At 42.2% G+C, this 144179-nt stretch overlaps 2 protein-coding genes across 4 annotated transcripts in view; one reads left to right on the forward strand and one right to left on the reverse strand.

Annotated features, from left to right (window-relative positions):
* The first annotated feature begins 24814 nt into the window (after window positions 1-24814).
* mfhas1 (multifunctional ROCO family signaling regulator 1) lies at window positions 24815-104563 on the forward strand. Of its 3 annotated transcripts, none has more exons than XM_048527032.2 (3): window positions 24816-27927; window positions 91873-91995; window positions 104163-104563. In XM_048527032.2, the coding sequence occupies exons 1-3, from the start codon at window positions 25026-25028 to the stop codon at window positions 104165-104167; spliced, it is 3030 nt and encodes a 1009-aa protein (XP_048382989.1). In that variant the 5' UTR covers window positions 24816-25025; the 3' UTR covers window positions 104168-104563. The 3 variants fall into 3 exon arrangements, 2 of the variants coding, with proteins under 2 accessions (XP_048382990.1, XP_048382989.1); XR_007247161.2 differs by having other exon boundaries at window positions 24817-27927; window positions 91873-92096; XM_048527033.2 differs by lacking the exons at window positions 91873-91995; window positions 104163-104563 and adding an exon at window positions 62316-64067 and having other exon boundaries at window positions 24815-27927.
* A 30510-nt stretch (window positions 104564-135073) lies between these two features.
* eri1 (exoribonuclease 1) overlaps window positions 135074-144179 on the reverse strand; it is a 65546-nt gene continuing 56440 nt past the window's right edge. The window contains exons 2-7 of the mRNA XM_059643359.1: window positions 143324-143493; window positions 142256-142475; window positions 141304-141387; window positions 140510-140619; window positions 139177-139291; window positions 135074-136656 (exon numbers count right to left, since the gene is read on the reverse strand). Of these exons, the coding sequence (XP_059499342.1) occupies window positions 136414-136656; window positions 139177-139291; window positions 140510-140619; window positions 141304-141387; window positions 142256-142475; window positions 143324-143463 (912 nt within the window). The 5' untranslated portion in view covers window positions 143464-143493 and the 3' untranslated portion in view covers window positions 135074-136413. The remainder of the gene's footprint in view (window positions 136657-139176; window positions 139292-140509; window positions 140620-141303; window positions 141388-142255; window positions 142476-143323; window positions 143494-144179) is intronic.

A 144179-nucleotide genomic window follows, 5' to 3' on the forward strand; every position in this document is an offset into this window, starting at 1 on the left:
TTTAAAGGGGAGTTGTTTGGTTTGTCAGTAGTTCTGTTAATTCGTTTACGGTTAGAGTTAGATAAATAAATTGCTACAAGTTGACTTTAAAGTGAGTATCAGGGATTTCTTTCATTTAAGCTCTCATTTATAACAGGTTGGGGAGGTGATTGGTAGATTATACCACTTTTCACACTTCCTTTAGCAGATTATGAGGCAAGGCGGGTTTCTTTGGGTGTTTTGGTTTTAGTCATCGGGGGGGGGGTTGACATCTCCCTCCTAATAGTGGTGAGCTGCCCTCTCGAACCGCTGCAGTCCACCTGCCGTGGGTTGACCCACTAACCCCTTAAGGAGGGAATTCCAGGATTTTGACCCAGCAAAACTGAAGGAACAGCCATGTATTTCCAAGTCAGGATGGTGAATGGCTTGGAGAGGAATTTGCAGGTGGTGCAGTATTCCCATGTATTTGCTGCCTTTGTCCTTCTAGATAGAATAAGTCAGGGGTTTAGAAGGTGCTTTGTAAGATATTTTGGTGAATTTCTGCAGTGCATCTTGTAGATAGTATGCACTGCTGCTACTGAGAATCAGTGGTGGAGGGAATGGAAGCTTGTGAATGTGGTGCCAATCAAGTGGGCTGCTTTGTCTTGGACGGTATCAATGTTCTTGAGGGTTGGTGGAGCTGTACTCATCAAGACAAGTAGAGAATATTCCATCTCACTTCTGACTTGTGCCTTGTAGATGGAAGACAGGCTTTGGGGAGTAAGTATCTGAGGTGTCACGAACGGTGGTGAATGTTGTGCCATAATTGGCAAACATCCCTATTTCTGACATTATGATGGAGGGAAAGTCATTGATGAAGCAGTTGAAGATGGTTGGGCCAAGGGCACTACCTACTAAATAGCTCACTGGAGGAGTAGGCGCCACAAATATCCCCATCCTCAATGTTGGAGGAGCCCAACATATAAATGCAAAAGAGTCGGCACAACATCATGGGCTGAAGGGCCTGTTCTGTGCTGTACTGTTCTATAAGGAATTGTTGCTGGAGCTAAGATGACTGACCTCCAACAACCACAAACATCTTCTTGGAAATCAGTGGAGAGTTTACCACTTGAGCCCCATTGATTCCAGTTTTGCTTGGGCTCCTTGATGCCACACTCAGTAAAGTAGGGCCTCACCTCAGGAATTCAGCTCTTTTTCCGTGTTTGAACCAAGGCTGTAATCAGGTTGGGAGCTGAGTGGTCCTAGTCGAACCCAAACTGGGCATCACCGATCTGGTTATTTCTGAGTGGGTGTTGATGACGCCTTCCATCACTTTATTGATGATCGAGAATAGACTGACTGGGTAACTGTCAGGGTGGATTTGTCCTGCTCTTTGTGTACAGGACATACCTGGGCAATTTTCTACACTGTTGGGTAGATGCCATATTGTATCTGTGCTGGAAGTGTTGGGCTGGCGGAGTTGGGGGTTTGGGGGTGGCATGTACTGAAGCACAAATCTTCAATACTGTTGCCATGATGTTGTCAGGGCTCCGTGTCCTTTGTAATATTCTTGAAATCACATACAATGAATCGAATTGTCTGAAAACTGGCATTTGTAATACTGGGGACCACTGGAGGAGACCGAGATGGATCATCCACATGGCACTTCTGACTGAAAATTGCTGTGAATGCTTCAGCCTTATCTTTTGCATTTAAATGTTGGGCTCCTCCAACATTGAGGATGGGGATATTTGTGGCGCCTACTCCTCCAGTGAGCTATTTAGTTGCCTACTACCCTTTGTGACTGGATGTGGCAGGACTGCATAGCTTAGATCTGATCCATTGGTTTTGGGATCACTTAGCTCTGTCTATCACTTGCTGCTTACGCATTTGGTGGTTTCACTCAGTTGGCACCTCATTTTCAGGTATGCCTGGTACTGCTCCTGGCATGCCCTCCTGCACTCTTCATTGAACCAGGGTTGATCACCTGGCTTAATAAAAACTAAAAGAATTGTGGATGCTGTAAATCAGGAACAAAAACAGAAGTTGCTGGAAAAGCTCAGCAGGCCTGGCAGCAAATGTGAAGAGAAAATAAGAGTTAATGTTCCAGTGACCTGAAAGGAGGAAGGGTCACTGGACCTGAAACATTAACTTTGACTTTTTTTCTTCACAGATGCTGCCAGACCTGCTGAGCTTTCCCAGCAACTTCTGTTTTTGTTCTTGATCCCCTGGCTAGATGGTAATGGTTGAAAGGGAGATATGCTGGGCCATGAGGTTACAGATTATGCTGGAGTACAATTCTACAGCTGTTGATATCCCACAATGCTTCATGGATGCCCAGCCTTGAGTTGCTCGATCTGTTTAAGTCTGTCCCATTTAGCATGGTTATAGTGACACACAACACAATGGAGGTTTTTTTTCAAAGTGAAGGCAGGACTTGGTCTCCACAAGGACTGTGCAGTAGCCACTCTCAGCAATATGGCTATGGATAGATGCAGCTGCCAATGGCAGATTGGTAAGGATGAGGTCAAGTATGTTTTCTCTTCTTGTTGGTTCCCTCACCACCTGCTGCAGACCCAGATGAGCAGTTATGTCCTTTAGGGTCCAACCAACTCAATCAGTAGTACTGCTGCTGAGTCACTCCTGGTGCCGGACATTGAAATCCCCCACCCAGAGTACATTTTGTGCCCTCGCCACTCGCAGTGCTTCCTCCAACGGTTGTTCAACATGGAGGAGAGCTATTCATCAGCTGAGGGAGGATAATATGTGGGAACCAGTAGGTTTCCTTGCCCATGTTTGAACCTGAAGCCATGAGACTTCATGGGGCCCACAGTATATGGTGAGGACTCCCAGAGTTAGTCCCTCCCAACTCTATACCACTGTGCCACCATCTCTGCTGGGTTAGCCTTGCTAGTGGGACAGGACGTATCCAGGGATAACAATGGTGTTGTCTGGGAAATTGTCTGTCCAGTATGACTCCGTGCATATGACTATGTCAGACTGTTGCTCTCCCAATTTTGGCACGAGCCTCCAGATGTCAAAGCGGAGTTTGCAGGGTTGACATGGCTGTTTCTGCCCTTTTCCTTTCTGATCCCTAGGTCAATGACACGTGATCTGTCCAGTTTTATTTCTTTGAGACGTGGAAGCTGTTGACACAACTGAGTGGCTTGCTTGGCCATTTTCGAGGGCAGTTGAGTGTCAACCACATCGCTGTGGGCCTGGAGTCACATGTCAGCCAGACCAGGTGAGGGTGGCAGATTACCTTCTCCGAAGGACAGTAGTGAGCAAAATTTTTATTCTTAATTCCAGGGGTTTTTTTTACATTGAATTCAAATTCCATCATCTGCCATGGCAGAATTCAAACCCAGGTCTCCAGAACATTGCTGAGTTCCTATATTAGTAGTCTACAATAATACCACCAGGCCATCCTGTAACCCCCCTGTGTACTCGTTTTGACTGTGATTTCCAGGAAGACTGGGAAATTCAAATTTGAAATTATAAACCCATGTTAATATTGTCAAAACTGAGTAATTCAATACGTGTTGAATGCTAGGCCACTTCTCCTGAGCAGGTCTGATGTGATACAATGAAATGCAGGTCAGCAGGCTGTATCCAGTTTCCTCTGTTTAAAACCCCTCCTGCCAAACACCATCTCCTAACCCCACATGCTTTCCTGCACTTTAAAATTCAATTCATCCTGTCCGTGGACATCTTTCCTGTGACAGAAGTAATTTCTACATGGGCAGGTAGAAATCTGTTGAGAGATAAGAAGAATTGGAAGGGTGTGTAAAACAGACTATCAATTTGTCATCAGAGATAACGGGCATTGCAGATGCTGGAGAATCCGAGATGACAAAGTGTGGAGCTGGATGAACACAGCAGGCCAAGCAGCATCTCAGGAGCACAAAAGCTGATGTTTCAGGCCTAGACCCTTCATCAGAGGGCTCCTGAGATGCTGCTTGGCCTGCTGTGTTCATCCAGCTTCACACTTTGTTATCGTCAATTTGTCATTATGTATTTCTCAGCCCTGGTGAGTTTGCAAGAATGTATACCGCTACTTCCTGTGTTCAGGCACTTCAGGACAATTAGGGAGAGGTGTACAATATACAAACTAATGAATGGTATCATCAATAACTGGGATTTATGATTTTACATCAAAGGTTCTTTGTAAATGCAAGGTGTTGTTTTTGCCATTGATCATCCGATAATATCAGACAGACGCTTATCCAGAACTCTGTGTCTGCCCCATCTCGTAACTGGTTCCAAATCAGCATTTGGAAAGTTATGGTGATGGATTGGAACCCTGGAACACTATGGGTGTTTTTAGTCCTTATTTAGCTCAAAAATGTGTTTCTTTTTTGCCTCAGAGACAAAATAACTGCAGTTATAACAATTATGTGAGAGGAAAGCATGTAACATCTAAAGATGTCAAAGAAACCTCAAACAGACTGGACTGTGATCGCTTGTCACCACAAAGCTAATGAGCAGCTTCTCATGGTCAACAGCATCCAACCCCCGATAGTAAAATGTGAGGCTGGATGAACACAGCAGGCCAAGCAGCATCTCAGGAGCACAAAAGCTGACGTTTCGGGCCTAGACCCTTCATCAGAGAGCATCCAACCCCCTGCAGGTTATGTCTCAAACTGCAAAAACAGGGATGAAAAAGCCAGTGTTAACTTTACTAGAGTGTGCTAGTTTGACTGAATGTTCACGTGTGTACAGCATGTATTTGAATATTAGCATGTTGCAAAGATCACATTCAAAGAACTACTCTCTAATCACTCGTGTTGCAAATGAAGACAGTCTCTCTCACTCTGAATCGAGTAGTCAGCTAACAAGCAGACAGATGAAAGGAAGACCCACTCTCAATCCAATTGCTGGAAGCCTGTACGTAAAAGAATCAGGAAAACGGAATTTCAATTGCAAAATCAGGAATGATGAAAACGGTTCAACTATTAACACCAAAACAAATGATCAAATCCCCTACAACGGTCACAATGTTCAGTTGTCTGCTCATTATAAACAATTCAGAAGTGAATCTGTCTGTCTGATTGTTTAACAGTTACCTTTTGGATTCACCTCTTATTTCTAATTTGTGTGTATCTTGTATTATTAATTATTTACAAATTTAGGAATTAATAAACTCACCGCCTTTGATGATTAAGAAGGACTGGTTAAGTTGTATAACTGAAAGTGAGCAATTATACCTATCTGGTTCCAGATTCTTCCCACAACGGAACATTTCACTATCTATGATGTCTAAATTTCTCAGTCTTCTAAATTCTTCTCTTAAATTTCCTCAAGCTTTCTCTTCAGTAAGAGAATTTCTCCAGCCTGTTCACAGAACTGGAGTGCCTTGTTCTTGGAATTGTTCTCATTAATCCTTTCTATACCCTCTGTAATGCTTTCACATCCTTCTTAAAGTGTGGTATTCAGGATTATATTGTACCTAGTCCTACCCTTTTTGAGCTGGATCTATTGTTCCCCTTCCCCCTGCCCCATGCCTAAACTATATTCGCAGGGGTTTCTGTGCATCAGCAATTCAACAGCCTTATTTACTAAATTCTGTGCTTTCACACATACACACTGTAAACCTAATTCAGAGCTTACTGCATTCCCTCATTTCTGAATCCACCTAATTCCAAACTATTTCTTATTTTCTAGCTCTACCTGAAACATATTAAAACAGGAATCGCCCACAGACAAGCTCTACACATAGACAGAGGTTCCAAAAGCTTGTGATTTCAAATAAACCCATTGGACTATAACCTGGTGTCATGTTGTAATTTCTGACTTTATTCTTACGCGGTGTGTGTCTCCCGGTCCTTTGTACACCAGTTCTCCTTTCAATTCAAATGTTATATTTTAGTTCTTATCTCCCAGCCAAATTATTTTAAATCCTCTCCAACAGATCTAGCAGACTACCCCGTGAAAACATTGATGCGTCCCTAAGTAAAAACCGAAAGAACTGCGGATGATGGAAATCAGAAATAAAAATAGAAATATCTGAAAAATCTCAGCAGATCTGGCAGCATCTGTGGAGAGAAATGAAAGCTAACATTTCAGGCCCAGTGACCTTTCTTCAGAACTTGATATGTGCCTGTTGAGTTGCAACCTGGTCAGATCCCATCTCCCCAGAATGGGTTAAGTATTCCAGGAATCTAAAGTTCTCCCTCCTAACATGCATCTCCAGTAATATATTCATCTATTCTCTCTTGGTTTCAATACTCACTGGTGTTTGACACGAGGAGTTGTCCCCTGAGATTAAAATTTTTGAGCTCTGGCTTGCTTCCTTCTGAGCTTCCAAAAGCTAATTTCAGAGTCTCAATTCTCTCTTTAAGTTGGTACCAAAGCGAACTGCAATCTCCGCAGTGATTCCAGCTACTCCTCAAGCTCTGAAACCCAGAGCTTGTGCTGTTAACAACATTTCCCCAATATATGGTTGCTCGAGACATGTTGAGAAGTGTTGCATTATGGCATGCAATGTCCAGCACAACAGTCAGATGGATCAGAATGCCTTTTCCTGTTCATTATTTCTCGTGTTTGTAATGTAATAAAGGACAAATCAGCATTCTTTCAGGACACAGCAATCTTACTTCAAATGCCAATCATAATATTCATCATCGCTCAGTTGCACCTTGTCATTTAACAGGCTGTTAATTTTAATATTTGGCAAAGGCAGGATATGGTTAATCTGAGCTGCTAATAATGTCCACACTAAACCTAGAATGACTTTTTACTTCTGGGGTGTGGATTCAGACCAGTGAGAAGACAATCTTCCCTTACCTCCTGTTTTATGGTTCATCAATGAAATGTGTTTGCCTCTCAATACAGTTACAATGACAGTTTCAGGCAGCAGAGTGGCTTTCCAAGGTTGAGGAGATAGCCCAATTTTTAAAGAGAACTTGATTCAAAAGATAAATAATACCAGGCTTAGAGGATTCAATCATGACCTGATACATCGTCCCTTGAGTATAGAAGATGGAGGTGTGATTTGAACAGTGTTGTAAGGTAGAGGAATGGAAACAATTTCCTCTGAAAGGGAAGTCAAGGATGAGGGAATTTAACACTCAAGCCAGATCATCTGGAGTGAAATCAGGAGGCACCTTTTCACACTAACAATCATAGTATTGTGGAATTCTTCTCCTTTAATGGCTCTGGATGCTGGGACAATTAATGTTTCCAAATCCAAGATTGATAGCTTTAAGGGTCTAGGCCCGAAACGTCAGCTTTTGTGCTCCTGAGATGCTGCTTGGCCTGCTGTGTTCATCCAGCCTCACATTTTATTATCTTGGAATCTCCAGCATCTGCAGTTCCCATTATCTTTGATAGCTTTCTTTGTTGGGTATATCAAGATATCCGGAGTAAAGATAAATGAAGGTAAAATGAAGATCAAACATAATCTATTGAATAGAGCAGGCTTGAGAACAAATGTGATCAGAGGTAATGGGAACTGCGGATGCTGGAGAATCCAAGATAACCAAGTGTGGAGCTGGATGAACACAGCAGGCCAAGCAGCATCTTAGGAGCACAAAAGCTGACGTTTCGGGCCTAGACCTTTCATCAGAAGGTGAAGGGTCGAGGCCCACTTCATCAGGTTTTGTGCTCCTGAGGTGCTGCTTGGCCTGCTGTGTTCATCCAGCTCCACACTTTGTTACCTTGAGAACAAATGTGCCTATATTCCTGTTCCTATGATTCTGTAGTTATATTAATACCCTAGGTGGCAGTGTTTACTAACTGATGAAATGCACATTTACATTATTGAACATTTGCGTGGTAAGAGAAAGGGAAGGACAATTTAAACTGTTTATGAAATACAATAGTATTTAGATCACTGCTTGGTCCTGGGTGGTGTAAAATAACACAAGCACTGTTGATCTAAATGGAAGTTTATTCTGCACTGTGTGTTAAGAAAGACTTTCAGAAATAATTCTTAAATTACCTTTTACTAGTTTGTAACTCTTTTTTGATCACAAGGTAAGGCATCGTAAATATATAATTATACTTTGGATTTAGAGCAGAGGAACAGGACAATTGGCTGATGTGTAATTTTTCTTTCCATCCCTTCTTCACCTAAACTGTCTTGATGTGCTTCTCTTTCTTTGACCCACGATGGATTATCTACGATCGTATTAAATGCACTTATACTATGACTGCACAAGGCTTTGGGGAGACCACACCTGGAATACTGTGAGTAGTTTTGTAGTCTGTATGTAGTCCATACTGTACTTAGTCCATATTTAGGGAAGGATATGTTAGTATTGGAGGTAGAACTGCAAATGTCGAATAGATTTGCCCTGGGATCTAAAGGTTATGCTATCATGAGACCTTGAGTAATTTTTTGATTTATATTCTCTCAAATTTAGAAATATAAAAGGTAATTGAAATACATAGGAATCTGAAGGAACTGGATAGGCGAGACCCAGAGAATGTTTCCTGTACATGCTGAATCTAAGACACTCTTAGGATAAAGGGATGATCATTTAGAACTGAGATGAAGAGAAATCTCTTTGCTCAAATATCAATCTTTGGAATTTTCACAAAATTCCTACAGAGTGGGCCATTTGACCCAACAAGTCCACACTGACCCTCCAAACAGCATCCCACCCAGACCCATCCCCGACCTTTTCTCTGTAACCCTGCATACTAATGCTAACACACCTAACCTACACATCCCTGAACACTACAGGCCATTTAGGATGGCCAATCCACCTAGCCTGCACATCTTTGGACTCTGGGAGGAATCCAGAGCACCCGGAGTAAACCCACGCAGACACGGGGAAGAATGTGTTGCTCGAGAGCGGAATTGACCCCGGGTCCCTGGCGCTGGGAGACAGCAGTGCGAACCACTGAGCCTACCCTTGGCATTTATGGATGCTCCATGTTTGTATATGTTTAAAGCTGAGGCAGATTTTTGATCTCTCAGGGCATCAAGAGATATGGGAAGCAGGTGAGAAAGTGGAATTGAAGTCCTTGAACAGCCATGTTCATACAGAAATGCAGAGCAGCATCATTGGGCCAGACCATTTACTCCTGCCACTATCTCTTCTGTATTGACTTCATCTATTCCTTGTCGTTGTGAGTTCCACCCTCTAACAACTCACTAGGATTCTCTTGAATTCTCTGCTGGATTGTTTAATTGCAATCTTATGGTTATAGCCCTTAGTTTTGGTCTTGCCTGCAAATGGAAATGGCTTCTCTATGTTTTCCTTATCAACCCCTTTCATTATCTGGAGAAAAGAACAATCATTTGTTGAATCCATCCTGGCATGAGCAACCTCTCAGACCTGGTGTCATCATATCCCCACAGTGCAGAAAGATGGCATCTGGTCCATCGAGTCTGTGCTGACCTTCAAAAGAGCAAATCTAGAACTTCAAATGCTGCAAAGTGCTCCTTACTAACATCTGGAGTCGAATGCCAAAATTCGGAGAGCTCCCACACAGACTAGTCAAGCTACATCATGACAAAATCAGCTTCAAGGGATCATACCTTTCACACAACGCCCAATACAACATCACCACCATGCCTAGGTAAATCCTGTCCCAATTTTTGGCTGGCCCAGCCAGTGACACCCACATCCCAACCCTGAATTTTTTAAAAAACCCATTACCCGCAAAATTTAAATCCTTCTTCTTAACAGTTTGCTAATATCTCAACATATTTACTGTATAGATCTTATTGTGGATCTATCCACAAATTAAGAAATAGCACTATGAATAGCCCTTTCCAATTTTCCATATGCACTAAACTTCTACACATGATTAATCAGTGTTTGAAATCTAACGCTGAGCTGTCTGGGCTTGACTGCTCAGATGGTAGAGACGGGAGGTGCTATAGATTTCTTGCCCTCAAATTGACACAGTTGGGTACTGAGACAGAAGAATCATCAGAGGAACGAAGAGCAAGGACCATCCAGTTTATTTTTACCTCCTCTCTTATTACCTTGTTCAGTGATGTTATTACACACCTCTGGAGCAGGTGGAGCTTCAATCTCTGCCTCCTGGTTCAGAGGTTGGGACCATCCAGTTTATTTTTACCTCCTCTCTTATTACCTTGTTCAGTGATGTTATTACACTCCTCTGGAGCAGGTGGAGCTTCAATCTCTGCCTCCTTGTTCAGAGGTTGGGACCATCCAGTTTATTTTTACCTCCTCTCTTATTAACTTGTTCAGTGATGTTATTACACTCCTCTGGAGCAGGTGGAGCTTCAATCTCTGCCTCCTTGTTCAGAGGTTGGGACCATCCAGTTTATTTTTACCTCCTCTCTTATTAACTTGTTCAGTGATGTTATTACACACCTCTGGAGCAGGTGGAGCTTCAATCTCTGCCTCCTGGTTCAGAGGTTGGGACCATCCAGTTTATTTTTACCTCCTCTCTTATTAACTTGTTCAGTGATGTTATTACACACCTCTGGAGCAGGTGGAGCTTCAATCTCTGCCTCCTGGTTCAGAGGTTGGGACCATCCAGTTTATTTTTACCTCCTCTCTTATTACCTTGTTCAGTGATGTTATTACACACCTCTGGAGCAGGTGGAGCTTCAATCTCTGCCTCCTTGTTCAGAGGTTGGGACGCTACTACTGCACCACAAGGGCCCCTATTTCACTTTTTATATCCAGAAATGTTATCACACACAATTGAATGATTTCTTTCTCTCCCCATCACCAAATCACTGTTTTTCCCCAGTCTATTAACCACCACCCACATTTCCAATTGGATCATTTATAGACAAAGGCCGTTTAGGGCTCCTAGTTTGCTTTTTACTGTTAGGATTGAAAATGTTTGTTGATTTATCATGATGTTATCTCTATCAGACAGACACAAATCAAGAAGACATGAGTTAAGCATACTTCACTTACTGCATATCACATCTTGACTTACTGATATATTATATCCCAAAGAGGTTATTTTCTGAACTGAGATAACAAAGTGTGGAGCAGGATGAACACAGCAGGCCAAGCAGCATCTCGGGAGCACAAAAGCTGACGTTTTGGGCCTAGACCCTTCATCAGAGAGCTCTGATCACAATTTTCTGAACTGAATCTCGTTGACTTTGAACATATCGGTTTATCCATTGCCTTCCTCAAGTGGCGATTCCGTAGATTGATACTTGCTGTCAGGATAATGGCTGTTACTTTAAACTGAAAAGACAGGACAGGACCTGAATGGTAAAGGACTGGAATTTGCTAATTATTTTTTCCCCGAACTAAGCCATAGCAATTAACATTTCATTTCCAGATTCCTTGACCAGAGGGGATAAATCTATCATAAGAACAATTTCTAATTAAAGGCAATGGAGCTGGTGTCATAAAGGTTCAACCAGGCATGAACCTGGCACCACAGCAGCCATAAGGATGGAGAGGAAACCTGACAAAGTCGCTCCTGGTTCTCAGTTTTAACTGGAGACCCTGTTGTGCAAATCCAAAGCACTACAGTGAGGCAATCTTTGCTAAGGATAGGAGGAAGCCACCAGCCCGTCCAAACATAGCGGCACGTCTGGAAGTGGCCAAAACAGAACAAGGTCATCCCAAACAGGAGTAAGTGTATCAAGAGGATCCAGAACCTTAGGAGAGCAGGAAAAGTGCATGGCATAACAGTTTCAGGTGTCAAACCTCAAATTCTGACCTCTTCAGCATTTTCCTGCACAGAATTCCATACATCAACACACTTGAAGATTCACTTGATCCCCTCTCTCCACTGAAAGCTGAGAAGGGATGCTCTGAGCACTACTCACTCACCTATCCACGGCTGCAACTCTTCAGTTTCCCTGATCAAAAGTTGTTGAGCTTGTATTATGAGGGAACACATCTACTGCACATTCGCCTGGTTAGCACGGATGAGCAGCATCCAACTTGCGACTGAGGTCCACTGGAGGTTAAAGAAGGAATGCTGAGCTAAAGAGACATCTACTTGCCTATTTGCATGATCAATTTACCTTTCCAATACCTTCAATCCAGTTCTGGTGAACCCTGAAAGAGAGGAGGATGATGTCAGGACCCTGAGCCAAAATAACTTTTTGGGAATTTCACCCACATGTACTCTAACCTGTGATAATGGGAACTGCAGATGCTGGAGAATCCAAAATAATAAAATGTGAGGCTGGATGAACACAGCAGGCCCAGCAGCATCTCAGGAGCACAAAAGCTGACGTTTCGGGCCTAGACCCTTCATCAGAGAGGGGGATGGGGTGAGGGTTCTGGAATAAATAGGGAGAGAGGGGGAGGCGGACCGAAGATGGAGAGAAAAGAAGATAGGTGGAGAGGAGAGTGTAGGTGGGGAGGTAGGGAGGGGATAGGTCAGTCCAGGGAAGACAGACAGGTCAAGGAGGTGGGATGAGGTTAGTAGGTAGGAGATGGAGGTGCGGCTTGGGGTGGGAGGAAGGGATGGGTGAAAGGAAGCACAGGTTAGGGAGTCAGAGACAGGTTGGACTGGTTTTGGGATGCACTGGGTGGAGGGGAAGAGCTGGGCTGGTTGTGTGGTGCAGTGGGGGGAGGGGACGAACTGGGCTGGTTTTGGGATGCAGTGGGGGAAGGGGAGATTTTGAAGCTGGTGAAGTCCACATTGATACCATTGGGCTGCAGGGTTCCCAAGCGGAATATGAGTTGCTGTTCCTGCAACCTTTGGGTGGCATCATTGTGGCACTGCAGGAGGCCCATGATGGACATGTCATCTAAAGAATGGGAGGGGGAGTGGAAATGGTTTGCGATTGGGAGGTGCAGTTGTTTATTGCGAACCGAGCGGAGGTGTTCTGCAAAGCGGTCCCCAAGCCTCCGCTTGGTTTCCCCAATGTAGAGGAAGCCACACTGGGTACAGTGGATGCAGTATACCACATTGGCAGATATGCAGGTGAACCTCTGCTTAATATGGAAAGTCATCTTGGGGCCTGGGATAGGGGTGAGGGAGGAGGTGTGGGGGCAAGTTTAGCAGTTCCTGCGGTTGCAGGGGAAGGTGCCGGGTGTGATGGGTTTGGAGGGCAGTGTGGAGCGAACGAGGGAGTCACGGAGAGAGTGGTCTCTCCGGAAAGCCAACAAGGGTGGGGATGGAAAAATGTCCCTAACCTGTTCTTCCTCTCACCCATCCCTTCCTCCCACCCCAAGCCGCACCTCCATCTCCTACCTACTAACCTCATCCCACCTCCTTGACCTGTCCGTCTTCCCTGGACTGACCTATCCCCTCCCTACCTCCCCACCTATACTATCCTCTCCACCTATCTTCTTTTCTCTCCATCTTCGGTCCGCCTCCCCCTCTCTCCCTATTTATTCCAGAACCCTCACCCCATCCCCCTCTCTGATGAAGGGTCTAGGCCAGAAACGTCAGCTTTTGTGCTCCTGAGATGCTGCTGGGCCGCTGTGTTCATCCAGCCTCACATTTTATTATCTTGTACTGTAACCTGCCAAGCTTTATCTGTGATTCAGCTGAAATTGAACTCCCTTCCAGCATAGGCCATGTTCTTTGGTTCTGCTGTTCTGGGCAAAGTGAAACAGCTTTTCATTGTCTGAGTGTTTTACATTCTTAAATACAGTAATCATATCATCTCTCAAAATCTTTCTTTTTCTAGTGAGAAGATGACCAAATTTACTCCTTGCACTTCATAACACAAACCCTCCATCCTGTTATTCATCCTGTTTATAAATCATAAAGTCATACAGCTCAGAAGCACACCCTTTAGATCAACTCATTTGCACCGACCAGACATCCCAATCTGATCTAGTCCCATTTGTCAGCATTTGGTCATATCCCTTCAAACCCCTCCTAGTCATATACCCATCCAGATTTCTTTAAATGTTGTAATTGTACCCGCCTCTACCATTTCCTTTGGCAGTTCATTTCTTATCACTGTGTGAAAAAGTTACCCCCTCAGGTCCTTTTTAAATGTTTCCCCACTCACCTTGAACCTATAGCCTCTAGTTCTGGACCCCCCACACCCTAGGAAGCAGACCTTGGTTATTCACTCTATCCATACTCCTCATGATTTTATGAACCTCTATAAGGCCATCCCTCAGTCTATGCTCCAGGAAAAAAAAACCCCAGTCTATTGAACCTCTCCTTACAGCTCGCACCCTCCAACCCCAGCAATATCCTTGTAAATCTTTTCTGCACTCTCTCAAGTTTAACAACATCGTTCCGATAGAAGGCAACCAGAATTAAATGCAGTATTCTGCAAGAGGCCTTACCAATGTTGTGTACAGCCGCAACATGACATCCCAAATCTTATATTCATTGTTCTGACAAATGAAGGCAAGCTTTCTTCATCATCTCAACCTGTGACTCCACTTTCGAGGAACTATGAGCCTACATTCCAAGGTCTCTTTGTTCGACAACACTCCCTTGGACCTTACTGTTAAGTGGATAAGTCCTGCCCTGATTTGCTTTACCAAAATAAAACAGCTCACATTTACCTAAATTAAACTCCATCTACAACTCCTCAGCCCATTGGCCCAGCTGGTCAAGGTCTTCTTGTACTCTAAGATAATCTTCTTCACTGATCATTATGGCACACCACTGGTCACAGGCCTCCGGTCTGAGAAACATCCATCCACCACCACCCTCTGTCACCTATCTTCAAGCTAATTTTGTATCCTTTCAATATCTTCTCGTATTGCAAATGACAGAATTTAAATGACATTATTTTAGTGTCAGCACCAATGTTTTCTGAAGTGTGGAATAATATCACAATTTTGGCTCAATAGTGACTATCCTCTAAGTAGATCCATCTTTTGGCTTTCTTTCTTACAAGTTAATTGTAATATTTTACCACACAAGCTTCAGATTATGACTGAGTCAAACAACAGAAAAAGAGAAACAAAAACAGACATTACTGGAAAAGCTTAGCAGGTCTGGCAGGATCTGTGGAGAGAAATCGGAGCTAATGTTATGGGTCCAGTGACCTTTCTACAGAAGAGAGAAAGAGAACTGCGTCTCACAATCACATGCTGCCCACAAAAGTTCTTGGAATGGTATTGTCCCTCGTAATTTATCCTGTCGATTGTGGAAATGCTAGGATGAGTGGCACTGTAATATGTGATGTGTTTACTTGCATATTGAATTTGTGGTTTCTAAATCTGAAGCATTAATTGAAGACACAAGTTATTCCCATGTAACAACATGGTACAATATAGCCACTGAGGCTTGGCTCTGTGCACATATAATTTGTAGTTCAGGACTACATTTGTAATCACAAATGTTTAACTCATCTTTTGCTTTTGGTTCAGGGAAATTTGCATTTATCAGCCAAAGACTCAGGATATGCTTGCAGAATCTGGGGCTCAAAATACGACAAAAGAAAGAAGACGTCCAAGGATACGATTTTCTGAGGTTCTACACCTTCCACAAAAATGTATGACATTCGCCTCCTTTTGGATCATTCCAAGATTAAAGTTTGCGTTGGAGAAAACAAAAAATGCTGGAAATACTGAACAGGTCAGGCAGTAACTCTGAAGATTGAAACAGATTTAACAATTTGGGTTGAACAGGACTGGGAATAGTTAAGCCATTTTACAAGTTTCAAGCAAGTGAAGGGGAGATGCATGGAAGAGAAGAAAAGGAAGGCCTCCGGCAGCATAGAAATATAAAGAAGTTTGCATAACCAAAGAGTTGGTAGTACAGAGCCAAGACAGTTTTAAAGGGACAAGAAACAAAAGCTGTGACGAGAAGAGGTGTGAGTGGCAGAATGATGAACAGCTGCCATCCACAACCAAAAACAAAAGAAAAACAAAAGAAAAAAACAAAAGAAAAACAAGAGTAAATGAATATATGTTGATAACCTATTGTCAAAATGGAGGCAGAATATCTGAGGAAGTGAAGAGACAGAGATGAACCAACTGAAGGTTAAAGAAGGATGGGATTTGAAATTAAAGTTGGTAAGCTGTCTAGTAAAGGGCAAGTGCAGGAAGTGGCACCAACATAGTCATTAAAGTATACTTTCAGACTTGCTGCTATATAAGTGCTCTGAACATCGCATGTTCCAGAGTGCACTTATACCACTGTGCAACATTAAATTATACAGTACGGTTACCAATGGATGTGAAAGCAGAACCCACTCGGTTTCTGAACAAGCTATTAGGCTTTCTACTATTTCCTCAATTGTGCCTTTCCGCTTTTTCTTAACACAGTGAAAATAATATCAATAATTTTGAAATCTATGTCAACCATTAAGCTGCTTTATCTCTCTGACTGCAGTGAACTTACAGCACAGTTACAATCAAACCCCACTTATTTCACTCAGCATTTACTTCCCTCGTTGGAACATGAAGAACAGAAATAAAGCACACACCCATTCCAAGCACATTTTCTGGGCTTGCTTTCATGTCTTTGGCATTCTACCCATATTTCACAACAACTAAACAATAAAACTAAACTTTATCTTACCTTCCAACTCCAGGCTCAGGCACGCACCTCACAATCTTTTGTTTAAAATTTGACTAACTTTGTGTATTACTGATATAAATCTGATTTAGAAATTGGTTGATGCCAAGTTGAAAAACTATGCCAGATATTCCATTTGGCAAAGTCAAATAGAAGTCTCATGAGCAAGACCTGAATCCACACCTTTTAACTCAGCAACAAATATGCAATCCACTATCTATGTCTTAAAGCCTATTGATTCTTTCCTCTTCAATCCAAGTAGATATACACTGCTGTCACTGAGCACCAATGGGAGCAGGACCAAATGTATATGTTGATGGATTGTATAGCATTCTTTGTCCTGCGTGCTTCTTGTATACAGTGTTGTATTCAGGCAGCTGTAGAGTGTTCCATCATACTCCTGCCTTATGGTTGGTGGAAGGCTTTACAGAAGCAGGAGTTGAGTTATTTGTTTTCATGTGGGCTCATCTATTCAAGTCAGCCCAGACCAGGCCTCTTCCATCAAACAGATCTATTAACAATCCTTACTCGATGACTTTGCAACAGGCATTTCTCCCTTGAACACCTCGAATGCTGACCTTCAGCAGATTGTCTATCACATGTCTACTGAAGTCACAGTTAGATCACTGAGGTTCATCTGTATGTTCATTAAACCCTGCCTCTACATCTGTACAGTCTTGGGTTCCAATATTAACTGACAGTATTTTCCTAACATTATTGACTGGAAACATTTAACTTAAAGCTTTTCTAACCCCACCATCTCCAAAAAAATGAGGTTTACACATTTTCAACCATCTGTGGTGATCTCACAGTTCACCCAAATCCTGTCATATAAAATGGAAGGAAGGGTGACTGTCTGTGGGCTGACTTTGAATCCTCAGAATCTCTGGGCACTCTTATTAAAGTAGATCATCATTATTGTGTTACAGAACCACTGAAGGACTTTCCTACATGCTTGGAGTTCATTGCTTTCTGTGAGCTCGAGCTGCCTGTTGACAACTGAAAAATCATTGTGACACTTGAGTGTACTGTCACTTTCATTGTGTCTTCAGTAACCTCATGACAATGATTCTTCATCGGCACAGCTTTTCACACAAACTGACATCACTGTCAGGATGGTGGAAGAACACTATTCATCCTGCTGTTCAAGAAAATCAGAGGGACATTGATGTATTGCAGCACAGCTTGGAGAAATGGGTACCACGAAATTTTTTTCTTGAAATGTGGACCCAGGCCTAACAGTGACATCTTCTTTATTTCACACCCTGGGTTCGTATCATGGCTAGGGCTTTCAACTGATACAAGTTGACAGAATTCCTCACAGAATAGAACCTACTAATCAACTTGACATGGAGTGTCTTGTGCCAGCCTTAGAAATTGTACATAAGCCTGCCAACTCAACAAATATCAATAAGATGCAAATAAGCTCATTAATAACTTCATTACTGTAGCTAACTAGTACAACCTTCAACTAGTAGGGTTCTGCCTCTAGCATCCTGGAAGCTGATTCCTGATAGATGAACCTGCCAAACTGGCCATTTATCAACCTGAAAGTTGGCTGGGTGTAGCTGTATATGGACACAAGTCACCTCAGTACTTGGGGAATTGTGGATTGTGCTAAACACTGTGCAGTCATAGGTAAACATTCCCACTTCTCACTTTATGGTAGAGGGAAGGTCACTGATGAAACAGTTGAAGATGGTTGAGCCTAGGAAGCTATCCTGAGGAAGCCTACAGTAATGGCCTGGGACAGAAATGATTGCCCTGCACAAACCATAACCATCTGCTTTTGTGCCAGTTATGACTGTAACCAGCAGAGAGACTTTCCCGAATTCCCATTAATTTCAGTTTTGCGAGTAGTCATTGATACTACACTTGGTCAAATATTGTCTTCACATCAAGGGCGGTCACTCTCAGCTCACTTCTTTAGCTCAGCTCTTTTGTCCATGTTTGAATCAAGGATGTAATCAGATCGGGAAATAAATGGCCCTATTGGAAGCCAAACTGAGCATAAGTGAGCTGATTATTTCTTCACAAGTGATGCTTGAGAGTCAACAGAAACTTCCATCCTTTCACAAATGTTTATGTGTAGACTGATAGGACGGTTATTGGTCAGGATAGATTTGCCCAGCTTTTTGTGCACAGGGTACACACACGTGGGTAATTTTCCACATTTCCAGATAGATACCAGCAGTATAGCAGTACAGAACAGCATGGAAAATTATGTGGTCAGGTCTGAAAACAAGTCTTCAGTACTATTCCAGAGTATTGTCAGTACCCATAGCCTTTGTCATAGACAGTGTTGTTAGCCATTTCTTGATATCACACAGAGTGAATTTTTGTAACTGCATCGTAACAAGTTATCAGACAGCACCTCCCAAACCCACAACTTCTACCACTGACAAAAGCAGCAAACATATGGGGACCACCACCAACTGCAACATCCTTATTAGCCCCACATAAACCTGATCAGAACTGTCGCCATTCCTTCATTGTCACTGATTCAAGATGGCGGAGGCAGAGTTTGGGCTCCTTAGCCCAGGGCTCATCCATTCATCTGCTTTTTCCTTTTTTTGTCCTTTAACTTCCTCTCTCTTATTTCTAAGATTTTAAAGAGTCTTTTTTTGATAAGAAAACGTTGACTGGAGCAGCTCGGAGGCCTGGAGTGGTGTGAAGCTTTTTTGTATCTAAGTACCTAGGTACAATGAAGATGATGCAATGGAGGGGGGGGGGTGACGTTGTAAACTTTTCACTGTACTCTTGTACCTGAGTACATGTGACAATAAAACCTAGTTCTAATTCACCAGGTCAAAATCCTTCTCTAACACCGTGAATGTATCTATACCACAAAGACTGCAGCACTTCAGGAACACAGTTCACCACAATCTTCTCAAGGGCAATCACGAATGAGCAATAATTGCTAACATTGCTGGAGATGCCCACACCAGTGAACACATTAACTAGAAACATCTGTCACATTTGAAAGTGAAGTTTCTATTTCTGCTGTTAAATCTTCACAGTCCAAAATTATTTTTGGCCTTCAGCTCTCATTAGAGGGTAAATTACAACAATGTAAAGCGGAAAATGGTAATGACGAATAGGTAATATAGTAAAGGAGTAAAATTGTAACATGTCAAAGGAATATAAAAACAACACCAATTCATATTTATATAGCACCTTTAACGTAATAAAATGTGCCAAAGTACTTTACATGGATATAACGGAATAAAACATACCAATAATAAGGAGAAATTAGGGCACATGACTAAAGGTCTACCAGGTGGGTTTTAACAACTATCTTACTGGAGGTATGGGACATGTATATTGAAGTGTGGGAATTGCTGTAATATATATAAAGCTTGAAGATGTTCTGTAACCCACTAGAGGGAATTTTAACCTTCAGTGATAAGACATATTTCCCATATGTGAGTTTGAAATAAGTGATTGTGTCCTGTTTTCCTGAAGTCTTATCAATTTATTGATTTGTCCCCAAAACAAGGTCGACAGGATTTTGGTGCAAGTTAAGATATGAGCTCCAGAGTTTTGAATAATCTCAAGTTCATTGACGGTTGAACATGAAAACTGACTGGTGGTGCATTTGAATAGTCAAGCGGAGAGAGACCAAAAACATAGATGAGGAATTCAACAAAAAGTGAACTGAAACACTGGTTAATGTGAACAATGTTATGGAAATGAGAAGAGAGAGACTTGGTGGTGCAATGGATACGTGATTGGGAGATTGTCTCAAGGTCCAGTACAAAACAGTTTCAGTCTTACCAATATTTAATTGAAGAAAATATTTCTGCTCATTCAATTCTGGGTATCAGATAAGCAGAATGAAAGTTCAGAGACTGTTAGTGGGTTGAAAGAGGTGATGGTGAGGCAGAGCTTGGTGTTATTAGTGTGCTTGTGGAAACTAACATAAGAATATAAGTGACAGAAGCTGGAGATGGACATCTGGACCATCGAGCCTGCGCTGCCATTCAGTAAGATTATGGCTGATCTTTTTGTGGACTCAGCTCCACTTACTTGGTTGCTCATTATAACCCTTAGTGTTTTAGAATATCACTGTGGGGCAATATATAAACAAGAATTAGGAGGAGTCTAAGGAGAAATCCTTGAGAGCCACCAGAGGAAATATTATGGGAGAGGGAGGAAAAGACAGTGTGGGTGATTCTCTCACTGTAATTCAACAGATGAGAATGGAAGTAGGTGAGAGCTGTCCCAGCTAGCTGGACATCAGTGGAGAGATGTTGCAGGAAGGTGGTCTAATGTAGCAAAAGCTGCAGACAGGCTGAAATGGAAGAGGAAGGATAGTTTGATTTTATCAGTCATATTGGATGTCATTTGTGATTCTGATAAGAGCTTCTTCATGATAATGGCAGGATGGAAACTTGATTGGAAAGGTTCAAACATGGAGTCTCAGGTAAGATGTGCATAAAATATTGGGAGGCAACAACGCTTTCAATAAATTGGAAAAAGAGTAGGGAAATTGGTGATGGATCAATAGTTTGCAAAGATGGTGGGATCGAGGGTTTTTTTTGAGGGGAGGGTTAATAATGACAATTTTGAATGGAAGAGAGACAAAACCCAAAACTATAGAACCATCAACAATGTTAGCAAACCACCATTTCCAGGGGTACTAGGAATGAGAAATAAATGTCGACACACAGCCAGTGACTCCAACTTCTATTTAAGTAATTAAGAAAGCTAACATGGGAGTCGGGAAAGAAAGGTGGGTTATCAGTTGATTAATTTGAATAGGATTGAGGAAGCAGGATGTGCGACTCATCAATAAGATCAGCACAAAGAAGGCATGGAGAGAGACAGGAGAGAAACTAGAGAAAGATATAAGCTCATCCTTGGGCAGCAAGGAGACCAATATGATATTTGGCCAGTAGGTTCAAGAAAGGGAGGATGTATCACAGGTAGGTCATCATATTGTCTCAGTCCTGGTGATTCTTCACCAGTTGGTGGTGGAGATATGGGAAAGAAGTCAGAGTATATCTATCCATTCCAAAAACATATATTTTTGTAAAGCCTCTGATATTAAAAGAATTCCAAGATAGTTTACAGGAGCATGTTAAAACATAACACCAACAACAATTTATATTTATCTAATCCCTTCAATGCAGTAAACCATCTGAAGGAGATTCACAGGAAGCATTCTAAAATAAACTATAACTCTAAGCCACATAGTAACATATTAGATTAAGTTCTTGGTTAAAGAGGTGTTTTTGAGTAATTGTAAGGATTAAGTAATTTTAAGGAAATTGAGGTAGACAGAGGGAGAGATTGAGACAGGGAACTTCAGAGCTTGGGTCTAAATAGCTGATGGCATGTGATTTAAATCAGAGGGCTCAAGTGGGTAGTGTTGGGTTTGTTTGCTAGAGTTTACAGAGATCGGAAGCAGCAAACCATGGAGGGAGTTCAAAATAAGAATTAGTATTTTAAAATGAAGATGTTGCTTGAACGGGAGCCAATGTAAATCAGCAAGCACAGGGGTGGTAAGGAATGGGACTTGCTGAAAATGATGAGGCAGGCTGCAGAGTTTTAGATGACCTCAAGTTTATGGAGCATAGAATTTGGGAGATTTGTCAGGAATCCAATAGAATAATAATGATGGTTTTAGGAGCAGATGAAATGCAACAGAACAAAGTTGAGTGATGCTAAGTTCGAGGAAATACGTGGTTTCTGTGATGGCATAAATATGCCTACTGGATGTTGCTGGAATAAAGAGAAGTAATAGCGGGTGAGGCAGGAGCCTGATAGTCCTCGTACAGACTCTAGCACTATATAGTTCAAAGTAGACTAGTCAGATGTGGTGAGAGATAATAGGAACTGCAGACGCTGGAGAATCTGAGATGACAAGATGTAGAGCTGGATGAACACAGCAGGCCAGGCAACATCTTAGGTGCCAGATAGCTGATGTTTCGGGCCCAGACCCTTCATCAGGGATCCGAAACGTCAGCTTTCCTGCTCCTAAGATGCTGCTTGGCCTGCTGTGTTCAGTCAGATGTGGTGCTGCATATCTGTTCATATCTGCTGAAGGGAGTGGAATGGTAAAGGTTAACTTTGGAATGGTTTAAATGGGGGAAGATAAAAATGCGTTGGAACAGCAAAGGGATCACATTTTAATATGAAGAAATTGACAGTGAATGATCAGATTTGAATAAAGAGAAATTTGCCACAATGTGATCCTTTGATTCTCCATTCATGGATCTTAAGACAAGGTCTTAAAAGAGAAAAGAATCCTGAAACAACCCAATACATCCATGCCGACTCTTTGAAGAGCATTCCATCCAGATCTACACTTTTCCATGGCTAGTCCACCTAATTTACACCCCCCCGGGCACTATGGGCAATTTAGCATGGCCAATCCACTTAACCTGCATATCTTTGGACTTGGCCAACATTAACTATCTCATACGCTGCAGCAGGGATTCCCCGAGACATGGTACATTGGCGAAACAATGCAGACGCTATGACAACAGATGAATGGGCACTGTGTAACAATTGCCAGAAAGGAATGTTCCCTCCCAGTGAGACAACACATCAGTGGTCAAGGGTATTCGGCCTTGGATCTTCGGATAAACATCCTCCAATGAGGACTTCAGGATACACAACAACACAGAGTCGCTGAGCAGATGCTGACAGCCAAGTTCAGTGCCCATGAGGATGGCCTCAACCAGGATCTTGGGTTCATGTCACCATACAGGTGACCCCATAGCACTACACATTCTCATGAATGCACACATACATGCACACTCACTCATGCAAACATGCTCACACGCACACACGCAGACTGTCCCTCTCCAACCCAACCCCCCACCACACACACACACACACTCTCTCTTCCCCACCTGTCACCCCCCTCACTCACACACACTCTTTCTCCCCCCTCACACATGCACACAGACACGTGTAAATCTATGGAATGAATTTGTATTTGCAGATACATTTTATTTTGTTCAAAAAGCACACAACTTATAGACAGTTAGACAATGTGTCATTTTTAAAAATTCCTTTTAGAAATAAAACCAGTCTGACTCCAACTAAAACACAAACAGATTCTAAACAAAGTCTCGCACCTCACATGCATTGTCTGAACACAGAAAATATCTTTCGTTCTCTCTCACGACTGGGATTTGAAAGGAATTCAGGGATTTACATATGCATGTTAATCAATTAAAACCTTCTTTCTGATTAAAGATTTAACAGTATCTTTGGTTTATTTCGTACATCCTCACCAATGATGTGAACCTTTGATCTTTTACTCACAAATTCTGTGTCTGATATAACCTCTTTCTCACTAATACCTGAAGAGGAAGGGACTGTAACTTGGTGATTTCTGACCTTGTCCACCAGAGTCCAATCCTGGCACTTCCACATCATATCTTTGGGCTGAGGGAGGAGACCCACGCAGACATGGGGAGATTGTGCAAACTCCACATAGAGAGTGGAATCGAACCCAAGTGCCTACCACAGTGAGACAGTCAGTGCTAACCACTGAGCCACCGTGCCACCCTAGATGTCAGAAACAGTTTAACAAGAGAGGAGTAGTCAGGAGAGATGATGGTGAAGATGATGGGAGAAAATGAGAGGGGAGGGAAGGAGAGGGGAGGGAAGGAAAGGGGAGGGAAGGAAAGGGGAGGGAAGGGAAGGGAAGGAAAGGGGAGGGGAGGGGAAGGAAAGGGGAGGGGGGGGAGGAAAGGGGAGGGGGGGGAGGAAAGGGGAGGGGAGGGGGGGGAGGAAAGGGGAGGGGAGGGGGGGGAGGAAAGGGGAGGGGAGGGGGGGGAGGAAAGGGGAGGGGAGGGGGGGGAAGGGGGGGGAAGGGGAGGGAAGGGGGGGGAAGGGGAGGGGAGGGGGGGGAAGGGAAGGGGAGGGGGGGGAAGGGAAGGGGAGGGGGGGGAAGGAAAGGGGAGGGGGGGAAGGAAAGGGGAGGGGGGGAAGGAAAGGGGAGGGGAGGGGGGGGAAGGAAAGGGGAGGGGAGGGGGGGGAAGGAAAGGGGAGGGGGGGGAAGGAAAGGGGAGGGGGGGGAAGGAAAGGGGAGGGGGGGGAAGGAAAGGGGAGGGGAGGGGGGGGGAAGGAAAGGGGAGGGGAGGGGGGGGAAGGAAAGGGGAGGGGAGGGGGGGGAAGGAAAGGGGAGGGGAGGGGGGGGAAGGAAAGGGGAGGGGAGGGGGGGAAGGGAGAGAAGGAGCAGGGAGGGGAGAGGAGGGGGGAGGAGGGGAGAGGAGGGGGGAGGAGGGGAGAGGAGAGGAGAGGAAAGGAGAGGGGAGGGAAGGGGTGGGGAGAGGAGAGAAGGGAGGGGAGGAGAAAAAAGGAGAGGGGAGGGAAGGGGTGGGGAGAGGAGAGAAGGGAGGGGAGGAGAGAGAAGTGGTTGGGAGGAGAGAAAAGGAGAGGGGAGGAGAGAAAAGGAGAGGGGAGGGGAGGGTGTAGAGAAAAGGGGAGGGGTGGAAGGTGGAAGAGAAGGACGGGGTGGGCGGCAGCAGCAGCTCCTCCTCCTCCCGGAGCAGGCGCGGCCTGCTGCCTCCTCAGAGGCTCAGATTGAGCCGGGGCGGGGGGGTGGAGTAAGAGCGACGGCCTTTCTTGTGCCGATGGGGGGTGTAGGCGGTGGGGCTGCCCGTCCTCTCCCCTCCATCACCCACCGCCGTCAATGAGAGCCGGGCTAAGATGCGGCTGCCGCCAGGGACTGGGAGGCCGCGATGGAGAGGGGGAGGGAGGAAGCGGCTGAAGATGTAGGGGCAGGAGGGAGGCAACCCAAGTCTCTCAGGATGTCGGAGAGCGGCGGGGGCCTGAAGACGGTGCGGGTCTGGAGGGAGGCGGCCCGCCGCTGCCGCAAACTCCACGGGAACTGGCGCCAGCTGAGCCAGAGCGGCCCGCGCCTCAGCCTGCCCGCCGACATCGGCCACGTCCAGGTGCTCAACCTGGCCAACAACTCGCTGCTCGAGCTGCCCGACGGCCTCGACTCCTCCCTGTCCGAGCTGCGGGCGCTGATCCTGCGGAGGAACCGCCTGAGGCGCCTGCCGCCCCGACTCTGCGGCCTGCCGCTGCTCGACGAGCTCGACCTGGCCCACAACCTGCTGTCGGGGCTGCCGGCCGAGCTGGGGGGCCTGGGCCGCCTCCGCCGCCTGTGCCTGAGCCACAACAAGCTGCAGCAGCTGCCGGCCGAGCTCGGCGGCCTGTCCGCCCTCGAGGAGCTCGACGTCAGCTTCAACGAGCTGCGCCAGCTGCCGGCCAGCCTGGGCCTGCTGGCCCGGCTCCGCGCCCTGGACGTCGACCACAACCGCCTGAGCCACTTCCCCCTCCAGATCCTGCAGCTGGCCGAGCTGGAGGAGCTGGATTTCTCCGGGAACCAGATCCGGGCCCTGCCCCGGGACATCCCGAGGCTGCGCTCCGTCAAGATCCTGTGGCTGAGCAGCCTCCGCCTGTCGTGCCTGCCCGACACCTTCTGCGGACTGGCCGCCCTCGAGAGCCTCATGCTGGACAACAACAGCCTGCGGGCGCTGCCCGAGCGCTTCGGCGAGCTCGGCCGCCTCAAGATGATCAACCTGTCGTCGAACCGCTTCGAGGAGTTCCCCGGCGCCCTGCTGCAGCTCACCGGCCTGGAGGAGCTCTACCTCAGCCGCAACGAGCTGTCGGTCATCCCGGCCGGCATCGCCGCCATCGGCAACCTGGCCGCCCTGTGGCTCGACAACAACAAGGTGCGCTACCTGCCCGACTCCATCGTGGAGCTCGCCCGCCTCGAGGAGCTGGTGCTGCAGGGCAACCAGATCGCCATCCTGCCCGACTCCTTCGGCAGGCTCTCCAGGGTCAGCCTCTGGAAGATCAAGGACAACCCCCTGATCCAGCCGCCCTACGAGGTCTGCATGAAGGGCATCCCCTACATCGCGGCCTACCAGAAGGAGCTGGCGCTCTCGCAGCCCGCCGTCAAGCCCAGGCTCAAGTTGGTGCTGATGGGCTCCAGAGGCGCCGGCAAGACCTCCCTCAGGCAATGCCTGGTTGGAAACGCACCGGCTGCCCCTGCACCTCATGCCAAGGGCATCGAGGTGACCCAGTGGGTGGCGGATGCTGAGAAAAACCTCACCTTTATTGTCTACGATTTGGCTGGGGACCAGAACTACGACCTAATCCAGCCCTTCTTTCTCTCCCCGGGCGCGCTCTATGTGCTGGTGGTCAGCCTGCAGGCCTATGCCCCCCACCGGTTCTACGAACTGGTCGGGCACTTCTTGCACTTGCTCGGTGCCAGGGTCCCTCACGGGGTCGTGTGTGTGGTGGGAGCACACGTGGACCAGTGCAATGACAAAGAGGTGGAGGAAAAATGCCTGGACATCCATCACCAGATCGCCCTCCAGGAAAAGCGAGATGTTGAGTCCATGCAGGCTGTGGTAGAGAAGGTGGATGGGGCACTGGGGCAAGAGTTTGAGCTGCGAGCTGCAAGTCCACATGCCCCCTTTTATGGAGTCTCTGATAAAAATTTGAGGAGGAAGAAGGCCCAAGTGCAGTACCTGTTGAACAACCGTCTTCAGATCCTGTCCCCAGTTATCACAGTCAGCTGTCAGGGGGACCATGTTGGAATAAATCGCTTGAAGGAGAAACTGCTTTCTGTGGCTGAACATCGAGAGATTTTTCCGAATCTGCACAGAGTCTTACCTAAATCCTGGCAAAGGTTGGAGGAACTGCATTATAAACCTCAAGAGCTCTGGCTTTCCTGGTGGGACTCTGCCAGGCTGGGATTACAAGCAGGTCTTACTGAGGACCGACTCCAAAGCGCCCTGTCCTACCTGCACGAAAGTGGCAAGCTGCTGTATTTTGAGGATAGTCTGACTCTCAAAGAGTGTGTCTTTCATAACTTGACCAAGCTGATCGACATCTTGAATGTCTTCTTCCAGCGCGATGCCTCAGTTCTGCTCCAGAAACTACTGGCAGATGCCAATATTGATGAGCTGAGGGCAACACAACTCCACCATTATGTGGAGGGATTCCTGCTTCATGGACTGCTTCCTCTGCATATTATTCGACTGCTTCTCAAGCCACACATCAAAACTCAACAGGATCTTCATTTGATTCTGGAACTACTGGAGAAGATGGGACTCTGTTACTGCCTCAACAAACCTAAAATTACCCCTATAAATGGTGTACCCATTTGGTTTAAATTCCCCTGTTATGTGAAAAATGAAGTTCCTCATGCAGAAGCCTGGATTAATGGGTCCAACCTTTCTGGACAGCAGTTAGCAATTGAACAGCTCCAGGTGGAATACAGTTTCCCTTTTTTGTTCCCACCAGGCCTGTTTGCCAGATATAGTGTACAGATCAACACTCACATTGTACACCGGTCAGATGGCAAGTACCAGATCTTTGCTTACAGGGGCAAGGTTCCAGTGGTGATCAGTTACAGACCAACCCAAAGTAGTCTGCAACCAGACACCTTATCGATTGCTAGTCATGCTTCTTTGCCAAATATTTGGACTGCGTGGCAAGCCATAATTCCTCTGATGGAAGAACTGAATGTACTCCTTCAGGAGTGGCCGGGGTTATACTTCACTGTGCATGTCCTGTGCTCTAAGTGCCTTAAAAGAGGATCCTCAAATCCTCACACTTTTCCAGGTAAGGTATTTTGATAAATAGGAGCAACTGTCTTAACACCTCTTGTATGTGTGATTCATTAAGCTTTCACTTTTATGTATTTATTTGTGCTGTATTTTCATTGGATCTTTCAAGTACTTTCAGCAGTGGAATTTCATTTTGCAATTCTGAAAGTCATTCCTCTTGAGCCCCTCCCTAACTTTGTAGCTAACTATGTTTGCTTATTCCATGATCAATAATTTTGAAGTGTGGTCCATATTGCAAGTCATTGGTTAGCAATGATGCAGCTGATGGGTCATAAGAAAACCTGTCAGAACCATCACTTACATGTTATAACCAGAACAACTATGTCAGATGCGGCATAGGTTGTCAGAACTGCGAGCTACTGCAATATGTTTCACTGCTGCACTATCCAGCTGTGATTTTGACGTGAGTGTGTATGTGAGGGAAGGAGAGACTGGAAACAGACATCACCTCATAGCTGTCTCTTGAGAAGCCAGGCTATTCCTACAATCCTTGCCCTCTCATTCTTGACATAAACGTTCCAATTTTCTTTTGGTTGATCTTGCCTCACCCAATGGAAATTATCCTACTCCCTGACACAACGTACAGAAGCAAGTGCTCAGAGGAAGGGTCTCTTTCTACAAATGCTACATCACCTGCTGAGTCTTTTCAATTGTTCTGTTTTATAATTCCCAGAATGTTAACTTCCTGCCTTCACAGGCACTCACTTTTCTGACATCCTGTGTGCTCTAAGCTCTTTCATAGCTTTTGAAGTCTTTTTCAGTTAATGGCCATTCATAACTATTCTTCAGTGTTGCAATAATTTGCTAATGGCATGCACTTATTTTATAGTAAAAATGCAGACACTACATCCTATCTGTTCAATGGTAGTGGAACATGCAATAAGATAGGATAGCTTCTGTGCACCACTGACTATTATCAGTGTTGCTTGTAAACCAGTGCAGTCATCAGATTCGTGATTTCTCCCTTAGTTGATACTCGTGCTTAAAAGAAGTTCCAAATTTATAGATAGTAGGAACTGTAGATGCTGGAGAATCTGAGATAACAAGATGTAGAGCTGGATGAACACAGCAGGCCAAGCAGCATTAGAGGAGCAGGAAAGTTGATGTTTCAGGCCTAGACCCTTCTTCAGAAATTTCTGAGGAAGGATCTAGGCCCGCAACGTCGGCTTTCCTGCTCTTCTGCTTTGGCCTGCTGTCGTCTTCCAGCTCTACATCTTGTTATTTCCAAATTTATAATTTTGGATTCTTTAGTTGTAATCGGGAGCAAATTTTCTCAAGGTGAGCAATGCTACCACAAAGCTCACTCAGATAGTAAGAACTGCCAATGCTGGAATCAGAGATAAGTGTAGAGCCGGAGGAACGCAGCAGGCCAGGCAGCATCGGAGGACCAGGAAAGCTCATTTCTGAAGAAGGGTCCTGACCCGAAAAACGTCAGCTTTTCTGCTCCACTGCTGCCTGACCTGCTTTGTTCCTCCAGCTTCACACCATGTTATAATCAGGACAGCTAACTATAGAGTCCCAACTTGCATTTTTAACAATGGTGCAGCAATTTAAAAGTTTTCAGGAATGGGAACCTCAGATGAATCGCCTTACCTTACAGGGGATAATGTTAGTCCTAGCACTCTTCTTGTTAAGGCTCGGATTTGATAATCCATGTTCCCTCCAGGCCCAAAACCTCCCTAGAATCCCTTGTCTATGAAAAGGCTACATTTTCAGTTGGTAAGGATTTTGGCTCCCTTGGTTGCTCAATGAGTTCATCACTGAATTGCTGAATTCTTTTGAACAGAGATTTCTGATTCACTCCTGGCCTATGATTTCCCTTGACCAGAAGAGTGCAAGAACTAACATTGTCCCCTGTAGGGTAAGGTGATTCATCTGAGGTTCCCGTTCCTGAAAGCTTTTAACTAGCTGCACCATTGTTAAAAATGCAACCTGGGACTCTGTAGTTAGCTGTCCCGACTATAATCCTGAATTCTCATCTCTGCATCCAGCAACCTGCTGGTACAGATGAGGGATTGAGGTCAAATCGGCCCGAAACGTCAGCTTTTGTGCTCCTGAGATGCTGCTTGGCCTGCTGTGTTCATCCAACCACACACTTTGTTATCTTGGATTCTCCAGCATCTGCAGTTCCCATTATCTTTGAAAATCAATCCCTACTGCCTTTGGGGAAGATGACCTTGAACCCATTTACCATTGCTTCTGAGGTCACCGATTAAAGCAAGGATCCATATATGTCAGGGGAGGCAATGCAATGACCAACTTTTGGAGTGGAGATCTTGGAGGGTAGTTAATCTGTGGAATTCTGTTCCCCAGAAAGCAGGGCTGGCAGGGTCATTATCCAACTCAGTATACTTTGCGTATATGTAGCCTTTTCATAGACAAGGGATTCTAGGGATGTTTTGGGCCTGGAGGGAACATGGATTTAAGACCACATTCAGATTAACTATAAATGACTTGGAAGCAGGCATAGGTGGATGGGTTAGTAAGTTTGCAGAAGTTTCCACACACACTGTGGAAGAATGTTGCAGGTGGCAGGGAGACTTGGATAAACTGCAGAATTGGGCTGCAAGGTGGCAAATGGAGTTCAATGCAGATAAACGTGAGGTGATTCACTTTGGGAGGAATAATAGAAGGCAGAATACTGGGTCAATGGAAAGATTCTTGGTAGTGTTGATGTGCAGAGGGATCTTGGTGTCCATGTACATAGATCCCTGAAAGTTGCCACCCAGGTTGATAGTGCTGTTAAGACGTCATACAGTGTGTTAGGTTTTATTGGTAGAGGGATTGAGTTCCAGAGCCGTGATGTCATGCTGCAACTGTACAAAACACTAGTGTGGCCTCATGTGGAATTTTGCGTACAGTTCTTGTCGCCCCATTACAGGAAGGATGTGGAAGCATTGGAAAAGGTGCAGAGGAGATTTACCAGGATGTTGCCTGGTCTGGAGCGAAGGTCTTATGAGGAAATGCTGAGGGACTTAGCCTTCTTCTCTCCAATGAGAACAGACCTAAGAGGGGATTTAATAGAAACATACAAGATGATTAGAGGATTAGATAGGGTGGACAGTGAGAGTCTTTTTCCTAGAATGATGACGTCAGCTAGTACGAGGGGTCATGGCTGCAAATTGAGGGGTGATAGATTTAAGACAGATGTCAGAGGCAGGCTCTTCACTCAGAGAGTGGTAAGGGCGTGGCATGCCCTGCCTGGCAATATAGTTAACTCAGCCACATTAGGGACATTTAAACAGTCCTTGGATAAGCATATGGATGATGATGGGATAATGTAAGGGGATGGGCTTAGATTAGTTCATAGGTCGGCGCAACATCGAGGGCCGAAGGGCCTGTTCTGCGCTGAATTGTTCTATGTTCTACATTATTATTTAATGGCAGAGCAGTCACTAAGGCCTGAATGGCCCACACGTTTTCCTCAGTCCTGCATTGCAGCATTGGAAAATTTGGGGCGAGTTGGGGAGGGAATGCAGGTGATTTTGAAATTAATGATTTGAAGAAATATTTCTGGGTTCCTGTTTTGAAGCTTCCTTTATTTTCATCTCTACTGAAACATTCTCCTTTGGCTGGTACGGGAAGAGGACTTTCCAAGTTTGTCACTCCCAATGTGTCTAATTCCACGAATTGAGACAACAGCTGAGATGATTAATCTGTTCTGTAATATTTTGTCTATGGAAATACCCCTGTTCTACTTGGGGCTTTCCTACTAAACTTCATTTCGCAACTAACTAATCTGAAGTGCAACCTTACATGAAAATTTTATTGTGGTGAGTTGAATGACCAGGGAATGTTTCATGTGCTGTTGCCATGGGGAGGAATATTGGTCCAGAGAAACAACAATCTGCAAATACTGCTAGTAGCATCTCTTGAACCCAGCTGAATGTGTGGATGGGACCTTGCTTCAGTGTTGAGTTCGAGATAGTATTTCCTGCCTGTGTGGTATGTTCATTCTCAATGCCTCACTGAAGCGTCAGCCTTTAACTATGTGGCCTAACCCTGGAATGGGGCTTGGCAACAATATTCTTCTGACCAAGGTGAATATGTGACTGAAGCAGGAATGCTGTTGGCCAAGATCTGGAAACTGCATGGCCACAGTGCCTTTTGTATATGAGTTGACTTATTCCCTGCTCATTCTGTGGAAGATGAACAAAGGTAAAAGCTGCATAGAGGAGAGAAGTGGGGAATCAGATGGGGGCTGAATTGGAGGGCGTTTTACTGAATGTGGATGGAGATGAAATTCATTGAAGTTTCAGGGTGACTTAATCTGAGTTACAGTCTTCCGAGCCCTGGTAGATGATGCCGTGAACAGCTTTTTGAGGCTGTAGCACATTGGGGGATGGAATGTGAGTGAGGCACAGTGCCAGTCCCTATAAACTTTGAAATCTTATGCCACTCAGTACTACCTGACCTAAAAAAACTGCCCATTAGTCCTGTACATTTGTTTTCCTCATCCTAGGATCCCTCTCCAAGTCATTCCGGATCACATTGATCCATTGCTCCTTTATATTCCAAACTCTTAAGTTAACAATAATGTGTGTATGTGCACCGTTCCTTAACCACCTACAAGTTCAGATTGTGTTTGACCTGGTGTGATTATTGCACACTTGTGAGAACAGAGTTTGATTAGTTCACTGTCCCACTGGGGTCATGGAGAGAGAATGGGCTTGTTCTGGTTATTTTGCCCATGACCTCTGTTTAATGGTTAACTGATCCAGAAAGAATGCATCCTGTAATGGTCGATAGTTTCCCTGTTAAGTCCTACACATTGTTCAGCAGTAGTGAGTTTTGCGGTCACCTCAGCCAAAGTTAAGTCTTGGACCACAGATTATTTTTTTCCTTTTTAATGTTTAACCTCCTGCCGTGAATGGGAATGCGCCCGGTAATTTTCCCTTTGCTAGGGATTTGCCAGTAATGCTCATATTTAACCTTGGTTGTGGTTGGAATGCAACAGTTTTTAGTGAGTCGTCTTGTTACAATTATTCCTTTACACTGCCTTGATGCAAACATACTTTGTTCTTGAGCTGTATGGCCCAGTTTCTATTATTTTCCTCACCCCTACTGCACTCTGCTAGCACCTATTAGTTAGCTATATTGATCTTTTTGGTGCCTGGCTTTGTTTTCTATTGAGGAATTTATTAGGGAGGTACTGGCCGAGCAGACATTCCTTTGGAAAAATGATCTGGGGGCTCACTGAATTTAATTTAACGATTGGCAGAGTTTTTCAACTAACTTGGCCTTGGTTGAAAGCTTTGATCGGAAATTCATTCTTTGTGGTCACTGAGTCAGAACCAGGTGCAGGGTCACAGGCTTTAAAACAGGCTGTAAATTACAATACAGCAACATTCCTTAAGGCCGCGGGTTCAAGCCTACTGTAGAGGCTTGAATGGGTGTCTCCAGGTTTAACTGACAAGATAATTGCATCTGAAAGATAATTGCAAATTGCACAGCAAACTCTAGTAAGGAAGATTACGAATCACCAGAGATTGCTGGCAAATTTCCCAACATTGCCACTGTCACTGCCTTCATAGGTTATGCACAGAATTGTGTTCTTATCAGTGGTCCTCCATGAATTTTCTGTTTCAGCTAACTCTGTTCAAAGTTTATTGGACAATAAATTGTGTAGTTAACAGGAGGTAACCTTTTAATATATGATGACTAATTATCAATCCATTTCTCTTGCCTAGAAAGTTAGTGGTTACTTTAAGTACAGAGTCTTATTTCCTTTGAGTTTTGAATTATTTAGGGAATTTTAAAAATGTAACATTCTTACCTTTGCTCATTTGAGCGGAATCTTAGAGTCACTGGGGGTGCTAGGGCTACCATCATGCACTGGATAATAAAATGTGAGGCTGGATGAACACAGCAGGCCAAGCAGCATCTCAGGAGCACAAAAGCTGACGTTTCGGGCCTAGACCCTTCATCAGAGAGGATGTGCTCCTGAGATGCTGCTTGGCCTGCTGTGTTCATCCAGCCTCACATTTTATTATCTTGGAATCTCCAGCATCTGCAGTTCCCATTATCTCTGATACTATCATGCACTGGATGTCTGGTTCACGTTCCCAACAATTTCAACTGAGACCAATTTGGTTGGAAAACTTTACTGATCATTAAATTAAATTCATTGAGCCCCCAGGTCATTTTTCTAAAGGAATATCTGCTCAGCTAGTATCTCCTTAAGCTCCTCAGAAAACAAAACTAGACACCAAAAATGCCTGAAACATGAATGTGAATATATGAAGGATGCGCATGCAGCCTGCTTCATCAGAATCAGAGCCAAAGTCTTGCCTGGCATTTTCATTCCATTCTTTCATGGAATCTGTGTGTCACTGGCAACGCCAGCACTTGTTGCTCATTCCTTGCCCTCAAATTAGGTTAGTGAGCCTTCTCAGATCACTGCAACTCACCTGGTGTAGTACATGAACTGTGACTATTCAGAAGTTGATTAGGACAACTGAATGGCTTACTAACACTTTTCAAAGAGTAGCTAAGAAATATTGTGTGGGCCTGAAGTAGCATGTAGACCCGTTCAGGTAAGTATGGAGTTTCCTCCTTAAAGGAAATTGTCGAACTATAGAATGGTTATACAACATCCAGGCCATTCAGCCCTATGATGAAGGAATTCACCTGGTGCTGCTCCCTGTCCTTTTATACGGGGCCCTGTAGATGTTTTCTTTTCTGCTACTGATCCAATTTCCTTTTGAAAGCATCATTTTGCAACAGTGGTATAGCTTTACATTCACAGTGGGGAGCAATGGCCTCGTATTGTTGCTAGACTGTCAATTCAGAGACCCATAATATTATTCTTTGTGAAAAGTGGGCCCTTGATGTGTGCATATTGATTATAACGTATGAATAACCAGTAACACTTCCAAATAACACTCTGGCTTTGAAGTGCTTGGTGACACCTGGACTAAGTGTAAGATGATCAATAAATGCAAATTTATTTCATCTTGCATTTTGGCTCTCAAGTTTGGTAGGTAGTAGGTTTCTCACCTGAAAATGTTTGATTGTAATTGGCAGTGTAAGAGTAAGATGGCACAGCAGTATCAATATGCCACTAGAGGTGGGTTTAATCCAATGATTTAATGATGCACTTGAACAGATGAGAAAAGAAAATCGCTGAGGAGCAATACTGAAAGTTTGATAATTCTGCTTAAGCAATCAGGACTAATCAATAGAGCTGTATCAAAAAACAATATTTAGTGGGAATGAAACTTATAAAGGAGTCAAGGGCTACATGGAGATTGCAGGAGAATGGAGTTGAGAAATGTTTCATCCATAAATGAGTGATGGAGCAGACTTGATGGACCAAATGGCCTAATTCTGCTTCTACATCTTATGACCTTGTAATGTAATTTTTGTTTAATTGGATTTAAAGTTTATTTCTTATTATGTTCCTCATGTCCCCTTGGTGGTTCCCCATGTTTTTATACATTCTCTATGTAGAGACACCCGAAATGCTTCTAAATAAAAGTTAAACACCAAAACGGGCATCTTTTAATGTAGCAAGATCCCCCCCCCGACACTTTCATTTAAGCTTCATGCTCCATTTGAAGTGATCATTTAAGTTATTATTAGGCTAAGTTAGCTGGATGGCAGGTTTGCAGATGCAGAATGAAGCTAAGTGTGGGTTCAGTTCTTGCACCAGCTGAGGTTACCATGAAGGTCCCTCTGTCTCAACCTCCTCCCTTTACCTGAGAAGTGGTGACCCCCAGGTTAAATCACCATGAATTGTCATTCTCCAATAAAACTGTAGCCTTTGGTCTGTGAAGACAATGGCAGTAGCAAGTTACATTGGAGCCAAAGAAGGAAATTTTCCAAACAGATTAATCGAAGAGATTGGCTTTAACTTCAGCTTTAAAGCCTGCGTGGAAGAGGTTTAGGGGATAAGTTTCAAGGCTTGGCCACTAATAATGAGTTTAAGGGTGTGATGAACAAGAGGCTGGAGTTGGTGTGCGGAAACTTGAGGGAATTTGGGCTGCATGAGATTGAAGGAATTAGTGCTATTTGCTTAACTTCAAGCATTGATTTGAGTCTGATCCAGGGTAGAAGGGTGATGGGTGAGTGGCACTTGATAGGGGTTAACACGTGGGCAGCAGTGTTTTTGGATGAGATCACAGTAGTCAAGCAAGCATTCCATTGCCATTACTTGCTGTAATCTACTACTAAACAACTTTGGTATTGTGCTTCAGTTTTCTGAAGAAATCAAAGGAGCAGATCCACATTTAAGTCAAATTTACTTTAGCAACATAGAAGTTGACTGCTCACTTTTTGTTCGTGGTTGAGTTAAGCCTTAAGGGTTTAAAGATGCTATATGAATGAAACTTGTCATCCAAGACATACATAACAATGACAACTAAACTTGCAGTCCCATTCCACATGTGGCAGCAATGAGAAATGATTTTGTTTTGTGCTGCCAGTACAGTTGTAGTGTATGACTCTAATCAGCACTTTAGTGGACACTCATCTGAGAGTCCCGCGTTCAGTTCAATGAGGTTCTAACAGGCTATTTACTGTTTAAGGTTAGCATTGGTGGAGACTCCACCTGTTTAAGGAGAGCACTGTAACTGGTGAGGTATCACTTATGCCTTCCACATTGCATTGCAGGGCACTGTCTTTCTGTGTAAAACTACACACAATGGTGCATTACCTGTTGACACTGCAGTGGAGTGGTTGCATGCATTTTCAGCAGATTGGATGCAAGGCAGCTACTAGCTTCCAGATGTCCTTCCCTCTTGTGTAACTGTTAACCAGCTGTGGTTTGACAGGCGCAAGCAATGAGAGCCATGCCTTGGATCAGCATGTGTGTGAACGACCTCCAGCAACTGAGCAAACAAAAGTACCCAGTTGGAACAAGGAGGCAAGTGGTACTGTCCCTAGTTGTTACTGATGTACAGTTTGTGATTGGGAGTGAGGATGCACAACTGGCCTTTCTGTGATATGGCTGCAGTGGAACATCTGGCCTACACAGATTATTTGAATCCATTGTATAATATACAGACATTTGGACCTGCTAACAGAAGGATATTAGCACATCCTTTAAAAAAAATTCTGCCCTTTTTCAATGAATCCAAAGGCACTGAGGCCAGATGTAGTCTGATAGAGATTATATAATGAGCATGACTGTATCCTGATTCGGCTGATTTTGATTGTAATTCTGTTGCACAGTACAATTGCCCATATCTAGGATAAAAGCCATCTCTCTTTTCAGGGAGACATTGTACAGATGAATGTCTATATAGGCTGAACCCTTTTATTGCATTGGTCCAAATGATTTTAGGCAGCACACCAAGCCTTTTTAGGCAGAACAGGAATTGCTGGGTAAGGAAAAGATCATGTTCCAATTTAGTTTTCTTTCTGTCATTCTGGTTGTAACACGATATGAAGATGGAGTTGTTGACTAATTATAACAATCAATCTCTTGTCAACTCACTGACAGAAGACCCAGACGTGAGATAGGGAAAATCTGTTTTTTGACACAGCTTTGGGATCCATCCTTCACTGAGCCATATGTCATGTCCCAAATTACTCCTATAATGCAACCCAAAATATAATCTCATCTGCATATGAATAAATCAATGCCAGCGGCTTACTGCATTTCCCTCGGGTGTCTGTTTGTAGTTTGACCACCCATCCTTGGAACTAATATTTTTGTATACTTAGAATTTCCCCTGCTACAAGCACAATCGTGACATCTAGTTATAACATTCAAAACAAGGTTCAAGACAAACTTACCTGCAATATCTTTGCCCTTTAGTATCTAGAATCCTAAAACATCAACCATAATCATTCTTCTGCACTCTCCTTTCCAGTAAGAGCATGTTAAATTTACATTGTTCCTCCATAACCTCCATCATCTCTGGTTGCAAACGTTAATATTTCTTTAAAGAGGGACAGTAACCTTTGTGTATCATGGTTGTTAGAAGTCATTTACTACACTTATCCTCAGGGTGGAATTCTTTTTGGATCTAGCCTGTTTCAGTTGGTTGGAAATGGGCCTCGTGTGTTTAACATTCATTTAATATTTTCTATTACGAAATTATATGCATGATTCTTGTAAGTGAAGGGCCTGATCTGCCTTTGGAGTGAAAGTACAAAATTCTGCTTTGGTTTGACACTGCATGAAATATAAATTCATTTTGATGTTCAATCTGATGTATAAATTTCTCAAACTTGTGGAGGGAATTTACTCCACTTGATTTCCATGTAAAATGTGGGATTTCTCTTAGTAGCTAAATATTTGCATTTCTATGCCATACAGTAACATTATCTGCCTGAGTATTTTGGCTGCGTGTGTGCGCGTGCGTGTCTGTGTGGGGCTGTGGGTTTGTTGGTTAGAAGAGACCCCTTGCAGTCTCTGGGCCCACTGGAATCTGCCAGGAGTCCTACCCACAGTCTCTGTTCCTGACCTTTCAAACAGGCCTTTGCTCCCCATCACTGAGACTCTCCATTCTTGATATAGCTTGGCTCCTCCATGTGGGAAGATTACCTGTTGTCTTAGCAGTGCTTGGTGCTGCTAGAGCTGCTGACTGTCCACTTTACCAATGGGTTTTCCTCCAGCCGTCCGGATCGTGGTGGGGTCCCCACCGGCTTCCTAGCTCGGAGGATGGGGGCCAAAGCACCATTTGAAAATCCAACCTCAATTATTTTCAAACCTGATGTTTATGATGTTGAGTTACATCTGTGAGAATGAAGTCAGTATGTGGAAGAACATTGTCAGTCTTGTGGCGCAATGGTAGTCTCCCTATGTCTGGGCCAGAAAGCCTCGGTTCAAGTCCCACCTGCCCTGGAGGTGTGTCCTTAACATGCCCAAACAGCTTGCTTTAAAATAACTAGGACACAACATTGTTGATTCAGTCACTGATTCAGTTCAATCAATCAAAAGGGCCCTTGTTCCCCCAGCAGTCATGCTAATCGTAACTCATTGCTTAATTTCGTTATGGAATGACGACACTTGCAACAACAACTTACATGCACGGCACCAAATAAATGTAATAACTTCCCAAGGCAATTCACTGGAAAATAATAAAACAAAATATGATGCTGACAAGCTGCGACATTAGGTGAGATGACCAAAGTGATATAGTTTCTGGGCTCTCAAAGGAGGAGAGTGGATGCAATTCCAGAACTTAGATCCTAGGTGACAGAAGATCTAGCCACACATGGTGTAGATGAAATCCGGGATATTCAAGAAACCAAAATTAAGTGTATGCTGATAGTACAGAGAGTTGTGTGGTTGGAGGCAACGATATAGACAGGGAATGGTCCATATTGTAGAGGGATTTGCAAGCTGATTTGAGTATTTTACATGAGATGATGTTTGACGGTGGACCACCATAGGTTAGTGAGCACAGAGTGACAGGGTGACAAAGGTTTGGCTGAGTAATGACACAGGCAGTAAAGTTTTGGATAGACCCAACCTCATGAAGGGTAGAATGTTGGAGAATAGCCAAGAGTACGTTTGAACAGTTGAGCCTGGAGGTAATAAGACCTGTAGGAAGAATTCAGCAGCAGATGTAATGAGATATCATAAAGTCATGTGATTAGTACTGAGATAGATATAGGAAAATTTAATGATGGAACAGATGTGGTTAGAAGCTCATCTAAGAGTTAAATATAACATCGAAGTTTTCAGCAGATCTGTTCCTGTGCTGTACTGGTGTGTTCTGTTTGAATGATTGATGGAGAGAGAGAGATGGTGTTGTAACAGTATTTAGATGGGGGCTATAAATGGTGCTGTAATATTTAATGGAGGAAATTTCTACTCAGTAGAATAGAATCCCTACAGTGTGGAAACGGGCCCTTCAGCCCAACCAAGTTTACGCCTACCCTCAGAGCATCCCACCATAACCCACCTGATCTGCACACCCCTAAACGCTGTGGGCAATTTAGCATGGCCACATAGCTTGTACATCTTTGGACTGTGGGAGGAAATCCACGCAGACACGGGGAGAATGTCTGGGTGGAGTTTGCACAGTCGCCAGAGGGTGGAATTGAACCCAAGTCCCTGGCGCTGTGAGGCAGCAGTGCTGACCACTGAGCCACCGTGCCATCCCATTACTAGATGTCAGAAACAGTCTCTTAATTTAAGAATGGAGTAGTTGGGAGAGATGGTGGTGAACTGTCACTAGTGTAAATTTTAAAACTTTCAGATGCTGTCATGGAGGTGCAACTGCTAGATGAGAAATAGCAAGACAAAGATAGAGCTAATGATGCTTGCAAATGATGCTGTGCTGCTGATTAGAAATGAAGAATGCAACAGGGCAAATGTGGTCCCTCCTCGCCAGACACACAGTGGGGGTGGGGTTACTGTTGAAGTCAGTTATCTCCAAAGCTGAGAACAGTAAATAAGAATATTTTACTATTATTACCAATTGCTTAGCTCAATTGTGGTTTGGGTGCTGTAGCAGAGGAGTAAATCTGATTGGGGGGGATTCAAACATTATGTTTTGGGAATGGTGGGCCTGAATTTTTGAAAGATGATGTTCCAGGGAATTTGTGGAGGAAAGGGAAATTGGTAGTTTGTAAAGTGTGAGAGTTCAAGCATTAGCTTTTTTGAGGAAGTTGTATGGTGTATGAGGAACAGCACCTGGAAAGAGAACTATCAGCAACATGGGGACCATTTCAGGAAGTTGAGTCATTAACAGGTTTGTTTAAATAGGGTTGAGTGCTGGAAGCGATTCTTATGGACAGGATATGTCAGAGAAAGTTTGAGGGGAGATAGGAGAGAAGGTGGAGAAAGATACTTATTTAAGACTAGGGCATAAGGGAACTCTTGAAGTTTTGGCCATGTGTGAATGACGGGGAAAGGGAAATGGCAGAGGCAGCTGATTGGATTGTCCTAATCTTAGAGGCAATCATCACACTTGCAATAAAATTCATAATTTCACTAGTCCTCAGGCTTTCATTAATATTCATGCTTGGATTTAAACAATGAATAATCTCCCTTGTGTTAACACTTGGATTGATATCCAGACTCTCATGCTGATATAAAAAGTGTGAAGCTGGATGAACACAGTAGGCCAAGCAGCATCTTAGGAGCACTAAAGCTGATGTTTCGGGTCTAGACCCTTTATCCTCTCTGAAGGGTCTAAACCCGAAACGTCAGCTTTTGTGCTCCTGAGATGCTGCTTGGCTTGCTGTGTTCATCCAGCTTCACACTTAGTTATCTCGGATTCTCCAGCACCTGCAGTTCCCATTATCTCTCGTGCTGATATACTCTTTTGTGCTTGTCGTGATACAATTGTGCATTCTCAAATATGTAGTCTCTCAAAATGTTCTTGCTAATACACGCCTATATGTCCAGTGGTACATAGTCGAAATGTGAATGTTAATATCTCAAGTTTGTATCCGTCCAAAAAATAATCTTGGTGTCTGCTACTTGCTTTCCTGTGGTTCTATCTATCATGTTAATAATTCAGCGATGATAAAGCAGCTTGTACGTAAACCTTATTTAGTTTATAAATAAGAGATGAACTCTTGCCCTTGCTATGTTACTGGTGATGATGCTGATTATCAGTTGGCTCAAGTTGTGCATGAAGCTCGTTAGTCTCCCGGAATACCGGAGCCAGCTGTACTCCTTGTTTTGAGCGTGACTCCTTTCCTGGTTTGGAGAAAATCAGGCCCCACAATTACAGCTTGGGCTGGTTAGCCTATCATTGGGAATGAATACAGACCACCAGAGAATGAAACTGTTTGAACAAGAATGCACTGCCATTGGATGGTGGAAGCATATCAAATAGTGTTTATCAAAATGAATTAGATAGATATGTGCAAACAAACACATTGAAAGGGGAAGTAGAACTAATTAGCTGTTTAAACAGCTGACAGATACAGTGGGCCCAAATGACCTTCTGCATTCTCAGATGCTATCATTCTAGTCTGTATATTTGAAATGTTTGTCTTTTGCATTAATTATCCAAGTTTTTTTTCCACTGGGTACGTGTTGTAGGATCAGTGCACAGAGACAAGTAGTCATTTTTCTTGTGAAATTCATTGTATGCAGTCTGTTAAGCTTTAAATTTTAAAATATCTTAAATGTCTAAGGATCATACCACTATCTTCAAGAATGATAAATTCATGAATCTTCAAAGTAACATGTTACTTCATGATCTTCTTGAAAACATGCCAACTTTTTGTTCTGTTCAATGTTTCTTCCCACTGTTTGGAATTCCAAGGTCGAAGCATTTGCAGGATTGCTGCTGGTCACGCTGCTCTCGTGAAGATATTTAACTATTTCGTTCTCTCTGACAGTGATAACCCTGATCTTTATTAACCTTTAATGGGCAAGGGGTTGTTGTTGTACCTGAGGTAAAAGGATGATTTCATGATTGACTTTTGTTGATGTTCTTTGTTTCTATATATAATACATAGGCCTGATAATTTATTAAAATATGCAATGTTGCACACTGCTATTGCTTTGCCAATTACTATGCAGTTTAAAAAATGAATAAAGACAAGCATTGATGGTGCCTTTTATGACTTCAGTACATTGTACAACTCTTCATAGGTAATGAACTACATCGCAACCACTGTAGGGAACATAGTGGCCAGTAAGGTCCACAAACAGAACTGAGGTAAATGATCAGACGGTCTGTGCTAGTGGTACGTGTTGTATTTACACGTATTGGTCAGGGCACTTGGAGAATGGCCTTGCTCTTTGCAATCATACCGCAGGGAAATTTCCCATCCACTTGGGAGGGTAGATGGTACTTTTATTTAACACATCATGCAAAAGAATAGTACGTTTGAGTGCAGCATTTCCCCGTAATGTTGAAGAATTAATCTGAATTATGTGCCCATATCTGGAGTGGAGCTACAACCAACAACCTTTTTGATTCTTAACCTTTTGTTACCTTTCCATCTGCAATATTTCCCATTTGTGTTATCAAGCCATGTTCCCTTATCTACAGTGCCATTGTTCAGGCTTCACACACACTGCATTACTTGCTGTTGGACTCTCCTATAGGGCATCATTTCTCTGAGTCAACTGATAGCTGAATACCATAATCGTAGTGAGTCTGTTCCAAAAATCAAGTGCACCATCCAGTTTCACTGTGAATGTTAAATTTTCTGATTTGTTCTTGACATCTTCAGAATTCTGAGGAAAAAAAAAATAGACCTGCCTTTTGTGAAGAACCTTCATAATCTCAATGCTTCCAAAGTGCTTTACCACCGTCAAGATTTTGTGAAGTGTGGTTGCTGTTGTAGTTTGGAAATGATCAACACTTAGGTTTTTAACTGCATTTGTGTGACTATTGCCTTTTAATTTCTTGGGGAAGGGGTTTGGAAGCTCCCTTTGTTTTGTAGCACAAAATTGAACTCTGCAACACCCTAGGTTTCAATTTACCTTTTATCTGAGTACTGACTTGAGAATTGCCTGCTAAAATCTGTTTAAAAAGTTGTAACAGTATTAACTTTTCCTTAAGTCTATGCATGTCCAGTTGAATCAGCAAGTGGAAGAAATTGAGACCAATGGCACAAAAGCTAACCTGAAGTTAAGGAAATCTCATGCAAATTAAAACCAGATTTTTGGCATGTCTCCGAGGCCGTGGTGTGACAGTGATATTTTGGGGAAGCTACAGACCAAGACTTGCTCTTGCAGCTCTTTTCAGATGAATTTCCTGACTCGATTGTTTCTTTGGCTTAAAAAAATGGAAAAAAACTTTTTCGTTTATTTGTCAACCTCCCAGATATCCTGCAGTGTTTAAAACCATTGAAATACCTTTTTGAAGTGTAGTCACTGTAATGTTTTGTATTTTTCTGTTGGATGTGGGCATCGCTGGCTGGCCAAGATATATCGCCTGCCACTATATGCTCTTGAGAAGATGGCTGTGCAGTCCACTTGTTGTACGTACACCCGCAATATCTTTAAAGTGAGCGTTCCAGGATTTTCACCTAGCCACACTGAAGGAACAGCGACATATTTCCAAATCAGGATAGTGAGTGGCTTGTGGGGGAACTTGCAGACCATGGTGTTCTTAATGCCAGTGGTTGTAAGTTTGAAAGACATTGACTTGAGCCTTTATCAGTTTCTGCTGTGCATCTTGTCTGTGGTACACAGTGCTGCTACTGAGCATCGGAAGTGGATATTTGATGTGCCAGTCAAGTGGCTGCGTTGTCACAGTGTCAAGCTTCTTGAGTGTTGTTGAAGCTCCACTCATCCAGGCAAATGAGTATTTCATCACTGTTCTAACTTGTTTCAAGGTGGATATGCTTTAAGGAGTCAGGAGATGAGTTACTTACTGAAGGAATTCATGCCTCTGACCTGCTCACGTAGCCACAGTACTTAAATGAGTAGTCCAGGTCAGTCTCTGCTCAATGGTAACCTTCTCCGCCCCCACCCACTCAATTACAACCATTTTCTTTACGCTACATATGACTCCTACCAGTGGAGAGTTTTTCTTCTAATTCACATATACTTCAATGTTGCTAGATCTAATTCTTCTGCATTACAACATTTTTAAAGTGCTTTAGACATCCCCAGGTGGCAGATTGCAGGTCTGTCTCTTTTTTAAGACTTAACTAATCACTGTGGTGAATCTGACACTTTTTGTGCGGGTTGTGACCCCTGTTCTGTTTGCATGTGGTTGATTTCCCTTGTGGGAGAGTGTAGGACCAGAGTTAAGGATTGCACATTTAAAACAGAAATGAGAATTTCTTCCCTTTGGGTTGGTTTTCAGATCAGTAGAAATGAAAGTGTGCTGAATGCATTGGTCCTATAGGAACTAAAATCCAGTTACAAATTGTTGGTACACACTGATGCTAGTTGCCAATTAAAATGGGTGGAACAGAAATCTTACAATTTGGAATGCTTTGTGATCTTGAGATTAACTGGCAAAATGGATACAGAACTGGCTTAGTCATTGGTGACAGAGGGTAGTGGCAGAAAGATGCTTTTTGGAATGGAGGGCTGTGACTAGTGGTGTTCTACAGGGATCAGTGCTGGGAGCTCTGCTGTTCATGGTCTACATAAATGATTTGGAGGAAAATGTAGCTGGTCTAATTAGTAAGTTTGTGGACAATATAAAGATTGATGGAGTTGCAGATTGTGAAGAGGATTGTCAGAGGATACAGCAGGGTATAGATTAGTTGGCAGCATGGGCAGAAAAGTGGCAGATGGAGTTTAATTCAGAAAAATTCTTTACTCAGAGTGGTAAGGGCATGGAGCGCCCTGCCTGCCAATGTAGTTAACTCAGCCAAATTAGGGGTGTTTCAACAGTCCTTGGATAAGCATATGGATGATGGGATAGTGTAAGGGGAGGGGGTTAGATTAGTTCACAGTTCGGCGCAACATCGAGGGCCGAAGGGCCTGTTCTGCGCTGTATTGTTCTATGTTCTAAATGTGAGGTGATGAGTTTTGGAAGGTCAAGTGCAGGTGGAAATTATACAGTGAATTGCAGAACCGTTAGGATAATTGATGTGCAGATCCACAGCTCACTGAAGGTGGCAGTGCAGGTAGATTAAGGTAGTTTTAAGAAAAAGGCCGTGTCTTTATTGGAAGGTACATTGAGGATAGACAAGTTATACTGCAGATTTATAGAACTTTAGACCACACTTGGAATATTGCGTACGTTTCTGGTTACCACACTACCAGAAGGATGTGGTTGCTTTGCTGAGGCTACAGAAAAAATCCCCCATACCAGGATGTTGCCTGGTATGGGGGAATCTTAGCTATAAAGAAAGGTTGGATTGGCTAGCTTTGTGTTCACTGGAACACAGAAGGTTGAAGGGTGACCTGATAGAAGTTTATAGGATTGTGAATGGCATGGATAGAGTGGAAAGTATAAGGCCTTTTTTAAAGGTGGAGGGGTCAGTTACTAAGAGTCTAGATCGATTGCTGGGGGTTAGTTTAAAAGAGGTAAGCAAGGCACATTTTTCACACAAAGGGTGAGTGCCTGGAACACATCATCAGAGGAGGCGGTGGAAGCAGACACATAGCGGCATTCAGGAAGCATTTGGATGAATACATGAATAGGAAGGGAATAGAGGGATATGGATCTTGTTAATGAAGTCACTTTTAGTATGGAAGACCAAAATGTGTCGGCATAGGCTTGGAGGGCCGAAGTGCCTGTTTCTGCACTGTCGTGTTCGTTGTTCTTTATTCTGTTTACATACAATTTGAGTGCATTAGCAAGAGTTGATTAATGAGCTCAAATCTTCATACCAGAAGTTAGTAGTCTTCTGATTCTGTGGTACTGGTACTGCTGTCCTTCCAAGTGAGTGAGTGGGAGCATTTCTTCTTGTCCTCAGTTAAACATGTGGAAGAGCATCAACTGGGGAACCATGAGTTTGAATCTGAATATTGTCTGTATTCAGGGCCTGTCTACTGCAAAGAGGCGTGTTTATTCTGTTTAGTGGAGTCACACTCCTCCCAGGTTTCATTTCTGCTACTAGTTTCTGCTTTTCCCGGCTTAAAGTCAAAATCTGATGAGTAGTAGAGTGGTAGAATCATATAGCACTTTGGCCCAACCATTCCATGCCAACCGCAATCCCAAACTAGACTAGCCCCACCTACCTGTTCTTGGCCCCATCCCTCCAAACGTTTCTTATTCATGTACTTAGTTAAATGTCTTTTTAAACATTATAACTGTACCGACATGCACCGCTTCCTCTGGAAGTTCATTCCACACACGAAGCATCCTCTAAACAAAAGAGGTTTCCTGTCTTGTTTAAATCTTTCTCCTCTCACATTAAACATATGCCCCCCACAGACTCTAGAAGGAAACCCTGATCCTTTGTATGTCCACAGTATCTAACTTTAAATAATTTTCTTCCCTCTGTTTTCTATACCAAAGTGTATAACTTCATATTTAGCCACATTAAACAGTGTCTACCACATATTTGCCCATACACTTAATTTTTCAAAATTGTACTGAAGCCTTGTTGTTTTTAGAAATGAACAAATGACAACAGTGTATTTGGAACGTTGGTATACTTGATTTGCTTTTTTCCTCTCAAAAGTAGGAAATAGGAATAGACCACTGAAACCCTCAAATCTGTTTTTCATTCAGTTAGACCTTGATTGATGTTATACCTTTTAATTCACAAAAATCTAATTTTAGTACAGTTGAGAAGTTGAAAATATCAGTACACTGTTTTGCAGGAAAAATCTTCAGATTTCGACACACCTCTGAATGACAGTGCTTTCTAATTTCAGTTCCAAATAGCCTAGCTCAGATTGCAGGATTGTGCCCCTTTTGTTTTGGATTCGTGCAGTAAGGCAGATATTTTGTCTCTATGTATCTGAAATCCTTTTATCATTTGAAGACCTTGATTAGATTTCCTTCTTGTCTACAGATGCGAATTTTTGATTAACAGTAGTGTTTCACATTCTACTTTATTGATGATAAGGAGCTGTGTTTCTCTTTCATTCCAAGTGAGAAATACTTGCACTTTCAATGTAATTCTTCAAGTCTTGCTTTGACAAGCGATCTAGGCTCTTACATGGAGTCTTACTAAATTTGGTTGCGTTGCAGCCCATGTTTTCATCAGTGATCAGCACGTGGAAGCGAGAGTTTCATTTTGTTAATGCGGAGTGATAATGATAATATTGGCATGGTACGCTAGGAATTGTGTTCTAACCATTTTTGGTAGCTGTCTGGCATGTTCTGGCTGTTTTACAGGCACAGTCTGTACTGGAATCCTGAGGTCTAGTTATTCATCATTGAACATTCGCTCAGATAAGTTCCAGATTGTAGCCAGTGATCAATAAATACATTGTCACTGCGGTAGTCTGTGCCTATTTTCTACTCCAAGCAGGTTAATTTAAGACTTATTACAAACATAAGTTATTGGAGCAAAATTAGGCTGTTCAGCCCAAAAAGTCTGATTACAGATAATCACTTCCATACACCTCTTCCAGTTTAAACATCCCGTGTAAACTGTTGGTTGAATATAGTATTGCAGTACCATAGCCTCTTCATCCAGAGATCAGAGTGTAATCTCATTACACCAAGCTAGACAATAGAATTCTGTCAAACTCTTTCTCTGTGGGCTGTCACCAGTGGAAAGTTATCATAAAAATTGTTGGATTGCCATTTATTGAATTGGTTTGATTTTTAATGTTCTTTGGGGCAGTTAGCCCATGTGACTGAGGACTCTTGTGTCCACTTGACCAACTGAACTGCAATAGGTACACCATAAGAACAAAAGTTTTTATAAAATCTGCAGCAATAACAGCTGAACATGGTAATCCATTTATGAAGAGAGAATGGAATAACCTGGGGTGGGGAGCGGTTTTATTTTTCATTTATGTTCTTGAGCAATTCTAAGTGAGTTTTACCACAAGATGAAAGGAATTGTTTTGCATTTGATCATACCCAGTCACTGCCTGAACCAACCCCTTGTCCAAGGAACTGATTCTTGGAGTCTCACCAATGGCATGTGCTTCATCTGGACAGTGTTTTACAAAGATATAAATGGTTGCTTGTGGGAAGTGAAAAAGGAGGAAAATATATAAACAAACATTTGTAAATATTCAACTGGTCTGTTAAGAGAAACAGGGTTAACAATTCAGATCTGATGAAAATTATGGAGGTGAATGTTAAACTCTTTCCCTCTCTGCAGATTCTGCCTAATCTGCAGAGTTGTAACAATTTTTATTTTTATTTCGTGTGTTCAACATTTTGCCATAGTTATGCTTTGTAGAACGGAGGGTGAATATTTTTATAACCCTCTTCATTGTTGAGACAAGTATAAGATGGTAAAAAGGAAGATGAATAAGCTATTTGTATCTTAAGCAAACATTACAGAAATGCCATGGAAATTTAAAGGAAGAGAAATATTGAATGGAAATTATTAGGAAATAGAGACTGAGTATTCTTCTTCGTCTCTCTGCCTTTGTGAAGCATTTTTCTTCTACCTCAGTGACACAATGTCATTGCAGGTAGGCTCCTAAACAACTTTTGCTGCGATGACAAGGCAATGCAGTGTAGTTAGTAGCTACTCTGTGAGATTAGGTAGCTACATCATGAAACTAACAGTAATAAGGGACAGTTTTTGTAATTAACTTTTTAAACTTTGTTTGAGGATGTAAGAGAGTGCTGCCAGCTGCAGGTCTTAGTAAATCTGCTGTCCCAGATGCTCCGTTTCTATCCGACTGCCATGATAATAATTTCATCTTTGACAGGGCAGACCTATGAGCAAGTTTGAGAAAGCTGCAGTCATCGGATTGTGAGAAATGAGAGTGAGATCAGTAAGAACAGGTTGCCATCTTTTACAGGGTGAACATTGATATTGAACACGGGAGTGAAACTTGAGAAAGGAATTATTGGAGACAAATGAGTTTGGGCGTGAATTTGAATGAGAAAAATACTGCAGCATGGGTATCTGAGGACATATTAATAACTTTTGAAAGCAACTGCTGCTAATTGCAATACGGGTGGCCAGAAAACAATTGAATGTTTTTCAATTGCTCTATGGTGCCTCTTTGAATTATGTGTTTCAGTCTTGGGGGCTTGGCATACTGTTGCAATGCAATTATTGGCCGCGTTCAACAGCTCTGTGATATGTTGCAGACTAAGTTATTTCTTCCTTTTATAGGAAGTTCCAGAGCTCTTTTCTATTAACCCCTGCAAACTGCTGAGTCCTGCTGCTTCTAAGCATTAGCAAAATTAGGATGCTAAATATAAAAGCTAAAAATAATTTCTAGGCTGGCTATCATTAGTGCAATAAGATCTTTTATTAAATGTGGCTTTGAATGGGTGTCGATGTTTCAAATCCGTATATATTATTTACAGTAGCCTAATTTTGTACTGTGATATGTTAAAAATATGACAAATTGCACTTCCTGCTAACAGTCCCCTTGTAAATTCCTATCTCCATTAATTGTAAAAACTGCCTTTCTAACACCCTCCTACCAGGAGTTGTATGACAGTATCACTAACTGACAGGAGTGTATAGTTACAGCATGACCAAATTAAGTAGGCAGTTTGTGTTAGCAGGGGAGACATTATAAGACTTGTATATGGAAATATAAGAAGGGTGGATATAAGACACTTAGATGGAGACTGTATTCAGTCTGAGCAGTCTAGATCAGTCACCCAAACGCTCCCCACTTTTCCCTTTTTGAACCCATTTCACCTACGGATTTGACTTGGGTGTGGACTCCTTATCAACAGTACAAGAGACTTTAAGGGATATGATTTAATACCAAAACTGAATTCAAAACCATTTAAAAGCAACACATCATCCAACATTTGAAAAGTCAATATTTTGTGTCATGGTGTTTGGAGTTCTCACTTTGTCTCTTAAGTCAGAAATAAATTGTTCACAAGTTGCTCATCCCCTAGAAATCTCATCATGATATTGTGTAGTAAAAGGAGATGCACAGCAGTAACACTCTTGCTTCTTGAAGAAGTTTGAGTTCATGTTTCATGCTTGGACTTGAGTGTGTAATGATGCCAGCTCAGGGGAGATGCTGGGGTGGTCATGTTGACATGTAAGAGTATGCATTTATAAACAGAGATATAGGAACTGCCGATGCTGGAGAATCTGAGATAACACTGAAGCTGGATGAACACAGCAGGCCAAGCAGCACCAGAGGAGCAGGAAGGCTTGACGTTTCGGGTCGGGACCCTTCTTCAGAAAAAGAGGAAAATTTATAAGCAATATTTTGTTTAAGCCCTTCCTATTCTTCTTTTTCTGAAGAAGGGTCCTGACCTGAAATGTCAAGCTTTCCTGCTCCTCTGCTGTTTAACCTGCTGTGTTCATCCAGCTTCACACCACACTTATAAACAAGCTTGTTTTGTTAACTAACGTGTCCAGAGAAGTTAATATTTAACTTATTTGTGAACAGGATTCAGTGATCCAAGAAACATCTAGGATGATACAGCCTATCCTGTCCTCTCTTTACCCAGCATCCTGTGCTCAGATCCCAGGTTCTGCAGCCTCTGCCTTTCACTGCAGGCTCTTGGCTTTGATGAAAACCTCTGTTCTGTCGGGTCATGATCATATCTAAAGAAGAGGGGAGGATTGTTGTGGATTGCTGCTTGTCTAGAATTTTCTGGTGCAATAATGTCGTTTTTATAAATAGCTCTGGTCAACTAGGAATTAAATAGGCTGCCGTTGAAGTCAATAAATCATCTGTTAATCCATGTTAAATTGTGTTCAAGGAGAAAAGAACAACTGCGGGTGATACAAAAATCATGAGGTGGTGAGACAGACCTAAGTGAGCACATAACCTGGCAAGTAAAACCCTCCATTGCACTTTTCACAGAGGTGCAGGGGATTTCTTCACAACATGACTATTCTGCTAATGCAGCTAAAACAGACTATCTGGTCATTTATGCTTTTGCGCACACAGATTGGCTGCTCAGTTACCCTACGCTACAGTAGTAATTAGTGACCGAAAACACTCAACTGGCTGTGATTGCAAACTTATTCACTACATGTTGATCAATATTTATATTCTGCCTTTACACAAAAAAATCAGTCAAACACTGTTCTATCTTTTGCAGAACAAACCACTACCAGTAAATGGATATGATCTAATGCTGCTACCAATATTCGTTTCTATTGTTTCAAATAACAATGCTTTAGTTTCGTTTTATTCTCTCATGGGACGTGGACAGTGTTGACTGGACCAGCATTTTTTGCCTGTCCCTAGATGCTCTAGCTGGTGGTGTGAGCTGCGAACTTGAACAGCTGCAGTCTATGTGCTTGGGTTGACCCACAATGCTGTTAAGGAGGGAATTCCAGGATTTTGCCCCAACGACAGTGAAGATTTGATGATCTATTTCTCAGTCAGGATGGTGAATGGCTTGGAGGAGATCTTTCAGGTGATGGTGTGCCCATATATCTCAGGATCGTAGAATCCCTACAGTATGGAAACAGGCCATTTGGCCCGATGAATCCACACCGCCCCACCAAAGAGCATCCCGCACAGAATCGTTTCTCTACCCCTCTATTTCCCATGTCTAACCCACCTAACCTAAACATCCCTGGGCACTATGGGCAATTTAGCATGGCCAATCCACCTACCCTGTATATCTTTGGACTGTGGGAGGAAACCGGAGCACCTGGAGGAAACCCACACAGACATGAGAATGTGCAGACTCCGCAAAGATAGTCACCTGAGGTTGGAATCGAACCCGGGTCCCTGGTGCAGTGAGGCAGCAGTGCTAACCACTGAGCTACCATGCCATACCTGCTGCCCCTATCCTTCTAGATGGAAGTGGCCATGGGTTTAAAAGGTGTTATCTAAGGATTTTTGGTGCATTTCTGCAGTGTATCATGTATCTTGTAGATAGTAGTAGCAGCAGTGTATACTGAGTGTTGGTGGTGGAGGGAATGGATACTTGTGGATCGCTGATGGGGAATCTTCCTTACCATGCTGAAGTCCAAGGGTCATTTGGATAACAATGGCAGAGGATGAACCATGAATAACTTTAAACAAGAGGCACTTGTCTTATCAGCAGTGATACCTGCGCTGCCACCCCTCCTCTATTGTCTCTTCAATTTTACAATGAATAATACAGCAAAATACAATCTGGTGCCATTTCGAATAGTTTAAGAATAAAAAGAGTAAAAAGCTATCACTGAAAGAGAGCCTGTCTTCATTTCGCTGCCTCCACCATGAGTCCTGAGTCAGCTCAGCAGTGATACCTGCGCTGCCACCCCGCCTCCATGGCCTTGCTGCCACCTACACCAGACCCACCATCGTAGCAGTCGCTACAGTTTAAGCACCATCTCTTCGTCACTGGACCCACCTCACCATCGCTGAGTCCATGCTGACCCCACACTTGCCCCACGACTGGGACTGCTCGGCAACACTGCTGCCACTACCTCACTGATGACCGAGAGCCCTCGCTCCAAGCCTACCGAGACCGCGACTGGGAGTCCCTGCACTGGGCAAACTGTGTAGTTTATTGCATAATAGCAAATAAGCATACGTTACATATTGGCTAGTCAAACATAACTAATACTATCAGGAGCCATGGATAACACATCTGATCCCATCGGTATCTTGAGCTGGAATCCTGGTCCTCCAACCAAGACTGAGTGGCACAGTCGGAATGAGTGGTGATTTAAATGCAGTTTTCAACATTAACCCTTTCAGAACCATTACCTTCATACACCAGCTCCAATTTCTGTCCACAATGTTGACAGATTTTCAGAGCTCCATTACTCACATTTGAAATAAGGTACTTGGATCCTCGAGGGTGACTGAGGACTAACTGTCTTTCATTAGAGGGAAAATACACAACAATTGCAGTTAATTTGAACATTAATAGTAGCCATTATTGACTGTTACCGCATTAACCTTGACTTCTTAGCAGTATGAAAGCTGGGTCATTCAAGCTTGCAGAATGAGGTTATTCAGATTCCTCACGGGGGAGCATTGAGTTACTCACCAACATTTCTCCTAGTTATTTTCAGAGCCACTGAATTGTACAGGAAGGAAACAACCCTTCGGTCCAGCTCGTCTATGCTGAACAGCTATTCTAAATGAATCTAGTCCCTTTTTTTTTTCAGCATTTGACCTGTATCCTCTCAACCCTTCCTCTTCTTGTACCCATCCAGCTGCCTTCTAATTGTACCAGCATCCACCACTTCTTCTGGCAGCTCATTCCATACACCCTCTGCACCCTCGGATCCCTTCTTAAACTTTTTTCCCCTCATTTTAAATCTATGCTGTTTAGTTTTGGATTCCCTTACCCTGGTAAATACAGCTTGACTATTCACCCTATCCACGTTCCTCATGATTTTATAAACCTCGAAGGTCACCTCTGACACTCCAGGGAAAATAGCCCCAGTCTATTCAGCTTTAACCAGAAGTCAGATTGACATTAACTTTTTGTAACGTCCATTTATTAATCAGAATTCTTTTAATGTTAATAAAATGCCTGAGCAGAATTTCCTCTTTTTAAGTGTCAGTCAGTCTTTAACAGAGCGCCTCTAATATCATTTTGTAGAACAGTGTGAGACTGGGAGCGTTGGTGCTCAGAGCTGCCTTCTCATTGGATACCCTGAATAAACTTAATACACTGTCAACAAATCATAGCAACTGGACCATTTCAAGGCATTTTATTATAATTCCCTAGTCCAAAGGAAATTTGACACAGGAAATAGCTGTCCATTTGTCCTTGGAACTAGGAGCCAGCCTCTGATTGACGGAGTGTCCAATTTCTCATTTACACTAATGGGTTTCTTCCTCAAATGGCTTTTGGAACCCAGCATCGATGAAGGTTATTTTCTTGGGAGTTCCTCTGCTTGGGTTTCACTTACCAAATCTGAAACCTCTTGCTCAGGGCTAATACAGCAGACTGTATTTTCCTGTTGAACTTTGTTGACGGAGCAGTCTTTGTACTGAACGCAGTATAAGGAATATTTGAGTGCAATTTGTTTTTCATTGATTTCTTTGTAATTCTATGGATTCTTCTGATACAGCGCACTTCCGATGAGAAACTTCCATGTCCCTCTTTGGGGAGAAGCAATGGAACAACAAGGATAACCCGTTAATAGATAATGCCGTTTGGCTCCTGGAGAACTTGTTCTGAGAGGATCTTTTATATTATCTGGCACATTGTCAAATTTTTGACATCTGTCCACAAAAGAATGTCTTCATATTGAATCTGGTTAGATATGTACCTGGAGGCTTAATCATATGACCTCCTACTTCCAACAGCCCCACCAGTTAAATTATTTTGTTTTAACTGCAGCCTGTCTGGTTTTTATAGTTAATAATTGGTGATAGTAAAAGAAAAAAACAATAGCATACAGTCACTTTATCAGTGCATCAATGATTTTTCTCTAGGGCTCTTCACAGCAGGATGCAAGAGATTAATTCTTAGAAATGGTGGGGGCTGTCCAGAGGGTTTGTTCATTTAATAGTGTTTCCCCTCCTTTTAAAACAGTAAAAAGTTACTCTGGAAATTTAAGAAAAATTTATAATCAAGATTCTTGCTACTAATGAAGTTTTTTTTCCCTCCCTTTGATACCTTCCCTCTGAGAATAGAGTGGAAAAACGTATAGACTGGTATGATGGATCACAACATGAATGCCCTTTTCTATACCTGTAAAATCTCTTAGCATTTGATAGGGGAAGAGAGTTGTCATGAGGGCTGGCAAGAGGGGTAATGGGCCCATGTAGCCCACACAATGGCCATTCTTCACGTGCAAGTATCATGCAAGATATCAATCAAGAATTCAGACCTGGAACTCTGCTCTCCGTTGCGAGGACTGTCTGGAGTGAGATTCAAATCCTGTCGTCTTAGTCAGGTATGAATACTATCACTAAATCAAAGGATTAATTACCTCAGTGGGCTAGTTGGACAAAACTGGAAGGAGCCTGTGGATAAATTAAATTCTTCTTTTCAAACATTGAGGGGAGCTTCTTTTTTTAACAATGGCAAAGACCGGATTTGAGTAAGAGTGATTATATTTTGCAGTAAATCTGATTTATTTTGTAATTTGCAAATTCTGAAATCATGCAGATCCTAGTTGTGAGGTTAATTTTGTGCTTTTTATATATTTCTCAGATATGGGTGACATTGGCTAGGTTATATTGTTACCTGTTGCTAATTTGAATCTTGAGAGCATTCAGTCAAATGCAATGTGGGGGGAAAAAAACCCTTCAGCCTATTTAGTCTGCACTGGTCAATAACAACCACCTCATTATGCTAATCCCATTTTTTTCTGTATTTGGCTCATTTTCACAGTGATGTACAACATGGAAACCAACTTGTCCATGCTGACCAGATTTTCTAAATAAATCTAGCCTCATTTTACCAGCATTTGATCCATACCACTTTAAACCCTTCACGTTCATGTACCCATCCAGATGCCTTCTAAATGTTGTAACTGTGCCAGCCTCCTCCACTCCTCTGGCAGCTCATTCCATATATGCACCATCCCTTGTTTGGAAGAATTTGCCCCTTGGGCCCCCTTATAATCTTTTCACACTCACTGTAAACTTATGCCCTTCAGTTTTGGACTCACCCCAACATGTGGAAAAGATCATATCCACCCCTTCATGATTTAATAAACTTCTATAAGGTCACCCCCTCAGCCTTTGACATTGCAGGGAAAATAGCCCCAGCCTATTTCGCCTCTTCTCTGTTATCTTTATGCCTTGTCTTCAAAAGTGTACAATTAATCATTTCTCAAACATTGTGAGGGTTTCTGTCTCTACCACCTTTTTTGAGTTCCAGATTACCACCATCCTTTGAGTGAAATTGTGTTTCCTCGCATCTTCACTAAATCTTCTGCCCCTTAACTAGATTTATATATCCACTTGTCATTGATCCCTCCATCAAGGGGGTATAGTTTTAAAGTGAGTAGAGATAGATATAGGGGAGACGTCAGGTAGGTTCTTTGCTCAGAGAGTGGTCGGGGTGTGGAATGCATTGCCGGACCAGGTAGTGGAGTCGGCCTCATTAGGGACATTTTAAGCGGCTATTAGATAGGCATATGGATGTTAGTATAAGGTAGGGGATGGAGGTTAGGTAGATCTTAGGATTAGGGTAAAAGTTTGGCACAACATTGTGGGCCAGAGGGCCTGTACTGTGCTGTACTGTACTGTTCTATGTTCGAAGTCTATCTGTCTGTGTACTTCATAGTTTTATACATCTCAATTGCGTCTCCTCTTAATCTCCCCTGTTCTAAGGAAAACATCCCCAGTCTATCAAATCTCTCTTCATAGCAAAAACTCTCCAACATCCAGGCAACGTTCTGTTTAATCTCCTCTGCATCCTCTCTAGTGCTGTCACATCCCTCCTATAATGTGGATTTAAACATTGTGCCTCAGCTAATAAAGGCAAGTATACCAAATGCCTACTTTACCATGTTACCCTACCTGTCCCAATACCTTGTGGGACCGCTGGACGTGCACACCAAATCTTTCTGATCCTTGCTGCTTCCTGGGGCCTTGCCATTTGTCATATTCCCTTGATTTATTTGTGCTGCCCAATTGTGTCACCTCACATTTATCCAGATTGAATTTCATTTGCCACTGATCAGCCTATCAGACCTGATCGCTAATATCCTCCTATAATCCAAGGCTATCTTCCTTATGGTTTACGCACCCTGTAATTTTTGATGTTTAGGGATGGGCAGATGTGAAGCTCAAGGCTGGAAGGGGGTGTCATTTCCCTTTTAATAAAGGGCAAAAATTAAGCAATTGATTTTTAAACAATGGTCCGGTCAATTTTATGGGAAAGAAGTTGAGAGAAAGGAATGCAAGACGGAAAGAAAGAGACTGTTTCAACTTTGTTACAATTATGAAAATCGCAGTTCACAATATTGTCATTATTACAGTATATTATTCATGTCCAGTGGATGCGCACACAGGCTGCTCTGAGTTGTGCTGTCTGGTTATATTTCCTGAAGAATGATAATGACCCAATAATGTTTTGTAACAATCCAATATTTTTACTACAATTTTTACTCTGGTGACTACCACAAATTACTTGATTAGCTTCATTGCTTGCCCAAGGTAGGATTTAAGCTCAAGCCTTCTGGTTACTAGAGTGATGCTATAACTACAACATCCTCTTTTAAATGTGATTATTATTTGTGAATAAAGAGACTTTATTGCTGTCCACTATTTATTTGCCTTTAAAAGGACTCAAGAAACTTCTTCACTTAAACATTAACTTATCTACCAGCCTATGACACTGAGCATCTGTCATAGTCTCCTGGCTCATTTCATACATATTCTCTCTTGAGGGAACATCAGCAATGGAAATTTCTGCAATTCTTTGTCCAATTAAATCCAAACTTGGCAACAGGGCAGATTTCCTTAATGCATTCGCTGGCTTCTTGCAAGTCATATGAAATTAATGTGACTTTTTACCTATATTCTCAGTTAATGGGGCTCTATTTACACCATTAGTTGTCTGTTTGGAATTTCGAGATACCGCTGTTATAGCATTCAGGATGAGATTTAAACTTAACCGTGTAGTTTCCTACAGTCACTAAAATGGCATGTTTATATGTGTTTGAAGTTTAGTTTTAATTTTATGATGTAACTTGCATCTATATAGTGCCTTTCATGACTGCAGGATGTCCTCAAGTGCACTTATGATATTTTTAAATCTCAATTTTAATGTTGGAAACACAGCCAATTTAGGAATAGCAGTCTTTACATATGAAGTAAAGATCAATAATTTCCAGGATCCTCCAGAGAGGACCCTGAAAGGAAAGCTTAGCACTTTGGTTTTCGTTTAAAAGTTTCTCGTCATAACCTTCAAAATAATGAAGGTGAAGTTGGCGGCAATTGACCTCTGTTTTTGTTCAAACAGTAGAGTGTCATCCAATTTGGCCTCTTCCCATTCCCATTGTATCGTCTGTATGGGAAGGTTGGGTTTTCTTATTCCTTCATGGGAAGTACATGTCACTGGCTGAGCCAGGATTTACTGTCCATCTTCAAACACCGTGGAGAAGGTGAGCTGCCTTTGTGAGCTACTGCCCTCACTTTTGTGTAAGTAGACTCTCAATACTGTTAGGAAAGGTATTCAGGATTTTCAGTCAACAGTGTTGTTTTTCCTTCAATACAGTTCCAGGTCAGGATAGTGGATAGCTTGGAGGGAGCTTGTAGGTAGTGGTGTTCCCATATATCTGCTGCCCTTGTCGTTCTAGATGCTAGCAGAGGTTGCCGGTTTGGAAGGTGCTGATGAAGGAAGCATGGTGAGTTGCCACATTGATATCTTGCAGATAGTACACACTGCTACACTCTGTGTCGGTAGTGAATAATAAGAGTGGTGGATGTGCCAGTCAGGTGGGCTGCTTTTGCCTAAATGGTCTTCGACTTGTTGACCATTGGAGCTGCAGTTGGTATGGACCAGACCAGAACCAGACCACCCCTCAAAATATTTTAAGATAGTCCAGACCCTAAACTCTTATTTTAAAGGCCAATGTAAAGTGTATCCAGATGTAATGCAACTGGTCAAGCTACTCGATGTTAAGCAAAACGCAGTTTATTTAAGCACAATAGTTAAAATACAAAACAAAAGAAAGAGGAATTTAGAGTAACTTAACTATTGGAAAACTTAACCAAATAATAGATATAGCACCTATTACTAATTAACCGTTCCAATAAAGTAACATCCCATAAACCCACCCCTTGGCAAAAAGGTGAATTCAGTCACATTCTCACATGCAGTTCTCCAGTCCAGGAGGAAGCAAGAGAAATGATCTGCTAGGAATCAGTTCCAGAAGCTTCCAACTCTTCTAAGACCCAAATAGCTTTTGACTGCTGAAACCAAGTAAGAAACTAGGAAGCTTGATCTGTGAGAGCTGCCCACTCTCACTCAAGCTGCATCCATTGTTCCAACTTTTTAAGAAAAGAACCTAAAGGTCCCCCAGGTTGTTTACTTAAGCTGCATTCAGTAGCTAGTCTGACCTCTCTACCATTGCAACCTCTTCTTTTTTTAAAAAAAAAACTCACAACAAAATAATCTTTTTAAGGTGACAGTATCGTCCACACACACTCAACTCAGCAAGTATTCCATCATGATATTGACTTGGACCTTGTAGATGGTGGACAGGCTTTGGAGACAGGTGATTTATTTGCCACAGAATGTCCTAGCTTCTGATATGCTGTTGTGATTACTGTATTTACACGGGGTGCTACAAGGACACCAAGGATGTGTCAAGTGCCAAATTGTGAGAATGTGGAGCAGAGATATTATAGATAGGGAGGTCACATGACAAAACCTTCAGCGATAATCTAACAGCACTTCACATTCCTACTGGCACACAATAGACACCCCGTTGTTGTTCTCCAAATCTGTTTCAATCGAGTCCAATAGGCCTGTTGTTGCTGTGCCTCCTCATTCTGTTTTGTGCATGTACTTTTTAAATTTGTTGTCTGTGTTCAATCCCTTGTTTTGTGATCATAGCAGTGAAGTGTCTTTGTGACTCTTAGACTGTGAACCATTTTGGATTTATTTTCTAGACAGTTTACAAGATTTCTTCCCAAGTTACATTTTGCCCTAAATCAGTAATTGCCAGAAAATTTGCTGATAGGTGCTGTTTCTGCCAATTATCAATTAGACATGACCTTTTCCCTCAGAAGAACATGCTTTCAAAATTCTGGACTGATCAGTTCAGAAGGAAGGTCAAGATAGTTGTTGCTTAGCCCTTTGGCAGCTATTTGGGCTGTTTTCAGACTTCGTTAATATCACAGGACTAGTAATCCAGAATCTTAGACTAATATTTTGAGGACATGGATTCAAATTTAATCATGGCAGATGATGAAATTTGAATACATTCGGCACGGTCGCTCTGGTCAGCACTGCAGCCTCACAGCACCGGGGGCCCGGGTTCAACTCCAGCCTCGGGTGACTGTCTGTGCAGAGTTTCCACATTCTCCCCGTGTCTGCGTGGGTTTCCTCCGGGTGCTCAGGTTTCCTGCCACAGTCCAAAAATGTGCAGCCTAGGTGGATTGGCCATGCTAAATTGCCCGTCGTGTTCAGGGTGTGTGGGTTATAGGGGGATCGGTCTGGGTGGAATATATCAAAGGGCGGTGCGGACTTGTTGGGCCGAAGGACCTGCTTCCAAACTGTAGGGAATCTGTTCTAATCTAATATCCTCCTACAGAAAGCTTTAGTATTATTTTGACTTTTCTCGATGTGATTGGGCAACGTTTAATGTGGCAATTTAATGCCTGCCGTAAAGTCTGCAAACTTTGTACCAGCCGTCATGGTTAACAGGCAAATCACATTTACACTAACATACCCATTTTAAGAGGTAGAGGCTGTATACCAGGTAAATGTAATGTGATCCATGGAATGTCCTGTTGTGCATGTGACTCCTTGTATGCAACATAACCTTAAGGGTTTTGTAAGTATGCTCCCATTTTGATAAAGTGTGTGCAACTTTCCAAATGCAGAGTTTGGACATTTTAAAAAAAAAATTTGTTTAGGTGATGTGGGCATTGCTGACAAGGCCAGCAGTCATTGCCTATCCTTAATTGTCCAGAATTCACAGGCAACCACACTCCTGTAGGTCAAGAATCACTTGGAGGCGAGATATGGGAAGGATAGCAGATTTCCTTCCCTTAAGTTCGTTAAGTGAAAAACCAAATGGATCTTTATGGTAATTGACGCCAGTGATCATGGTCACCATTATAGCAGCATTTTTCTTTTTAATTCTGTACTTTTACTGAATTCAAATTTCACAATCTATCACAAGTGATTTCAACCCAAATCCCCAGATTGGGGTTCAGGATTACTAGTCCTGTGACAAAACTACCACCTCACCATTTTTATACAACCATTGCAAGCAAGAATATGTTATGTATTCGTGTATATGTGGACAAATGTTGCATTACATAGGGGTCCCCTAGGTCAGGGTGTCAAATAGTTGTGCAGTCTTTCAAACCTCCTTGTGGTTTGAATTTTGTTAAATGTAACCCAACATATGATGACTTGCATACCAGTTGGAAATGAAAACACATGCAACAAATAACAGCCTGGCAATAAATATTTCTTTTTAAAAAGATTTTATTGGAGCAAACTCAGTATTATACATTGGTTTTATACTAATGGTATATATTTACAGGAGGCTATAGTGACCATTTGTGTGACAATTTAACATGGTTCCGATGGCAATGAACTGTGATGATTGCTGCTCCTTATGGGAATTAATTTTGGTCAAGATACAATTTTGTAGAGCAGAGAACTCCTCCTTTGTCATATCAATCGATCATTGATCCCTCAAAGGAGGGTCATATTGGATTTGAACATCTAGTTCTCTAGCGATGGAGGCAGACCTGAGATTTTCTAACAGCATTTTTTTTTTATGTTAAACATCTTGGTTCTTTTGTAACAGGGTGGTTTATAAAAGCGTGTGTGTTTGCACATGCGCTAAGCGCTGATGCCTTTCAGGATGTTTGCCATTGCTATAAGACATTTCCTCTAGTGATGCTTATGCTGCATCTCGCTTTAGGGCTTTGTGTTGTTCTACTGCATGATGCTAGGTCAGAGTGCAGAGCAGAGCACTGCATTTGTTAGATTGACAGGTTAATTAGGAATTGGCAGAGGCTGTGGAACAGATATGTGGGAGAGGGAGCTGATGAAGCACAGGGAATTTGAACATTATTTTACAACTATAAAAGACAGCCCAGTTACAGGAGGTACACATCCAAATTGTAAGAATCAGTGTTAACAGTTTTAAACTTTGCTACATTTACAGTTAGCTTGAAGTTGTACCAGTATGTTTGTCTATTTTAACTTGGTCTCTAGTTTGTAATTTTGGGGAAAATAATCTTGTTGCACAGAGATCAAATGTAAGAACCTTGTCTTTTATTTTTGTGTCTTTTAAAAACTGCGGACTGCAATGAGAAATAAGTCTGTTTAAAAGCAGGTATGCGCAAAATTTCACAGAAAGGAATTTGATACTTATTGTGAATTCTGTTTTTTTTGTCTGCAGGAACTCAGCCTCAATCAGGAGTGAATTAGCCAGTTACAAGTAAAGCTAAGAGAGCAGGCTGGAAGTGGAAACAAGTCAGAGACCCAGACAGAGAGAAAAGGCTGAAGGGTGTGTCATTGTTTTCCTGGTCTTTGCAATGGAAAAAAAAGTCAGTTTCATCTCCGTTATCTTATCTGCAGCAGGTGTGACTTTAGAATTGACATCAATTCTAAAGTGAATCACTTTACTTTGTACTATTTACAAACAAGAGGACTCTTACGGAGAAAGATATTTGATCACCAAGGACCTGATTAGCCAAAGTAGGATCATCTGCACATTAGGATCGGGCAGCAAAGATGACTGAGCTGATATTTCCATTTTTCTCTACTTACACAAATAATCTGTTTTTCCCCAGTCTGTTTTTGTGTGTGTGTGTGTGTGTGTGTGTGTGAATATAAGGGGATTAGAATTTTATTTAGTAGCCCTGTAACCAAGTGCTTTGAATTTATTTACTTGGAGTTCAGAAGAACGAGGGGATATCTGATTGAGGTGTATAAAATGCGAAGGTGAACATTGAATAGATTTTCCCTCATGTGGGACTGTCTCAAACAAGAGGTAATAGATACAGAGTAAGAGGAGGTAGGTTCAAAACTGAGATGTAGAGAAAAAAACTACTCTCAGGTTGTCCATCTGTGGAACTTGCTGTCCCAGATTGAAGTGGAGTGGAATTAATCAATAGATTCAAAAAAGAAATACGTACTTTTCTGATGAAAAGTGAGATTAAGGGTTATGGATTGCAAGCAGGAAAGTAGTGTTGAGACGAGGATATGATCAGGGATGATCATGTTAAATCATGGAGTGGGCTTGAAAGGCTGAATTGTGTATTCCTGCTCCTAATTACTATGTTCTGATTTGGCCCAACCCCAGTGGATCAAAGCAAAGTTGAAGAGATATGGAAAGACTGCAGTCATTATAGTAAATCAGCAAGGACTCTAAATGACTCAGATTTGTCAATTTTCTGGGTGTGGTAAATTTGTAGTAAATTCTGTGGCCAATTTTCACACGAACAAACAGTGCCAAACATTAGAGCAAGGTGAATGAGTGAGGCTTATTGGACCAGGTTTGAGATGGTGCTTACAGTCCATTTTAAAGCTGCCCCAACTTATATCGAATATTTTTAATTATCACTGTGAGGATTACCTTGTGACAATTTAAGAAGCAGAGAAGGAGTAGTTAGTTGGAGCTGTGGTGTACGTCTGTATGAGCTTTGTGATGCCAATGTGAGAGTTGGAGTGGGTGGAACTGTTGATAACTGTCAGTGCTAGTGTGCTTTTTTTAACTTGTTGCTGAGCTAGCGATTCAGAGGTCTGGACTAACAATCCAGGGAGCAAGACATGCAGTTCTACCACAGCAGTTTAAAGACAAGAATTCAGTTATTAAAAATCAGGAAACAAAATGTTAGCAAATTGGACTGTGACACTGGTAACGTGTTGGCAAGCTGATTTGCTTTAAAGGAGGAAATCAGTTCCTTGTACCCCATCAGGTATGTGAATTTCATTCCACTTAAACATGGTTTACGCTAAACTGCCCTATCAAGTAACCTGGTAAACCACTGTGTTCTATCAAATTTCAAAAGAAAACAGCCCAACTTCACATTTTTGAGAAAGATTAACAATAGGTAATAAATGCTAACCTTGTCAAGGCACCCACATAACAAACTTACCCAGCAATTCTCTGTTATTTCTAACTGTGACTCAAAATTAGGTGCTGCATAGCTAAGCAACATTTACTACTTTTAATAAACACGTCAAACTAAAGCTGTTCATCCTTCTCACTTTTATTGGTATCCATTTAATGGCTATGAAAGGGTTTATCCCACTCCAACTGATCAAATGAGCCAAGTTCTGGTAACCTGGTTGTGTACATTTACAGTAAAAGCTCAAAGACTATCCAGAAGATTATTGCATATTCTGAATTTTCTGGCTGAGTTTCCAGGCAGAGCAGGATATTGGAGTAGCTCTTGGTTACGGAAGTGGAATCCAGCACAATCTTGAATCTGGCATCTGGAATGGAGCATTCCAATCAGCTATAAGAACAAGTTCACTGTAATTCAAGCAATATGTGCTTCTTTCTTCTCCACCTACAGATTTTTTTTTTGCCCACGTTTTGGATCACCACTCCTAACTGTTCCCTCTTGCTCCCTCTGCCTGTGGATTTGAATTAAGGAAGAATCTTCTGGAAGTTCTCAGACCTTTTTCTGTCTTTGAATTTGACAGTTTGCTGTGAATTTTGGGACATGTGATCTGTGGCTTATCTTACTAAAACTCCCTTGAATTGTAGCTTTTCCCTCAAAGGCATCTGAGAAACTTCTTGTGAAGTCATTATGTAAAGGTGAACTGTTATGACTGCACTGTTAGTTTTAGCAGCAGATAGACATTAAATGAGGTAATGAGTTCACTTTGCCCAGCTCAGTTTTCTGGCCCTTGTGGCCATCTCTGGTTCTTTGATAAGAACATGAGAAAGTTGAGCAGAGGTCAGCCTTAGGGCTGCTCAGGCCACCTTTTGGCTTTCAGTAAGATTCTTGCTGATCTTGGACCTCAATTCTGCTTTCTTGCCCATTGATACTTGCATTCCCCTAGAGCATTGCTTCCTATTTGTTCCCATTACACATTGAAAATTGCTGTGATTCCTGAGGTCAAGGAGAACTACGAGAGTGGGGATGGTGAACTGTTCAAACTGCAAGGTTTTAAAGAAAATAGGTGCATCTTTGCTGGGTATTTCAGAATGGGAATCAGTTGTCAAAAGCTGCACCTCCTATTTAAAAACTCTGTCCCACCTAGCTTCGTTTTGTTAGCAAAATTAGACACTTTACCCCAGGTCTCTTCACCAAAATCTCTAATATAAATAGTAAGTCACTGAGGCACCATCACTGCTGTTGTTGCACTCCTCCAACTATCACTGACCAACTTGAAAATGCCCATATGTTCCTACTCTCTGCTTTCTGTCTATTTGCCAATCCCTTATGCCAATAACTCTTGAGTTCTGTTCAGTCTCTGAATCTTGTATATGGCACCTTGTTCAATAGCTATTGGCAATCTACTGGATCCTCTTTATTTCACCTATTAATTGCGTTCCCAAAAAAGTGTAAATAAATTTGTCAAACTTTTTTGATAAACCATGTTAACTTTGCCTAAATATGTTAAGGTTTTCTTATTGACAATAGTGACTGGTCAACCTGTCCATCCTGAAATTCACTGCTTTGCCTCTGCCTGCTTTATTAAATGGTTATGTGATATTAGCTACTTTCTGATTGACAGAGAACATCCTACCCCACTCCCAATCAAGAGCTTATGTTCCTTCATCGTTCAGTGACCAAGTCTGCTCTGACATAGATCTTTTCCGGTGTTCCTGAGGCACAAAACCTAGAGATTGATGACCAAGAGCAATTCTGTATCCAGAGCAGAAATCTGAACCACTGAAGCCACAGGAGTTGTGAAAATGCCAGGAAAAAGAGCAGAGATTTGTATACCACAGCAGCCTCAACCTTGTAATCAGGTTTCTGAAGTGAGCTTTGAACCACAACCTTTTTGTTGTATATGGATCGGTTGTACGCTGTGAGAATGTGAAGTTTCTGTCTAACTTATTGTACTGCATGTTATTTGTTTATGCTACTTGCCTGATTTGCCATCTTTTGGCTGCTGCCTAGCTTGAGGCATTTTCATTTTGGATGAATATCTGGATGAACATGAAGACTAATCAATGGAGCTAGGTGTGTCAGGGATGCTTGGTTTTTGAAATTCAAGAAGACTGCTAGACAGTCAGCTCCTTTTGTGAGCCCTTCACTGCGCACATCTCTCTTTCACCATTCGCTGCTTCCTTTTGACCTTTCTCATCCAGTCTCCTCTCCCACTATTTATGTTCCCCTGACTCAATAGTGGGTGCATCTTAGCCAAAATCAAGGTTACGTGTTTGCTTTAAATAGTCTCTGCCTGCTAGTTTCAAAACCTGTTCGCTGACCGTGCCTGTTAAGGTTTAAATTTTAGATTCCCTACAGTGTGGAAACAGGCCCTTTGGCCCAACAAGTCCACATTGCCCCTTGAAGCATCCCCCTATAACCCACACACCCCTGAACACTGTGGACAAATTAGCACAGCCGATCCACCTAGGCTGCACATCTTTGGACTATGGGAGGAAACTGGAGCACCCAGAGGAAACCCACGCAGACACAGGGAAAAATGTGCAAACTCCACACAGACAGTCGCCCAAGGCTGGAATCGAACCTGGGTCCCTGGTGCTGTGAGGCTGCAGCGCTAACCACTGAGCCACTGTGCCGCCCCAAATTAATTTGTGTTTAATTACATCCAAGTGGCAGGCACTAACTGGGGTTTCATTTTACCACATACAAGAAGCAGTCATAGAAGCAGTGGTGTAATGGAGTTTAGAGGAGTAGTCTTATAGTCTTGCTTGTAATCTTTCACTTTGTCCATGTAAGAACTTTGCAATAAAATGGGCATCCCAAGCTTAAGCGTGTGCTGCGGCTGCTAAGGCACCAGCTGCAACATTTTCAGAAGAAAATGAAGATTACTGTGTGCCTTGTTCCTTCTGACTGCCTAGCATAGCAATCAGAGTTGTTCTGGAGACACTGGTTCTTGTGTCCTGAAGAGTGTCTAGATCTCTCCACAACCTGATGGTTTTTTCCAGTAATGTCTGGTTATCGTCTGGCTTTCAGCGTATCACTTGAGGGCTTATTGGTTGGATTCTTCAACAGTCATGGTTTCAGTGAGTATTTTTGGTTTCTGAACAGCCAGCTGTAAGGTTAGAAGTATGTGAACTCAAAGGAACAGGAATACGCTATTTGCCCCTTGCTGCCTGCTCCACCCTTCACTATGATCATGGCTCATTATCCAACTCGGTGTCCTGTTCCTCTTTCTCCCTATATTCTTTGATCCTGTTAGTCCTAAGAATGTTATCTATCACTTTGAACAAAACATTGAAGGTTTTGGCCTCAACCACTTCCTGCGGCAGAGAATTCCAGAGGTTTGTGTCTCTGTGGGTGAAGAAATTTCACTTCATCTCAGTCCTAAATGGTCAGCCTTAGACTGTGACTCCGTGGTTTTAAACCTTCCAGTCGTCAAAAATGTCCTATCTGTGTTTACCCAGTCCAGTGCTACTAGGATTTTATAGATTTCTGAGATTTCCCTTCACTGTATATTAGACCTAACCGATCCAGTTTCTAGTCATACGTAAGTCTTGATATTCCAGGAATCAGTCTGGTTAAACCTTTGCTGCACACTCGCCATAGCCAGAATGCCTGCCTTTGGATAAGGAAACCAAAACCGTGCACATACTCCAGGTGTGGTCTCAAAGCCCAGTACAATTGTAGTAGGACATCCCTGCTATTTTTCTCAAATCCTGTTGCTATAAAGTTTTGCCTTGTTCACTGCGTTCTGCACCTATATGCTTACCTTCAGCGACTGATGTACAGGGGCACCCAGGTGTCATTGCACTTCTCCCTTTTTCTATCATCGTTCAGGTCATGATCTGCCTTCCTGTTTTTGCATTAATCTCACAGTCATTCACATTATACTTCTCCAGACTAGGTTTGCTTCAAGGTGTGAGCAGAGCAACAAAAATAGACTGATGCAGAAAGGAAGCATCGTGGTGACTGTCTGGGGAACTTGCACATCCTTGCAATAACATCTCTCATCTCTCCTGTCTTCCACTCAACATAGACCACCCCTTTTGTTCTTTTCTGGCATTTCTTTTTGTTTTCCTCCCCTAATCAACCTGTTCAGAGATATTATTGTATACCTCTGAAGCAGCTGGCACTTGAACCTAGGCCTCCTGGCTCAGAGGTAGGGATACTACCACTGTGCCACAAGAGTCTTTCCCACATTCCACTGTTGCTGTGCTTGTTTAAAACTTGTTACCTCTCTATCTGTTTCCAGTTCAGTTAAAAGGTCACAAATCTGAAAAGTTAACTATTTTTCTGTCCATGGACCCTACTAGACTGGTTGAGTATTTCCAGAATATTTGGTCTTTGTTTCAGATTTCCACAGCTTTTTACTTTTGAATGAACATCTTTCTGTGGCTCCATGCCAGTTGTATCATGGAGTGGAAATGCTTGAGGTTAATGAATACTCCTGGGTATTTTGGGGTATGCATTGTTTGCTCCACGCGTGCAGTTGGTGACTGCTGGTACCTGTGGCAAGCCATGTAAATCCCTGAGCACCAGCTTATTCTGACTGGCAAAGCATGCAGAACAGCCTGTCCTGTGAAAGCTGTCATCAATCACCCTGTGATAATGGGAACTGCAGATGCTGGAGAATCCAAGATAATAAAATGTGAGGCTGGATGAACACAGCAGGCCCAGCAGCATCTCAGCACAAAAACTGACATTTCGGGCCTAGACCCTTCTTCAGAGAGGGGGATGGGGTGAGGGTTCTGGAATAAATAGGGAGAGAGGGGGAGGCGGACCGAAGATGGAGAGAAAAGAAGATAGGTGGAGAGGAGAGTATAGTTGGAGAGGTAGGGAGGGGGTAGGTCAGTCCAGGGAAGACGGACAGGTCAAGGAGGTGGGATGAGGTTAGTAGGTAGGAAATGGAGGTGCAGCTTGGGGTAGGAGGAAGGGATGGGTGAGAGGAAGAACAGGTTGGACTGGTTTTGGGATGCAGTGGGTGGAGGGGAAGAGCTGGGCTGGTTGTGTGATGCGGTGGGGGGAGGGGACGAACTGGGCTGGTTTTGGGATGCGGTGGGGGAAGGGGAGATTTTGAAGCTGGTGAAGTCCACATTGATACCATTGGGCTGCAGAGTTCCCAAGCGGAATATGAGTTGCTGTTCCTGCAACCTTCGGGTGGCATCATTGTGGCACTGCAGGAGGCCTATGATGGACATGTCATCTAAAGAATGGGAGGGGGAGTAGAAATGGTTCATCTAAAGAATGGGAGGGGACCGCTTTGCAGAACACCTCTGCTCGGTTCGCAATGAACAACTGCACCTCACAGTCGCAAACCATTTCCACTCCCCCTCCCATTCTTTAGACGACATGTCCATCAGGGGCCTCCTGCAGTGCCACAATGATGCCACCCATTGTCATGTGTACCTAAGTACAGTGAAAAGCTTTGTTTATAAGCACTACAGGCAGGTCATAATAAGCAAAGGCATTACAGATCATTGGGTGACAAAAATACTTAGAGACATATAGGTTACATTGCACAGGGTATATGCTAGGCAAGATCAATATCAACAAGATCAACATTATTTGAAGTTAGAGAGTCACTTAGGCCCAGCTTGATACCCCTGATCCTTTGATAGATTGCAGTTCAGAGTGAAGCTCGGATGCACAATGCTCCCAAGTAGTGAAAGTGCCTCTTGTAATGTGAGCAAAAGCCTTTCGCTCAGTGAGGAATCAAAGGAAAACAGAAATTGCATGGAGAAGGAACACTGCACTTGAAACATTAATTATGCTTTCTCTCCACAAATGCTGCCAGACCTGAGTTTCTTCAGCAATTTCTCTTTTTTTGTTTCAGATTTTCAGCATCTGCAGTGCTTTATTTTATTATAAGGAATTGGAGGAGCTGTGAGCTGTCAGTACATTGTGGAATATTTTCCTGTTGATTCAATATCCTTAATGTCACCTTGTTTTCCCTGGCGCCATCCAGTATTTATAGAAGGGCAGGCCAGGAACAGCCTGGGCAGAGCTAAGCAATCTCCAAGCTAAAAGATCAGATCAGTTCTACAATCTAGTCATACCTAGTTATGAATGAAAGTGGACAATCAAACACTGCATTGGAGGAGGAGATTCCCCACACATCGCCACGATCGATAATTGAGCCAGCACATCAGTGCAAAGACAAAACTGAAACATTTACAGTTGTCTTCAGCCAGATGTGTGAAGAGGATTATCCATCTCCCAGTCATCCTGAGGTTCCCAGCCTCCGATGCCAATCTTCAACCAAGGCAGTTCAGTCCATGTGATTGAGAAATGGTTGTAGGCACTGGACATTCCAAAGGCTGTGGCCCTGACAGCTTTCTGGCTACAGTACTGATGGATTATGCTTCAGAACTTGCCATGCCTCTAGCCAATTTGTACAAGTACAGCTATAACAGTGACATTTAACTGACAATTGTGCAGGTATCCTCTGTCCACAACATGCAGGACAAATCCAACACAGCCAACTACCACCCCATCAGGCTACTTGCAATCATCTGCAATGTGTTGGAAAGTGCTATCAAAAGGCACCTATTGAGCAATAACAAATTAAGCATCTTGCTTTAGGAAAGCTATCATGGCCAGAGAGTGTGCTGAAGGTAATACTGGGATTGAGAATCTTCCGTTATAAGGACAGGCAGCAGAAACTTCATGTTGTTAGAGCAAATGGTCACGAAATCTGACTGCTCACAATATGAGGGGTTTTGATGAGATAGTGGTGAAATTGCTTTCCAAAGATTGATAATTTGGGAGCTAGATATATAAACAAAACTTTACTCATTTGGTGATTTTAGGACCTTTACTTAGTAAGGGTTGTTAAGTCACAAAATACCTAACGAGTGGTGAAAGCAGAATCTGTTGGATTTCAAAAGGAGTATGAATCAGTATTTGTCTAGAAAAAATGGAGGTTATGGGTAAGTGTAGGAATCTGGGAACAGGTACTTCATTGACAGGGTCAAAGTGATTGTAATGGGCCTTCTCTGTGTTGTGTATATTTACAGATCCTATCCTTACAATTATGGGATTAGAGGTCACAACCTGTTCATGGATTAGAATGTAAAGCAAATGACTGCTGTAGGTTTGAGAGAAATTCACACCAGCAGGAAATATGGTTGTAAGAAAATTTCTTGTAAGGCCAATCAAGAAACATTTTAATTGTTAATAGCACTAGACAAAGCATACTTACTAGCCGAAGACAGATGACAAAAAGTCTGGATATTTTACAAAACTATGAAAGGATTGAAAAGGAATGTTCCTCTAGGCCCCAAGAAAAATAAGATCTCATAACCAACAAATGGAGAATAATTTGGGAACCTTGGAGAGACATTCCTGCCTCCATCTTTAGTGCCTTAGGTTACAGAGATCCCAATCTGAAAACATGAAATATGTTTTGAAAGATGTCGAGCTGTGTTAGTGCTATGTTTGGACTAATAGTAGGAAACAATGTATGAAGGACCAAGTTAGATATAATTTTCACCACAGCTCAATGAGGAACTAACTTCATTATAGAACTGACAAATACTTTTATTTGTTCGAGAAAGGTGATAATGAAGTGTCTCCTTGAACTCCTTCAGGGAAAGGAATTCTGGGATTTTATTCCAGCAACTGCAGTGAAACGGCAATATATTACCAATTCAGGATAGTGAGTGGTTTGGAAAGGGACATGCAGGCAGTAGTGTGTCCAAGTCCATCTGGGTGGTAGAGATTGTGGGTTTTGCAAAGTGCTGTTAGCATCCCTACAGTGTGGAAGCAGGCTATTCAGCCCATTGAGTCCACTCTGAGCCTGTGAAGATCATCCAACCCAGACCCAACTCCCTTTTGACAACTCTAACCCTGCATTTCCCATGTCCAATCCACCCAACCTGCACATCTTTGTACTATGGGAGGAAACGCGTGCAGACACGGGGAGGATATGCAAACTCCATACAGACGGTCTCCTGAAGATGCAATTGAACTCAGGTCCCTGACACTGAGACAACAGTGCTAACCACTGAGCCATTGTGCTTCCCCTGTTGGAGGAGCCATGGTGAGTTTCTGTGAGTTGGTACATGCTGCTGCCACGCTGCAGAGAATGAATGTTGAAGGTGGGGTGTCAATCAAGCAGGCTACTTTTTCTCTGGATGCTGCTTGAGTATAGTTGGAACTGAAATCATTCAGACAAGTATTCCAGCACCCTCCTGAAGTTAAAGCATATCTTAGCTATTCTACTGTTAGTTGCACTAAATTAACTTTAATTTTGTTCTTGTCTGATGCCAATATCCTGTAGCCGCAATGTTTATATGGCTGGTCCAACAACCACAGCCAACTTCCTTTTTTTGCTTGATATGCTTTTAATCTGTGGAAAATTTTCCCCTTGACTGCCATATACTGCATTTTGCTAGGGCTTCTTGATGCCATGCTCAATCAAATGCTACCTTGATGTCAAGGGCAGTCACTTGCACCTTGCTGCTAGAGTTGACAGTAACCCATTTCATTAGTTTTATCCTGCCAGTGGGGTGAAGGTGATTGCTTAGTGGTATGATAACTGGATTGTTAATCCAGAAACCCAGACAATGTTCTGGGATTCTGGTTCAAATCCTTCCACAGCAGATGGTGAAATTTGAATTCAGTAAATATCTGGAATTAAGAGTCTAATAATGGCTGTGAATCTATTGTCGGAAAAACCCACCTGGTTCACTAATGGCCTTCAGGGAAGGAAACAGACAGCCGTCCTTACCTGGTCTGGCCTACATGTGACTCCAGACCCACAGCAATGTGATTGACTCTTAACTGCCCTCTGGGCAATTGGGGATGGCTGATAAATGCTGCCTGGTCAGCAACTCCCTCATTCCATGAATGACTTTTTTAGCGAATGCCCAGCCATTGGTGATATTGGCATCAAAGTATGACTGTCAGGCTGTTGCTTGAGGAGTCTGTGCACCTTTTCCAGCTTTGGCACAAGCCCCCACATGTTGGTAAAGTTTTTGCAGGGTCTACAAAGCTGTGTATGCCAGTGCTTGGGTTGATGCTGGCTACTCTGTCCAGTTCCATTTTTTGTTTAGGTCTCAGTGATATGATATAATTGAGTGGCTCACCACGGCACTTGAGAGGTAACCATATTGCTGTGGGTTTGGACTCGTGTGTAGGGCAGACCATGTAATGTTAGCAGATTTCCTCTCCTAAAGGGCATTATGACATTGGTTACATCGCAGCCATTAGGCTAGATTTTTAATTAAGATTTAATGCATGGTGTGTTTTGAACCCACGTACACAGAAACTGAACCTGGGTCTCTGGATTACACCCCTTCGAACACAGCAAAAGATAATCCCTTGCATGAAGAGACACAGGCTGAGCATTTCTTTGAAGGATGCCAGTTTTCCATGAGCTGGATCACGATATAAAGTTTGACAGAGTCCTGCTGTTTGAGACCCTGACATTTCTTTTGCATCTTATCAGCTCACTTTTATTGGATAAAGTTGTCTGAAATAGATCAAGTGGTAATGATGGAGAGACATCATGCTTCAGTTTTTACATAGCAACCTGGAAACTAACAATGGCAGCAAGTTATTAGAGTGCAGCAATGCGTAGGGCAGCAGAGGCCTATGTTTTTGTGAAACGCAACAAATCACAGCTCACCAATTTGCATTACTTTAAAAGCATTTAAGAGCAGTTCAAGCAGTAGCATTTATCTGATCAAAATGAAGGAGGCCTTTGTTATTGGTCTTATCTTGTCCTCTACTTCTGCCTCAACACCGTTGCACACATGGCACCCCTGGTTCCTCTTCCAATTTTTAAGCCTATGGGGAAAATCTGTCAGAGTCGATGACCCAATTATTGGAGCCAACAAAGCTTCCACGATCGTAGCTGGGGCAGTGATTTAACCAGGACAGTGAGCCAAGAGGTTGGCTAGTGTATTATGCCGTAGCAACGTTTGCAGCTGTAATAACTGCAGTACAAACAGGACAGAGCCATTTTCTTGCTGCTGCAGGATGTGGGAAATGTGGTTTGTTTATTCTAATTTTAGTCCACAATGTGTGGAAATGCAATGGGCTGAGTCACTTTTTATTTTTCACTCTAATAACTCTCTTCAAAAAGATGAATACGGTGCCTACGAATGAAACAGTGTCTCTCACAGTCTTGAGCTTTGTAGCACAAGTGATTACTGGAGGCCGAGTGCACCCTGGTTTTTTTAAAAACAAGGAATCGGCTGAGTCTTGTCTTTGAGTTGGCAATTTTATTTTGAGTTGATTGTCTAATGATTTGTAGAAATGTTTTGATTCGCTTCAAAAGGGAATATTTGATTTCTTGTAACAGCAATATTTGTTTGTTATCATGTGAACTTGTACTTTGCTACATTTTTGTTCCCCACGTGCACAGATGTAGAATGTTCCTTTAAGATATGGCCCATTGCAGTTTTGACATAGAAGATATTTAATTATTGGGAGTATTGGGTTCATTCTGGTTATAAAGAGCAGTCACTGTGCATCACTTGTGTTTGAGAAGTTATCAAACGGACGCCTTTGAGCTCATAAAAGGTTTTGATTAAATAAACCATAACTGCTGTTTTTACCATTCACTGAAATGGTAATGAAAAGGAATACATTATAATGTAATCGGAGAATAAGATTAAAGGGAAGGTTTGAAAATATTTTCTGTATATACATATATAGAATGGCTAGACTGGAATTCTCTGCCTCAAAAATAGTTGAAATAGTCAATAATTAATTCCATTTAGAAAGAAATTAAGTGGTTTGAAAAAGGTATAATATCAAACAGTACAGGAATGAGCAGGATACTGGACTCCAACTGGGTAGAATATTAAATGGTGTAGGTTTAATCACGAAAGTGTGATTAAACTGAGAGAAATATTAAGGAGTGAGGAAGGGTGTGGAATTAGAGTAAGCAGAATACTAAAAGATAAGTGAAGAATAAGTATTTTAATTAACTTGTTTAGATAAGTTATGACACATCTGTGGAGTTATCACTGTGCCACAAGACCCTTAAGAGTGAGGAATAAAAGTGTGATTAATCTAAGTTAAGCATCATGGAGCTAAATTGAAAATCAAGGTTAACAAATAATAATTGCAGGACAGCTAAGTCATGATCAAATTGGTGAAGGGACAAATGGGTTAGGAAAGCCAACATCTGGTAACAGAGGTGTTCTAGATTGTGGGGTGCTGGCACCAGTACTAGGACAGAAAGGAATTCAATGGTTGGGGGTGGGATGCGTTTCAATGGGCTGGGACTAAGATTGTAGTAGATATCGACAACTGTTATAAAGCTTTGATTTTTGTGTAGGAGGGAACTGCTAAAAATGGCAAAACTAACTGTTAAAGAGAGCAAAGGACAAACTAAGGGGATAAAGATAATTCTAATGGCTAGAGATCAGATTAAGACAGTTGTGAAAGAGCGACTCACATACGAATGAATGAAATGTACAAAAGTGTTCATAGCATTCAAAGCAAATGGAATAACAATAGAATGGTCTGGATATAGTTGGAATGACTGGAATTCGGCTACAAAGAAGACAGATCGGCCACTAAATATTGCCAGTTATAGAACATTTAGCAAGGAATGTGGAATAACTGTACCAGTTAAATAAACTTTATGGTGATAGAGAGAATGATCTATCTGTCATTAAATAGATGCAGAATCTATATGGATTAAATTACTTTAGGTCAAATAATAATAAGTGAAATTAAGAGATTATTATCTTGTAATTTTGTCAAAATGTGGAGCTGGATGAACGCAGCCGGCCAAGCAGCATCTTAGGAGCACAAAAGCTGACGTTTCGGGACTAGACCCTTCATCAGAAAAAGGGCTGCTAAAATGCTGCTTGGCCTGCTGTGTTCATCCAGCTCCACACTTCATTATCTCGGACTCTCCAGCATCTGCCGTTCCCATTATCTCTGCCAAAATTACAAGGTAAATAGCAGGCATAGAATAATAATCACAGGAGATACCAAATCCCTCCAAGCATATTAGCTGAAGTTTGTTGGGAAAAGGGAAACAGTACATAAAAAGGCCAACAAAACAAGAATCACTGCTGGATCATATGTTGGTAATGGATCAGAACAGGTAATATTAAGAGCAGGAGGGTATGTTGCTGGTAGTGACTCTGCAATGTAAGGTTCAAGATTACGATCAGGAACGACACTGGTAGGACAAGTTTAACTTTTTTTTCGAATTTTTTGTGTTATGAGGAAATAAGGCTAAAATTAAAGTAAACTGGGGAAATATTTAAGAGGTAGAGAAAGAGTGGAAATCATTAAAAGAGCAATCACTAAAGTTTGGGAGGAACCAATCTCAGAATTGCTGTAGTATTGACGGAGGGTGTCTGTGCAGGCTGCCTAAAGCAGCAATGCACCTGGGATGAATTTTAAAAATTTGAATGCTGTTGTGAGAGGAAATAACTTCTCAAATTAGCAGACGCAAAATATAATTAGGAATAATTTATCAAGATTTTAAAAGGTTGGCACGTGTAACTGATCTAATAGAACTATTTGAAAAGATGATGACAGAAAGAACAGACAAGATTAAATGCAGCAGATGTGACCTTCCCAGATCTGTAAAAATGGTATTTGATAGGCCCATTATAAAGTCAATTGGAGAATGTGAACAAATAGCTGAATGGGTAGAACATTCGTTTAAAAATAGCAAGTCAGGAGAAGAGGTAAAGTGTAGTTAAATAGATTGAAAGAAGGTAGAAAATGGTACTCCCAAGAATCAGTGTTTGTGTAATTTTAGATGAATATTCTGGATTTGGGAACAAATGACATGATAAGGGCCTTCTAGAAATCCAGCAGATTAGCCAATGTTATTCCTTTGCTTAAGAGGGATAACAGGAATAATCCAACTAATTACAGGCCAGTGAGCCTTATGTCAGTGGTAGGGAAACTATTGGAGAGGATTCTTCAAGACAGAATTTACTCTTCCACCTGGAAATCAATGGGTGTATTAGCGAGAGGCAACATGGTTGTGTGAAGGGAGATCATATCTCACTAACTTGGTGCAGATTTTTGAGGAAGTGACAAAGATGATCAATGAGGGGAGTGCAGTGAATGTTACCTACATGAACTTCAGTAAGGCCTTTGACAAGGTCCTTCGTGGCAGGCTGATACAGAAGGTAAAGTCGCACGGGGTCAGGTGTGCTTGCAAGATGGATAAAAATCTGGCTTGGTCATAGAAGACAGAGTGTAGCAGTGAAAGGGTGTGTTTCTGAATCAAGGGCTGTGACTAGTGGCATTCCTCAGGGATCAGTATTGGGACCTTTGCTATTTGTAATTATATATAAATGATTTGGAGGAGAATGTAACTGGTCTGATTAGTAAGCTTGTGATTACACAAAGATTGGTGGAATTGCAGATAGCAATGAGGACTGTCAGAGGATACAGCTGGATATAGACTGTTTGGTGAGTTAGGCAGAGAGATGGCAGATGGAGTTTATACCGGGAAAAGGTGAGGTAATGCATTTTGGAGGATCTAATTCAGATGGAAAATACATAGTAAATGGCAGAACCCTTAAGGGTCCTGATAAGCAGAGGGATCTGGGTGTACAGGTACACGGATCACTGAAAGTGGCAACGCAGGTGGAAGAGGTAGTCAACAAGGCATACGGCATGCTTGCCTTCATCAGCCTGGGCATTCAGTTATAACATTGGTAGGTAATGTTGCAGTTTTATAGAACATTAGTTAAGCCGCATTTGGAATATTGTGTTCAATTTTGGTTGCCACACCACCAGAAGGATGTCATGGCTTTGGAGAGGGCACAGAAAAGATTTACCGGGATAATACCTGGTATGGAGGGCATTAGCTATGAGGAAAGGTTAAAGAAACCTGAATTGTTCTCACTGGAAGAGCGGAGATTGAGGGGCGACCTGACAGAGATTATGAAGGGCATGGACAGAGTGGACAGTTGGAAGCTTTTCCCCAGGATGAAGAAGAAGCTTTTTACCAGGGGCCACGGGTTTAAGGTGCAAGGGATGAGGTTTAAAAGTGATGTATGAGGCAAGTTTTTTTTAACACGGAGGGTGGTGGTGCCTGGAACTCGCTCCTGGAGGAGGAAGTGGAAGCAGATACCATAGTGACTTTTAAAGGGCATCTTGACAAATACATGAATAGGATGGGAGTAGAGGGGTACGGTCCCCGGAAGGGTAGGGGGTTTTAGTTGTGACGGGCAGCATGTCAGTTCCGGCTTGGAGGACTGAAGGGTCTGCTCCTGTCCTGTAATTTTCTTTGTTCCTTTTCTTTTTATATCAAGATGGGCAGAAGGTATCAAGTTAGGAGGCATATTAACACTGAGAAAAGATGTAACATAAGTAGATAATAATTTACAGAATTTACAGGAATTTAAATGGCAGACTAATGTAGACTAATGTGGAATTGTGTAGTTTGATAAGGAGCGAGATATACTTTACTGACACGTACGTTGGAAAGGAAGGAAGTGAATAGAGTAAAAGGATCCAGGGTTTCATGTGAACAAATCACTAAAAACGCTCTTCATGTCTGCGCAAGCATTAAAAATACAAGCCTGAAACTTATTTCTCAAGTGGTAAACATACTATAGTTACGTTAAACTTCTGTAGGCCACTGGTCAGGCCACACTTTGAAACACTGTGCACGATTTTGGCCTCTGTACTAGAAGAAGCACGTGGAAGTACCCGAGAAAGTACAAAAGACGGACTCTTGGAGACAATACCAGAAACGGGACATTCCAGCTATTGCGAATAGTTGAACAGATGGAGGATTTCTTTAGAAAAGAGTAGACTTAGAAATGATCTGATGAATGTCTTTTAAAATTGCAAATGGATTGGACATTATGGGGACTTAGGAGACTGTAAAGTTAGGGGCGAATGTAAAAGTTAACCAATAAATCTGATGGGGAAATGAGAAATGTCTTCACTCTGAATGTGATTAGAATGTGGAACTTGGTACCATAGGATGAGTCAGATGGCTTAGATGCCTTAAAACAAAACTATACGCACACATGGGAGAAGGTGGAATAGCCAGATTTGCTGAAAGACTTTTATAGGGGGAGATGGAATGGGAGAAGTTCAGTATGAGGTCGTTGGGTCAAATGGCTTGTTTCTGTGCTGCAGTCTCTCTGTGACAAAGGCAAGTATGTAGGTATTGGAATGAGGAGGAAAGAGGAATTAGACTGGAAGCCTTTTGCTGCAAACAACAATTCCAAACATACTGATCTGATTGACCTGTGCCGTCCTGAAGCATGTTCTAATTCTATTCTCTGTGATTTACAGAACATCCAAAAGTGTAGCGTAATAACATCTTAATGGCTGAAATAAGGAGTTTAAATGTTTATAAAGTTGTTTTCAGACTTCAGTTGCTTGGTTCCTATGTGGGATCTTAAATCAAGCAGTGTTTGATGATAACTGAAGATTCAGGCAGAAATGGATTGGGGCAGATGAGTTTTTCCATTCTGTTTACTAGATACTGACTGCATTGCCTATCTGAACACTGAAGAGGAACAAAATTACCTGGAAAGGAAGAGATAGTAGGAACTGCCGATGCTGGAGAATCTGAGATAACAAGGTGTAGAGCTGGATGACCACAGCAGGCCGAGCAGGAAAGCTGATGTTTCGGGAAGAAGGGTCCAGACCCAAAACGTCAGCTTTCCTGCTCCTCTGCTGCTTGGCTTGCTGTGTTCATCCAGCTCTACACCTTGTACCTGGAAAAAAAGTTTTCTTAAAAAAGTATTATCCACTTAAGAGTTTACCTTCCAAAGTATTTTACGATCAAGTAAATACTTAGAAGTGCAGTCACTTGTAATGTAAGGAAACATAGCAGAGTGAGGCCCTACAAACAGCAAAAAATTATTGACCTTGACATTGCCATTTGTTGAGGGATGAACATCACCTGGAAGCAAATGCCCTTCCTCTTCAAAATAGCACCAGTGGGCCTTTTTATGTTCATCAGAGGCAGCAGGCCAGTTTCTGACCTCATGTAAAATATGACCCTTCTGAGAATGCCGCATTCCCTCAGTACAACGCCAAAATGTCAATCTGGATTATATACCCTGCTTTCTGAAGTGGGAATTGAGTCCACAACCCTCTGAATCTGAAGCAAGAGTTCCACAATGAGCTGAGTTAATTTGATAGACTGTCATCTGACTGACCTTAGGATGAAGGCTGTGTATGGCCGGGCACTGTAAGGGGTGTGTTCAAGTACTATAGGATTAATGATTCGACAATGCTGCTTGATGTAAGCAATGATGTGATGTTGGTAAAAGTAGATTATAAACGGGTGGAGCGCTCCCTGATTGTTGAATAACTTCATCTGTCAGTGGTTGAGATTCAAATTGTGACAGCTCACAGCGTTTTTGGCCAAGGCTTGTAGGCCAGGAAATCAAATAATTTGATGAATACAAGGACTTTATTAAAGTCAAGCTTAACGTATCTCCCTATATGGTGTGAGCCTCATGGTAGAGATCACTCAGCTACAGCAGACTAAGACAAATAGGTATTTCCCTGCAAGGTGAGTTGATATCGGTGCAGCTCAGGTTGATACAAAATGCTGGCCCATTCCTGATTGCAGGGTTTGGATACTTCCTGTAGGGGCATCCAAAGGAGAGGGAAATTGTACATGGGGGGGTCTCCAAACACTTAAGTGTTCTTTTGCAAGTAAATTCTGCAAGAACACCAAAAAACTGCCCCCTCTGCACTACCTCGTCTAAAATTTGTCATTGTCTTTATAGTTTGATTGCATTGTATCTTCAGGAGCTGTGATCCTTTAGAATTGTAACTCCCTTTACGCAGCTGTCCTGATCATAAAGGTGCAGCGTTACATTTGCAAAATTCAAGAAAGCTGGAATGACACCAGGAGTAAGGATGAAAAAAATCAGCTGGTTTGTGCATGTTTGGACCAAGACTGAAAAGAAGTCAAGCATCAAGTGGTCCTGCCAGAACCAAAACAGCATCGGTGAGCAGGTTAAAGCTGAGCAAGTGTTGCTTGATAGCACTGTTGTCAACCCCTTCAGTTTCCAGAATGCAACCCAACACTTTGAACACAAGGACTTTATTAAAGTGAAGCTCAAGGTAAATCCCTACATGGTGTGTGTCTCATGGTAGAGATCTCTAGACTACAGCAGACTAGGACAGACATTTGTACGTGATTGCATTTCAATCTAAACATGTTCCATCATTTTACTGACAACTGAACATAGACGAATGGGGTGCCGATCGGTTAGTTTGGATTTGACCTTTTTTTTTGTGTGAATGCCTTGCCTGGCTTGAGGTGCAGCCAGTTCTGGCTCACGTCTTCAGTACTGTTGTCAGGGTTTGTATCCATTGTTGTATCTGGTAATGCTCATCTGTTTCTCTGGACACTTTCATTCAATTCTCATGATAAAGATTGGTGGACGTCACTGAAGGTGATTTCAGATGCTTCAATCTTTCATATTGTTGTGCTATGCTTCCTCCATTTGAGGATGGAGAGATTTGTGGTGCTTTATCCTCCTCTGAGTTGTTTCATTGTTCACCACCATTCATGACTGGCTGTGGTTGGGCTTTCTCATTTTGGCAAGCAAGCACTCCTGAATTTCAGTTTAATCAGGTTTACACCTCCTGTTTAATTATCCTTGATATTGTTGCTTGGAGATACAGATGCTGTTCTTTTTCAGTTTCTTAAATAAGCAGTGGAAATAACTACCAAAGATCATTTGAATGTTACAGGACAAGTAAAATGCTGTTGTACCTGTGCCAGCTCCCTGAAAGCGTTTGTTCAGAGAGGGAGATGGGATTTACATTGCGCGTATACTAGCAGAAAGAACAGTTGCATTTGTACAGTGCCTTCCATCCAAGTGTTCAGAAGTGCTTCACAACCAATCATTTTCATCTGCTTCCTGTTGTAATAGGAAAATGGGGTAATCAACTTGCAAGAACCCACAAAGAGCAATGAGATAAATGAGCAGTGGTGCTGGTTGAGTGATTAATATTGGTTAGGATATCCAATATTACCAAGGGATCTTCCATTTTCACTCAAAACAGCAAACAAGCCTTGCACACTTCTTTCAGTATAAAGGTAGGAGGAATCTCTTGATTCTCACAAAGTACCATCCACCCATTCTCCCATGCCCACTGACATAGACTGACTCCCAGTCTAGTGACACGTTTGATTTGAAACCCAGCGTTCAAGCCTCTCTTTGGCCCCACCCCTCCCTTCTTTGCAATGTCTCAGCCCTTTGCCTTTCCAGGATTTTAACATTCCAATTATTCCAGCTTTCCATTGCCTTGCATTTGGTAACAGTGCTTTCAGCTGCCTATACAGTAAGTTCTGGAGTTGCTGCCACTGACAACCTGGTAGGTTTGTAGCAGAACCAAAGTTCAGCTGTACTGGGACACTCGTTTATAGTGTTCGATTAACCAGTATTGTGACAATTTGATTAGACTGGATTTAGTAACAAGTAGTATGAAGAACTGCAACAGATCACTGCAGTCAAACAAATCATTCACGTTGAATTTAGACTGAGCAAGTCTCAGCTTGTTTGAATCATGTTTCATTCCAGCTTGTTAATAAGTAGAAGATCAAATAAAGCTTTTTGTCTGGCTCTTAGGTTTTCTGGAGTCTAAAGTGTAGATTGAAATTTATAACCAAGAAGCTCCTGAAGTCTCTAGAGCATTGATGAGCAGACTATAGACAGTGTAGAATCTACTCAATAATGCACGATGGTTTCAGTCAAAGATTACATTCTCAAGTCTCCTGAGAGGAAGGTTTGAAACACAGCTGTGTGCCACACATACTGCTGTAATTGAACAGTGGCCCACTCAAGTTCTGTGACTGAGTGAGTAAAGCTTTTTTCTGTTTGAATCCTTATGTTGAAGTGAGGAATGAAGAGCCAGAAAACATTTTCTGAACTGTTGTGTAATGTGGTAATGTTTATTGTTACAGAATCAAAGAATCCTGATTGTGTGGAAAGAGCTCAGTCGGCCCATTGAGTCTGCGTTGACCCTTTAGTCACGGAACCCCATTTTCAATGAAATCATTTGAAAGGCAGTAATGCGTGGAAGCAAAAGTAGACCATTTAGCTGATAGTCTGTTCTGCCTTGCAATGAGATCATGTCTGATCTGATAATCCTCAACTTCACTTTCCTGCCTTTTCCCCATGACTCTTGATTCCCTTACCAGTTAAAATCTATCTCAGATTAAAGTCTAGCTCGCTTTGAAAATATTTAGTTACCCAACTTTGACAGTCCTTTTGCGGTGAAGGATTTCAGATTCACTAACCCCTGAGAAAAATTCCTCCTAATCACTGACAGTTTACCCTGAAATTATACCCTCTGATCCTAGACTGTGCCACCAAGGCAAACAATCTCTCTGTATTTAATCTGTCAACTCCCCTAAGAATCATGTTGATTTTATTAAGGTCGTGCCTCATTCTTCCAAGTCGGTATAGGTCCAACTTATTCAAACTCTCCTCGTAAGAAAGTCTCTCCCTACCTGTTATCAACCTAGTGAGCCTTCTCTGGACTGCCTCCAATGTCAGTATACCTTTCTTTAGATTAGAGGGGTCAAACTGTGTTCAAAGGATTCTAGCTATAGTCTAATGCCATGCGTGGTTTAAGAAGTTCTTCCTTATTTTTATATTCATTCCCTTTGGAATGATGGCCACCATTCCATTTGGTTTTCCTATTTCCTTATTGGACTTGTATGCTAGCCTTTTCTGTCATTTGTGCATTAGGACTCTCAAATTCTTCTATGCCTTAGCTTTGTGCAGTCTTTCTTTGAATAACATTGAGAGCCACTATTCTTGCTGGCAAAGTGCATGACGTTACATTTTCCCACGTTGTAGAGTTGGCTGCCTCCATTTTTCAAGACAAGGGTCACGAGCATGTAAAGTTCCTCTTACAGCAAGGCTTTTACTCATAGCTGATTGGGTGTGGCCCCCTGCTGTAGTTTGTGTAGAGCTTTTCCAGTAGTGTTCTGTCACCTAGCATTGTGAATATTACACCAACGTGAGATGATTATGGAGGTAACGTTAGAAGGATGCATCCTGCTTGAGGAATTCTGCCAGTGGAGATGGTATTAAACTGTAGAGTTCAGATCCGGTTCTGGTTGAGCATATTCCTGGAGATTTTGTCATATAATCCCCCACTTTAAACTACCCAAGCCCCACAGTCCAGTTGTTTGAAATGTTAATTCATTTCGACAGCAGTTGTTAAATATATACGCAAGTCCCTTTTACACAGGAAAGAGGCTTCAAGTCCTTGCAATCAGGAGTTTGAAGTCAACTTCTTGCTCTGAGTTTGTGATTCATTCTTGATTATTTGCTGCCCTAAAAACTCTTTGGTCTTCTCTCTGGGGATTTAGGAGCTGTGACTGTAGGGATTCAGTTCAGCATGCTACTTGAAAGGCCAGCTGCATTGTTTTCTATCATTAGTTTGGGTAGCTACTGGCTTTTGGAGCTCTGGAAAAAAACTGTCTGTAGTGTTTATGCATTTTTGGCTTCTTTAAGTAAACTCCCCAATATCTCTCTCTCATTGGTAAACTATGACTAAATCCAATTTATTTGAAGCTTGCTACTAACATAATGTCTATGTATTACATGTTAGTCCATCAGATGGATCTACTCTAGGGACCCAGCAACCACGTACTTGCAGTAACGACTACACTATAACTGCATAACTGACTGGTCACATGCTGCTTTACATTTGGGGTCCTTGATGTAATGTACCTCACTGACAGATTTTCTTAAAATGATATAGCAGCAGTGCTGATCAACTCAGAATTAAATTACAGTAAAATGCTTTTGTTAACGGGGTTGCATTTTAGGAAAATGTTGCAGTCAGTGACTTCTTGCAAGCCATGGAAATGGCTGAAAGCACAAGTGCAGTGCATCATGTATACACAGTAACCTCTGCATGAGCAAACACTGGAGTCGCAGTGGGTGAAAAGGTACATTAAGTATTGTGCAGATAGATGAATTCAGAGCCAGTTGATAGTTGCCAAGGCGTCACTTGAGTGAACTTTTTCTTTTTCTGTCGATGGCTGGGTTGTATTTTTGAGTTGTAATAGTCTCAATTTGCCAGTCTTGTTCATGTACTGTAGCATTTAAAGAGCTTTCAGGATAAGCTCGTAGCTCACCTTAGTTCCAGAAATGACATACCAGATGTTTGAGCTCTGTTGCTTACATCTAGAAGTGATTAGTAACTCCCTTGAACTCACTAATACTAACTTTATAAGCCTTGAACAATAATCAAAAGGAAGAAATTAATGGGACTACTAAATAAAAGATTGGTCTCTCGGGCTGCTGTATTTTGGATAGGTAGACATGATAGACCCTGCTGACAGACACCCGCAACCCCACATGTCTCACATGAACACAGGTTCAAGAGCTCCAGCAACATGCACCATCTATAGTACCAGCAATGGCCACTGTTGGTGACACTACCAGCACTTCACAGCTGCTGGTCTGTGGCTCACAGCTCTTGGAGGCAGGGCATTTGCTTCATGTCAGCAAGTGTGGTGACAAATTTCTCCTTGATGAGCTAGGAACTCTGAAAGCAGCCAGCTTTGGCGCTCCTGAAAATGGCCATGGCCTGCTGTTTTCCACTGCTACTGTTAAACTCTGCCAGATGACAAGCACGCTGGCCCTGTAACTAAAACAACATTGCAGTGTTTATGCTCATGAACAAGTATCTTGTTGAAAATAAAGGATCTCTTATTTTCAGAAAGTATTGCACAAGAATTAATCAGCCTCAAATGTCCACATTTAGCACTTTGGCCGTTGAAGCAGATTTGCTTGGTATTTACTTAATGAAACCTTGTTGATATAACAACAGTCCTGGCACTTTTCCACAATCCACGAATTGTTTCAGTCTTGCTGCATTATGTACATCAGAAGCAAAGTCTTTCTCATTACTCTAGTCATGTAATAACTGTGTATTGGTAAATGTGGGTGGAAGGCTGAGGCAACAGGGTTCCGCTGTAAGCCTAGTCGTAGCTTCCCACTTGAGTCAGAAGTTTGTGGGTTCCATCTCCAGTCCTGAGACACGAGCACATTGTCTTGGTTGACCTCAGTTGAAGGGAACTATAGCAAGAGAAATTCCCTGCTCTTCTTGGAATAGCGCTCTGAAAAATCTAACATTCACCTTAGAGGGCAGATTGAACTGAGAATCTATTACCCCTCAGAAAAGCTGACACCTTTTGACAATCTGGCATTTCCTCAGCACTGCACTCTATCAACCTGAATCGTGTACTCCAGTTTCTGGCAGACCTGATATTGATGTTGTATGATTGCCAATTTCAGGGTAAGTGACTGTTTGATTATTTGGGTGTTGGTTTCTCTAACAAATTACATTGTAGTTACCTTGTGGATTTGGAAAACTATCAGATCACAACCAGTCAGAACTTGTCCAGTCTGTGTGTGAAGAAGCATTTCTGTTGATCGAATCAATGTTGATAAATTAGATGTGTTTAAAGCTTTCATGCACTGAATCCCATAGGTTCTAGTTCTCTGTGTTTGTAGATGTGGGAATACGACATGTTGTCTGGAACACACCCATTATTAAAGGGAAATTTACTTCAAAATCTGTCACCGTTGTGGAATGAGTGGTTTGTGATGTGCCTTGTGCCATGTCTTATGGAAGAAGAACATGGGGATAAAGGAAGTATTTGCTATTGCTTCCTCAAGATAATTGTCCTGGCAACATCTTTGAAACGGCCATTTGGAGAAATTCCACCTGGAGTAATTGCATACAGACTGATCCAAAGCATTCTATTACTCCATAGGTAGGTATGTCAGTGATTGCATCTTAGCATCGTGCAGGGATCAGTCATCTACTCCTTCACCCTAAACCAGGTCATCGTTGCAGTTTCCAGTGCAAACCAGGAGCCCAGTGAACAACATTTAGGGATTTAATCCTAGCTAACTTTTTAACCCACTTGCATTAGAATTGCACTTTCTTCATTCCCAGTCACTGACGGTGACACTTGCTTTTTAAATTGGAAGATTGAGTTCAAGTCTCACTGTCTAGATATGGACAGTTAATCATGGCAGGGTTAAGGCATTGGCTTCATAAAGATTGGGAAAACACTGTCATAAATTGGAATTATGTTCTTTCCACAGGATGAGGGATAGGTATTGGTTTTTGTCGCATTGAGAAATCACTGTACAACCACGTGCTTTCTTTTTTCAGCCGTGACATTAGATCACGGCCAGTTCTGTGCTATCAAGTCCCAGGGTAGTATTTGAAGTTTTCCCTGGTATCCCAACCAAGATCTAACCCTCCTAATCACTAAAATGGATGATTAGTTTTTCAGGATCTTTATAGTGGAAAATTTAGCTGCTGGATTCCTGCACAGTTGCTACATTTTAAAACCTGTTACACAGGTCACAGAATGCTTTGGACTGCCTGAAATTGAAAGCTTCAGTGTAAATGCAGTTCTTTCTTTCAAACAGTGAAAGCAACATTTTGAGAATCCCTCCCCCAGATTAAAGAGTTGTCACCTTCTCCAGCAGGGCTACCTGATAGAATGGGCATCTTGCTTTTAAGTGTTCAAATATTTGTTTTAAGTGTTCTGCAAAGAATTTTTTTTAAAGGCATGTTGATGTTCCAATGTTTTGACTAAGAAAGCCTACGATCCTTACCTAATGAGGCTGTATTGGACTCCACCTCCACACCGGTGTGGTTGGCTGGTCACTTTAATCTGTCACTTGTAGAAGTTTAAATTCAAATTGTTCTTTGTTCTCACCACAGTTTGTACCTAATGAGAAATAGCCAGCATAATTTTGCAATTAAGATAATTGTTCAGGCTGTCTGAGAAATTGGGCAAGACTAGCATATATGAGCAGAGAGGCTGACTGGAGACAAGTTGGAAAATATTTCACAAAATACTGGAATTCAGCGTAGACTGAAATGACCAACTGCCTGCCTGCACCTTATTTCTTTGAGAGATAAGTGGATCTCTTGCATTCATTAGTGTCCTGAACTACTACTAGTGGCTGTTGTTACTTTGATCGGGAGTAAGCTCTTGTTGATGAGTCTTTTTGGTTTTTATTATTCCTTTTGTATGAAATTCCCTATTAACCTTCAGGTAGCTTAAGTCGTGTCATTCAACGATGTATCAATTTTTCTATAATCTTTTTACCCTGCTGCACTTCAGATTTCACTTGCTTATGAGCCTGTCAAGGAATCCTTTTACTGAAGATTGAAGATGTCTACTTAACTGTCGCCTCTGCCAAGTGACGGCCTGCTTTCTTGTTCTAATTTATGCAGTTGCTTTAAATACTGGAGTTGACATACATGCTGTTGTTTTAGTGAAAGATCAGGACTTGATTAAGTTAGGTCTGTTATCATAGTTCACGTATAGGTGTTTGAGTGCCTCATATTGTGCAATTTCAGTTTGAGAGCAAAATAGTGTTACTTTCGCTTAGACCAGTACTATTTGCAGCTTCTATATTTTGTACTACCAATAGAGTCCTACATCACAGATACAGACCCTTCAGTCCAACCAGTCCATGCCAAACATAATCCCAAACTAAGCTAGTCCTATCTGCCTACTCCTGGCCCACATCCTCCAAATTTTTCTTATTCATGTACTTATCTAAGTGTCTTTTAAATGTTGCAACTGCGTACACATCCACTTCCTCAGGAAGTTCATTCCACACACAAACCACTTCCATGTCTTTATTTTTAAACCTCTGTCTGTTTACCTTGTATCAAAATACATAAAATTTACAACAAAGTAATAGTATACAATGTGCCAGTGTGCTTAGTCCTCCTCTTGTTTTATTGCCGTGGTTATATTGATCTCCCAACATTTTATTACCATAAACATCAACTGAATTGACATACTTCGTATAGTTCTGAAGAATTATTACAGCTGGCTGGAACCATTTAGGTTTTTTCTGTCCACGGATGCTGCCAGATCTGTTGAGTTTCTTCAGCACTTCCTGTTCATGTTTCAGATTTCCAGCATGTACAGAACTTTAGTTTTATGTTAAAGTAGTCTACGGAACTGGCTGTATGATTTGTAAACATTCGCCTTTCCCTTTTCTGAGAAAACTTCCTCACCTGAGGTCCGTTTACACAATGTGCCCCAAGCTCAGAAGAAAATAGATTTTTACTCATCGCATGTTGATCCCATAGACCACTGTGGTGTGCCGTGTGAACTGTCAACTCCATACTGAGCAGGCCTGCATTAATAAGCTCATTCGTGTCTTCCATCTCATATTCACAGCCGTCAGAGTTATCGCCTTTTCAGTTAGCCCCAGAGCAGGTGTTATCTTGATGCCCAAGATCGTCATCGTTTCATGAAGACCTTAGATTCAGTGAAATCTAAGAAAAGTATCAATATCTTTGTGGTACTTTTAAAAAAGATTTTGGGCACTTGTTTATTTTCTCTCCTGGAATATTTGTCAATTTTAGAATATACTGTATGTAAACAGCTAATTATGGGGAATTGCACGTGTAAACAGTCTGTCACAGCATACCATATTATCATCAGTCAAGCCCAGTATTGTTTATCGTGATCAGTAGTTCTCGGCTCTTTAGTATTGAACTTTTACAGTTGGTCCTTGGTATCTTTAAACAAATATAGCATTGACGGTTATGGGACCATTATAGTATGTTATGATTGAATCAGACTCTCAGTAATTAGGTTATTGCTGTTCAGTTGCCCTTCCATCTGTGTCATTAAACTGGTTTCTTTAGAGAAGTGTTTGCTCCAACCAATGTATTCGTGCAGAAGATGCCTCTGAAGTTGAAGTGCTAAGATTTTGTTAGGCAAGGTTACGCTGAAATTCGATGCAAAGATCTGCAATCTGGAGACTCTTCTTAATAAGTTAAACTATTAACAACACTTTATAGAATGAACAAATGTACAAATACTTGGGTATGTGTCTCTGAAAACAAACAAGCAAACAAATGGACAAGATAATAAGAACTGCTGATGCTGGAGAATCCGAGATAACAAGGTGTAGAGCTCAATGAACACAGCAGGCCAAGCAGCATCAGAGGGGCAGGAACGCTGACATTTCAGGCCTAACTGATGAAGGGTCTAGGCCTGACACGTCAGCTTTCCTGCTCCTAAGATGCTGCTTGGAGCTGGAGGAACACCGTAGTCCCTGTCAGCATCAGAGGAGCAGGAAAGCAGGACCCACCCGAAACGTCAGCTTTCCTGTTCCTCTGATGCTACCTGGCCTACTGTTCCTCCAGCTCTACACTTTAAACAAACACTACAACAGTTTTACTTCTACAGTTCCATGTGTTATCGGATTGGCCTTTATCAGCAACCTTGTAAATAGTGCTCAAGCCATTTATTTATTGTGTAGGTTTGGTACTGATCTAGAGAGTGTCACAGCCATCCTGCAGGATATAGCTATCCTGATCGGATCACTTCTCACCATAGAACATGCAAACTCATGAACGTCTCTAAGGCCATCGCCTTTCGTCCTGAAAGTGCTAAGTCTACCTTGGATAATGCTGGAAAGAAGAGGTATTTCAAATGTTTTGAGCAACAGTGAAGCTAGCTATTTCATGTTACTACAGTGCAGTAACAACACAAGTAGTGTTCATCACTAACTGAGGTCTGTCAAAAGGACACGCTGCTTGTCTCACAAATGAGAAATTTATAAGAATTTCACTGCCGTCTCTCTCAGAGGATGCCTGGTGAGTAGTATGATTGAGCCTATCCCTTTGGCTGTTCACACTAGGTAAGGTAATGAATGGACCCAACCAGCCTGCACTTGCAAAACTCAAAATACAGTGTCCAGCGTGAAATGTGATTCTGCAATTGGACAACCTTTGCTAAATAATCATGATTGTGTAAAGAGTTATGCTGAAAACTGTTCAGAATTGTCATTGGGGCCCACAATGTGGCATACTTGTGCTACCTGGAAATTATGAACATTAATACATGGGGCCCTGTTCTTTGGAGATGAAAGAGCATGTGGACACAGTGTGTTTGTTTCAACTCTAACACAGCTGACAGCCATTCACTGGTTTATCTCTAATTAAAGTAATAGCAACAATTTAATTCAAGATGTCCTCGTCCGTAGCTACTCCATAAGGCAGCCACTTTTTTGCATCCATGCATCAACAAATATTTGTTTCAGTGGAGACATTTGTAACATTCAGCAATGGTGGGACGCAAGTAAGACACGTTCCTTTGAAATAGTAGGATGAATAGCCAAGGTGTTTTCCCCAGGGGCTGGGGAAGGGGAGGTTGGGCGTGTGTGCTCAGAATTAGAGGGCATAGGATAAAGGTGAGAGGGGAAAGATTTAAAAGGGACCTAAAGGGTAACTTTTTCATGCAGAGGGTGTATGGGATGAGCTGTCAGAGAAAGTGGTGGGGGCTGGTTCAATTACATCATTTAAAAGGCATCGGGATGGTTATGAATAGCAAGGGTTTAGGGGGTATGGGCCAAATGCTGGCGAATGGGACTAGTTCAGTCTTGGAAATCTGATCTACGTGGACAAGTTAGTCCAAAGGGTCTGTTCCTGTGCTGTTTAGCTCTATGACTCTATAACTCTATAACAGAAAGAAAATTTTGAAAAGGATGTATAATGGTGAACCAATCCAGTATTACTTACTTTATGTTGTAAATCAAAAGAAAATTTACTCTCGATATAGGAATCACAGTCCCAATTCAGAAGCAGTTAGTTAATGTCTCATTGTTTTACAGAGTAATGGACAGTTTCCTTTCCAAAGTTGGTACTGATGGGGTATTTCAGATATGGACACAATGTTGAAAATCTATAGGTGCTTTATGTACTGTTCCTACCCAGCTTGCTTTGGATTGGGGATGGTTTATTAATTCTGCAAGTGAATAGTATGCTAAATGTGAATTTGATTGCAGTCTAAAATTAATTTTAACTACTACTAGCCATTGAACCTTTTTTCTTCTGTCTCTTTCTTCCTTTTATCAACAGGGGAATTACTGACCCAGCCCAGACCAGAAGGAGTAACTGAGATCGTCTGTCCCAAAAATGGGAGCGAGCGAGTGGATGTGGCTTTGGTTTATCCCCCGACCCCCACTGTGATCAGTCCCTGCTGTAAGTGAGCAGTGGGCCATCCTGCTAGTCTTCATCAGAAACAAAACCTTTAACATTCTGTTCAATTATTTGGCAGGCAACAAGGTTTTGGAAAGAATAAGGTAGGGTCTGTATGCTTAAAATGATAGTTGTGTACAGTGCTCTCCAGTCACCCACAAAGGCACAGTGTAACAGCCCCTTCTATCTAGAGATTAAACCAGAAACAAAATGGATTTGTGTTTTTATTTGAGTGGATCTTTCAGTCAAAACACAATCCAATGATTTGATTGCTCAGGTAACAGCTACCAAATGAATTTGAAACAAAAAGAATAATAAATAAAAGCTGATCTGGTAAAACTAACCTATAATGCAGGCACCACCAAAACCCTCTTGCCATGGATAAAAACAAGCATTGGAGCTTATTTTTCACTTCAAAGAGTTCATCTCTACTTGGAGCTGTCAACTGAAGTGTTGAATGGCAGGCATTCCACTGTAATAATGGAAAATTGTGAAATCAGTCATGCGACACTAATCCAGTAACTGCATATCTTCTCTGTGTCAACAGAAGGAGTGAAGTAGCAAGCAATTTTTTTTAATGCTCCAGGCATTTTTTCAAATATTTAAAAGGTAGAAGCTTTATATATCTTGATACTTCTGACAGATTCTATTGGTAGGTCTATTGACAGTTCCAGTGACCATAATGCATTTTTGCACTTTGTACACATATTCCATATCTAATTTTAACAAATGCATAGGGCACCTTATCTTTCCAAAAAGGCACTTATCTATCTCAAAGGTATTCCAGGACCATATCCAAAGGGATACCTACCTCTCCAAAAGGGTGCCTATTCTATTCAAAAGAATCCACAAAGATCAGACCTGATCCTGTCAGGTACAAATCTCTCAGATCACATTTTCTCACACCAGGATCACCAAAATCAGATGTAAAGTGAGACAGCTGCTGATTTATATGGACAGCTACTTCTTCAAAATGTGCAAATATGAAGCACAACCTAACTCGTTTCCTGCCCTCATGTAATGGTAGATGCCTTTTCTGGGATGAACCTTCTAATTAAGCTTCATTCCCTATTCTTTTGTAAAACCAATCTTCTAAGAGTGAATGTAGCTAGTTTAAGTACAAACATTTGGCAGATCAAGTATAATGTGGGGAAATGTGAAATGCACAACTTCTGCAAGAGTAGAAATGCAGAATATTATTTAAATGGAGAGAGATTGGAGAATTTAGTACAAATAGATCTTTTTTGACCTTGTACTTGATTCACAAAATATTAGCATGCAGGAACAGCAAGTGATCAGGAAGGCAAAGGAACTGTTGGCCTCTGTTGTAAGGTGAATGGGATACAAATATAGGGAAGTCTTAACACAGCTGTACAGGGCAGTAGTGTGACCGTATCTCGAATACAGTTTGTCTCCTTCCAAAAAGAGGGATATACTTCCATTGGAGATAGTTCAGGGAATGTATCTCGGCTGATTTCTAGGTTGAAGAGTTTGTCTTATAAGGTAATGTGGAGACATTTAGTCAGTACTTATTGGGAGTGTAAAAGAATGAGAGGTGATCTTATTCAGCATGCAAGATCTTGAGGTTTGAGAGCACAGATGCTCAGAGGGCATACTCACGGAGAGTCATTCTCCCTTCTCTCCCTGCCTCCTTGCTGCCTTTCAGGGATCTGTGGGCATCATACCAAGTGTTTCGAATTTTCATCCACAAAGTAAAGTATAGGCTGGGTCATTAAATGTTTTCAAGGTTGAGTTAAACAAAGTTTAGATTATCAAGGGAGTTTGGGGTTATGGGTCTAGGCAGCAAGTTAGAGTCAAAGTGACAATCATATCTGACTCCTGTGTGTTAACAGTTCTCAATCCAAGCTCCTGTGTGCAGTAACTTATTATGTGGCACCTTTTTGAATAGAAACGTAGCCTACTCCTGCACCTATTTTCTATTTGGCCCTTTTGAGCCTGCACCACCATTCAGTATGACCATGCAATCTCAGTAGCTCATTCCCACTTTCTCTTCATCCCCTTAATCCCATTAGCTACAAGGGCCACGTCCAGCTCCTTCCCCAAAAACTTCCTGTGGGAGACAATTCCACAAGTTCACAATTTTCCGAATGAAGAAATTCTTCTTCTCAGTCCCGATTGGCTTACCCCTTTATTCTCAGACTGTGACCCATTGTTCAGGGCTTCCCCAGCATCACAAACATTCTCCCTGCATCTTGCCTATCCAGTCCCATCAGAATTTTATATGTTTCTAGGAGGTCCCACCTAAATCTTCTAAATCCCAACGAGTATGAGCCCAGCCAATCTAGTCTTTGCTCATAAGTCAGTCTGACATGTCAGACTGCCTTTTGGAAATCCAAATACACTACATCTCTCAGCTCCCCTTTATCACCCGTATTTATTATATCCTCAAAGAACTCTAGCAAGTTTGTCAAACATGATTTCCCTTTCACAAAATCATGTTGACTCTGGTTACGTTTTGAAAAGTGTCCTGAAATTTCTTCCTCCTTAACGAACTTTAGCATTTTCCCGATGACAGCTGTAAGTCTAACTGGACAGTAATATCCTGTTTCCTGTCTGTTTCTCCTTTCTTGAACAGGCATATCACATGATCAGTTTTCTGATCCACTAGAACTCTTCTGGAATCCAGTACCTTCTGAGATATTTTGATTGATGTCTTATTATCTGTGCAGTCACTTCCCTTAAATCCTTTGGATACAGGCTATCACGTCCTTACACTGTATGCCATCAGTCCCTTTAGTTTATCAAATACTTTATCCCTCATCATAGAGACTTTACAAGGTCTTTCTTCTCAATAGCACCTTGCTTACCTATTATCTTTTTGATGCTTATAGGGTTCTACACCATGATTGTTGTAAAATATTGGTTTAAATTATTTGCCATTTTCTTGTACCCAGTTATCAACTGCCCAGTGACATTCTCCAAGGACCCTACATTTATCTTCGCTACTCTCTCTTTACTTTCATTTAAATGTTATCCCTTTTCTTATCTATTCGATTAAAATAAAAGATCATACCTTGCCCCACCTTAATGTTGCCTGTGCTCCTCAGACAAGCTCAACACACCAAAGCCCTCAATTTGACCACTCAGCTGAGGCTAAGCCACAATCAAATTTTCCAACATCGCTCCCTCGTTCTGTTGTAGTTCGAGGAGGAAGGAGGGAAACACTACAGCAATGTGATGTTCAGGACTTCGCTGTTCTTTAACACTTGGTCCCTCACTGATTCCGTTTTCATTTGTGATGAGCCACCGTCTAGTGAAAAAGAAAATTGTGGAAGTCTTTATAGATTAATGGCTTCAGACAAACTTTAAGAATCATTAAAGAACGATAAAAGGAAATAAAGAGGCAGCAAGCAGCTCAGCAGTTACACAAAAACATAAGAAAATTCTGCAACAATTTGAATAAACGCGAGAGTTTGCAAAACAAACTAGGAAGGACTTGTATAATTAAAGTAGGGCCTTGAGTAGTGTTGTAGAACAGTGGGACCTTGGGGTTCAGGTACATAATTCTTCAAAATATGTCACACGTGGACAAGCTGGTTAAGAAAGCATTTAGCATGCTTGCCTTCATTTCTCAGATCTTTAAGAGTAGGAGTTAGGAAGTCATATTGAGGTTGTACAGGACATTGGTAGGGCCTTTTCTGGCATACTGTGTCTGGTTCTGGTTGCCCAGTTTTAGGAAGGATATTAATAAATTGGAGAGGGTTCAGAAGAGCATTACCGGGATGTTGCCAGGAATGGAGGGTTTGAGTAATAAGGAGAGGCTAAATAGGCTGGGATTTTTTTCCACTAGAGTGTGAGAGGCTGAGCGGTGACCTTTACAGAGGTTTATAAATTATGAGGGGTGTAAGTAAGGTGAATGACACATGTCTTTTCCCTAGTGTGGGGGATTTCAAAACTAGGGGTCTTATTTTTAAGGTGAGAGAGATTTTTTTTTTTAAAAAAAGCACGGGGGCAGTTTTTTTTTTTACACAGTGGTTCATGTGTGGAGTGAACGTCCAGAGGAAGTGGTGGATGCAGGTACTGTTAGAACATTTAAAAGACATTTAGATAACTACATGAATAAGAAATGTTTGGAGGGATTTGAGCCACGCGTAGGCATGTGGGGCTAGTTTAATTTGGGATTATGGTCGACATGGACTGTTTGGACCAAAGGGTCTGTTTCCGTGCTGTATGACTCTATAACGGGCACCGTGTAAGTAAAATTGGTATTGCCCCTGTGGAGGCCGAGGGTGAGTCTGAGGAATTGAGAATGGAAAGCAAGAAAGTAACGGAGGCTTTAAATGAATACTTTGGGATGAACTTCATGGGAAAACTTCCCAAAAGATATCGGAAACAAGCAGTGATGATGGTCTGTACCCTAGGCCGTATGGATCGTCGATGCATTAGTTACATCTTCCAAAATTTCTTAGATGCTGGAAGGATTGCAGCAGATTGGAATTCAGCTAATGTAACGCATTTATTCAAGAATGAAGGAGGCAGAAGCAGGAAACTGTAGGCCAGTTGTCTAACATCTACAATAGGGAAATCTGGAGTTTATAGTTAAGGAGGTTGTAGCAGTATACTGAGAAAATCACCATGTTGGCTCTGTCTGATCACGTTGCTTTGCTTTGTGAAAGAGAAATTGTGTTTAATGAATCAATTACAGTTTTTAACAAAGTAATATTCATTGTGGATAAAGGAGAATCAATAGATGTGGTATACTTCAGTTCCCAAACCATATTTGCTAAGGTGCCTTGCCAAAGATTGGTGCGCCAGAATACCTGGCGTAGGGGATAACATGTTAGCCCTCAAAAGGGAAGGGTTAGCTAATGCGAAACAGAGTACGGATAAATGGATAATTTTTGGGCTGGCATGCAGTAACTAGCAGTGTGCTGCTGGCATCAGTTCAGAGTTCTCAATTACTTAGTGTCTTGGATGAGGAGTCTAATGTATGGTTGTAAAATTTGCTAGTGCAGCAACTGGTTAGAAAGGTAAATGGAGTATTGTTTACTGCAAGGGAAATGGATTATAACCATAAGGAAGTTTTACTGCAGCTTCACAGTATGTTGGTGAGACAACTTCCGGAGTATTTTGTGCTGTTTCAGTCGGCTTATTCCTGGGATGAAAGGATTATCTTACAAAGGAAACTTGAATCGGTTAGGCCTATCTCCATTGGTGTTTTGAAAAATGAATCAGTGGTGATTTATTGAAACTCAAATTCCTGAGAGAACTGGATAGGGTGGATAACAGGAGGATATTTTTCTTTCCTTGAGGGAGAGAATAGGGACATAGATTAAGAAATAGTGATCTCTGTTACTGTGAGGCACATTATCACCATAGATATATGCATAGATAGTCACATGCAAAACAGAATAACTTTCTTTTAGGATCTGTTCATTTGTTCAGTAAACATACTTATCACCCTTGTGACTGATTCAGTTACTTAGATATTACATCTGTGTATGTACTGGGAGTGTCTGTGGATGTAAAGTTTGCATTTAGCCCTCCAACTGTGCCTTTGACTCATAATACATCCAAACTAATGACATTCCCTATGGTGTCAGTGTACACTCCATTATGTACAAGCTGGCAAATATATCTTTTAAACTGTGAGCAGCAGTGGCAGGGTATGGAAGTTTCATGTCTGGTGCTGCATAGGTTTATTTTAAATGCAAAATGGAGCAAAACATATGAAAACCTGAAAATAAAGTTCTTGTTGCACCAGTTGGGTTTTTGAAGCTAGAACATTTTCAGGATCCCTTAATTACAAGGGGCTTTGCTCATCTTAGATAGGATAGGTAGTAATATACATGGCAGGGATTAATAGCTAAGGGGCAGAAGGCAGAGAGCAAGAATAAATGAGCCATTCTCACATTGGCAGCTGTCACTCTTGGGGCACCACAAGGATCAATACTCGGACTCCGGTTTTTCTCAATATATAACAATAATTTGGATATGGAACCAAATAAAATAATAATAACCAAATAAAACCAACATTGGGGAGGCCACTTTTGGAGCAATGTGTACTCTTCTGGTCTCCCTGCTATAGGAAGGACATTATTAAATTGGAGAGGGTTCAGAAAACATTTACCAGGGTATTGCCAGGACTAGAGGGTTTGAGTTATAAGGAGAAGCTGGATAGACTGGGAGTTTCTTCACTGCAGCGTAGAAGGTTTGGGATGACCTTGTAGAGAATTATAAAATCATGAGGGGCATAGATAAGGTGAACAGGGAAGTCATTTCATTTAACTATCCCCTCTGTAACAGATTGGGAGCTCGAATCTAGGATCTGGCTGGTTTGTTAATGGGATCTGAACGGATTTTGACAGACTTGGGGTACGAGAGGCCCCCGTAGATATAAACAGACTGGGGATTCGTGTCTTAGACTTAAAATTAAACTTAGGTGAGGAGTGGAAAATCTGTTTAATTTTGGTGTTTGATTAAATCAAAAGTGAGGTAATGGCTGTTTCAGTCACTAAGTTCTCTAGGGGTGGAAGAAGTGACTTTGGGGGTTTTACGAAAGGTGAGCAAGGAAAAGCTGCTAGAATTGGCAGACATGCTGGAGCTGGGGTTGCCTTTGCCTGTTAGAAAAGAAGAGGTATTTCCAGCAATAGCTCGACATTTAAATTTGCTGAAAAGGCCATCAGAATCTTTGGATTTGGCTAGAATTCAATTGCAGTTGAAGCAGACTGAACAGGAAAGGGAATTGTTTGCATTACGGTTACAAGCAATGACAACAAGAAAAACATAAAGAAGAAAGAATGAGTTTGAACTTCAGAAGTTGCAAATTAAACAGGATAGCCGACTTAAAGTGAAGGAAATGAAAGTAGGAGATAAGCTTAGTGAGGACGAGAGTGATGGTGAGCAAACCCAATGCAGCCAAAAATGTGATAGGGATATGTATAAATATGTCAAAGCATTACCAAAATTTGATGAAGATGATGTAGAAACCTTTCTCATTTCCTTTGAGAAGCTGGCTAAACAGATGAATTGACTGGAGGATTATGAGAGTAAGGTTAATTTAGACCAAGTTGGTAGGCAGGGCTAGTGAAGTGTTTGCAGCGGTGTCAGGAGGTTATGAAGAAGTAAAACAAGCTATTTTCAGGGTCTATGACTTGGTACCAGAAGCATCCAGACCACGGTTCAGAAATATAAGGAAGGAACCAGATCAGACTTCTGTTGAGTTTGAAGGAATTAAACATAGGAACTTCAATAAATGGGTGAAAGTGTTAAAGATAGAAAAGACATATATGAGGATCTCGGAGAAATTATTCTGCTGGAGGAGTTCAAAAATTCACTTCCAGAAATGATGATAACTCATTAAGGCACAGAAAGTTAAAACGGCAAGAACACCTAGAGATGGTGAATGAATACGCAATAGCGCATAAACAAAAATCCAACTTCCAACATCAATTTCATTCCGTGAGGGTTAGAAGTTGGGGAAAAGGGAGATCCTTCAATGAAAAGCAAGAAGTAGATCACACTGGGAACTGTTTAAGACGTCTTTTAAAAAAACCGAAGAGGGTGAAAAGGGGTGAAAGGCCTCCAGTGTTTCCATTGTAACAGAAGGGGACACACAAAGTCACAGTGCTGGTGGTCCAACGGGGCACTGGGCAAAAGAATGTGGTGAAACAGGCTAAACCAGTGGGATTAGTTGAGTTAGTGAAGGAAACCCCAAGAGAAGTCGAGGATCTGCGGGAAAGTGCACAGCCTAGTTCTGAGCTGGATGGTAAGATAGAGATAAAGTAGTTGAAGAGATGAGGCACTGTGGCTAAGGTTTACTTGGGAAGAACAGGGGGAGAAGGTTTTAAAAGAAGTTAAAATATTGAGAGATACGGGAATCGGTCAGTCTCTAATGGTGAGAGATTCTGAAATGTTACCAGAGACAGTGTTAATCTGCGGGATAACTAGAGAGTGACTTAGCATTCCCCTGTGTAAGATAAGCCTGGAGAGCCCAATCAAGATTGGGTTAGTGACTGTGGGATTGATTGAAAGTGTGTCTATTCGAGGAGTAGTTTGTTCTTGTGAACGACCAAGATGAGAGTGATGCCCATTGTAGTGGAGAAGCCAAAAGAAAACCAGGGAACAGAAAAGTTAAAAGAAAAATACACTGGAATTTTTCTGGACACTGGTGATGAGATCTCATAAGTTTAAAGCAAGTGGTAAAACAAAACAGAAAGACGAAGGAATTGAGGTCCAGTTAACTGACACCCCATTTGATGAAATGGTAAAGGAGGAACCTGAACAGGTAGGGGGTCAGGCAGAGGTGTTTAGTTCTGAAAGATTAATGCAGTTACAACAACAAGATGAGACGATAAAACATTTGTATCATAAAGCCTACTCTGAAAAAGAAACAATGTATTCCAGAATGTTATTACCTTAAAAATCCTAAGGCAGAATTGGAGACCAAAGCAGGTTAGTGCAGAGGAGGAATGGGTGGAAATTCACCAGATTGTGTTGCCGGTAGCATACAGACAGGAAGTATTGTGGACCGCACACAAATTACCTGTAGTGTCGTCTAGGAGTAAGGACTATTTTGTCTAAAATACAGAAGCATTTCTATTAATCTGGATTATGTAAAGCTGTGATTTAATCTTGCTGTGCCTATCATATGTGTCAGACGGTAGGAAAGTCGGCATCTTTGGCAGTTCCCGCATTTGAAGACATTTTGTGTGGATTATGATTGTGTAGGTCACCTTCCTAAAACCAAAAGTGGGAACCTGTATTTGCTGACCATAATGGATGTGTCTCCTGGATTTCCAGAGGCAAATCCATCAAGAATGTCAAGGCTAAAAAGATTGTAATAGAATTAGTAGGAAATGAGTAACTCTAGATTAATGTGTTATGGATTTAATAGTAATTTTTTAAAAAGCCATCTTTTCTTAATGGGTTTTTTATCCTATTCATTTGTGAGATGTGTGTGTCGCTGGCTGGCCAGCAATCCTTGTCCATCCCAAGTTGCCCTTGAGAAGTTGATGGTTAGCTGCCTTCTTGAACCCCTGCAGCCTACCACAATCCCATTAGGGAGGGAATTCCAGGATTTGGACTCAGCAACAGTGATAGTTTTACGAGTCAGGATGGTGAGTGGCTTGCAGGGGCATTTGAAGGTGACGGTGTTCCCATGTATCTGCTGCCTTCATCCTTCTAGATGGAAATGGTCATGGGTTTGAAAAGTGCTGTGTTAAGGATCTTTGGTGAATTTCTGCAGTGTGTCGATAGCAGCAGTGTGTACTACTGAGTGTCAGTGGTGGAGGGAGTGGATGCTTGTGGATGCAGTGCCAGTCAAGTGGGCTGCTTTTTCCTGGATGGTGTCAAGTTAGGGCTTCACATATCCAAGCAAGTGGGGAATACTCCATCACGCTCCTGATTTGAGCCTTGTAGATGTTTGACAGGCTTCCTAGCTTCTGGCCTGCTCTTGTAGCTCTGAGTGTATGTGGTGAGTTCAGTTGAGTTTTTGGTCAATGATAACCGCCAGGATGTTGACAGTGGGCTATTAAGTGATGGTAACACCATTGGATGTCAAGGGGTGGTGGTTAGTTTGTCTCCTGTTGGTGATGGTCATAGCCTGGCATTTATGTGGCGTGAATATCACTTGCCAGTCCAAGCCTGGATATTGTCCAGATCTTGTAGCATTTGAATATGTGACTCCTAAGATACTGAAGCAGTCAAAATGGTGCTGAACATTGTGCAATCATTGGCAAACATTCCCACTTCTGACCTTACGATGGAGGGAAGGTCATTGATAAAGCAATTGAAGCTGAGGACACTACCCTGAAGAACTCCTGCAGAGATCTCCTGGAGCTGAGATGATTGATAACCGCAACCACCTTGCTATACAACAGGTATGACTCCAACCAGCAGAGATTTTGCCCCTGATATTTATTGATTCCAATTTTACTAGGGCTCCTTGATGCCACACTCGGTTGAATTCTGCCTTGATATCAAGGGCTGTCACTCTCACCTCACTTCTGGAATTCAACTCTTTTGCCCATGTTTGAAATTAGGCTGACATGAGGTCAGGAGCTGATTGGCCCTGGTGGAATTCAAACTGGGCGTCACTGAACAGGTTATTGCTGAGCAGGTGCTGCTTGTTAACACTGTTGATGACACCTTCCATCACTTGACCAATGATTGAGTAGACTGGTCGGGCAGTAATTGGCCAGGTTGGATTTGTCCTGCTTTTTGTGTACAGGATACACTTGGGCAATCTTCCACATTGTCGGGTAGGTGTCAGTGTTGTAACTGTACTGGACCAGCTTGACCTGGGGAGCAGCAAGTTCTGGAGCACAAATCTTCAATGTTGTCAGGGCCCATAGCCTTTTTAGTATCAAGTGTCTCCATCCATTTCTTGAAATCACATGGAGTGAATCAAATTGGCTGAAGACTTACATCTTTGCTGGGGACTACTGGAGGAGGCTGAGATGGATCATCCATTCGGCACTTCTGGCCAAAGATTGCTGCGAATGCCACAACTTTATCTTTTATAATGGTGTACTAGGCTTCCCCCATCATTGACGATAAGGATATTTGTGGAGCCTCCTCCTCCAGAGAATTATTTAACTGTCCATCACCATTCATGACTGGATGTGGCAGGACTGCAGAGCTTAGATCTGATTCATTGGTTGTGGCATCGCTTAGCTCTTAGCTGCTTTTGCTGTTTGGCGTGCAAGTAGTCCTTGTTTGGTGGCTTCACCAGGTTGACCCCTCCTCTTCACGTATACCAGGTGCAGCTGCTGGCATGCCCTCCTGCACACTCCATTGAATCAGGGTTGATCCCCTGGCTTAATGGTAACAGTTGAGTGGGAATATGCCGGGCCGTGGAATTACAGATTGTGCTGGAGGACAGTTTTGCTGTTGGCCCACAGTGCCTCACGCATGCCCAGCCTCGAGTTGCTAGATCTGTGCAAAGGCTGTCCCATTTAACATGGTGATAGTGCCACACAACATGATGGAAGTGATTCTCAATGTGAAGGTAGGACTCTGCTTCCACAAGGACAGTAGAGTAGTCACTCTTACTGATACTGTCATGGACAAATGCAACTGCAGCTGGCAGAAGGATGATATCAAGTATACTTTTCCCTCTTGGTTTTTCTTAAGAGGGGAGGTATTGTAAAGTTGGGTAGAGCACTTGTGAATTGGAAGGCAGGATGTTAGAATTTGTTTGTAAAAATGGTAGGAGTGGAAGAGTGCATGGTCCCTTTTAAGAGGTGATGTGGTTTTCTAAGCTGGGTATTAAGAAATGTCTGCAAGCAGTTTCAGATGCACAGACAGTTCTGAAATTGAAACACATGTATGAATTGGCTGTGAGTGACAACCTAGGACCAGTCCTATTATGAGAAATTTGACAGGTCATCAAGGGATATATTAGAAGAGGATTTTTGAAAGTCAGTGAGAGAGCAAACTGCCATCAGAAGAATAAAACTCTGGCTATCACAGAAATCTTTAAGGTCTCTGATTAAGCGCCATCTAAAAGGTACCACAGCAGTCTTGGCTAGTACTCCTGACACAAGGATTCGACAAAGAAAGAATTCCTGACTGAAGAATAACAGAAAAGACACAACATTCCAGAAGACATGTCATGGCTGTAGTTTTGAGAGTCTGAGTTTTAATTTATTTTTGTCCTATTACTTTGGTTTATATAATTGGAACTTGTATTTATTGGAACATCATACCATTAGAACTTTGTTTTATTCAGGAATAGTTAGTAGTTGGGGGGGAATTGCTCAGTTTGGTAGTTCTGGTGATTTGATCGCTGCTACAATTACATGAATAAATTGTTTCTTTTTATTCACAAAGTGAGTATTAGGGAGTTTACTTCATTTAACCATCCCTTCCATAACACCATGGCTATTTAGTTAAATTTTGTTCACTGAACCAGCGGGGGTGAGGGGCACGTTTGTAGGTTGGGTGGAGAAGAAGTGGGTGGATTAGATCTCTGGGTGAAGTAGTGAAGGCAAAAACTCTGAATTTCTTTGAAAACTGGACACAATCTAGGAGGTGACTTTAGGATCTTAGTGCATAGATGAATAAAGATGGCCTCATCACAAATTACCTGGTATTTTCAGGTTGAAAATTACTTTATATCAATGCTGTGTTTGTGGTATAAATACAACCCAAAGACTATTCGCTCGGGGTAAAATCTTTTAATTTTCCTTTTGTTCTCTTTGCAGCTTGATATTGAGCTGACATGTTTGTGACCAGTCGTGGAATGTTTATTTGGATATGTGGAAGAAAAGGGCTAACCTGCAGATGCTCTTCAACAGTGGATTCATACCAGTTCCATGATGGGCACAGGACATTGGAAATGTTGTACATGAATGAATGAATAATTGTCTGCACACAGCGCAGAGAAAGGCTCTCCCATCCAATCAAAGCTGCCCCTTCCTTGGATTTTCAGCAAAGTGACTGATACACCCATTCTTCCAACAAATAGTGCAGACACAGTGTTCCACGACTTATTTTTTGGAATAGGTGGCTCTTCAGGGATTTTCTTTTACAGTGTTTTACTAAAGCCATACTTTCAGTGTTGTCAATCGGAATAAAATGCCAAATGCAGCTGTTCTGCCCTCGAGTCTGAGGCACAGATGATCTGGAGTCTGTAAGCATATCAGCACTATTTTTGATTTTTAAACCCAATGAATGATTTAATTTTAAAGCTTTTGAGGAATCGGTTGTGCAATACTCCGTGTGATAAAGCAGTTGTGCTCACATTGTGTTGTAGGCATCATCCTCCTTGTTAATAGTTCAGCAAGGCCCCAGTTGTTCCTGATCTGATTCATCACACTTCCCAATATGCAGGGGAATGGGTTAAAGCTGCAAGGTCCCATTGTTTTCAATTATTTGTTCAGCATTATTCGTTAAAGTGGAATCCTAGTAAACAAGTGACGTTTGGAGGATGCATTTTCTTAACAAAATATGTCTTAAATGACACAACACCTGCATTATTCTTTCTTCGATATGGTATAGATAGGATGAATAGTTTCCCTTCTCTGTGGGAACTCCCTCATCCTTGGGTTAGTACATTGTGAATTCAAGTCCTACTCGAGACGTCAAGCTAGTAATCCAGACTGACACTTCAGTATAGCGCCAAGGGAGTATCATACTGTTAACATTTTTGTCTTTCGGGTGAGATGTTAAAATACAAACCCCATCTGCCCTCTTATTGAGGGGAAAAGTCCAAAAACATTGGAGAAATGCATGGGAGTTCTCCTGTTCTGGAAAACATTCGTCCCTTAACGAACATCACCAAAGAAACATTAACCTGTTATTCTTCCAATTGCTGTTTGTTGGGTCTTGCTGTATGAGAACTATTGACTGTTTTTGTACATAACAGTGACTACATTTCAGAAAGTATTCAATGGAATGTGAACCATTTGGGGCATTCTAAGAGCATGATAAGGCAGTTTATTAGGACAAGCACTTTCTGCTGCAAAGGGCTTTTCAAAGTTGTGCACCGCCTACAAAACATTTTTGTTAAATTAACACATCTGAAGAAAAGAAGTAAAATCAGTGCAGCTTACAAATATTTTTATTTCTTTATGTATTACTAATAAAATGTCCATTGCAATGGGACTGAAACATTTGCACATCAAGTCACCTTGGAGAAATGACACTTATTAAAAAGAATCAATGGAAACTTTTCTGCTTCAATTTTATGATTGCTGCTAGACAGGCCCAGAATGATGTACAAGGATTGAATGAAGTTCATAAGTTTGCCTGTGCTGTAGAAAATTGTTTTGGTAAACATTGTTTTAAATATTTATTCCAGGATATAATGAGACTGTCAAAGCTATATTTGTTACCCATGCCTTGTTATCCTTAAAGTATCCCTTTTACAACTAAGGTGTATGTAAGACCACCTAACAGATCATTTTAGCTGATTTTGTATAGACAGATGGAGTAACATCAGTGAACCAGTTTGGTTTTTTTTAAGAAAACAATACAACAGGAGGTAATTTCTTTTATTCTCCGATCCCACCCTTTGAATCCTGGATTCATTAAATTGAATTTCCCTCTCCTCCCCCTTTTTAATGAATGATCAGTCAAAGGATTTTGCTGTGGCATATTCTCCTCTGAAGGTTTCACTTGGGAGTTTTGATATCAAGTTGGAGTCCTGGGAGGAGCTTGCACAGGATAGCTGCAACTGGTGCAACCAAATAGAAGTGCATTGGCCTATGAAAAGTGCATATCAGATTGACAGGGAAAACACAAGGAGGGTAAATTCCAGCCAGCTGTGGTATCCTGTGCTATTTGAAACAGAACCTTCCAGACACACTAGCCTCGGCAGTAACCCACGAACCCAGTAGCTCCCCACTAATTTTGGGCAATGAGCTTGAACATGGTCATCTTCGCCTCAAAGGAGGAACAAGAAACTAAATTCAAGTATCTGCCCATTATGGCCTTAACTGTATGCTGAGCATCACTATCTCTCTGTGGTAGAGAATTCTGAAAGTTCATAACCCTTTATGTATTGGAATTTCTTCTCATTTAATCTCAGTCTTAGATGGCCTTTCTCTTAATTAGAGACTGAGGCATAATGTTAAACTCCCCAAGAGAATCACTGTTGAACCTTAATGCAGTCTTTCTAAGGAAAACGCGTCCTTCCTCTGGTAAGGAACCCAAAACTGTAGACAGTATTCCAGCAAGTCTCCAAAATAGTGAACCAGAACTTTTTTACTTGTACTCCCAATTTGTTTGTAGTAAAGATTAGCATACCATTTGCTTTTAGTTTTTTGTATTTAATCTGCATATGAATGTATGTGATTTATGTATGAGAACATCCAGGTCCTTGTGACTGCCAATATTTCCCTGACACTCTCCACTTAAAACGTTCTGCTTTTCTATATTTTCTGCCAGTATGGATGCCTTCACACTATGCTGTATTGGCCAAGTTCTTCCACACTGCCTTATCTCAATCCCTTTACTGTCTCTGTATCCTTTGCACAGCTTATTTTCCTAATACCATATATCTTCAAACTTGGATATGTTATACTCTCCCACCTTCTTTATGTCATTGTTAGAAATTGAACATTTTTGAAGCCTAAGCACTGAGCCTTGCAGTGAACCACCACCTTCTAGATGCAATTGCAAACCGACCTGCTGTTTGGACAGTTATGTGTTTAAACTACTCCTGCATCTCTCAAAGTTTGTTCTCATTTAATAGCCCTTGTGTGTGCATCTTACTGAATCTTTTTCTGAGAATCCAAAACCCTTGGTTCGCACCTCCCCTATCCATCCTACTGGTTACATCATACACGCTTAACAGTGCTGTGAAACCCTGTTCCTCTTCCAGCAACTAGTATTGACTGTATCCAGTCAGGGCATGGTTTTCTAAGTGCCCTTATAACAGATACTAGCAATTTCCCTATTACTGAGGTCAAGCTAAGTGGCTTTTAATTTCCTGTGTTTTCTCCCTTTCTTGAACAGCTAGTTTACCTTCTAAACTCTAAAACATAGGGGATTCTGGAAGATCAAAACCAACGCATCCACTAAGTTCTGTAGCCACTTCTTTTAAAATTCCGCAGTGTTGTTCATCAGGTCCAAGGAATTTGTTTGCTAAACTTCTCCTGTACTGTTTCTTCACCAGTGTGTTCCTCACTTGCTTTCGAGCCTTGGATCCCCTTACCTGTTGGATGCTTTTTGTGCTGAATATCGCATTAGGGGAGAATGAAGGGAGTCTTGTATACTTTTGGTCTCCTTACTTGATAATGCAGTTGCTTTCATAGAATTTTAACAGCCTGGAAAAAGGCACCAGTCATCAAGCATCTATCTATTCAAATCTAACTTTCAAGCACTTTACCTGTAGCCTTATATGCTGTGGCGTTCTGAGTGCTCATTCAAATATCTTGAGGGTTTCTGTCTCTGTCATCTTTTTAGGCAGTACATTCCAGATACCCACCACCTTTCTGTATTTTTTAAAAAATAAAAGCTTTTCCTCAAATCTTCTCTAAATCTCTTATCCTCACTTTAAACTGTGCCCCCTGGTTATTGACCATTTCTACTAATAGAAATAGTTTCTTAGTTTCTCCCTGTCCACCCTATCTATGCTCCTCATGACTTTGTACAATTCAGTCAGGTTCCATTCTCTGCTCTAAGGAAAACAACCCCAGTCTTACCTGCTCTCTCTCAGCTGAGTCTCTCTGACCCAGGCAACATCCTGGTGAATCTCCTCCACACCCCCTCGAGTGTAATCACATCCTTGCAGTAGAGTCATCTAATTGGTCGTTTGTCATATGAGATGGTTGACTCTTCATGAAGTGGTTGGCAGTATCAGCAAATCTTCATGAATGCACATGGCTGTCTCTTCCCAACAAGCAGCTGATTCCATCCCCTTTGAATGGTAGCTCTACATATTAGAGCTTGCCTGTCTATAACTCGATCAAGGCTGGCAATAAACTGTTTCATGAGCAATTGTTTTCATTTTCACCTTGTGGGACTTTTTAATTCAACGTCAGAATGAGAAGATCATTGGCAAGGCCAACAATTACTGTCCTTTTCAAGAATTGCCCTCCGAAGGTGATGCTGGCTGCCTCTCTGAATCCCTAGCAGATACTTGATACAACTGCGCTGTTGGCTGGACCAGCCACTTGCAAGAACAGTTAAGCGGTTGTCAAATTAGCGAAGGACTGTGATAGAGTTAGGAGCCACCTGTAAACCAGATCAGCGAAGGGCAGCAAATTTCTTTCACAAAAGGACGTCCGTAAGTCAGTTAAGGTCTGATTTTGTTCACCACTAGTTACTCAATCCAGGCCGTAACAGTTATTAATCCAACTTTGTGGAAAAGGTGCATTCCTATAGTGAGGTTAAAATCTTCCCCCACCTTATGCTCAATTTCTTTCAGCAATGGACCTTTTTGCCACTTCTCCACCAGACATGTTCACCATGTTTAGATTTAAACATATAGTTGGAGATAACCCATGTACTGTGTGACAATGGGGAACAATTTCTTGTTCCAGATATTTCCTCTTTTTTTGACACTGACCATTCAATCCCATTGATCTTTAATGTGTTCTGGATCTTTATCTCCTTATAGATGCTGCCTGATCTGACAAAGATTTTTTGTTTTTATCTTAATGGTTTCTGATTTTTTTCCCCCAGCTAATACAAACAGCCATTAACCACATCAGAGAATTATACAACAAAGAAAGAAGCGGTTCAGCCCATCAACCCCCTGCCAGCTGTTTGAAAGTTATCCAGCTCATCCCAGCCCTGTTCTGTGGTCCTGTAAATGTTTACTTTTCAGGTTGCTTCTTAATAATTACACCTACACGGTTATACTAAATTAATTAATGTTGCTGAACTCAGCACTCGCTTTTGCCTGTACCTACTTGGACTTTAGTACCACCAACTTCTTAACCCTACACCAGCATGCTTTTGACTCTGAATTAAGTACTTCTCCTTAATTTTCTAAAGTATAACTCTAATGTGGGGGAGGGAAAAGTACATTTTGATAAGGTCCTACTGCCAGAGCTGCAGCTGGGGCAACCCTGCTTCACGAAAGCATATTCCAATTAAGAATGATGGTCCGACCCTGGAGTTGCCAGCCCAGTCAAAGCTTGTGCTCCCTCAGCAGCGCCATCAGAAGCAGTGGCCAGTGCTGATACTGCAGCTGCAGTAGAGGGTGCCTCAGTGGCTTGCGCCCTCTAAAAGGAGTAAGTAATGTTGGAATGACACGGAGCGAAATACCTGCCCTGCTATGCATTAGCCTTTAATTGGCCACGTAATTATTTCAGTTGGGTTCCTGCTGGCTAGGTGATCTTCTGACTGTTGTACCATTGGGAAAATAATACACAGCAGTGGGAAGATATTGATTGTTACCCCAACCTCCACAATGCCTACCTATACCATTAGTCCAGCCTTCCTACCTGCCAATAATGTTGGGTAAGGTCATTGTTCTGAAGGAGTTAATTTGCATTAGCCGCCCATTCTGATCATGTCACAATCTTCAGGTGGAGACAGGGGGTTCCACATTAACTTTTGTCAGGAATAAGTGTTTTCTGTAGAGCTGTCTGTGAGTCCTTCATAATTATGCCTGACTAGTAATGTAGTTGTATTAATTGTTATCATGCAATAAACTCTTGTTAACTAAAACAAGTGTCTGTGTAAAGACTTGAAAGTGGTGTCTCCTGTACCTTTGATTATACAAGCCCTGGATGGTGTGGATGAAGGTGAGCTGATGACATTGAACTACCTCAAACTCTGTGTCACATTCTGGCTAAATTAACAGGTAACATGATGTGCTGGCAATGAGAATCAGAGCCAATTTCACAAGGATTGGTAAAATTCTGGCCAGTGAAAATAGAAACTGTTTAAAGTGAACAGAATCAGTAATTTCAGGAATTCAAAATAAATACTGTGGGGGGGGGGGGGTACCTCAAATTTGATGGGAAAATATTCTGTGGGTTAGGCCGACTCACGTTGGTGTTAACGCCAATGTCAGAGTTTGTCATTTGTTACATCATACCTGCCTTTGAAAAGGGAGCATTGTTGAATAGCAGTAGAAAGTTCTGTTAAAATGTACCTGTTGTATTGTTAATGATTGTTACTTCTGAACTCCTGAAGTTAAACTTCCGGTAAAAGTTGAATTTAACTTAAATATACCTTGAAACAAAGCAGAGAATTCCAGAGAAACTCAGCAGGTCTGGCAGAATCTATGGAGAGAGAAACAGTTAAATGTTTCGTGTCCAATATCACTCCGTCAGTTCCAAAGAAGTGTCATTGGACTTGAAACTTCTAACTCTGTTTCTTTCTCCACAGATACTGCTAGACCCGCTTACTTTCTGTTTTCATTTCCGATCTCCAACGTAGTCACTGTTTTGCATTGTTTTGATTTTATTCTTCTTGATGTGGGAATAACTAGTTCCAAAACTGGCAGATTGCACAAGGCAGTTCCTACACTTGGTACGAAAGGCAATTTCTTGTTTGTGGGATTTTGAGATTCATGAAATGAAGGGCATTGCCAATGATTGGTATTGAATGCTTTTTCTCAATCTCAGCTGAGGTATTTGTATTCTTTGATCTTGTTGGCTTGTACGTGAGAGACCATGATGTCTCTCAAGCAACCAACAGACAATAGGTGCTGGAGTAGGCCATTCGGCCCTTCGAGCCAGCACCACCATTCATTATGATCATGGCTGATCATCCACCATCAGTATCCTGCTCCTGCCTTATCCCCATAACCCTTGATTCCACTATCTTTAAGAGCTGTATCTATCTCTTTCTTGAAAGTATCCAGAGACTTGGCCTCCACTGCCTTCTGGGGCAGAGCATTCCATATATCCTCCACTTTCTGGGTGAAGAAGTTTTTCCTCAACTCTGTTCTAAATGGCCTACCCCTTATTCCTAAACTGTGTCCTCTGGTTCTGGACTCCCCCATCAGCGGAAACACGCTTCCTGCCTCCAGAGTGTCCAATCCCTTAATAATCTTATAATCCCTTAATAATCTTAATAATCAGATACCCTCTCATCCTTCTAAACTCAAGTGTATACAAGCCCAGTCGGCCCAATCTTTCAACATATGATAGTCCCGCCGTTCTGGGAATTGACCTTGTGAACCTACGCTGCATTCCCCCAATAGCAAGGATGTCCTTCCTCAAATTTAGAGACCAAAACTGGACACAATACTCCAGGTGCGGTCTCACCAGGGCCCTGTACAGCTGCAGAAGGACCTCTCTGCTCCTATACTCAAATGAAGACAAAAATGAAGGAGTACAGTTATAGTCAAAAATTGTGCTGCAGTGAAGGAGCAACAATATAATTCTACATCCATAAGACATAGGAGTGGAAGTAAGGCCATTCAGCCCATTAAGTCCACTCTGCCATTTAAATCATGGGTGATGGGCATTTCAACTCCACTTCCCTGCACTCTCCCCGTAGCCCTTGGTTCCTTTTGAGATCAAGAATTTGTCGATCTCTGACTTGAAGACATCCAACGTCCCAGCCTCCACTGCACTCTGTGGCAATGAATTCCACAGGCCCACCACTCTCTGCCTGAAGAAATGTCGTCTCATTTCAGTTTTAAATTTACCCCGTCTAATTTTAAGGCTGTGCCCACGGGTTCTAGTCTCCCTGCCTAACGGAAACAACTTCCTAGCGTCCACCCCTTCTAAACCATACATTATCTTGTAAGTTTCTATTAGATCTCCCCTCAACCTTCTAAACTCTAATGTGTACAATTCCAGGATCCTTAGCCGTTCATCATACGCTAAACCTACCATTCCAGGGATCATCCGTGTGAATCTCCGCTGGACACGCTCCAGGGCTAGTATGTCCTTCCTGAGGGGTGGGGCCCAAAATTGGACACAGTATTCTAAATGGGGCCTAAATAGAGCTTTATAAAGTCTCAGAAGCACATCGCTGCTTTTATATTCCAACCCTCTTGAGATAAACGGCAACATTACATTCGCTTTCTTAATCACGGACTATACCTGCAAGTTAACATTTAGAGAATCCTGGACCAATGCTCCCAGATCCCTTTGTACCTCTGCTTTACGAATTTTCTCACCATTTAGAAAATAGTCCATGCCTATATTCATTTTCCAAAGTGCAAAACCTCACATTTACTCACGTTGAATTTCATCAGCCATTTCCTGGACCACTCTCCTAAAATGTCTAAATCTTTCTGCAGCTTCCCCACCTCCTCAGTACTACCTGCCTGTCCGCCTATCTTCGTATCATCGGCAAACTTCGCCAGAATGCCCCCGGTCCCTTCATCCAGATCATTAGTATACAAGGTGAACAGCTGTGGCCCCAACACTGAACCCTGCGGGACACCACTCGTCACCAGTTGCCATTCTGAAAAAGAGCCTTTTATCCCAACTCTCTGCCTTCTGTCAGGCAGCCAATCCTCGATCCAAGCCAGTAGCTCACCTCGAACACCGTGGGCCCTCACCTTGCTCAGCAACCTCCTGTGAGGCACCGTATCAAAGGCCTTTTAGAAGTCTAGATAGATAACATCTACTGGGTTTCCCTGGTCTAACATACTTGTTACCTCTTCAAAGAATTCTAACAGGTTTGTCAGGTATGACCTCCCCTTACTAAATCCATGCCGACTTGTTCTAATCTGACCCTGCACTTCCAGGAATTTAGAAATCTCATCCTTGACAATGGATTCAAGAATTTTACCAACTACCGAGGTTAGGCTAATCAGCCTATAATTTTCCATCTTTTGCCTTGATCCTTTCTTAAACGGGCGGGGAGGGGGGGGGGTTACAACAGCAATTGTCCAATCATCTGGGACTTTCCCTGACTCTGGTGACTTTTGAAAGATCACAACCAAAGCCTCTGCTATTTCCTCAGCCACCTCCCTCAGAACTCTAGGATGTAGCCCATCGGGGCCAGGAGATTTATCAATTTTTAGACCTTTTAGCTTTTCTAGCACGTTCTCTTTTGTAATGCCTACCATACTCAACTGAGCCCCCTGACTCTCCCTAATTGTTGGCATGCTACTCATGTCTTCCACCATGAAGACTGACGCAAAGTACTTATTAAGTTCTTCAGCTATTTCCTTATCTCCCATCACTAGCCTTCCAGCATCAATTTGGAGTGGCCCAATATCTACTTTTGTCTCTCGTTTGTTTCTTATGTATTGAAAGAAGCTTTTACTATTATTTCTAATATTACTAGCCAGCTTACCTTCATGTTTGATTCTCTCCTTCCTTATTGCTCTTTTTGTTATCCTCTGTTTGGTTTTGTAGCCTTCCCAATCTTCTGATTTCCCAGTGCTCTTGGCCACTTTATAGGCTGTCTCTTTTTCTTTGATACATTTCCTGACTTCCTTTGTCAGCCATGGCTGTCTAATCCCACCCCGGATAATCTTTCTTTTCTCTGGGATGAACCTCTGTACTGTGTTGTCAATTACACCCAGAAACTCCTGCCATTGTTGCTCTACTGTCTTGCCCGCTAGATTCTGCTTCCAGTCGATTTTCATCAATTCCTCTCTTATGCCCCTGTAATTACCTTTATTTAACTGTAACACCATTACATCCGATTTTGCCTTCTCTCTTTCAAACTGCAAACTGAACTCTACCATATCATGATCGCTGCTTCCGAAGTGTTCCCTTACTTTAAGATCTTTTATAAAGCCTGGTTCATTACACAGCACTAAGTCCAGAATAGCCTGCTCCCTTGTGGGCTCCATCACAAGCTGTTCCAAAAAGCCAACCTGCAAACATTCCATGAATTCCTTTTCTTTGGATCCACCGGCAACATCATTCACCCAATCCACCTGCATATTGAAGTGCCCCATGATCACCGTGACCTTGCCTTTCTGACATGCCCTATCTACTTCTCGGTGCATCTTGTGCCCCTGGTCCTGACCACTGTTAGGAGGTCTGCACATAACTCCCATTATAGTTTTTTTTGCCTTTGTGGTTCCTCAACTCCACCCACACAGACTCCACATCCTCTGAACCTTTGTCATTCAGTGCTGTAGATTTAATTTCATTCTTAACTAACAAGGCAACCCCACCCCACCCCTCTGCCCACCTCCCTGTCTTTTCGATATGTTGTGAATCCTTGGATGTTTAACTGCCAGTCCTGAACTCCCTGCAACCATGTGTCTGTGATGCCTACCACATCATAATCATTCAAGAGGATTTGTGCTGTTAATCATCAACTTTGTTGCGAATACTACGAGCATTTAGATAAAGTGCCTTAATGCTAACTTTCTTATCATTATTAGAGAGATTGGAAATCATAAGATGTCTTAAGCTATCCTTCCTTTTTGCTGTATTCCTAGTCTGCCTCGAGCTTAAATCTACCTGTACACATGCTATCCTGTTGCTTATCTTTCCATTTAACTCCATACTCCCTGTCTCCTTCACTTTCCCTTCCCCCTGACTCAGAAGTTTAAAGTCCTACTGACCACCCTATTTATCCTTTTCGCTAGAACACTGGTTCCAGATCGGTTCAGGTGGAGACCGTCCCAACGGTACAGATCCCCCCGGTTCCAAAACTGATGCCAATGCCCCATGAAATGGAATCCCTCTTACCCACACCAATCCCTTAGCCATGTGTTTACTTCCCTAACTTTCTTTTCCCTGTGAAAATTGGCACGTGGCTCAGGCAGTAATCCGGAGATTATGACCCTTGAGGACCTGTACTTCAATTTCTTTCCTAGTGCTTGATAACCCCTGAACAGGTCCTCTACCCGAGCTTTGCGTATGTCGTTGGTCCCAACATGGACCACGACAACTGGATCCTCCCCCTCCCCCATGTCATGATGGTGTGGGGCATGGAGAGGCATTTGCAACCGGTGGTGGTGTTCTCAGTTTGTCTGCTGCCTTTGTTCCTCCAGCTGGTGGAGATTGTGAGCTTTGAATACACGCAAACATGATTTAAACAAGATTGGGAAAGCAATGTGTGAGTAATGCAATAGGGTCAACTGAACATTTTTCATGAAAAGGCATTGTTTAAAATGGACTAATTAAATGAACCATAGATGTAAATTCAAATTGGAAGATATGAAGCTGTCATGGCTGTCAAGAAAAGGAATTAAAAATACCAGATTAAAGGTCCCTTGATTCATTCATGGAATGAAGGTGTCACTGACCAGGCAACATGTATTGCCCATCCCTAATTGCCAGAGGGCAGTTAAGCGTCAATCATGTTGCTGTAGGTCTGGAATAATATGTCAGCTAGACCTGGTAAGGATGGCAGTTTCCGTCCCTGAGTACGTTAGTTTTTCCTACAATTGACAATGGATTCACAGTCATCATTAGACCGTTAATTCCAGATATTTATTGAATTCAAATTCCGCCCACTGCTGTGGCAGGATTTGAACCTGGGACCCCAGAACATTATCTGGATTAACAGCCCATCGATAATACCACTAGGCCATTTTGTCCCGTTGTCTACAGGAATATTAGGAAAAATTGCAGAGGGCAACTATAATCTTAATGATTAAAGATGTCAATGATAAAAGAAGATATGACAATATGTAAGCAGGCACTAGAGTTTTTTTTAAATCCTTTCATGGGATGTGGCAGCTGTCTTTGGCAGAGCAAGAATTCATTGTTCATCTGTAATTACCCTTGAGACAGTGGAGATAGCAGCCCTGAAGCCATTGCAGAGCTCGTGCTGTCGGTGCACCCACTGTGCTGTTGAAGAGAGTATCCCAGAATTTTCACTCAGCAACAGTGAGGGAACAGCAAAATATTTCTATGTCATAATGATGTGTGGTGTGGTGAGGCATTTGCAACTTATGGTGGTGTTTCCAGTTTGTCAGCTACCCATGTAACTCCAGCCAATAGAGATTGTGAATTTGGAATGTGCTGTCAAAGGACACAGTGAATTGTTGCAGTGCAACAGGAAGAGTCAATACTGAGGGGGCGCCATCATCCTCCTCCAGCTGTTGCAGTGCACCTATGACGCAAACATTTACCCACAGAAGTGAAAAACTGCTTTGTTATGTCTTACACAAAAATCCAACTGTGCTTCTTCCAAATAATAAGCAAAGTATTGGAATAGCAAAAGAACTGGCGACTGTGGAGCACTTCTCATGACCACAAGGACAGGCTCAGTGGTTCGCACTGCTACCTCACAGCACCAGGCACCCGGTTCGATTCCATGCTGGGGTGACTGACTGTGTGGAGTTTGCATGTTGTCCCCATGGGTTTCCTCTGGGTGCTCCGGTTTCTTCCCACAATCCAAAGATCTGCAGGCTGGATGGATTAGCCATGTTAAATTGTCTGTAGTGTTCAGGGATGTGTAGACTAGGTGGGTTATGAGGCATGGGTCTGGGTGGGATGTTGTGAGGGTTGGTGTGGACTTGTTGGGCTGAAGGGCCTGTTTCCACGCTGTAGGGATTCTATGAACTCTAAATTCTATGAATGAATTCAAAAGGCACTTCACAGCCAAATGCAGTATATTTTAAAATGTTAGATGCTGTTCTGAAATATGACAGCAAATTTCTACGTATCTAGGTCCCCTGAATAGTAAGTGGTGAGAGGATAACTAAACAACCTTTAATGGTATTGGTAGAGGGGTATTGTTGGCCAGGACACTGAGCAGATCTCTCCTGTTCCTCTGTGAACGGTGCTCTGGGAGTGTTATATACACCCGAGAATAGACATAGCCCTGGTTTAAAAGACAGCCCTCCCTTTAGTACTTTACTACAAATGTCTCCCTGGAATAGGAACTCGTTGTCAGCACAAGATTCTGGAGTTTGACTTTCCGTCTCAGGTGTTAGTTGGATACAACTGAACCAGTGCTGACATGGAAGTCATCAAACAACAGCTGCACCAGGTGATTGATGCTCAGCTTCAGAATCTGCAGGTTCTACTTGGCCCATCACAGCCTCAGTACAACGTGGCTGCAAGAGGTTAGCTAGCAATCGTTGTCCTCCAAGTCAAGAGTGATTTTTAACTAGGTAGGGCACCAAGTGAATGCTGTCAAATCTGAGATCAATGGGAAAGGCTATGATTACACTTAATACCAGACACACAGCAAAAGGCTCAAGGTTGCCCTTGCTGTCTTCAGCTGTCTCACTGTATCCAAAACAGTAGCTGCCCATTGCCATTTTCCCCACCTTCACTGCATTGTTTTCTTCCTCTCACTTGCTGTGCGAGCCCTTCTTCCATTTCACCACCAGTGGTGGCACAAACCCTTAAAGTCTCTTACAAAAATCCTCGAAGTAATTTTTTTGGATTAAACGTTGGTGATTTCTCCCAAATCTCTCACCTTTATTCACACAGCCCCGCTCCTCTTTCGTCAATTTATCTTCCCTGCTCTAGAAGAATACTTGGGATTACGTCTTCCAATTCTGTCATATTCCGTCTTCAATGCGCCTTATAAACAACAACCATACCCAACCTGTGGGTTGTATCCAACATGCAGGCCATAAGCCAGTCCATGCCAGGGAGCTCGCAATCAAAGTCAGAGAGCTGTATTCTACTGTTGCCTAGATTTCATCGTCGGTCACTGGTTAACCTTTGTAAATGATATGGGTTTGGAAAGGTTTGATTTCTTCATTGACAGATAACTTGCAAATTAGCAGAGACCTGTTAGAATGGGACAACTTTGAGATTTCTGTGGTAAAAGTCCAAACAGGGGTTTAAACTGATTGTGGAACAGCAATTTATCATACAACCATGTGGCATCCTTAGTTGGATATGTTCTGGGAACTGATTTATCACAGTCAGTGACCATTTATTTCCAGGCTATTGAGGACTGCTTTTCGAAAGAAACGACATCTATGTTGAGAGATAATGGGAACTGCAGATGCTGGAGATTCCAAGATAATAAAATGTGAGGCTGGATGAACACAGCAGGCCAAGCAGCATCTCAGGAGCACAAAAGCTGACGTTTCGGGCCCAGACCCTTCATCAGAGAGCCGAGTTTGTTTTATTGTTTGCTCATCACTAATTTCCGACAAAAGATACGGCTGTTGAAGCAAGTGCGATTGGATGAATGGCATCCAGCCATGCTGTAAAGATGGAAAAGGTGAGTGCTCAGAGCATTCAATGAAATTCTGACATCTGAACTGTCGATCTCAGGCCTATGGAGGAGAGGGAGGCCCCGAATCCAGAGCAGGCACAAAGGTAAATTTGTGGCTATAGAGACTGAATCTTACTTTGGTAAACCTCTCCAGTGATGCATTGGGCAAACTGGCAGAAAGGATTAAACCTGAAATTCAGGAGGGATCCAGAACTACAGGAGAGTTTATAAAGCTCTCAACTGAGGCTTTGCACTGAATCAATTAAATTCAAGAGGGTCACTTGAAATGGTGTGCTTTCTTTTCATCTGTCCAATGATGATACTGCACTGAAAGCTGCGCATTAGAAAAACTCATCTCAAGGTTGGTGTGTTTGATAATGTGTCTTCCTCCCATTGCCCCTCTCCTCTCTGACCCTTATAAATGTCAACAGAATATGCCTAATACATGCCATAGTATCATCTCAGTCGTAACTGATAAAGCAAACCGTAATTGAATGAACGTTTGTGGAGACGTGTAGGGTGTGAATCAATGAATGCCTGGCTGGAGTCGACCGGTCGATGTTTGAGATCACCTGCAGTAGGTGAGTGCTTGACAACCTTGTTGCCACGGAGATTGTAACAAAGCAGGGAAAGCCTGAGTCCGTTCTGCTAGTGCCACACTCTGGGATTGACTGCACCATCTGGATGATCGCTCTGTTAGACCCAGAGGCTGCATTTGCTGGAGCCTTTCCTACAGGGCGCGAGAGTATGTGCACATCCACCAGGCCATTTGAAATGGAGACTGCCCTGTCAGACGAGCATCCATTTTAATCATTCTGAGATGCCGATCTCTTCAGGAGCAGAAGGGCACGTTGGCGTGGGTGTCGACACTTCTATAAAATGGTTGCCTGGTTCAGCTGAGGCTCTGGATCACTTTCCCAGAAGGAGGAACACTTCCTACCTGCAGAGGTAAGGAATGAGAATCAGATTCATTTTGTGCCCAGTTACAAAACAACAATTTGTCTTTATTCTGGGATAAGTGCTGTATAAAACACCCCAAGGTAGGTTACTTAGCATTATAGACCATAAGACTATAACATATGTGCAGAATTAGGCCATTCAGCCCATCGAGGCTGCTCCACCATTCCATCATGATCTAGTTCACTCCTCCTCCACTCCCAATGCGTCCTCACGGCACCTTCCCCTACTATCACAGTCAGTGTAACATTGCCGTTTACATCCTCCCTCACCACTATCCAAGGCCCCAAATACACTTCTCAGATAAAGCAGGGATTTCTCTGTACTTCACTCAATTCTATTCCACTGCATTCGCTGCTCAGAATGTGATCTCCTCCACCCTGGGGGAGACCAAACACAGACTGGGTGCCCACCATCCAGACCACCTATGTTCTGTCTGTAAGAATGACCCTGACCTTCCAGCTGCCTGCCATTTCAACACCACTGTCTTCCCATGCCAATGTTTCAGTCTCAGGCCTGCTGTTGTGTCAGTCAGCTTCAGCACAAAGCTTGAAGAACAACATCTCATTTTCCACTTGGGGACCCGGCAGTCTCTAGGACTCAGCATCAAGTTCAATAACTTCAGAGCCTGTTTCTATCCTACCTTTTTGTTTAAAACACCCCACACCTGGTCCTGTTATAACATGAATTATTTCTAGCACAGTCGCCCATTCTCTCCTATTCTTAGCTCTTAGGATTTTTCTATGCAGCTTGTCTTCTGTTCTGGCCTGCGATCTATAATCTCCTCGTTTATCTGACCCTTTCATCTCTTTTTCTCTCTGGGCTCCATCTCTACCTATTCGCTTACCTCTTACCTTCCCTGTCCTCACTCCCCTAACCTGCTCTTCAGCATAAATACCACCGTTTCCCTGTGACAATCAGTGCCGATGAAAAATTGCTTAAAACCTTAACTCTGCTTTCTTCCCACAGATGTTGCCAGACCTGCTGAGTTCTGCCAACAATTTCTTGCTTTTGTTCCTTTAATCCCTTACCCCCCAAAAAAACTCACCTCCCTGACATTTCTGGGAAGTTGCTTGCGTCTTCTTTGGTGAACACAAAGCTGAAATAGTCATTTAATTGTTTTGTCATTTCTCTTTTCCATCATTAGACTGGGTCTGTTTGCAATGTGTCAGCTTCACCCTTTAGTAAAGGGCTCCACCTGGTGGTTTGGTTAAATACTCACAGCGTGACTCCATCCACTTGCAGCAACTTAACAGATAACTCAGATAGCAAAGTTCAACAAAGAGGGAACCTAATCCTAGCCCAATCTTCGCCCTCTTCTCCTACATCTGTAATGATTATCATTAACCAAGCCAACGAATGACTGATGAGTTTTATGTATTTTATTTAAATGTGAAGGATCACTTCACTATAAGGTGGAGTCACTGTCTGTTGATTTAAGCATTGCAAGGTTAAATTTTATTGATACCTAGTCACCATCAATCACTCAATTGGTGACAATAATAGGGAGTGGACAGACAGTTCTAGTAATTCAATAGCCCAGAATATATTGCCCCTCACATTGACAGCATTCCAATCTTTTTGCCTCTTTGGACGAAGTCATAAATGCTGCTTTCAGGACTGTGTCTGCTGTTCATGTTAGACCATAAGACCATAAGACACAGGAGTGAAATAAGGCCATTCAGCCCATCAAGTCCACTCTGCCATTTAATCATGGCTGATGGGCATTTCAACTCCACTTCCCTGCACTCTCCCCGTAGCCCTTGATTCCTTGTGAGATCAAGAATTTATCGATCTCTGCCTTGAAGACATTTAACATCCTGGCCTCTACTGCGCTCTGTGGCAATGAATTCCACAAGCCCACCACTCTCTGGCTGAAGAAATATCTCCTCGTTTCCGTTTTAAATTTACCCCCTCTAATTCTAAGACTGTGCCCACGGGTCCTAGACTCCCCGCCTAACGGAAACAACTTCCCAGCGTCCACTCTTTCTAAGCCATACATTATCTTGTAAGTTTCTATTAGCTCTCCCCTCAAACTTCTAAACTCTAATGAGTACAATCCCAGGATCCTTAGCCGTTCATCATACATTAACCCTACCATTCCAGGGATCATCTGTTGATCCATGATTAAGTCCTGAAATGTTGATCTCACTCTTTGAGCACCTTCTCAGCAGCCATAACATTATACTCCTCTCTCTGTTCCCTTACCCCAATGCACTTTGTATGGTATGATCTGCCTGTACTTCACACTAAACAAAACTTTTCACTGTATCTAGGTACATATGACAATAATAAATAAAATTAATTTACATATATTGGGACAAAATTAATACTCAACCAGAAAGCAAGGGCCAATGAATGATAATTTGGTTTAATGAAAAGTAAGTGATGTCAGACAAATTTAATTGGGAATATAACGTACTGATAAAAGACAACGTCATAGAATCATAGAACGATATAACATAGGGTATTGAGCCTATTGTGCCTGTGCTATATAGTTATACAGTCATATAATCATACAGCAGTGAAACATACCCTTCAGCTCAACCAGTCCATGCCAAACAGAATTCCAAACTAAACTAGTCCCACCTGCCTGCTTCTGGCCAAACTCCCTCTAAACCTTTCCTATTCATGTATTTATCTAAATAGCTTTTGAACACTGTAATTGTACCCACATCCTCCACTTCCTCCGGAAGCTCATTCCACACGTGAACCACCCTCTGCATAAAATATTTGCCCCTCGCGTCTTTTTTTAAATCTCTCTCCTGTCAACTTAAGAATGTGCTTCCTAGTCTTGAAATCCGTCTCATTATTTTATAAACTACTATCCGGTCGCCTCGCAACCTCCTATGTTCCAGTGGAAAAAGGTCCCAGCTGATCCAGTCCTTCTAACTCAAACCTTCCATACCCAGCAACCTCCTCTGAACTCTCTCCAACTTAATAATATCCTTCCTCTTACTGGACACAGGATCACAGAAGAGGCCTCACTAATGTTCTGTACAGTCTCAATATGACATCTCAACTCCTCCACTCAAAGGGCGAAGCAATGAGGTCAGGCATGCCAAATGCCTTTTTATTTGCGACACAAGCTTCAAAGAATTAAACCTGCACCACCTAGGTGTCTCTTTTTGACAACATTACCCAAGGCCCTACCATTAATTGTATAATTGTTTGTTGTACCAAAATGCAATACCTCGCATTTATCCAGATTGAACGCCATCTGCCATTTTTCAGCCCATTGACCCGTTTGATCAAGATCCCTTTGTAATCTTAGAAAAACTTCTTCACTGTCTACAATTTTGGTGTCATCTGCAAGCTTACTAACCATGCCTTCTACGTTCTCATCCTGAATCGTTTGTATAAATGACAAACAAAGGGGACCCAGAACCAGTTGCTGTGGAACTCCGCTGATGACAGGCTTCCAGTCAGTAGAGCTACCCCCCACCACTACTGTCTTCCCTGCTGTTAAGCCAATTTTCGATGCAATTGGCAAGCTCACATTGAATCCCACGTGACCTAACTTTACAAATTAGTCTGCCATGCGAACCTTATCGAAGACTTTACTAAAATTTCAATAAACACGGTTTACTGCTCTGGCCTCATCAATCTTTTTGGTAACTTGCTCAAAAAAACACAATCAAGTTCGTGAGGCATGATTTTCCTTGCAAGTATATGACAAAACTGCCCAATTAGACCCTACACTTTGCCCAACTTGGTCCTTTTCAAGTATTTATGTAATTAATAAACTTACAATTGAATCTGCTTTCGCCATCGCTGATACACAATACATCTTTGATAAACGGTACACTGCTGACACACAATACATCACCGAAACACAGTACATCGCTGATGTACGATACATCGGCTGTGGAATCATTATTAGCCAAGTCCCAAGAAAAATATCTTTTGCATTGTCACTTGGTTGCAGTTTTCAGATGCCCTTCTTTGTTATATGGCAGCTGTAAAACATAGCTGAGTTTGTGGCCAATGCCACAATGCGCAGAGCGACCCATCTCCATAAAATTGAGCAACAGTTGGTGAGGTGCCAGTAAATCAGAAAACTGTTTATTAGTATCCATAAGTTGGTGATCCAACAGACCGCAAAAATTCTTGGGGTCGGTTCTATTGCGAAAATCTTGATTAGCTTCACATTGAAGCCAAATCGCTATCACTTTCAGTGTTGTTACAGTATACAGTTCACATTACACAGTGAAACCAAAATTGCTTCAGAACAATGTAAAATATGTAACAGATGTAATGACGTCTGCATTCTGTCTTTGCTGCTTTACCAGTTAAAAAGCAGTTCCTTTTGGCTCCCTTTAATGACTGGCATGACATCAAGGCTGAATCTGCAGATAGATCAGGGCAGCTATTTTCGATGGTGGTGCCCTTCTCTCCTGCACTGAGAGCACCCAGTCCATGAAAATATACATTAATCTTCAATGGCAAAGCTAATTGCTCACTCAGCAGGGCCTTTGTTTTCTTATCAGATATTTAGACACCCATCTGTTTACAAGGAGGGAATATGGCAATGAAGTGGTAAGTGATTTTTCTAGCTGTTGTCACGTGGAACTGACCCTTCTTTCAAAATTATTTTTAAAAATGTATTTGTCTATCTTATGCTGAAATCATATTCCCTTCCTCATAATATTCTCCCCTGCCCAGGAAGGCATCCTGGCCTTAAGGTGCTAAGAAAGGGGCTTTCAACATGACTCACCAGCCCATCATAATCACTAAAGGCTGGCACTAGAGCATGAGAAAAGTTATATTCCTTATTGCTAATTCTGTCCAACTGTTGTAAACTAATCAATCATGTGGCAATTTTGTCAATAAGCATTTAATTATATTCCACTTGAGTCATTTGACACACAGAATTTATCATAGAATTTATGGGTGAGGGCATGTTATTTCAGCATAAGACAGACAAATACATTTTTAAACTACATGTACTTCCTCCCATGGTGAGTAAGGGCAAATAGTGTGTTTCTGATATTTGCTTTGCTACTTTTGTGCCAGTTATAGAGAAGTAATGTTCACCTCAGTCTTGACCTTTTTTTTTAATCCTCCCTGTCTGGAATTGCCCCTTAAATGATTTGGCTGAGATTGGGAGCTCTTCAAGCAACGTTACTGCTTCCTTCACTCAAATATGCAAGTACTCTGTTGTCCTCTGATCAGTGCTTTCTTCACATGAGGGATCACAGATTTCTGAAGTGAGATTTACTAATCTGCCTCGTTATATTATTCATTACATAGGGCTATATTTAGCCCCTCCACTCCCAGCATCACTCCATTCTTACATCTGCCCATAGTCATACATCACAGAAACAGACCCTCCATCCAATCAGTCCATGCCAACCAGATCCCAAGCTAAATTACTCTGACCTGCTTGCTCTAAGCCCATATGCTTCCAAATATTTCTAATTCGTGAACCTGCCTAAATGTCTTTTAAACATTGTAACTGTGTCTGCATCTGCTACTTCCTCTGGAACTTCATTCCACACACAAACGACTGTCTGTATAATTTGCCCCTCATGTTTTTTTAAATCTTTCCCCTCTCACCTTAAAAGTGCCCCCAGTCTTGAAATTCCCCACCATAAGGAAGAGACACCAGTCATTCACCCTATCCATGCCCCTCGTGGTTTTATAAACCTCTATAAGGTCACCCCTCAACCTCCTGCACTCTAGTGACAAAAGTCCCAGCCTATCCACCTTCTCTTTATAACCCATACTGTCCTGTCCTGGCAACATCCTGGTAAATCTCTTCTGAACCCTCTCCATCTTAATAATATGTTTTCTACAGCAGGGCAATCAGAACTGGACGCAGTACTCCAGGACAGGCCTCACCAACATCCTGTACAATCTTAACATAATGTCCCAACTCTTATACTCAAAGGTCTGGGCAATGAAGCCAAGTTTGCTAAACAGCTTCACCTCCCTGTCTACATAGATTAGATCAGATTCCCTACAGTGTGGAAACAGGCCCTTCAGCCCAACAAGTCCACACCGCCCCTCAAAGCATCCCACCCAGACCCAACCCCCTATAACCCACACACCCCTGAACACTACGGGCAATTCAGCATGGCCGATCCACCTAGCCTGCACATCTTTGGAGCACTTGGAGGAAACCCACGCAGACACGGGGAGAACGTGCAACCTCCACACAGACTGTCACCCCAGGCTGGAATCAAACCTGGGTCCCTGGTGCTGTGAGGCTGCATCGCTAACCACTGAGCCACCGTGCCACCCCCAGAATTGTGGCAGAATTATTTGCCTGAACCCCTAGATCTTTCTGTTCTACAACATTACCCAAGGCCCTACTTTAAGTGTATAAGTCCTACCTCTATTTGTTTTACCAAAACGCTATACCTTACATTTATCCAAATTAAACTCTATCTGCCTCTCCTGATCTCATTGACCATAGCCTTTTGCTCATTCCTTCTGATTCCTTCCAACTGGTTGAGAGAGTTTTGTGTATGTTAATTAATACAATGTAATAGTAATTAGAATTGTTGCTTTTAGAACTGAGTTTTCTTGCTTATTCCTGGTTCAGAAAAAAACAGCAGAGAAACATTCAACAGGATCCACTGGCCTCCCAGCAGCAGCTTTTAAAGCAAAGGAAACCAGAAACAGTAGTGAAGAAAAGATAAATGAAGGTGTGAAGTGGACCATAATTGTTAAACATCAATACATGGAAGCTGCACATTGCTCATTGGTTTATCACAGTCTGCGGTTTACTGGGCTCTGCTCAGTTTCATTGTGACTGTGTTATTTAAGAACTTAATCACAAAACAGTCATGCATTTGGGGTTGAAGAGAATATCAAGGGGGCTGCAGCAATCCCTAGAGATTTGTTTACTTCCTGATTTTCAGAAATGGGCTTTCTTTTAAGTGCAATTTTATTGCATCTTCTTACCTTAAGAGTGTCTCAGTGTTTTGATCTGTTTATTCATCTTCCCTATAGCCCCCAATCTCATCTACACAGGGAGCACAAATCTCAAACCTGTTAGACAAACTTAGGGGCTGAGGTTCCTTCAGCAGTACCTCATACCCCTCTATCTGTCTCACTCGTAGCCACATCCTCTTGTCCCAGACTATTGACCTAACTACCTCAAATTCAATCTCAGGGGTGTGACAGCCTCCTGAAGCACAGCGCCCAGGTAACTCTTCCCCACCCACCCCCACCCCCTTAATGTGTCACAACGTTCCAAGCTCAGACTCCAGTTCATCAACTCCAAGCCGAATCTCCCCAGGTCATGAACTGGCTATGGATGTGGTCACTATGAACCATAATGAGGTCCATCAGCTCCCACATCATGCAGGTACAATGCATCATTAACTCTGTTTTCTCCTTCACAGATGCTGCCAGACCTGCTGAGTTTTTCCAGCAACTTTGTTTTTTGTTCCTGATTTATAGCATCCGCAATTCTTTTGGTTTTTATTTTGCTACAATGCATTGACTTGCATCTCTAATTCAATTACTTAGCTGTTAATTTGATTTTTAAAACATTCATATTGGCCTTTTAGTTTGTAGCCTGTGAATAACTCCCCTATTTACCTTCAATCTGAAAATAATCTATGATAGATAGTCAAATTAGTAACTATACCAATCAATGAGCATACTGTTTACTTGTGATGTCACTCTTTTGTGCTGGACCCCTGATCCTGGACCTCAATTTATCCTGTTTAAAACAACTTTGTAAATATGAGCCAAAATGAGCTCCTTTGCACTGAACTTCCACGCTGCCTCCAAATTCCCCGAACTACATACTCCCTCAGGCTTTCTCTCACTCAGTGACCACTTGTCCCCTACCATGCAAAGCTCACCCTGTGATTCCTTTCAAGTGGTAAGGGATCTTTTCTGTCCGTGTCATAGGGCGGGCAAAGTCTTCACATCTCCCCTGGAACACTGCACCTCTCACAGTGTAGCACTTGCTCTGTATTGCAGGGGAGTGAATATGGTATGAAATTTCCTCAGAACGAAACCTAGTCACAAAACATGCCAATTCTGAAGTGAGAACAATAACGCTCAAAGATGAATTGATTCTCAGGCTGGACATGATCCCTGGGTGCTGAGGAGACAAAAAAAGAGATTTTCATGAGGCACAGACCCCAATCATGACTCACTGGATGAGCTTCAAAGTTAAGTTGAGCTAGCTTTATTGTCACATGTACTCACATGAGTACGGTGAAACGTTTATAAATTGTCACTTACTGCGCCATCTCAGGTACCTAGGTACAGAGTATTAAATGCAAATTCTTAACGAAGAAAAGTTAGGAAAATAAAGAAATACAAAGTCCAGCACTACAGACCTTAAATATAAAATCATAGTAATAGATTAGAAAAATAAATAGAAACAGAATAGCAGTCCTTCCAACATAATCTAATAAGAAAAAGAATAAAAGAGAATTTAAGACAAAGTCGACTTAATCCATTTCGCAGTGAGACTAATCTCAAATACCACAAAATGATGAAAAGCATTCAAAGGTATTGTCAAAGAGTAAAAATCCTATTTTGTGGAGGTTACAAAAGGCAAATTTAGTGCGACTATGCTCCTGGAAATATTTTAATCTAGATAGAAATAAAAGAATCAGTAGGAATGAATCTGCATTAATATTAGTATGAAATGAACATGATAAATTGCTGCACAATTGCTACACTGCCATTCCAAGGTTTTGTCTGTTTCTGGGTTAGCGCAACAAAGCAAAAATCTGCGAGCTCACTGCGGTCTCCCATAAACAGATCTATCAAAGCAGGAATCATTACATTGACTGTCGTTTCAGTGACAGCTGATAACGATAATGTTGTGTTGACTGAATGGGTGAAACGAGGATTTAATATTAACTTCTCTGTTTGCGTTTCTTAATGGAGAATTGATCTTTTGTTTTCTTTTGCTTAGGTGAAAATACCAAATGCCTTGAAGTCAAGAATAAAACGGAGTCAGTCAGTCACCTCCCTGCAATAAACAAGAACAAATCCCTGAACAGACTTGAACACTCATCTCTCTGTACAGTCCTGTAGCATTTTGGAGCCTCTCTCTCGGGTTAAGAGCCATGATTTTCATTTCATGTCACTCCAAACTTAAATAGATTGAATTGTGTGAAACAGGAACTAGTGGCATGTATATCTAAGAATTAGGGTTAAGGTTAGGGTTACAGCTAGAATTAGAATTAGAGGCAACAGGACTAAGGATAGAGTTATGGTTAGAATTAGAAGTCACAAGGTTGAAGATGGGCTTGAAAATATAATTCAGGTTAAGCAACAAACCCACTGAGCAACCAAGGATTGCAGTGCTGTTTCAAGAAAAAAATACTTGTCTGTAGAGGGCAAGAATGTGATTACTTTTTTATAAACAACTGAGTTTAAACCCTTCAAGATATAAACCTATGTCTACAATTAAGAATGCAATGGAATGCAGACCCTATAGTTGAATGTAATTTACTGAGATGATTGTAATAGCAGGTGGTATGGTAAAAACATTCAAATAGCAAAGGGATTTGTAATGATTCCATTTTTAGTCATCTGATGTCATTAATACTGCATGCTTTTCATGATAAGCTCAGTAAGTAGAGAAGGGAGAAAAATTGCATTTATTTAAAGCCAATCCTGACTTCAGAAACTTTATGCTGAATGATGTAGTCAATGCAGTACAGTAGCTGGAGGTCAGTTAGCTCAGTTAGCTGGATGGTTGGTTGATAATATAGATTGATTACCAACAGTGTGATTTCAATTCCTGCATCAACTGAGGTTACCAGGAAGGTCCCACCTTCTCTCACACACCCCTTGCCTGAGGTGTTGAGACCTTCCAGTTAAATCACCACTAGATGCCTCTCTGTTGTGCGAGAGCAGCCCTATGGTCTTCTGGGACTAAGATGACTTTACTCATATAGTCAATATTGGAAGGTGTAGTCATACAGCGGACAAACTCCCATGAAGAGCAGTGAGATAAATAACCAGACAATGTATCTTTTGCTTTTGGAGAAAATTGATCAGGGCACTTTTGCTTTTCTTCAAATATCCATCAGAGTAGACAGTTCAGTTTAGCTTCACTTCTGAAAGGTAGCACCTCAGTAGCTTTCAGTTTTACATAAAGGTCTAAGGTTTGCAATAGGAAAACAAAACTCCAAAGCAAATGTGAACAATGTTCTTTGCAAGCTGTAATTTCTCTAAAACTGACCCACTATTGTTAGAAATAAAGTTGTAGCTGGTGCACTGAGATGTAAGTTAGTTTTTGCTAACATGACAACTGTTAATTTTTCTGACCTGCCATTTCGCATTGCAATTATGGAATTCCATTCTTTCAGTACTTAATTACTGAAGAGGCTTTTTTAATTTAAAAAAATCACATTTTTGTCTTTTCTTTCAGGCTTTGTTATCTTTCTCAATTAATCACATTTTTCAGTATTGCTATTTACCCTGTTTCTGTACATGACTTTAAATATTCTAATTTATACTTTCTAGTTTAGACTCGGAAGGTTCAGCCTCAATAGAGCAGACCCACATGCAGCAGGAAAGACTGATAGTGGCTTGGAACCCATCTATTTCCTCAGCAGACTTTGCTGTTGCTCTAAACTTTACTCCTGCTTTAGTACCCTGCTAGCGGGTCTCTAGATCATTCAGCGTGTACAGGATAACACACTTAATGTAGTTCCTTGTGTCAACCATCACTGACAGTATGATATGGTCTGAGTTCCTCCCAAGATGTTAGCTCTTGTTGTGTTTACTACAAAGGCTGGGTTCTTGTTGAGACAGATGTCTTGAAGTTTACTTAGAATGCTAATTGTTTACACTGTTATAAGATCTCAGACTTGTGCATAGTCTGGCTTCTTTGTTTATTGATTCTACAATTACATTACATGAATATAATGTGCAAACAGCTGACTGATTACATAATGTACTGGCTCCATTGTACCAAATGTACCAAAGGTGAAGTGGGGACATTTATACCAGAAGATTACATACCAGGATGACATCTATCTTTCTTAAATATCCACTACCTTTCTGGGGTCTCTCCAATTATACTACATCGCCTTTCTTTTGTTTAAAGAATGGGAATGTTTTTTCCAATATACATCTGCGAGGATTATATATGAAATCTTTCCATAACAAGAAATGCTTTGGCAGATGTATGACATGAGCAGATCCTTTCTCTATGCAGTAATCACAACTTGGCTATGTGGATTCACTCCAGGAATCCATTATTTGCTGTTTGCTGTCTAACTGCTCACACACACACAGCGCCTATCCACATACTCTCAGCATTCTCACTTGGCCTTGCTGTGCCAGACCTGTTAGAACATTAATTCTCCAGCCAGACCCTAAACACACTCAGTATAGCCATATTGAAATGTTTTGTTATTGCACGGATACACAGGCAGGCTGCTTGTCTCAGGGCTCTGTCTGGGGTGAGGTGGTGGTTGAGGGTTTATAGCACACCAAGAGTTCAATCTAATACCTTAAGCAAATGCCAGCTGCCTGCATGTTTATTCATCCAAATGGCCAGGTTGGTGAGTGGGCAGGGGTTAGCTGAGTCAGTATGTGGGGGTCATTGTCAGTCACGGGGGTCCCAGTTCTGTCAGTCATCAGCACATTCCGAGCTGGGCCGTAGTCAATTACCTCTTCAAACTGCTCAGAGGATATGTCCGAGTACAGTCTGTGATTGGGTAATGGTCGGTCCTGTGGGGCCGGCAGCCAAGTATGGTGAAGGGGTGGTGGGCAGTGGTGTGTGCGCCTCTCTGTGCATGTGTGCTTGTGTCTGAGTGTGTATGGATGTGTGGGTGTCCGTGTGTGCGCCATTAAGTTGCTGGTGAAAGGCAAGGTTAGATTGTTGGTGCTTGTCTGGGTGTGCAACAACCTTTCTAAGATAGTGCGGGTGCCAAAGATGGCTGTCTCTGCAGATACTCAGACTAGTGTTGTTCCGGGAACAGGGTGTAGGAAGATGGGGTTAGAATTAACAGAGGAATCCTTTAGTGGCGGGATAGGTAATTAATGAAGTGAATTTGTTGAGATATGGCAAGAGCTTTAACTTGGCCTCATGACAAAATACTCTCCCAAAAATTTTGACACAGTCACATAGCCCAAATGAAACTTAGATTCTGCCCTAAGTTTACAGAGAGTGAGAATTTGTTTCTGAATGGCCAGAAAGAATGCTCTAGCTCAGGGAACTGTTGAATGTGTCCAGGCAACTCCAATGATGATGAGATAGTAGGAACTGCCAATGCTGGAATCTGAGATAACAAGGTGTGGAGCTGGATGGACACAGCAGGCCAAGCAGCATCAGAGGAGCAGGAAAAATGATGTTTCCGGTCTAGACCCTTCTTCAGAGGGAAAAAAAGTTCTGAAGGGTCCAGACCCGAAACGTCAACTTTCCTGCTCCTCTGATGCTGTCTGGCCTGCTGTGTTCATCCAGCTCTACATCTTGTTATCCAATGATGGTCATATTTTTGATGTATCTTACGGGATCTGCTCCACTTACCTGTGGCCATAATGTATAAGAGTAACATTGAGACTAAGTCTTCTAACTCCAATTCAATAATAAAATAATAAAGTGTGAAGCTGGATGAACACAGCAGGCCAAGCAGTATCTCAGGAGCACAAAAGCTGACGTTTTGGGCCTAGACCGTCCATCAGAGAGGGAGATGGGGAGAGGGTTCTGGAATAAATAGGGTGAGAGGGGGAGGTGGACCGAAGATGGAGAGAAAAGAAGATAGGTGGAGAGGAGAGTATAGGTGGGGAGGGGATACGTCAGCCCAGGGAAGACGGACAGGTCAAGGAGGTGGGATGAGGTTAGTAGGTAGGAAATGGAGGTGCAGCTTGGGGTGGGAGGAAGGGATGGGTGAGAAGAAGAACAGGTTAGGGAGGCAGAGACAGGCTGGAGTGGTTTTGGGATGCAGTGGGAGGAGGGGAAGAGCTGGGCTGGTTTTGGGATGCGGTGGGGGAAGGAGAGATTTTGAAGCTGGTGGAGTCCACATTGATACCATTGGGCTGCAGGGTTCCCAAGCGGAATATGAGTTGCTGTTCCTGCAACCTTCGGGTAGCATCACTGTGGCACTGCAGGAGGCCCATGATGGACATGTCATCTAAAGGATGGGAGGGGGAGTTGAAGTGGTTCGCGACTGGGAGGTGCAGTTGTTTATTGTGAACCGAGCGGTGGGGACTGCTTTGCAGAACACCTATGTAGAGGAAGCCACACCAGGTACAATGGATACAGTATACCACATTGGCAGATGTGCAGGTGAACCTCTGTTTAATATGGAATGTCATCTTGGGGCCTGGAATAGGGGTGAGGGAGGATGTGTGGGGGCAAGTGTAGCACTTCCTGTGGTTGCAGGGGAAGGTGCCGGGTGTGGCGGGGTTGGAGGGCAGTGTGGAGCGAACAAGGGAGTCACGGAGAGAGTGGTCTCTCCGGAAAGCAGACAAGGGTGGGGATGGAAAAATGTCTTTGGTGGTGGGGCCGGATTGTAGATGGCGGAAATGTCGGAGGACGATGCGTTGTATCCGGAGGTTGGCGGGGTGGTGTGTGAGAACGAGGGGGATCCTCTTTGGGCGGTTGTGGCGGGGGCGGGGTGTGAGGGATGTGTTGCGGGAGACGCAGTCAAGGGCGTTCTCAACCACTGTGGGGGTAAAGTTGCGGTCCTTGAAGAACTTGGACATCTGGGATGTGCGGGAGTGGAATGCCTCATCCTGGGAGCAGATGCGGCGGAGGCGGAGGAATTGGGAATAGGGGATGGAATTTTTGCAGGAGGGTGGGTGGGAGGAGGTGTATTCTAGGTAGCTGTGGGAGTCGGTGGGCTTGAAATGGACATCAGTTACAAGCTGGTTGCCTGAGATGGAGACAGAGAGGTCCAGGAAGGTGAAGGATGTGTTGGAGATGGCCCAGGTGAACTTGAGGTTGGGGTGGAAGGTGTTGGTGAAGTGGATGAACTGTTCGAGCTCCTTGGGAGCAAGAGGCGGCGCCGATACAGTCATCAATGTAACGGAGGAAGAGGTGGGGTTTGGGGCCTGTGTAGGTGCGGAAGAGGGACAGTCCCTCTTCTGCACCTACACAGGCCCCAAACCCCACCTCTTCCTCCATCACATTGATGGCTGTATCGGCGCCGCCTCTTGCTCCCCAGAGGAGCTCGAACAGTTCATCCACTTCACCAACACCTTCCACCCCAACCTCAAGTTCACCTGGGCCATCTCCAGTGCATCCCTCACCTTCCGGGACACCTGAGTCTCCATCTCAGGCAAACAGCTTGTAACTGATGTCCATTTCAAGCCCAACGACTCCCACAGCTACCCAGAATACACCTCCTCCCACCCACCCTCCTGCAAAAATTCTATCCCCTATTCCCAATTCCTCCGCCTCCGCCGCATCTGCTCCCAGGATGAGGCATTCCACTCCAGCACATCCCAGATGTCCAAGTTCTTCAAGGACCGCAACTTTCCCCCCAACAGTGGTCGAGAACGCCCTTGACCGCGTCTCCCGCAACACATCCCTCACACCCCGTCCCCACCATAAACACCCAAAGAGGATCCCCCTCGTTCTCACAAACCACCCCACCAACCTCCAGATACAACGCATCATCCTCCGACACTTCCGCCATCTACAATCCGGCCCCACCACCAAAGACATTTTTCCATCCCCACCCTTGTCTGCTTTCCGGAGAGACCACTCTCACCGTGACTCCCTTGTCTGCCTTCCGGAGAGACCACTCTCTCCATGACTCCCTTGTTCGCTCCACACTGCCCTCCAACCCCACCACACCCGGCACCTTCCCCTGCAACCGCAAGAAGGGCTACACTTGCCCCAACACATCCTCCCTCACCCCTATCCCAGGCCCCAAGATGACTTTCCATATTAAACAGAGGTTCACCTGCACATCTGCCAATGTGGTATACTGTATCCATTGTACCTGGTGTGGCTTCCTCTACATTGGGGAAACCATGCGGAAGATTGGGGACCGCTTTGCAGAACACCTCCGCTCGGTTCGCAATAAACAACTGCACCTCCCAGTTGCGAACCATTTCCACTCCCCCTCCCATTCTTTAGATGACATGTCCATCATGGGCCTCCTGCAGTGCCACAATGATGCCACCCGAAGGTTGCAGGAACAGCAACTCATATTCCGCTTGGGAACCCTGCAGCCCAATGGTATCAATGTGGACTTTACCAGCTTCAAAATCTCTCCTTCCCCCACCACATCCCAAAACCAGCCCATCTCTTCCCCTCCCCCCCACTGCACCCCAAAACCAGTCCAGCCTGTCTCTGCCTCCCTAACCTGTTCTTCCTCTCACCCATCCCTTCCTCCCACCCCAAGCTGCACCTCCATTTCCTACCTACTAACCTCATCCCACCTCCTTGACTTGTCTGTCTTCCCTGGACTGACCCATCCCCTCCCTACCTCCCCACCTATACTCTCCTCTCCATCTATCTTCTTTTCTCTCCATCTTCGGTCCGTCTCTCCCTATTTATTCCAGAACCCTCACTACATCCCCCTCTCTGATGAAGGGTCTAGGCCCAAAACGTCAGCTTTTGTGCTCCTGAGGTGCTGCTTGGCCTGCTGTGTTCATCACCCAGCTTCACACTTTATTATCTTCCATCGGAACTAATGGTGGATGAGAATCATTATTTTATACCAGTTATCCAGCCAACAATGCTTAAGTGTGCTTCATAAACTAAAGACGAGAGTAAAGTGCACAAATGGAGTTTCAAGTAAACTTTTGACAATGAGCCTTTAATCAACAAATCCAAACAAAGGCACTGAACATCTGTAACAAGTCCCAACCCACAAACTTTCACATGGAGAAATGAAACAAAGGATAAATTCCACACTCCTGTCAGGGAACCATGTCAACTGAAGAAATGTTATGACCATTTGTGCAGACCCTGCAAGTTCACCCCCACCACCTGTCAACAGCCATCTTTGAGGATGAGTAACGGAATTTATCTCCATGGTTAATACAATAGAGGTACGAGTAAAGTGATACACATTTGTTACAAGGGGGTAGAATCTCTCCTGTGAGATTTTGCTGGATGGAAAGTTCAAAAGGCATGACAGCCTTCCTTACACTTGAACAAGTACAGAGTGGCTCCTTCTTAGGAAATTTAATTGCTTTTTCTGCATCCTTTAAAAGTTAAGGAAAATATTAAAGCATGGTAAGTGATGTATAAAGAAAAATAAATATCGCATTTAAAAATCTAATAAGCATTGCAGTATAAATGCTAGCCAGATGTACATGTTCAAACAACTGGCATAAAAAGTTATGGATATAATTTGCTAGAAATTTTAAATTAGTACAAAATTAAATGTATTAGAGTGGTGAGAGAGAAAAAAGAGAACAAGTTCCTTTGAGGCATAGAGTAAGAAAAATGACTATGAAATATGCAGGTTCCCACCATGTTTGATGGAGCAAATTTCCACATTGAAATTTTCTGATTATTAGTCAAACCCTATAAAGTTGGGCTGCATTTATTTTGGAAAATTAGCATGGCAGAGGAATTATGCTGGTTCTTCAGTCTATTGAGACAAACAAAGGTATCCTTGTCATGGGCTTAAGACTGTATAAAGCTGAATTCTTGGCTTCCTTTTGGTAAGAGAGACTTCATATGGCCTTAGGCTACATATGTCAAACTATTAATAAAGAGTATCTTAAGGTGACAATTTCACAATTCTTTCAGAAGGTTTAAACTCAACAAGATATAAAAAGGCAAAGCTGGATTATAAATCAGTACTTTCAGGTGTCCCTTTTTTACATTAGAATTGTGGTTCTAAAGGATAAGGTGAATTTGGCCAATTCTCATCCCGCACCTTTCAGCATTTTATACTGAACAGCTAGCCTCATAGCACAATTGGAATGCAACAGGCAATCCTGTGATTTAATTGAAAAATGTAGCACAAAAATCTTGCCGGTGCTTTTGAAGGAGTCAGTTTCTAAAGAAAACAATAGAGTCTTTTGTAGCTGCCAGCAAACAGTCACAACATTTTGCTCTCAAACTGACTGGGCTCATTGGAATCCAGTTTGCTCCCATCATGTTTCTTGTGGCGATTAGATTTTCTGCCATGGTGAATACGGAGGAGGAGCACTTTCTATTGGGGAGCTATTTGGCACGTTCATCAGCTGCCCTGCATGCAGCCGCTCATTCACTCGCAGCTCACATCCATCCTGGAGCATCCGTATAGCAATGCGCGCGATATTTCGGGAATCATCCAGCCCACAGTGAGGCCTCCCTTCGTACTTCATTCCCAGCTTTTCGAGCATCGAAGTGAGTTTGGTCTGAGTCCTGGGAACCTGCAGGCAGATGACCAGAGTATCTATCAAAAATAGCTGACTGTAATGGCCAAAGACAAATTTATACAACATTGAATTTCCAACATGATCACTCAAGCTTCACCCAGAGTTTTAGGGAGAGCTGATGTTCAAGGTCAAGTAGAATTTTTTTTTAAAAAACAGAATCAATTCAACTTCTTGAAAAATTCAACGATGCAAAAAATTAAAGACGAGATTTGCAGCACTAATCAATTACGCAGGTGATTCATAATGTTAGCAGAATCAGTTACAATAAAATCAGTCAAAGCTAGCACTGAGGAAACTATTAGATTGTCATTAAAAAAACTAATTCCATTAATAGCGTTTGGGAAGGGAAGCTTTCCACATATACAAGGTTGTATATGCGATTTCAGGCCCACACCATGATGTGGTCTAATCTTAACTGCTTTTGGAATAGGCAGGACAGCCATGACAACATCAGAGCAATAAGGTTAATAAGTGAAAACTGAAAGAACTGCAAATGCTGTAAATCGGGAGCAAAAACAAAGCTGCTAGAAAAGCTTAGCAGGTCTGGCAGCATCTGTGAAGAAAAAATTCAGAGTTAACGTTTTAGGTCCAGTGACCATTCGTCACAACTGAACAAGTTTAATAAGTGCCTTGGCAGTGATGGTCACAATTGAGAATGGGAAAAGGAAAAGCTGTAGATGCTGGATGGATTAAAATTTCCAAGACAAATATATTGTTTCCATGCCCCTCCCCTCCAGGCATGGATGTCAAAGATATTCTTCAAAGGTGGGTAAGTGAAATTAAGGTACAGATCAATCATGATCAGATTAACTGGAGGAACACGGTTAAGGGGTTTGTTGGTCTGTTCCTCTGTGTACAGACCTGAGACAGCTGTATAACAATGGTCTTTTCAACTACACGGGTGTCCACTGTAAATACTCTCAGTGATTCCACCAACAGTACCAATCTTTGCAAATGGACATATCTTAAAATCACCACACAGCCCTAACAGTTAAAAACTTGCTGTAGTTGTTCAAAAAGCAGCCCTTTTCACACATTTCAATATCTTAATTTTTACCTCAGGCTAAGCTCATGGATATAAAATAAGTATGTTACCTTGGAAGCTCCTAAATACAGAATTAATAGTTCACAACTGGATTTCTAGTTACAGCTCAAACATGAAGTAACTGGTCAAGGTTTAGCACAGTTGTGTCCTCAGTATATGTCACTGTTACTCTTACTGTTAATTCAAGGGCCCAAGCTTTCCAAGATACTTTTGCCACATTCCATCAATCCAGAGAGAATTTGACAGCATTTCAGAACTATTTGGAAATGTAAACTATTTTTGGGAAAGCCAGTCTGCAGATTTTCAGAATGCAGACCACTTACAAAATGGGTGTCTCTACTCCAGGATCAAATTCACTGCCCACCGCCAACAACCTTCCCCAGCAGATACCAAGCCCCAACATCCTCTTCATCCAGATAGCCACCACTACTGCACAAGTCAGTTGCTCCTCCCTCTTATCAGAGCCATACCAGGTTGATCTTCTGCAATTTGCCTGCAAGATGCCTGTGGTTCTCAGCAAATTCACATAAACATAAATTCAGACTCAACAAAGGGGCCATCCCAGGCCAAGCCAGACACTGAGATTGATCTCTCCTCAGCCCCATACCCCCAAAATTCAGTCCACCCAAATTACTAGCTTAGTGTCCTTACACTGGACCAACGCAGTTTACAGAGCACCCTGTAGGGAAACATACAGTTGGCCCAGGACAAAACCTGCAGCACAAATGCTGACAAATGCTTAGCCCACTGCTCCCTGATTCGCGTCAATGGTTCAGATTCAGCATCCTTCTGAAGGCTGAGACCAAAGTTCCTATTGTACCTGTTTTAATCACACAAACTGTGCTCTTAATTGCTCTCTTTCAATGCATCCACCCCTGCCTTTACATGCTTACCAGTTGATGATGAAAGTACCATGTTGTAGAATGTAAGCCACAAGTGAGATCTCCAATATGGTTGTTCCAAAATGATCTCTGTCTACCCAAATTTATTATTCTAATGTTTTATTTTTCAATAGCAAGAACAGCACAATATGCTTTAAATTAGTGCGTGCATTAAGTTTAATATCAGTACCCATTTTCTGAATCTGTAAATAACAAACATCAGGAGTGCCCAAGTGTTAATGTCATCGGTATGGCAACTTAGCACAACCATGTTACAGTGAGATATATTTGAACTGTTTACAATTCCTGTTCCACACTGCTGATACCAACAGATCTTGGCATTTAGAATTATCTGTTTTTGAGATTAATGTAATTTTCAAATCTCCAGATCCTTAATTATCAAACAGAAAGCAAACCAACCAATTTGAAATACGAGAACAAATGGGACTGATTTGTAATGGTTTAAAGCGATGGATGCCAGGACCTGGAGAGAGTCCATGGGTTTTGAACATGTCTGCCTTTTAATAACAAAATCTGTACTTAATTTTACTACTGGGTTCATCATACTAGGTGAAACAAACTACAAACCTTGTAGAAGTTACCATAACTTTTTCGAATGTTTATCCATTTCTTTGCAAAGCGTGGATACTCGATGCTGCTAAGATGGCACTGAACATTCAGGAACTTACTCATATCCCAGGAGCTAAGATGTGGGGGGGCAGGGGTGGAAATGGAAATAAATTGCTATATTGAATTAGTCAGTCACACAGAGAAAGTCAAATTCCACTGCTTCTCAGTAGTAGATACAAAGGAGACATGCAAAGTTAAAGACATATCCAACTGGTTTTTTTTTGGAAACGCAATAACAAGTTCCAGACGTTTATTAAAAAGAGGTCAGTTATACCGTTCTGGATGTTAGACCAGCAGAATAATTTTGAGGAAGAGCGCATATTCAAAAACTTGTAAGGTGTTTTATTTCTCTTTACCAACAATAACTTTACGTCATGACTAGGATTCTTAACCAGACATGATAATGGGTTGAATGGCCTATTTCTGCTCCTATGCCTCATTAGCTGTACGGTATACAGTATTGCCTACTGCAACAAAATACCATTCTGAGGTAGTTCTAACATTAAAAGGTACACTGGCTGCTCAGCTAGAGTTAATTCATATTACATAAATTAGAATAGGAAAAGTAAGGTAAAAGTGCCATTGTCCCAGAGGCTACTCTCTCATTAAAGGTAAAGAATGAGAGAGTGTGAGATGACTGATGACGGTTTAACCTGAGGGTTACCATGTCTCAGTCAAGGAGCAAGGTCAAGGAGAGTTCATAGTAACATCAACCAGTGTGGAAATTCAATCTTAGTCTTGCTCTGCACTGTAAACCAGGCGCCCAGCCAACTGAGCAACCAACCCTCCACTGGAATAATTTGTGCAAATTAATTAACCAAGCCAAACTGCATTGTACATTAGTAGGTATACTAATTTAAGCTTTTTTTTTGAAAATGCAATTTCTATGGCAAGTTAACAAAGTAAGGCAAACAAATCAAATCATGCATTCCTCTCGTTTACATTGTTTCTTCTTAACTAATGTCAAAAGTCACATAGCACCAGGTTATAGTCCAACAGGTTTATTTGAAATCACAAGCTTTCGGAGCAGGCCCTTTGTCAGGTGAAGTTTTCAAAAAAACCTGTTGTCATGTGACTTTTGACATTAATTCAGAAGAAATCTATTAACTTCACCTGATGAAGTGGCAGCACTTTGAAAGCCTGTGCTTTCAAATAAACCTGTCAGACCTTAACCTGGTGTCATGTAACTTTCGACCTTGTCTACCCCAGTCCAACACCAGCACCCCCACATCATGAATTACTGCCAGCACGATGGTTTATTTTATGTATTTTACAACGGTGCAATACATACCCATCAGTTAGTACTGCATATCTGCATTTGGTTCCAAGTTCCTTCTCTCTCATCCAGTCAACCACTTGCTGAAGAACATCTGGAAAACTCCCTGCTTTGTCAACCATTTCCTGGAATAAACAAAGCATGCGTACTAAAAGGGCCTGAAATATGAATGTTCACTTAAAGCATGATTGCAGAACTCACTCCTTACTTTAGTATCAAGACAAAGGAGGTCAAGGATAATAGTTTAAAGTTTGGGATTTAAAGCAGATTGGTAAAGCGGAGGAGTAAAAGAAACAGTCACGTACTAGATTTCAATCCGTGGCTACATTTATACAATTATTGATAAATCGTTTCTATTATTAATGTGGTCATAGAAAATATAGAAGGCAAATACAGGTATACAAGTGTGACAAAAAGGTGACAAAAGGAGAACCACACTTCGCTACTCTACCAATGTTCATTACAAGAATTTTGGCAACTGTGAATAATCTGTGATCCTTCGACAAATGGACGACTAAAAAATCCAAGTTCATAGACTGAGACTATGATTGAGGTTCTGCGGCTACAAACAAATATGTTTTAAGTATCCTGCTTTGAAAACACAACACAAAGTGTAATTTTAAAAACATGCTTTTTTTAAAAATTGTAGTTTAATCTGTAGTTTCAAATCTCACAACTGCTTACTTTTATTATGCACTATTAAAAGTCAGTCATATCTTCTATACGTGGAAAGCAAATTTTAAGCAAACATCTGACATTCATCAGTTATTTTAGAAACAAATGAAGCCGGAGCAAATTAAAATGATTACCTGTGTGATGCCTGTGAGTTTGGTACAAAATTCTGTAAGCTTGGGTTTCAGTTCTGGTCTGACATATTCCTGGAATGTATCCTCCTTGAAAACAGTAAAATAAAAAGGACTTTTTGTTAGCACTCCCAGGGATCTTGCGAAATCTTTCTTCACACAGTTACGAGAAAAATAATGTTTGTATTTATAAAGGACTTATGTCCTCAGACCATCCCAAGGCCTTTACAGCTTTTGAATTTTATTTTGAAATGATGCATGCAAATTCATGAACTAATTTGTTCAGAAAGGTCCATCAAAGAACAAATGAGAAGAATAAAGAACAATGAGATACAAGGTGGTATCAATTTGAACGTAAGTACCATCATTGAGCTATGAAATCAGGAAGCACTTCTTCATCTAAACGTGATTAGAAAATTGAAACACGGCCCATAAAATGTTGTGGCTAAAGTTCTCAATAATTTCATCAACTTTGCAGCGATTCAGTCCCAATTTCTACACTGATTATAAACGATTTCACTGACAAACTGTCATTAAGTAGACCCTGGAATGCAGCTGCACCTTTAGAAAACTAAACGTGGTATTAAACAGACACATCTTATGCAAAAATAGTATTTTACAGAAGGAACTTCCCAGAAAAATATAACAGCTTTGCAGTAAGATCGCATTTCTTTAAAGAGATTAAGCATCACCTTGACTTCTATGATAATGTTCTTACCTGTGTCAGAAGACAGAGTCCAAGCCCTAGAAAATGAGCATATTTGAGCAAATTATCTAGTCTTTTCTCTAGGTACTACAGGAATCTTGCACCAGAAGCAATGTTTTATTTGTAAAATCTTGTTACAACAGTTTCCAACTTAACAGAGACTGCATACCAGGGATGTACAGCGCTTTATTTATGAGTAGGTGGTTCTTATTTAAATATCATGCAAAGTGCTCAGAGCAGATGATTACTTACAATTTCAAGGGTGCGGGTATTCACAAGGGCAACAGGAAATTCAATAATTTCATGCAAGTATTCTGGTGGGTTGTTCTCTTCACATGTTGCTTCAAAGTCAATGACACAGATGTAATCGTAATAAGTATCTGAACACTCTGGTTTGATTAGCAATGTCTGAGTCAGTTTCTGCTTCTTGTAGTAATTTTTTAATCGCTTTCTCAGTACATCCTTCACTCCCCTAAAGCAGTTCAGCAAGACAGCAATGACCATGAGACAACAAAAGTGAGACATAAACACAAAAAGACAGAGGACAAAACCAATTGGGTAAGAGTGAGACAGACAATAAGTGAAAAATAAACACAAGGAAGTGCCAGAATTGAAGACAGAAAAATAAAAATACAATTAATAATATGCAAATATTTACATCTATATATTTCATCAACAGCAATATATTTGCCTGGTACATCACTTTCTTCTCAGCAGTTAATATATTTATAGTTACTTACATAAATATTATCAATATGCTTTACAAACAAAATCAGTATTGTATCAGTAGGGTTGAGAATTTGGCCAAAAGAATATTCAAGTAATTGGAAAGGACATGCCCCATAACACAGAACAAGATGCTTGGGATCCTAAAATTATACATGTGGTTTTTACAATTAAAATCCAGCTTAAACTTCTGTTCACTCTAGACACATTAGACTTGACTGAAAAAAGGCAGCAAAGGCAGCTTAAAGTCAGCCACAATTTGCTCATTCATAATTTACTGCCATAAGACCAAGAGAAGATCACATGGTTATAGAAACAAGGAAACTCTGGGCACGGGTCTAGTTGGGGGCATTCATGAAACGTTCACCAGCTTATTTTCTCATGAGCTGGTTTTGGATTTCAGTGTCTCCACCAATCTCCAACCACCCCTAAATGACCACCGACAGTGTAGCATGCATTTATGCAGCACACAGAACACAATTTTTTTTACAACTTCTAAAGTACATAATCCTATCGAAGCAGGATGTTTATTTCCAAAGTTTCATTTGGTGTTTATTCCCCCCAAACTCCATCATTGGTCAGAACGACACATACCTGGTTTCCAGGTGGAGTTCCGCTAGCTTTGTGCGAAGTTCATCGCGTGTCATCCTGTTGATATGGCCATTTGTGACAGCAATTTCTTTGTAGACTGGGTCACTGAAGTCCTTAATGTAGGCAGCAGGGATAGGTTTCATCGGTAGTTGCTGTCCATCAGTTATATTGCGCTGCTTGACACAAAGGTAATGGTCACAAGAACAATCGGCGACATTTGATAGTTTATGCTGCATGACAGATTAAGCTGCTTTCTTTACTTCTGGCAAACTTTGATCACACAACACAGGTTATAGAGTAAAAAGCTCCATGACATATGCAAATCATGATTCTAATTTCTGATTAGAAAGAAGAACAAAAAGGCTGGAAGGAGATGGTTTAAATTGTCATTTTTCCCACCAGTTAGACACACGCCCAGTGTGGCGGAAGATAAGGTTTAAGAGCATTGATATTCATTGCTGTCATGCAAGCTACCTAACTGTAATCTTTCAATATGACAGGATACATCATATGACATTGCAGGTCCATCATTCTCTACCTCCCAAAATAAAGTTACTCTGCTTCCCCCTTCTATAATGTAAGCTGGCTACGAGTGGGGCAAAAATGACTAATTGCATTGCTTTAAATGGTCCTGGCATATACAGCCTTTTTGTTAATCACTATCCTTCTCTATGATTGTAACAGAGAAGCTGAGCAAACATGTCTACAGCCAAAAGGTACTCAATGATACAATGATCATTCCCCTCAGTGGACCAGGCTGCTAAATGAAAGTGTCTTCTCTCTAGTAGTTACAAACTATTGTACGTGAAAAAATGTTCATTCCACCACAGTATTCTGCATAATTTAGCAATGTAGAAGG

The sequence above is a fragment of the Stegostoma tigrinum genome, chromosome 3 (assembly GCF_030684315.1).
Source record: "Stegostoma tigrinum isolate sSteTig4 chromosome 3, sSteTig4.hap1, whole genome shotgun sequence".
In the NCBI taxonomy this organism is placed as follows: Eukaryota; Metazoa; Chordata; class Chondrichthyes; order Orectolobiformes; family Stegostomatidae; genus Stegostoma; species Stegostoma tigrinum.

Coding starts and splice junctions, on each gene's coding strand:
- mfhas1 (XM_048527032.2), top strand. CDS start 25,026: ATGGAGAGGGGGAGGGAGGAAGCGGCTGAAGATGTAGGGGCAGGAGGG. Junction 27,928..91,872: donor AAATCCTCACACTTTTCCAG/GTAAGGTATTTT, acceptor TTTTATCAACAG/GGGAATTACTGACCCAGCCC.